Here is a 121,169-nt window from a genome sequence, read left to right as displayed (position 1 = left end):
AATTTTATTATTATTTAAACGATCACGTACATAATAAAATATGACGTCAACCCTTTCATTAAAAAGTAATAAATTAAATACTTTAGATTAACCCAATCGATATCCCAAAATCAGCAATTTTCCACTATAAACATCTTATTCCTTGATTTGTCGTTTTGAAAGTAACACATGGCAAGTTGGAGAGGCACTTGTAACTCCAAGAATATCCTTTTAGCTTTGTGTCTTTCATCCCAAATAACGTAAAATAATGATAATTTTCACCTTATTATCGATTACTACTAAGTTGTTGGTCTGTCGCGATTTCCTCCTGTCCCCTGGGGGCCAAAGACCAATTCTAACAGCGAAAACTCCGAAACGCGTTACACGATTTCTGTAAAACAAGTATGCTGCTGTCATGTACCCGAGTCATTGAATAATTTGTGGTACCATTTCAAGTGGCCCACGTGGCAATTTTTTATGGATCTAAAATATCGAAAATCAGATTGATTGGATTTTTTTAAACTATTATTTGAGTGTTTTTTTTGTATCATTTTAAGAAAAAAAAAGAGGAAAATAAGACAAACGCATCTGTTGGAGCTGATTGATTGATTGTGTGTACTTTTTTTTTTCTTTTTGTGTTTACCTCCTTCATTAATGAATCTAATATGAGATACCTCCTTAGTTTTCAAATTCTCTGACTTGGCTTTTATGATAATTTGACTCTGACCAGTTAAAATTGACACAGTTGTTCTGTAGTGGTCAACATCATCACCTGGCAAGATATAGGATGACAAAATTGCCCATTGAAGAATGCGAAAAATGACCATTTTATCTTTACGAAAAGGGACACCCAAGGGTACGTACTGGCCACGAGATTGCAATCCAAACGAGGTTTCTGGACCCATCAAACAAATGGCTGGGATGGGAGGATATTTCGTAGCGATACTCAAGTGAAATGAAGCCCAATAAACAAGAAAAATAATGTTGACTAAAATAATATGAAGATAGGTAAAGTTTTTGAAATATTAATCTCATTAATCCTTATGGATTGGTGAGATGGCCAAAATTGCCTCAAGAAGTGGAGGTCTTCGAATCTTCACCTCAAGGGTTTATCTCATGAATTACTCAGTGCATGGAGAGGAGATTGCATGTGCCTTGAGGATTACTCAGGTGGTCTAAGAGATTCAGATACCTTTAATTTTAAAAATAAATAAATATTAATCTCATTATTTAGATATATAATTATTTTTTAAAAATAATGATAATTTGACACAATCACGTGCATACTCACCTGACATGGTATGTGTTAAAACCATAGATTTTCTTTCGTTAGGATACACAATTGCACAAATTTATGAGGATATGCGGTTGTGTATCCTGAGGAATAAAGTCTATGGTTCTAGTTGTCAAGTGAGTGTTTTGAGTATGTCATGTGGGGGGAGTCAGATTATCACGATTCTTTTAAATAAAAACTTCTTTATTTTTATGCATTGAGAGGATTCTTTTGATTTTTTCTAGAGATTTTTATAAAACCCCTATAAAAAAGTATAATTATTAATTTATCCTTAAAATAATTAGGCCTTTAGTAATAGCTTACAATTTATATATTTATTTTTAAATATTTCTTAATTAAATTTCTGGTCTCAATTGATATATGTATTCCCGTAGAATCTACATTAATTAAGATCCAATTAATTATATCCATGTAATTAAATCACTAGTGAAACTAATTTTTAGATGGACTAAATTTCATTTTTTAAGTGTATAGAAGATTTCAAGTAATTGATATTATAAAAATGAAAAAAAAAAATCCAATCCCAAAAATTTGGGGTTTGTTAATGTCCAAAGGCAAGTCTTATCTTCTTCAAAGAGTATGTTTGTGATATGTTGTCTAGTCTATCACTATATCCATTCACATTTTTTTAGGACATTTAACACGATTATTTGTTCTAATAGAAACTTAGAACAATAATCTATCTGATTGAATATGAATAAATAATCTTAGTTTATTTTTTTCTTAATTTATTGTTGAGTTGTGCAGCAGTGACCTCAAGATTGTATCTCATATCGCATATCCTGACATGATTCGATGAAAAGCATTTATGATTCCTTTACACTATCACGTCAGGGTGTGTGATGTGAGGTTCAATCTTGAGGTCACTTTAACATTATTTTTTATTAGAATTACTTTACATTTTTTTCAATTGAATTCTTTTTTTATTGATATTAGAAAAAAAATTAAAGAAGATATATTATCATCAAATAAAGAAATATAAAAATAAAACAAATTAGAAATTTTTTTGGTATAATTCCCTAATTAATGATATATCATTATATAGTACCTACTTCCTTTGACATTATACATGATAAGTCCAGATCATAGAGGATAAGATTAACATTTTAAAATTTAATTGACAAAGTCTTAAGAAATTAATTTGTAACTAAAATTTAAAAACTGAGAAAAGAGTGTTAATTTCGTCATTTATGATTAAAAAACTAAAAGTAGTGAAAGTTGGAAAGTCAAGGGAGTTTTGGATATGCCAGATTAATAAGGGAGGTAAGTTAAAAAAGGAAAAATTCGATTTTTCATTTGTCAAAATAAAAATATTTTTTTATTTTTTATTTGTCAAAATTCGATTGTTTGGTTGTTGTTGCATTGTTTCCTTTTATTTCTCCTAGTTTTTGAGCTTTGATTTGTGAGTCATGGCTGTATGTGTCTGTGTGTGATTAACAATAGTCGATACAGGCCTTGGGTACGCCATTGAAGAACGACAGAATCGAGAGAGAGAGAGAGAGAGAGAGAGAGAGAATTAATAAAAGAAAAAAAGAAAACTGAAGGAAACGAAGGGGGAGAGAGCGCGTGCAGGTGTTAATGATGTCGTTCTTCACGAGGATAACCACTGAAACTTCTCTCTTCTTCTGAGATTCTGAAACTCAGAGAGAGAGAGAGAGAGAGAGAGAGAGCTTCGTTCTATTCAGAGAGAGTGAGAGAGACGTAGATGAAGAAAAAAGCGAGAAGAATCTGAGCTGTTAATGCCCTTTACTTTTCTTTCTTTTGGACGGGGAAGGATGACAGAAGAGATCTGTTTCTTCAACAAGGTTTGTTCTTTTCTGTCGGTGTGATTCATGGGCTTCTTCTTCTTCTCCCCCTCCTTTAATCCTTACATTTGGGTTCCTGCTCTAGAAAAAAGTTGTCTTCTTTATATTTTTTCTTCCAAAATTTGTATTTTTAGAACTATTTGGATCACTAATCTATGGGTTTCATGTAAATATAGATGCTTTCGTTGAATATATATATTAGTATTTGATTTGCGTGGTCTGATCTGCTGTTTTTTATTTTATTTTTAAATTACAGCATATTTATACTTTTTTTTTTTTCTTAGCTTGGTTTGTCCAAATGTCTAACCAGGAAAATCGCTTAGTGCCCCCTCTCCACCGGCAAAACCCATTTTCTTTGATGGGTTTTTGTCATATGGAATTTTAAAGCTTGCTCTTTTTTGTTTTTAATTTCTTCTGACATGTATTGGGTATTTTCGGATTACAGCATAAATTTAGTCATCTAATGTGCACTTTTGTTTAATTTCTATAGCTCTAATCGATTGGTTTGTATATCTCAGCTTCAATTTAGACACTTTTTAGCATACCCATTTCATCTAGTAATGTAATATCCCCTAATTAACATTCTGGGCAATCTTTGGATCACAGGATACCATTGTCATAAAAGCCCCTAAGAAATCTCCACTGGTGTTGCGCACGGTTGTCTTGGTGTTCGCCATGGTCTGTGGTGTTTACATTTGTTCAATCTGTCTAAAACAGATAAGCACCTATAGAAAACCCAAATTCTTAAACGTCCAATTGATTGAACGGCCTTGTCATGCTTCTGGTACTGAACAATGGGAAATTCCCTACGTGCACCACCCGAAACCCAAAACATATAGCAGGTAAATTGGCCGATGACATTTGCACCTTTAGTTTCAAATTCGCTGCCCACTTCAGTTTTACTCAATTTTATTTTTTATTTTTTTCTGGATGCATGAATAGGGCTGAATGCGCATGCAATCCTGTTCGATTTTTCGCAATCTTGTCGATGCAGAGATCAGGGAGTGGATGGTTTGAGACATTATTAAACAGCCATATTAATGTAAGTTCGAACGGAGAGATTTTCTCTGTTAAAGAGAGGAGGAGTAATATCTCGGCAATCATGAAAACATTGGATAAAGTTTACAACCTTGATTGGTTCAGTAGTGCTTCCAAGAATGAGTGCTCGGCTGCTGTCGGTTTCAAGTGGATGCTCAATCAGGTATACAATGTCCTGAAGTTCTTTTCTTTTGACTCTTAACTTTATTCTCTCTAAAGCTGATGCTTGTCTTCCTTATTAGCCACTCCTCTTTACGATAAGCAAAGCTCAATACTTGATTGAGCAAGTAAAGCTCTTTTTTACATCTGTGCTGGTCTTTAGCAAAGTGGAATTATTCTTCTTCTTATGTTCAAATATCAATAACCCATCTTGGGGTCTCTCAGAAAGATTGTGTTCTCTCTATTATTTGTCTAAATTCTAAAAGAAGATGTCTCTTGATGTTGTCCATAAATAGTCAATAACTTATGGCCAACCTATATAATTGCATTCTATGGCTATACAGAGATGTACCTCTGGGTTCAGACAATTATGTGAATTGTTTATCTGCCACTGTAACTGAGGTCACATTTTACCTCCTGCCATTAAAAACACCTTAAGTTGGTAAAGAATGTTCTGTAAAATGCTACCTCTTTTTCGGAAGTTCGTTTGACAAGTTACGTCAAAATGGAGGATTTATGTAGAATATTTTGGTTGTTGAATTTTTAGGTACCATAGAAAACATGGTTTCTACTTGGATTGAAATGAAAAAACAACATCCATTTATCATCCAAGAAGTATTGCTGGCAACTTCTCTACAGAAATTGCTGTACTTTGATGTTTCTTATGCTAAATTGGTCCATGGGGCATATTTATATCCCAGCAAGCATATTTTGTGCATGTAAAAGTGCCCTGGCATGGGAATATCTGTTAATTGCTCTAGCTCTCTCACTCTTACCAGTGTGGATTGGCCTGGCCATATTTCTTTCTGAGTTCTACTTTTGCATGCTAGAGTGACATGAAACTGCCAACGATTTCCCACACTAGTGTAACGTTGAGAACCATGCACTTGTGACTGCTGAGTTGATATGGACCCTTAGTAGTCTTTCTTAACCTGCACATTTTTCTCTCCAAATCTCTGCCGTGAGTCAGTGACTATCTGAGTTCTACTAGATGGAATCCAATCCGGTATTCTGGTATTCTGTGTGAACAGAAGTAAAAGGTTAGCGACTCTTTATTTGTGAGCATGTCATGGTTGTAACATATTTCTCTGCCTTCACAATGGGTTTAGCTTTCATCTTCTTGAATAGCTGATGACCCTCACCTTGTCATCATCTTGAAGGGGGAGATTTAGGGTACATATTGACTACTATTTATCTCTTCGTAGCATCATCATCAAAGCCTTATCCCAAAAGTTTAGAGTTGGCTGAATGAATATTGTTCCCCCATTCAATTCAATCTAAAGCCATGCCTTCTATTAGTTAAAGTGTCCATATGTTTCTCCAATTATTAGGTTACCACATATTCTCTACATATCAATCATATTAATATGAAATGATTGAATGGGTAAGCTTCACATCCACCTTAAAATCAAGTCCCTGCATAATATCTGTAGGAACACCAAGTAATCCTAAAAAATGCTTAAAATGTGAAGGAATTCTTCAGCTCCTCCATAAAATGCCCCCCAAAGCCATGTAGAATGACTTGGACATGTGTATCGATGTCTAACACAGATATGAGGTACCTAATGAGAAGTCCTAAACGCAGATACATGTGGATGCATGCATTACAATATCATGTTTGTAATGTTTAAATTGGAAAGTTTTTAGATATAAGTAAGAAAAGGTTTGTATAAAAGTGAAAGAAAACATTTTGTACACCATAGAACTATGGAATAACTTGATCAATTTAAGAGAAGGATTATCTGACAGTTATAGTTGTATTTAACAACTAAAATAGATAAATAAAGTTCGTATAGCCGCTCCTAAGCCCCAATGTATCCTAACTTATGTGTGTGTCGGAATGTGTTGATGCTCGTATCCATGTTGGTACATATTTGTACTGCCAAATAATCTAGGAGTGCTTTATCATCATTTCATAGCGAAAAGGTCCTTATTTTTATTTTCAGATAAAGGGAAGGCTAGAGGTTTTTTTACCACTTGGGCTATTGCTTATTTAGTCATCTAGAAAATGAATTTTCCTTTGAGATACATTTTTCTTTTCATGATTTAACTGGAATTGTTGGTAAAATTTCCAACACAAAATTTAAAATTGTTTTGCCTTGGTTTATTTTGTCAGTGAGCACTGGTTCACTTTTAGATTTCCTTTTCACGGTTTATACAGGGTTTGATGGAACATCACAAAGAAATAGTAGAGTACTTTAATCATAGGGGTGTCTCTGCAATATTTCTCTTCCGAAGAAATTTGCTGCGAAGGATGATATCAGTGCTTGCAAATTCTTATGACAGAGATGCTAAGCTGCTAAATGGGACCCACAAGTCTCATGTCCATTCACCACATGAGGTCTCTCTCTCTCTCTCAAACACGTACACGTGCGCGCATGTGCACACTCTTCTCACTCATGGTTGGTAATGGTTTGCAGGCTGAGATTCTTGCAAAATACAAGCCTATACTCAATGCCACATTATTGATACCTAATCTGAAGCATGTAGAGGACACAACTGCCAAAGCTTTAGAATACTTCAAGAGCACTCGCCACATCATCCTTTACTATGAGGATCTTATCAACAATCGCACCGTAAGATAACTACCATTTGATTTCCCAAATCAGATGCTTTCTTGATCCATGCTTTTCCACATTTGGTGCTCAATGTCATGTCTTATGCAGAAACTGATGGACGTGCAAGAGTTTTTGAGGATACCACATAGGAACTTAAGTAGCCGTCAGGTAAAGATCCACAAGGGTTCACTCTCAGACCAGGTTGAGAATTGGGATGACATCCAGAATCAACTCAAGGGAACACAGTACGAGAGCTTTCTATATACAGACTATCAAATGTAGTTCCTTTCAGCGCTCGGACTGATGTAAATAACAACATCCATCCTAACAAGAATGAGCTAATCTCCTCACTGTCAGAAAATTTTGCTTGCAGTGCAGGACAAGCCTGATTCTTTCGGTATTGCAGTTTTGGCCCTATGATTAACACCTGATTTAGTTCTTTCACATATAGACCTCGTGTATATTTTATATTAATCTTGAGTGAAGATCTAATGTTCATTCTTTGCAATTTGTACTTTTCCCCCATTTATGAACCTTGTAGACCTAAAAAAAACAAGTGAAAGAACCAGCATCGGCTGAGTTCCAATACTTTAATGAAATCAACCTACTCTTGAGGGAGTAATTTTGGAAATTATTGTAGTGATTTGTCAGTCATTTTGCCTCATCAAAGAAGGATCACAGACCTTAGAATCCATTTTTACGCTCCTTGGGAACCCACAAAACCATGAACTACTCCCAAGTGTCTATATGTAGTTGTGGAATGCATCACCCCTGCTACTGGTTTCACCTCTTATCAAACACAAGTTGATTCCCAATCACCAATTTTAGCACTAAGGAATCAACTTAGATCACATGATGAGGATTTGGTGATACCTTCCACGACATGGCTAACCTTTGAGTGGATCTCAACCATGTTAATTATAGATACTCAAAAGAAAGTGATGACACCAAGGTGTAGTGGTGACACCTTAATATGCATGTGTGTATATAGGAAGTGTTCGGAGGCTCTAAAGAGAGCCAAACATTTTTCAAAATAGGGGTTAGAAGTTTTCGAATGGGCTGATTTTTTGTGAGGATGATCTCTATAAACCACTTTTGATGGGGTTAGAAGTTTGGTATAATGTTTGGTTCTCTTTAAGGCCTCTGAACGCTACCCTATAAATATTGAATTTAGAAACTTTCATTTCAAAATGTCAGAACAGAGAGTGAGCCAACATAGATTCTTACTTCATCGGCTACAAGAGTGAAGGATTTCAAGGTTGCCATCATGGGTTATGCAAAAGTGGGTGAATGACTTGTAATTTGTTATTCGAATGGAGAAGGCTTCATAAAAACGTAGTTGGAGGAAGTTGATGCAGATGGAGAACCATGGTTTGAGCTTCCTTCAATCCTTCTATGCAAGAACCTTCCTATATAGCCTTCTCTAACTCCCCTTCAATCATAAACAGAAGAAGTGGTACAACCAAGACCAACATCCACCTTGGTGGCTTGGAGCACTGGACCTTAAGCTCACGGTAGTACCTCGACATCTGTCACACGTGAACCACAAAGCCAAAAATACATCACAATCTTTCACTTGGAGCATCTTCTTGAACACGAAAGTGAAAAGAATATCAGAAGTCTCTTATATAACCATTGCCCACCTTACCCAACTGATCAACAACAATGGATGGCCATACCCAAAGGAATTTGCATCTCCATCCTTCCCCCATATAATGGAAAGGGGAATGCTTGACGACATGTCTCCCCCTTTTTGGAGCTCTGCAAACTTACAGAGCAATATTGATATGCTTCTAAGGGCATTCTGCAAATAGTTCAATTATCAGACATATACATGGTGCAACATTCTACCCATAGCCATGCTTATAATTGGTACAAGATGGTCATGTACAAGAGGGTCAATTTGTTGGACCTAGAAGCATGAGCACATTGGCAAATATGTCAAGAGATTCTTAGAAGTCACCATGGAATACCATGAGTAAGTGCTCCGAAGTGTAGTTGGCATAAAATCAAAGGCGTCGCACTCTATTGCAGAATCTATGAATGCTAACTTTCACAAATTGTCATAATGCTTCAAAGAAAACCACCATCTTGATACTTGTAGAATGTTCCATCAACGCTCCTTAATTTGTTGGAAAGACCAGGGACTTCATCCCAGTGCCCCATGGTGTCACTTGTAAAACATGGTCAAGCCAGTGCAAAGAGCCACCAATCATGCCCTCACTAAGCTACCATTGGCAGAATTACTCCCATGAATATTTAGCCAACAGACTTGAGAAATTTGGAACATATGTATCCAAGCACCATCCCCTGCTCCGTCGTGCTGGGAGAAGATGTCAACAGGCCTTTTCCAAAAGCATCACTGATCACACCTTAATCACCAAGCTGCTATATATTGGCAATAGTTCATCTCATGGCCTTATAGCTTGGGCGACGTAGCCTCATCAAGGAAAAAATAATAATTCTGAACACACAACTAGAAGCTCGTTCGTGGGGACTCAGTACCATGCATCAACTATAAGGTTAGGATGGGTATTTGTTAAGCAAAATGGAATGGTTGAGCTGGATATATGTCACATTGTAAATCGAAAAAGATCCAGAATCCATCTAGGTTCAATTCTACAAGAGCAATCAACTATAATATCCATGCCTTAGACCCCATGGTACTAGATGGAAACCTAGAGAATATCCAACAAGCTTAAAGATGGAGAAGATTCAAAAGAGAAGAGAAAATTTTCAGTATCTCTCACACGTCACCAACCTTTTTTTAGAAAGTCGTAATAAACTATTGCGCTAAAACGTACACAATTGACGTGGTAAGTGCACAGAACCATAGTTCTTTTTCTTCGGGATACACAGGAAAAAAGATCTATGGGCCTATGCACTTGCGACATCAACCACATCATCCCTGCAAACGTTTTAGTACATCATTTAATTTTATCATTAGTCTTTTTTTGTTATAGACTCGTAGTGCAACAACAACTTCCTATTGTCTCTGGGACAAATTCTCAGTTTGAAGTTCTAATTAGATGTGAGATATGTGTGCGGCCCACATGAAATGAACGTTATCAAATGATAATCTGAGCACAGGCACGCCATAGTGTGCACCTAACTTGGAGAACCCTATCATCGAGCAAACATGCACCTAGCTAGTGGGTGAAAAAAGATCACATATGAGTGCCATTTAGCTTATATTTTAAAGAAAAGCAAGAAAGCATTAGTGTTGTACCACATATATACCAATTATGAGGTGGAATTGCCTCTGAAAAATCCTAGTCGATTTCTTTGATCTTCATCATTCTCAGCCATCACCAAGAGAGATGTTTTTCCTCGAGATTCTTAACATACAAATAGATCATTCAATGCCGTGGACCATGAGATGATTGTCCACGGAAGCTGACAGTATCATTTCCCATTATATATCTTTTCCAGGCTTTCAATTTAAAAATAAAAAAGAAGACTTTTTTATCATTTTAACGGCTGGGGTTCACCCTGCCTTGAGGGTTATGGCTGGAAAGTTGAACGTTAAGTCCATCTTTTTTTTTTTTTAATTTGTTTATAATTTAAATTTTATTCTTGTTGCTTTTCTCTAAGTAGTATTTTAATGGAATCTTCCTATTAGAATCATATGTTGCACTCTCTCAAGCCTTATAAATAACCCCAAGGAGCCAAGGGGGTCTGAGTATCTGATTTTCCTCTCTCTCTCTCTCTCAAAAGTAGTTTCAAGTCTATTTAACTTCTTTTCTTCCATCCATCCCCTCTAATACTTATGGCCAAAACCAAGTTCATTTTTACTTGTTTGTTGCTTCTTGTGCTAGTTTTCACTCATGAAACTCATACAACTGAGGGAAAGCATTTGAAGAAAAATAATTTTAACAAAGGCTTTACTCCCAGTGAGACAGGTACTCATCTAGACCAAACAAGAAAAGGTGGTGAATTCACTAGCGACTTACACGATGAACATACGCATCCGGTGCAGATTCTGCTGGTCGTCACATGGAAGGTTCTAGATCCCCTACACTACATCGTGTGGATGGTTCTATGTCTCCAGCCTCGGTTCATGTAGACCCACTACCCGGGTCACAGTCCTGGTGTTGGCCATTCTCCTTAGAATTAATACATTTCATTAAGATAATATAACCATATAACTATAGGAGTTTGTTTGTGGTAAATACTCCTATGCATATATGTACTTTTAAATTATATTCACTATTATATATTTGAGTTCCACTAAACACATGAAATGGTTGTAAAGTAGTGTGTGTGCGAGCGCTCACGCAAAGGGAGGGGGAGGGGGAGTGTTTGATTCTTAATAATTTGACTCCCTCGTGAAAGATGTTCTACATAATTCTTTTTTCTTCATCTGTTGATGTTTTCTACCCACTTTGAATCTCGTGTCCGTCATTTGGGACTTAAAACTAGTGACCCATTTCATTGCCCTGATTTATAACTATAAGGGATAAGTTATTTACGAAGAGAAGTTCTCAATTTTTTTTTTATAAATTGAGAAAAAAAATTGAGAAGAGTAAGGAAATGAAAATCAGTATAATAACGAAAAACTGATCAGACATGTTGCTTTGAATCAAACTTGTGACGCCATGGTTACACCACATATATATAATATATAATAACGAAAGGACCTCTAATTATGTTGAAACCAAGAAGATGCTAGCTTGCTATACGTTGGTCATGATTGCCTAGTCAAAAATAAAAAATAAAAAATAAAAATAAAAAATAAAAAAGAATAAGTCTGAAGTGACTTCAAGATGGGACCTAACATCACACATCGCCACGTAAAAGTGTATGGGAATCAAAGATTTATTTCCTCGAGATACCAGTGAAAAAGCATCTACACTTCCTCTCTACATTTATGTCAAGATGTGTGATGTGAGGTCCAATCTTGAAGTCACTCCCATGCAACTCATAAATAAAAGATAGTTAAATGGAAACAAATTGATGTCTAAGAAAAGTAACAGTCTCCACCCAAAACTGTAGCCAGTTGTACGTAGTACTATTATAGCAAATGAGAGAAGGGCCAGCACAATCTAAATAAAAAAAACATTTTAATTAAGAAATAAATTTTTATATTATATTAAATGGCACAACACATTATAGAATTAGACCATTTTCAAGAATTTTCTAATGATCTTTTAACTTAAGAGATCCACTAGTTGCACACCACCAATTACCAATTGCACTCCATCACTTTGAAATTCTCCTTTGCACTCCCTTTGGATGATTACACTCCAAAAATAATTTAAAAAATGTTGCACTCCTCTTTTGTTTTTTGGTGGGAGTGGGGGGTTCTTCCTCAACTATGCTAAAAGAAATTATTGTTAGTTCGATAATTTTTGCAAGAAATATTTTTTTCGTTTCAGAATCATGTTTACAAAGTTATGTTCTCTTGAAATATAAGGGTTCAATTTAAATTCTAAACAAAGATTAGAAAATCAGTGTTTTAATTAAGTTGGAGCCAAAGAAAATACGAACAAAATCACAAAATACGATCAAAGTAGAACACAAGCAAAAGATACAAACTACAAGTTAAAATTAAGTTAAACCTTAAAAGGTTAGGTATCAGAGTCTAAGCAATAGATTAACATAGAGGTTATAAAAAATAATGGATTTTTTAAGATTAGTGTACAACTAGTTGATCCCTTAACTTAATTATAAAGATAATTCTAAATTTACACAAACACCAAGGATATGTGTTTGGGAGGGAAAATGATTCTCTTGAAAAATACCAATTTTAAGTGTTTGATTATATATTTTTCTTAGAATTAAATTTTCATATCAAAGTACCTCACTTTATTATGTGAAAACTGAAAAATTCAATAGAAAAATTGACGGGCCAAGGCCCAAGGATTTTAGAAACTGAATTTTGACGGTCTAAGACCGTCAAAATTCTTGATGTTCCCAGATTTGACGGCTTAGTTGTTGAATTTCTCCCATCCTTCATTAATTTGATAATTTTGACCAGTCAAAAAGAAAATTTTGACATTGAAAAATTCGACCATTTTGTTCATCGAATTTTCAGAAATTTGACAGTCCAAAATCGTCAAATTTATGCTTTTTTCACATTGCGCTTTACATCCTAGAAGGGAAAATGAATTCCCATCTCACCACCCGAGAAAATGATTTTCCTGCCTCCTAGTGTTATTTTCTTATGATTACCCCCACCCCCAAACTTAAAATCCATAGCTTTAAAAGTAAAAAAACTTGATTATGACTTAGTGTCCATCAATAATTAGAATGAGTCTAATTAAAATATATTAAATGTTAGGATACGTTATTTTAGTATGTTTAGAATATATGGGTATATTATTTAGTAGTTTAAGAGTCTAGTTACTAATTTAGAAAATTTTATTAAATTAGGAAATTAATATTTGTATGGTGTTGTCAAAACCTTCTTTTATATATATTGGAGGATGTAATACGTTTTTTTTTTCAAACAATCAATAAAAATAAATAAATAAATTTGGAGGAAAATCCTTTTAAAGTGCATCAAAATTGTCCATAGGATCTAAGATCTTCTCATCAAACTTAAAATGTTTCAAGATTTTAAAATAATAAAATATTTAATTTTGTTCTCTATAAAAATATTATATAAAACTAAATAATTCAATCAAGTTCTTAAACTCACTAAACACATTTTCAAGCTGATTCAACCGCAATTTGCAAAGTTGATTTGACAAGTTTGGTTCCATCAAATTTTGGGGCCAAGTCATCTTGAAATCTAATCTACTTGGCCAAGTTATTAATTTACTCTACAAGTTCTATAATTAAACAAAAAACTCTTTTTTCGATAATTTCCTAGGCCTAATCAAATGATGGGATTCATTTTTCAAAGAAATTAAGAGCAAAATAACATCAGCTAACGCCAACAGCTACCCACTAGTTATTAAAATTGACAAAGTTTAATTTCCTAATTTCACGAGTATTCTTGCTTTTTCTCTCCATCTCTCATTCCCCTCATATGCAACATCACTAAAAAGAAAAGAAATTAATAAAATGCGTAAACACATGCTCCCCCCCGCATTGCACAAAATACTAAACAAATTAAAATTATCTTTGCTCTCTTATTATTTTGTGCATTTGAGTTCAATGGCTGGGAGAAAGAGAGTTCCTAAAGTCATGCAGCCAACCTACAAATAATATTGGTGGGACATTTGTATTACACTTGGTAGAACCCTCCCTTTGTATTACACTTAGAATCTCCCTGGAGGTATCCCAAAAAGTTAATGATTTTTTGATTCAAAAATTTTCACTTGATCTATTTTTGACTGACGTGGCAAGGGCACATAATCGTAGATCTTTGCCTTGTGTATCTGAAGAAAAAGATTTATGATTCTATGCCCTTGTCATGTCAACCGAGTACAGATTGAGTGAAAAAAAAAATTCAAGTAAAAAAATCACGACTCATCCCAAAATATTGACAAAAAGTAGGGATGTAAAATAAATTAAAAATCCATCTGTCATTAGGAATAGGTTTCTCCAAAATTTTGAAGCAGCCTAGCCACTTTAAATTCAGACTCAGGCATGGTATGTGGAGGTCCCCACACAGGGGCAGAGCCATGTAGGTGGGGTTTTAGCCCCCGCTGAACTTTTAGAAATTTGCCCCCATTTTTTGTCAATATTAGATATACTCCTATGTTTTTCAAACTCTCCCTTCAGCCCCATTGAACTTTATTAAAGAAAAAAAAAAAGTAATTTAGCCACCAATGCTTGGATCAATATTAATTAGAGAGTCCCCTGTGTTTTTCAAACCGATGACATGCATCCCTTGGACTCGATCTAATGACACTCATACCAATGGAAAATGACATAAGGACCCTCATCATCATCTAAGCCTTATCCCAAAAGTTTAGAGTTGGCTGAATGGGTAAGCTTCACATCCACCTTAAAATCAAGTCCCTGCATAATATCTGTAGGAACACCAAGTAATCCTAAAAAATGCTTAAAATGTGAAGGAAGTCTATAGCTCCTCCATAAAATGCCCCCCAAAGCCATGTAGAATGACTTGGACATGTGTATCAATGTCTAGCACAGATATGAGGTGCCTAATGAGAAGTCCTAAACGCAGACACATGTGGACGCATGCATTACAATATAATGTTTGTAATGTTTAAATTGAAAAGTTTTTAGATATAAATAAGAAAAGGTTTGTATAAAAGTGAAAGAAAACATTTTATACGCCATAGAATTATGGAATAACTTGATCAATTTAAGTAAGAGAAGGATTATCTGACAGTTATAGTTGTATTTAGCAACTAAAATAGATAAATAAAGTTCATATAGCCGCTCATAAGCCCCAATGTATCCTAACTTATGTGTGTGTCGGAATGTGTTGACGCTCGTATCCATGTTGATACATATTTGTACTACCAAATAATCTAGGAGTGCTTTATCATCATTTCATAGCAAAACGGTCCTTAATTTTATTTTCAGATAAAGGGAAGGCTAGAGGTTTTTTTTACCACTGGGGCAATTGCTTAATTAGTCATCTAGAAAATGAATTTTCCTTTGAGATACATTTTTCTTTTCATAAAGAAATAGTAGAGTACTTTAATCATAGAGGTGTCTCTGCAATATTTCTCTTCCGAAGAAATTTACTGCGAAGGATGATATCAGTGCTTGCAAATTCTTATGACAGAGATGCTAAGCTGCTAAATGGGACCCACAAGTCTCATGTCCATTCACCACACGAGGTCTCTCTCTCTCTCTCTCAAACACGTGCACGTGCGCGCATGTGGACACTCTTCTCACTCATTGTTGGTAATGGTTTGCAGGCTGAGATTCTTGCAAAATACAAGCTTATACTCAATGCCACATTATTGATACCTAATCTGAAGCATGTAGAGGACACAACTGCCAAAGCTTTAGAATACTTCAAGAGCATTCGCCACATCATCCTTTTACTATGAGGTTCTTATCAACAATCGCACCGTAAGATAACTACCATTTGATTGCCCAAATCAGATATGCTTTCTTGATCCATGCTTTCCACATTCGGTTGAGCTGGATATATGTCACATTGTCATTAGAAATCGAAAAGATCCAGAATCCATCTAGGTTCGATTCTACAAGAGCAATCAACTATAATATCCATGCCTTAGACCCAATGGTACTAGATAGAAGCCTAGAATATCCAACAAGCTTAGAGATGGAGAAGATTCTAGAGAGAAGAGAAAATTTTTAGTATCTCTCACACGTCACCAACCTTTTTTTAGAAAGTCGTGATAAACTGTTGCGCTAAAACGTACACAATTGACGTGGCAAGTGCACAGAACCATAGTTCTTTTTCTTTGGGATACACAGGAAAAAAGATCTATGGGCCTATGCACTTGCGACATCATCACTGCATACGTTTTAGCACTTCATTTAATTTTATCATTAATCTTTTTTTGTTGTAGACTCGTAGTGCAACAACAACTTCCTGTTGTCTCTGGGACAAATTCTCAGTTTGAAGTTCTAATTAGATGTGCAATATGTGTGCGGCCCACATGAAATGAACGTTATCAAATGATAATCTGAGCACAGGCACGCCATAGTGTGCACCTAACTTGGAGAACCCTATCATCGAGCAAACATGCACCTAGCTAGTGGGTGAAAAAAGATCACATATGAGTGCCATTTAGCTTATATTTTAAAGAAAAGCAAGAAAGCATTAGTGTTGTACCGCATATATACCAATTATGAGGTGGAATTGCCTCTGAAAAATCCTAGTTGATTTCTTTGATCTTCATCATTTTCAGCCATCTCCAAGAGAGATATTTTTCCTCGAGATTCTTAACATACAAATAGATCATTCAATGCCGTGGACCATGAGATGATTGTCCACGGAAGCTGACAGTATCATTTCCCATTATATATCTTTTCCAGGTTTTCAATTAAAAAAAAAAAAAAAAAAACTTTTTTATCATTTTAACGGCAGGGGTTCACCTGCCTTGGTGCATGTGGAATAATGGGAGCCTCTAAGCTTCTTACCCAATAAAAATAAGAACTTTAGGAGAATGCACTATCCCTACAATAATCAAAACAGTAAAACAGCCCATCAACTCATCAATAGTCCATCAAGTCAAAGATCGGTCGTGAGACAAAAAATGGATGGCTTCAATGTGCCCCTGTCCATTTTTTTTTTATTTATTTATAATTTAAATTTTCTTCTTGTTGTTTTTCTCTTAGTAGTATTTTAATGGAATCTTCCTATTAGAACCATATGTTGCACTCTCTCAAGTCTTATAAATACCCAACGAGCCAAGGGGGTCTGAGTATCTGATTTGCCTCTCTCTCTCTCTCTCTCTCTCTCTTGGTTTCAAGGCTATTTAACTTCTTTTCTTCAATCCATCCCCTCTAATACTTATGGCCAAAACCAAGTTCATTTTTACTTGTTTGTTGCTTCTTGTGCTAGTTTTCACTCATGAAACTCATACAATTGAGGGAAGGCATTTGAAGAAAAAGAATTTTAGCAAAGGCTTTACTCCCAGTGAGACAAGTACTCATGTAGACCAAACAAGAAAAGGTGGCGAGCTCACTAGCAACTTACACGATGAACATACGCATCCGGTGGCAGATCCTGCAGGTCGTCACATGGAAGGTTCTAGACCCCCTACACTACATCATGTGGATGGTTCTATGTCTCCAGCCTCGGTTCGTGTAGACGATGTTCGATCCACTACCCCTGGTCACAGTCCTGGTGTTGGCCATTCTCCTTAGAATTAATACATTTCCTTAAGATAATATAACCATATAAGAGTTTGTTTGTGGTATATACTCCTATGCATATATGTACTTTTAAATTATATTCTCTATTATATATTTAATAACATACTATTTGAGTTCCACTAAACACACACGCCCGCAAAGGGAGGGGGAGGGGGAGTGCTTGATTCTTGATAATTTGACTTCCTTGTGAAAAATGTTCTACATAATTCTTTTTTCTTCATCTGTAGATGCTTTCTACCCACTTTGAATCTAGTGCTCGTCATTTGGGACTTAAAACTAGTTACCCATTTCATTGCCCTGATTTATAACTATGAGGGATAGGTTATTTACAAAGAGAAGTGCTCAATGAGAAGAGTAAGGAAATGATAATCAGTATAATAATGAAAAACTGATCAAACATATTGCTTTGAATCAAACTTGTGACGCCATGGTTACACCACATATATATATATATATATATATATATATATATATATATAATAATGAGAAACTGGTATGTTGGATCAAAAACTGCAAAATTCTCCAAATATTTAAGCCATCAATTTTTTTACTGTCGAAAGGACCTCTGATTATGTTTGAAACCATGAAGATGTCAGCTTGCTAAGTTGGTCATGATTGCCTAGTCAAAAATAAAAAATAAATAAAGAATAATTCAGAAGTGACCTTAAGATGGGACTTAACATCACACAACCTGACGTGAAAGTGTATGAGAGCCAAAGATTCATTTCCTCGAGATACCAGTGAAAAAGAATCTACACTTTCCAATCCACTTTCACGTCAAGATGTGCGATGTGAGGTCCTCACTCCAATACAACTCCTAAATAAAAGATAGTTAAATGGAAAAGTAACATTCTCCACCCAAAACCGTAGCCAGTTGTACGTTGTACTATTATAGCAAATGAGAGAAGGGCCAGCCCAACCTACATTAAATAAAATTTTAAATTAAGAAATAACTTTTTATATTATATTAAATGGCACATCACATTATAGAATTAAACTATTTTGTAGAATTTTTTAATGAATTTTTAACTTAAGCGACTGATTAGTTGCACACCACCAATTACCAATTGCACTCCATCACTTTGAAATTCCCCTTTGTACTCGCTTTAGATGATTACACTCCAAACATAATTTTAAAAAAATGTTGCACTCCTCTTTTTTTTTTTCGGTGGGGGTGGGGGGTTCTTCCTCAACTATGCTCAAAAAAATTATTGTTAGTTCGATAATTTTTGCAAGAAATATTTTTTTCGTTTCAGAATCATGTTTATGAAGTTATGTTATCTTGAAATATACAGGTTTAATTTAAATTCTAAACAAAGATTAGAAAATTAGTGTCTTAATTAAGTTGGAGTCCAAAGAGAATGCGAATAAAATCACAAAACACGATCAAAGTAGAACACAAGCAAAGAATATAAACTACAAGTTAAAATTAAGTTAAACCTTAAAAGGTTAGGTATTATTAAAGTGCAGTAGCTAGGTTAACATAGAAGTTATAAAAAAATGGATTTTTTAAGATTAGTGTGCAACTAGTTGATCCCTTAACTTAATTATAAAGATAATTTAAATTTACACAAACACCAAGGATATGTGTTTGGGAGGGAAAATGATTCCCTTGAAAAAAACAAATTTTAAGCCTTTGATTATATATTTTCGTAGAATTAAATTTTCATATCAAAGTATGTCACTTCACTATGTGAAAACTAAAAAGTTTGACAAAAAAAATTGACAAGCCAAGGCCCAAGGATTTTAGAAATTGAATTTTGACAGTCTAAGACCATCGAAATTCTTGATGTTCCAAGATTTGACGGCTTAGAATTGTTGAATTTCTCTCATCCTTCATTAATTTGACAGTTTCGGCCCGTCAAAAACAAAAATTTGACATTGAAAAATTCAACACCAATTCAACCCTTTTGTCCATCGAATTTTATGAAATTTGACGGTCCAGAACTGTCAAGGCTTTTTTCACATTGTGCCTTACATCCTAGAAGGGAAAATGAATTCCCATCTCACCACCCGAGAAAATGATTTTCCTGCCTCCTAGTGTTATTTTCTTATGATTACCCTCAAATTTAAAATCCATAGCTTTAAAAGTAAAAAAAAACTTGATTATGACTCAGTGTCCATCGATAATTAGAACGAGTCTAATTAAAATATATTAATAATTATGATACGTTATTTTAATATGTTTAGGATATATGATTATGTTATTTAATAGTTTAACAGTCTAGTTGCTAATTTAGGTAGTATTATAAAATTAGGAAATTAATATTTGTACAGTGTTGTCAAAACCTTTCTTTATATATATTGGAGGGTGTAATACGTTATTTTTTTTTTCAAGCAATCAATAAAAATAAATAAATAAATAACTTTGGAGGAAGATCCCTTTAAAGTGCATCAAAATTGTCCATAAGATCTAAGATCCTCTCATCAAACTTAAAATATTTTAAGATTTTAAAATAATAAAATATTTAATTTTGTTCTCTATAAAAATATTATATAAAACTAAATAATTCGATCAAGTTCTTAAACTCACTAAACACATTTTCAAGCTGATTCGACCACAATTTGCAAAGTTGACTTGACAAGTTTGGTTCCATCAAATTTTGGGGCTAAATCATCTTGAAATCTAATCTACTTGGCCAAGTTTGTAATTTACTCTACAAGTTCTATAATTAAACAAAAAACTCTCTTTTCGGTAATTTCCTAGACCTAATCAAATGATGGGATTCATTTTCAAAGAAATGAACAGCAAAATAACATCAGCAAACGCCCACAGCTACCCACTAGTTATAAAAATTGACAAAGTTTAATTTCCTAATTTCATGAGTATTCTTGCTTTTCCTCTCCGTCTCTCATTCCCTATGTGTAACAGCACTAAAAATAAATTAATAAAATGCGTAAACACATGCTCGCCTGCACAAAATACTAAACAAATTAAAAATCTCTTTGTTCTCTTATTATTTTGTGTATTTGAGTTCAATGGTTGGGAGAAAGAGAGTTCCTAAAGTCATGGAGCCAACCAACAATTAATATTGGTGGGACATTATGGAATCTTCTTCGTTCTTTTAATTGGGAATGAGAGAGAGAGAGAGAGGTTGAAACGGCACACACTCGAGCTCGAGCCCATCATTTAACTTTCGATCCTTTTTTCATACTTTATTAAAGATTAATAGAAACCGTTTGTTTTTACAAAGAGGGATGGATGGGATCAACCTACCCACTTCAAAGGGTTAGTGGATTTGACTTTGATATCTTTTAATTCTTGACACATGTAGGAAAAAACAAGGCGCTTCAAAGTTTGGTAGAACCCTCCCTTTGTATTACACTTGCAATCTCCGAGGAGGTATTTCAAAACGTTAATGATTTTCTGATTCAAAAATTTTCACTCAATTTGTACTTGAATGACATGGCAATGAAAAATAATCGTTGATCTTTACTTGGTGTATATGAAGAAAAAGATCTATGATTCTGTGCCCTTGTCATGTCAGCCGAGTATAGATCAAGTGAAAAAAAATTCGAGTAAAAATATCATGACTCATCCCAAAATATTGACAAAAAGTAGGGATGTAAAATAAATTAAAAGGTTTCTCCAAAATTTTAAAACAGCCTGGCCAGTTTAAAGTCAGACTCAGGCATGGTATGTGGTGGTCCCCACATAGGGTCAAAGCCATGTGGTGAGGGCTTTAGCCCCCACTCACCATTCAACTGCTATTTAGTCTCAAGAGACATAGTATCAAATATTGGATTAGGAAATTATTCGATGGAGATTCTATTCGGTTAATTCAAATAAATTTGTAAAACAGTTAGAAAAATATTGGGGGTTGTAAAATTAATATTCTTGATTTTCTTGCCAAAATCCATCATTTGAAACTTTATAAAAATACTTTTTTATTCTTGAGATTTCTATGTTGAAGCAAATAAAATTTTGAAATATTAAGCCTAACTCAAGTGGTTCTACAAGTCCTAACAACTATGATTTTAGTTGGATTTTTTATTACTCTTATAGAGATTATTGTTCAATCATCATTTGTTGTGATTAGCACAACATTTGCATAGAAAGAAGATTATCGATCAACCATTGTTAGCACTTAACCCTTTACCGACCAAAATTTCTGGTTCCACCCTGACCCTCATAGTACATATGAGCCCTACAAATTAATGGAGTAACAATAGGGTCTACGTACACTAAGGTGTTGTTTGTTAAACTGAAAAAAATAAGTGCTGAATATCATTAAGCACTGAAACTTATAAGCGCTGAATTTTAGTGTTGAAATTTGTTTTTGTTCAGATGCTAAATCATGTTTGTTACACATTACTGAAGCTGGTAAATTGTCTTTGTTACTCTTACAATCATATTATACATTGTTTGCATGTTTCAAATGCCTATTTCTTATCAATCACAATAAAATATATTATTTTTTATAAAATTAAAATACAATTCATTTTTAAATAATAAATATTACTCAAATCTTCAATTTATAAATAATAATTTTTATTTATAAAAACCCGCAAATTTCAAATTAAAAATAATAATTTCATACAAGTCATCAAAATTTGAAATCAACATTTAAAGAACTTAATTTTGGATGAATAATTTTCAATGGAATTGAAGGATGTGTAATTATAAAAGTACCCTATGAATTAATAAGGGCAACCCACACTATAGCCAATTTTTTTTGTTTTATATGTGTTAAAGTTTTTGGAATGAGCAAATTTTTAGTAAAGATGGTCTATATGGTCTAGAGATCATCCTCACCAAAAATCAATCCATTTTGAAACTTTTAACTCGTCAAAAAATAGTTTTTAGAAAAAAAAATGGATGATTTACGATTCTTGAACTTGTTTTGATAGGGTTAGAAATTTCAGGATGTGCTGATTTTTGGTGAGAATGATCTCCTCATTGTAGAAATCATCATCATCAAAAATCAATTTATTCCAAAACTTTTAACCCATATAAGACAAATAATTTACCCATGGTGTGAGTTTATTAATTTGTGGGGTGCTTATATACTAATGAAAATATCATCCTCACCAAAAATCAACTCATTTCGAAACATTTAACACATATAAGACCAAATAATTTAGTCATGGTGTGGGTTTATTAGTTTGTGGGGTGCTTATATACTTATCCATGGGATATAAGAAGTAATATCTTTTTAAGAATAAAGGCATACTTGTCCATGCTAAAAAAAAAGAAGGGTATACTTGTCCGTGTCGAAAAAAACGAAGTGCAACCCGTTTCAGCACTTTTTTTCAACATCAAAATTGTGCTGAATTTTTTTCCACTTATTTTAAGCAATAAGCGTTGAAAATAGAGTAAACAAACGCGCTATTCTAACAAAAAGTGCTGAATTTAATTTTTTTCAACAATAAACACTGAAAAATAATGCAAACAAACACTGCCTAAGTCACACTCTTAAGGAGAAATTCCCAAAAAAATAGAGAAAATCTATGAAATTCCCATTTCAGTACACTATTCATTTTAATTCCTAAAAAGTAAAAAGCGGGGAGGGGGTGGATTTTACAATTTTAATATTTTTCCTACTTTAATTTTAGTAAATAGTTAAAAAAAAGTGGTTTTATGATACAGTACATTTTTTTTTTAATTACGTAAAATGTTTTAACTTTTAATTCAAAAAACAATAGATTTACCGTTTTAAGAGTTACAATGAATAGTACTTTGAAATAGGAATTTGATAATTTTTAGTTCATATTTTGATAAATTGGCCAACTTTTATTTATAACCTCTAATCTGATCAAAATTTTATGCTCATTAGAATTATTAAACCAACCCTAGCCACTTGACAGGCAAAAGATAAAGGCCTTAGCCCTCATTTTGTAGGAGGCCACAAAAATCACTCACAAAACCATTTTCTTTTTCTTCTTTTCATAAACCACACAATTTTTTTCAATTCCCAATAGAGGAAAAGTGGAAATGTGATTCCATTGATTATTTTGGTTTCTACTTGAATAGTTTGATTATTGGTCCATCAAGTTGCCTATGTGACCCATGTTTTATCCTTTGGAGTTGAAAAATATGAAGTGGTGGTTACTTGTTGGACCTTTTCTTTTACTAAATGGTCCATCATTAGAATTTTTATTTTTTCTTGCTAGAGATCCAATTGAAATAGTAAGGCTACAGCACTAGAAAGAGACCAGGGTGGCATATTTGGGAACATATATAGCATTCCTAAAAGTGGAGAGTAAGGCCAATAACCCGAAAACCAGCTGCCATCGTGGGATGGAGACCATTGGATGGTACTCAAGATTCACAACACACCAATTCTGAGGATCATCCCCTTGTTTGCAGCTTGGGATGATGGTTTGTGGGAGAGAGCTAACATTATAATTTTCTCAAGTATACTACATTGAAAGTTTACTTAGCAAAAAAAAAAAAAAATTACTATGGGGATATTATTCTATGATGGTTTTCACTCCAAGGATTCTTAGTTAGAAAAAAGATTGTCTCACTATTTAAGTTAAATGAATTGTCGACCAAATTGAAGAATACAAAAGAAGGCACACTTATCCATCCAAATAAAAGTTTTTACTCATGTGCAAGAGGGTCACTTTAATTGGACCGAGGTTTATTTTCTTAAGAGAAGCATAAGCACATCAGCTAACATGTCAAAGAGAAGCATCAGCACCTCAACAATTAAACGTGTCAAGAGATTCTTAGGAAGCCTCATTGGAATGCCATAGGCGCTTAGATCTTTCCTTGTCAAAATGTGTGTAGCAAGAATGAAACCACAAAGGCGTCACACTTTATTGGTGAATCTGTGAATTCCAACTTTCACAATTTGCCATAGTGCTTCAAAGAAAATTAACTATCATCTTGATAGTTATAGAAGGTTTCCTCGACTCTCCTTAATTTGTTGAAAAGACATGGGACTTCATCCCAGTGCCCTATGGCATGCATCACTTATAAAACATGATCAAGCCAATGCAGAGTGAGAGAGCCACCAATCATGCCCTCACTAAGCTACCATTGGCAGAACTTTTCCCTTGAATATATATAACCTTGGAACTTAGCTAACAGACTTAAGAAATTTGGAACATATCCAAGCATGATCCCCTACTCTGTCCTATTGAGAGAAGATGTCAACAGGCCTTTGCCAAAAGCATCACTGATCATACCTTAATCACCAAGCTGCTATTTCCGATAATTCATCTCATGGCCTTATAATTTGGGCAACTTAGCCTTGTCAAGGAAAAAATATAATTCTGAATAAACAACTGGAAACTTGTCCATAGGGACTCGGCACTATAGGGACACAGTCCAAAGCATGCATTGAGACTTTTTTTTTTTTTTGTTTGATAAGCAAGCGTCGAGACTATCAGGTTAGGATGGGTACTTTTAAGTGCAATAGAGAAAATTTTCACTCTCTCATACGTCCCCAACCTTTTTTTTTAATAGAGGTAAAGTTAGCTATTGCACACTAATGTCTTTAGGACTAATTCTCAATTCGAAGTTCTAATTAGATGTGCAAGGAGCAGCTCCTCCGTAGCCCCTTTTTCTTGTGGCTCTTTTTAGCTCTTGTTCTACCGTCCACAGAATATCACATTGAAGAAAAATAACAACGCAGTCCTCTTGTACCCTTGGTTTAGATCAGATTTCAATATATATATATATATATATATATGGGAAATGTTCAGCAACAAACATTTTGACAAACTTTTTGGTGAGGATGATCTCCTGACCGTAGAGATCATCCTCACCAAAAATCAGTCCATTCTTAAACCTCTAACCCATGTTTTGAAAAGTGTTTTGCCAAAATGTTTGTTGCTGAACGGACCCTATATATATATATATACATTTTTTTTTTGCTCTAATTAACTGTTTGAAATGGACAGTCACTGAACTCCTAAATTTAAATGATTGGATGTCACTGTACTGATGACGTGGCACTACCTCAACCATTTATAGTAGCTACATAGAGCTACAAGAAAAACAGGCCACAGAGGATATGCTCCCAATGTGCAATATGTACATGTGCGGCCCACATGAACACCCCAATCAAACCAACATCATCAAATGATAGTCTGAGCATAGGTAGAGTCCTATCATCGGGCAAATATGCACCTATTAGGTGAAAAATGATCACACATGATTGCCATTTAGTTTATATTTTGAAGAAAAACAAGAAAAAAATTGTGGTACCATATGATCACTTATGAGGTGGAATCGCCTCTGAAAAATCCTAGTAGATTGCTTAGATCTTCATTCTCAGCTTTCACCAAGAGAAATGTTTTTCCTAGGTATACCATTGAATAGTCCTTGAGATTAATAACATACAATTAAAAGATCATCCACTGCTCGGGACCATGAGATCGATGATTGTCTACGGAAGCTGACCGCATCACATTTCCCATTATAAAAAATTTCTAGGCTTTTATTTAATAAAAAGGATTGCTTAATTATCCTTTTAATGGCTAGGGTTCAGCCTGCCTTGAGAGTTCTGGTTGGATCCAGATTTTTTTGGTACATTTGAATAGTGGGAGACCCTTCCCCTAAAAAATGTACTTTAGGACAATGCACCATTCCTACAATAATCAAGCACTAAAACAGACCATCAACTCATCAATGGTGGATCAAGTCAAAGATGGGTCGTGGGTCATGGCTGTCCAAAAATGGATGGCTTCTTGTGTTTTTTAAAATATTTTTTTATTGTTTTGGTGGTGGTGGTTCTCTCCCTCTCAATCTCTCTTAAGTGTTATTTTAATGGAATCTTTTTACTAGGACCATCAAATTGCATTTCTCACGCCTTATAAATACCCAAGGAGCCAAGAGGGTCTGAGTATCTGATTTGCTTCTTCTCTCTCTCTCTCTCTCTCTAAATTTAGCTTCAAGGCTATTTAACTTCTTTTCTTCCATCCCCTCTAATACTTATGGCCAAAACCAAGTTCATCTTTACTTGTTTGTTGCTTCTTGGTCTAGTTTTCACTCATGAAACTCAAATATCTGAGGGAAGGCATTTGAAGAGAGAGTTGAAAAATAATCATAACAAAGGCTTTATTCCTAATGAGACAAGTAGTCATGTAGACGAAACAAGAAATGGTGATGCACTCACTAGCGACTTACTCGATGAACATACTCATCCGGTGGCAGACCCTGCTGGTCGTCACATGGAAGGTTCTAGATCTACAGCCTCGGTTCATGTAGCTGATGTTCGATCCACTACACCCGGTCACAGTCCTGGTGTTGGTCATTCTCTTCAGAATTAATGCATTTTATTAGGATAGAATAACCATATATTATTAAGATAGAATTACCATATAAGAGTCTGTTTGTGGTGTACTCCTATGCATATTTATGTACTTGTAAATTAGTCTTTATATATTTAATCACATAATATTTAAGTTTCAATAAACATATTATTCTCTCTCTCTCTCCCTCCCTGTGTGTATCCACTAGAATCGAGTGTTTCATTTGGGACTTAAAACCCTTGACATATATATCATTGTCCTGATTCCTGATCTATAAATATGATGGATGGTTAATTTACAAAAAGAAGTGATCAATCAAAAGATTAAGGAAGGTGTGATATATAGGCACATTTAACAAACACCAAGCCAAGCCATGATATAATTATTAGCTTGTGAGCACAGATCCCTAGATATAACCATATATTCAAGAGTCTGACTTTGAAGCGGGCAGGTTGCTTCAAAATTTTGAAGGAACCCTCCTCAGTTATAAGACATGTGGTTTTTGAATTCATTTCACAACCTTACATTTCCACCAAAATTTGGAATATCTCCTTGGAAATGCCATGTGTAATCCAATGGAGAGGGTTGTTTCAAAATTTTGAAGTCCCGCTTCAAAGTTTTTTCTTTTTTTCTATATTCGATGACAAAACAATCGATAATACAAGATTTACGTGGTTCCATGAAGTCCATCTCCACCAATGACAGACAAGAGAGTACTATCATTTTGAGAATTTTCCAATTGGAGTCGTGCTACACTGACTTCATTGGACACTGCCTTCAACATTCCGCTGACATGACAGTGCCCAGACAATCATAGATTTCTTTCCTCACGATTCAAGTTAAAAATCAATGGTTCTCTATGCGCTGCCATGTCAGTGCTGTGTCCAGAGGTTGAGTATTTGGTGAACAATACATATAGGACCTTAATTCAAGACATATAACTCAACAATGCTAACGGAAGAGACATTACTAACGAAAATCAGTAAAGAGTCTTTAGTTCATTTATCTTGCAAGCATACCACCATCACTCCACACAACTTAATTGCAAATATTGTAGATGTTTTTAGAAGGTAAAATTTTGAACCGTTAGTTATGATAAATGAGTTTTAAACATATCTATCTTTATTTTTCTCCTAAAATATTATTGACTAAACGAGTAGAATCAATAATTCAATATATATATAATCAAACTTGTGACGCCAATGGTTTCACCACATAATAATGAAAAACTGGTATGCTCGACCAAACACTGCAAAATTCTTCAAATGTACAACCCAACATTTTTTTTTACTATTAAGGGACCTCTAATTATGTGGAAGAGTCGTGATAATCTGACACTTTTTGTTTCAGACGCGCCCTCATACGCCTCCATCACAGAACCATAGATCTTTTGCTTCTAGATACACGAGAAAAAGATTTATGGTTATGTAACTACCATGTCAGGGGGCGTCTGAAAAAAAGAGCGTCAGTTTATCATTAGTCTTATGTTATGTTGAAACCAAGAAGATGCTAGCTTGCTAAGTTGGTTAAAGCTTGAGCGTTGATGCCATGACTCGATGACATGGTTGCCTAGCCAAAAATTAAATAAAAGATAGTTAAATGGAAACCAAATTGATCGCAAAGAAATGTAATATTCTCCACCCAAAACTATAGCCAGTTCATATAGTGAGAGAAGGGTCTTCACTAATTAAAAAAATTTGAATTATAGAAATAACTTCATATATTATTTTCTTGAAATTTCTAATGATCTTTAAATTAATTATAAAGATAATTCTAAACTTACACAAACACTAAGGATCTGTGGGATCCTAATTGGAAAATGGGAGGGAAAATAATTCCCTTGAAAAAAAAATTTTAATTGTTTGATTATAAATTTTCCCTAGAATTAGTTTTCCAGATCAAAGTGACTTTTCACCCTAGTAGAGAGAATGGATTCCCATCTCACCACCTAGCTATGGAAACGATTTACCTGCCTCCTTGTGTTATTTTCTCATGATTACTCCCATTCCCAAAATTAAAATCCATAGCCTTTAAACTCAAAAACTTCATTATGGCTCCATCAATGTCCATCGAGTTTAGTATATAACTCAACAAGTCTAATTAAAATATATTAAACTTACAAAGTTTTAAGATTTTAAAAAAATAAATATTTAATTTTTGTTCTCCATAAAAGTATTATATCAAACCAAATAACTCGGTCAAAATTTTAAACTCACTAAACACATTATCTAGCTGATTCAACCACAATTTGCAAAGTTGATCATTACTTAACAAGTTGGTTCCTTCAAATTTTGGGGCTAAGTCGTCCCAAAATCCTATTGACAAGGACAAGTTTGTAATTTACTCTACAAGTTCTATAATTAAACAAAGAACTCTCTTTTCGATAATTTCCTAAGTCAATCAAATGATGGGATTCCTTTAACAAAGAAATTAATATTCCCTCAAAACTGAATTCCATGTAATTAAACAGATCATAATTTTGTAACTCATGCGCATATGCACATTCCACCAACTAGTTTTTTTCTTTTAATCTGTAAGAGAAAATAACATCGGCCAAACGCCCACAGACTACCCACTAGTTATAAAATTTGACTTTTTAATTACCTAATTTCATGAGTATTCTCGCTTTCTCTCTCCGTCTCTCATTTCCTATCTGTAACATCACTAAAAATTAATCTATTAAATGTGTAAACATACATGGGTCCCTGCACAAAATACTAAACAAATTAAAATTCTCTTTGTTCTCTTATTATTTGGTGCATTTGGGTTCAATGGCTGAGAGAGAGAGTTCCCAGAGTCCAGGAGCCAACCAACAATTAATATTATTAATGGGCCATTATAGAATCTCCTTCATTCTTTAAATTGAGAGAGAGAGAGAGATGTGTTGAAACGGCACACACTCGTGCTCATAATTTAGTGCATTTGACTTTCCTTCTTTTTTCATACTTTACTAAAGAATATTAGAAACCTTTTTTGACAAAGAGAGGTGGATGTTCGAAGGGTTGGTGGATTTGACTTTGAATTCTTTTAATTTCGGGAAAAATCTTTGAAGTGGGCAACCCGCTTAACCATGGAATTACATGTGGTATTTTCAAAGAGGTATTTCAAAATTTGATGGAAATGTAAGAGTATAAAATAAATTCAAAATGCAACGTGTCTTGTAACAAGGAGGGTTTCTTCAAAGTTGGACTCTTAATTTAGAATTGGGCAGGAGTGACCTCAAATCGGACTTTTATGACATGGAGATGCACAGAGAATCATAAATGCTTTTCACTCGTTTCTCGACAAAAAGCATCTACGGTTCGTACACCATTCTCCATCAACAAAGTGTGAAATGAGGTCACTTCAGCATTATTTTTTTAATTTATGAGGCATGGTAGGAATAAACTTTGAAAAACTCATCCCACTTCAAAATTTCAGCAGAACCCTCTCCTTTGTATTACACGTGCTATCTCTAAGGCGGTATTTCAAAATATTAACTAAAATTAGGGACGTAAAATAAATTAAAAATCCTTGTGTCATGTTATAAGGAGGGTTCGTCCAAAATTTTGAAGCCGGCCACTTTAAAGTCGGCCATAGGCGTAGTATGTGCAAGAAGGAGGCCCCCACATATGAGCCCTATGAATGGAGTAACAATAGGCCTACATAAACCAAGTAATAATCTTTTTCTTTTTCTTTTTCTTCTTTTTCTAAACCTTACAATTTTTTTCAAATCCCAATAGAAGAAAAGTTGGAAATGTGATTTCATCGATTATTTTGATTTCTTCTTGAATAGTTTGATTATTGGTCCATCAAGTAGCCTATGTGCCCCATGTTTTACGCTTTATAATTGAAAAATGTGAAGTGGTGGTTACCTGTTGAACCATTTACTTTTTTTTTTCTTTCCTACAGATCCAATTGAAATAGTAGGGCTACAAGACTAGACAGAGACCAAGGTGGCAGTTGCAAGTATAGGGTGGACATATATGGAAGTCCAAAAAGTGGAGAATAAAGTCTAATTATAACTTGAAAATTAACTACCATCATGGGATGAAGACCATTGGATGGTACTCGAGATTCACAATACACAAATTAAGAGAATTGATCGGAGTCAGAAAAGTGATTTGTTAAGTCTTTATTACATGAATTTTACGGATAAATCATACACTAAAATCCCTTGTTAGATATAATACATTGTTAGTCTATAATAATTATTGTTTTTCATAAAATGATATATTTTTAGAACTAATTATTGTTATTTTTGTGTAATAGGAAAAAGTCATAAAATTCCAAAAATAAATCAGAAAATTCGAAGGAGCCATTGCGATCAAGGACCCGGAAAAAGTCAACTAACTAAGACCTAAGTCCATTTGGCCCACATGGACCGCGATGTCCTAGTCAATGTGAGCATCGCAGTGATGTTGATGAGTCAAACCTCTTGATTCGCACAAGAACTTTGCGGTTAAAGATGTTCTACATTGAATTAAGATTTTATAATTTTTGTGTTGACAGAATGGTCCCGAACCTTATAAATCATAATCTAGTCTATATAAATAGGAAACCAAACTAGAATAGAAGATATCTAGAATTTTAAAAACTTTCTTTCTTGTTTTTCTTTTAGCTTTTGTTTAAAGAAATTGTAACTAAGGAGACTCTATTAGTTTTAGAATCAAGAGTAATAAAGAAGAATTTATATTATCTTTTCCTTTTATGTTTATTTTATTTACTGTTCTTACAATGATCATTGGTTAAACTCCCTGTTAGATTAGTCAAAGAAGCTTGAGCAAATTTCTGTTAACCCTTTTTATTGTTCTTATATCTATGCTTTATTATTTTATTAAGAAAATCTTTATGTAAAAATTATTGAACGAAATATTGATTGTTCTATCGTTTTGATGGCTTATACTTTGATTAGTACAAAATAAACCATGTTTTACAAATAATATTCAATATTTCTCTTATAATTTTGACTTAATAATTGATCATATATTTTTGTAATCTCTTAGTGATATAATTGATGAATTTTCCGATCCACAAATATTAGTTTTGTTTAATGGATCAAAATAAATAAAAGACAACTAAAATATTAACAGAACTTGCATTGGTGGATCAAATTGATCTAAATTTCTTCATAGTATTTAAAATATTTTATTTTAGTGTTTTATTTTAGATAGTTTATTTTTTAAAATTATTTTTAAAATGATTATGTAAATCAAAATCGGATTTGAAGTAAAAAAAAATATCGAATCAATGTTGTCTCTGTAGATCTATTCTTACTTGTTAAGATTTATATTTTATATTTTATATTTTATTTTAATTGATAATTTACATCGAACAAGGATCATCGAATTGTTTACAACTTAGGATGATGATGTTTGTAAGAGCTAATTATATTATAATTTCCCATAGTATACTATATAGAAAGTCCCATCCCTTCACCTGGGGATATTATTTTATGATGGTTTTCACTCCAAGGAATCTTAGTTTGTGTGAAAAGGTTGAAAGAAAAAAAAAAAAAAGAGAGATTGTCTCAACTTTTTAACGTTAATGAATTGTCGACCAAATTAAAAAAATACAAAAGAAAGGCACCCTAACCATCCAAATAAAATAGTGTATTTATTAAAGTGGGAAGCACAGATGAATGGTTAGCCTCTTTTGCACTTTGAGCAGTGGAAGGAGGTGGGCTTCAGATCGTCCATGTTAAACTAAACACAACTTAGCTTTTTAACTTTCTTAGAAGAAATAATAATTAAAAGAACACTTAACCAACCTTTTGGTCAGTCTTCGGTGCAACCATTCATGGGTTTGACTCTTTTATTTTTGTGCATTTGACCTTTTCTCAATCCCAAAAGGAACGTGAACATGTACAGGTTGTCCAGTGAACTCTTAAACTAGGTACCTAGGGTGGGTCGGTTGCCTAGATTTTCAAGTTATTGGGGGTGCACATGTCACAAGTTTGTTGCACGTGAGATGAATTAATGAGAAAAAAAAAATTGTAGAAATGTCCCCCCCCCCCCCCACACACACTCCTACAAAAAAAAAAAAAAAAAAAAAAATGCTGGGTGACATTGGATGTACTATGATTCTCACATTTCTGACTTGGATGTGCGTACATAACCATAGATGCTTCTAACCATATCTTAAGGAAACACATCTATAGTTATGTGCCTTACCCAAATCAGAAATGTGAGAATCACGGTAAACCCCAATGTCAATTCAATATGAATTCTAAAAAGAAAAATCTACAAGCCAATAAAAATGTGATAAATTTGAGGGCCCAACTCAAAATCAATTGACAACAAGTGGAGAGGTCCAAGAACTTAAAAAGGAGCGAGACAAGGTAATTTGTATCAGATACGAGATTAAACTCAACAACATGGTTGATTCATAATTAAAACTACACACCCATTAAAGACAGGCCAATAAAAAATTAAATGACTTAGTCGTGGGCTTTACACTTTGTTGTTGAATCCACTAAAAGTCTCTGAAATCCATTAAGATAGAAATGTAATCCATCATTACTAATTAGCAAATCCATCATTACTAATTAGCAAATCCATCAAGTCAAGTGTGTAATTTTTTTCTTCTACACTCTATTGTAATATTATCTAACTCTTATCCACGCCCACTTCAGATTAATTTTTGTCAAGTTGACTAGAAAAAAGATCCTAATTGCATTCAATCTCATCCCTTCTTTGTAGCATGATCAATAGAATAGGTAAGACTTCGCCAATTACCAGATCTAATAATGGTTTAAACTTTCACTAATGCTGGACTGACACAAACGGGGACACAGGGGTGACACAAATGACATTGTGGCGCACACATAACCGTATATGCTTTTTTACTTGTATCTCGGGGAAAAATATCTACAGTTATGTGCGTGCCACTACGTCATTTCGTCACCCCTGTGTCCCCTTTTGTGTAACCCCAGCACGACTCTTAAACTTTTTCTTCTTCTTTTGGTAGAAGAAATATGGTAATGGTAATTTGGAAAAAGTGATCCATCGTGGTATCACTGATGGGCATATATTACACGATCGAAAAAGTGGAGTCAAGCCTTAAGCAAATGAAATTTTTGGAAGAATGCGATCATGATCAATGATAAGGACTTACATGATCCCAAAATCTTCCACCCACCAATCACTTTGCGAATGACTTCAATGTTCGGCCCAACTCCTTTCACCTTGACATGCCCCGAAAAACTTCACCACAAAAGTGAAGTGAAATTTCTATGTTTGTAGATTCTCCAAATCTATTCAAAGGAGCCCTAATCACTTTCCCATCATCAATCACTTCCACCCCTTGTTTTTGCAACAACATCAACAGGATCTTTTGCCCTATTGCCTTTTGGGATTCTCCATCCTCAATTAGAAGAAATATAGAAAAATGAAAAATTTCTAGAGCGTCATCTCCAAGTTCAGTGCACTCTAAGTCCTTAGCTTCCACCATAAATTCTCAACTCAATCATATCATTACATGTAAGCATTTTTCATCGACAGCCTTTAAATCAAATAAAAGCCAAGTCCAATAATATTAACAATTGGATTCAATCTCGAAAGAGCTAGTAAAATTGCAACAGTTTTTGGGATAGTTTCTCCTTAGCTTCATGACGGGGCTCAAAATACTTTGATCGACTTCGTCTCAACAACCAACTCAAGCCTTTCCATAGAGAAAACAAATTAAGTCTCTCCGTCCTGATAATCTTTCAACAACAAAAAAAAAGTCTTTCCAACAAAGTTTAGACTCTGATCTCTATATAAGAACATGTAGTAGAAGTCCTTCAATTGATCATGTGTGCGTGAAACTAAGGAGAAGAAAAATCATTATTAGATAAAAAATAAGGTTAATTTAGCAAAACATGAACCGAAATTGAAAAATAACCAAAACGATGCACTATTCAAATTAATTCTGAAAAAGATAATTTACCATTTTTGGAAATAAGTTTTTTTACTGAAACGGTAAAAAGAATAAATAAACATTTTTTTACAATTTTTTGTACCCAAAATACCCTTCTTTTAATTTATATTCAAATTGCTTTTATACCCTCCTATCTTTATTATATAAATGAAAGAGTTGGGTTTTGATAAATGTGAAGGGTAAAAATGGTTTTAAAAAATAGAAGAGAGAGAAAAGGGCATTTTTGGTATGAAAATTGTAGAAATTACTGTTCATTTTATTTTTTACTGTTTTGGTAAAAAAAAACTTATTTCCAAAAATGGTAAATTACCTTTTTCAAAATTAATTTGAATAGTGCACTGTTTTTCAAAATTTTATGCTCCATTTTGGTGATTTGCTCTAAAAACAAACTATACAATCTCTTTTCTAGAAAGGAAGGGACCTTTAGAATCATTCAATGAAGCACGAAGCCAAAATATCTTATCTTTTAAAAAGGGCCACACAACAATTAATATTGAAGATCAAATGTTCGACCTTTAATCAAAAGAGAACTCCCCCCCTTAAGTCAGTGCAACTAAAATATGTATCACCATTTAAGAAAAAAAAAATATTTTTCATCCTCTTTTACATATTATAAAGGCACAAAATTTGTTATCTTGGCGCCATTGGACATTATATAGCTTTTATTAGGATTCATGTAATTGCATCCATCATATCTTTTTGTAGAATCAGTTAAGGTGTTCTGGCACGTTTTGGTTGGAGTTTAAGACACATCTGACTCCTGTCATCAAGCCATTTTCTATATTACATGCTGCATGATGTATTTATTCTCCAGTAAAAATGTGTCACATAGACACCTAATGTTGCTATTGGAATGGGGCTTTTCCTAGCACAATCCAAAGAAGATCATTTATACATGATGTTAATGCATGCCTATATTTTTCATGTAATTGCATCCAATTTTCAATAAGAGTCGTGTTAGAGGGACTTCAAGATTGACCTCAATTCACAATTTGCTAACATGGAGTTGCACACAGAATCATAAATGCTTTTCAGTCATATCTCGATGAAAAGCATCTATGGTTCCGCACACACCACCACGTCAGCAAGGTGTGAATTGAGGTCAATATTTTTGTCACTCCTGCATTATCTTTCAATAAAGTTCTCCTTTCTTCACACAAACAGAAAGAGAGAATTTTTTGTGTGTATCAGTACAAGTATTGGTCTTTGAGTCTGTTAATCTTATTTGTTGACATGGTAAATGTGCCCACTCGAGTCATTTTTTCAGAAATAGCCTGTATGATACTCCTCCCCATATTGCTTCTTGTTTTATATAGCCAGTTCAAAGGTGAATTGTCTAAATTCTAAACGTACATGCTCTAAGGGAGGAGTCTCAAATATATTTCACTCTATAGGGTGGTAATTTAAAACTACGGATAATTTTGCACGGAGCATGCAAAGTGCAAACTGTAGACAGAGTACAGATATCAACAATGTTGCTTGAGAGTGCCTTCAAGACTTTTTGATTGAATCATGCTGGAGTGACCTCAAGATTGGACCTCATATCACACATCTTGACGTGAAAGTGGATAGGAACCATGGATGCTTTTTCACTCGTATAGAAGAAAAGCATTTATGGTTCTCATACACTTTCACGTCAAGGTGTGAGATGTGAGGTCCAATCTTGAGGTCCCTTCAGCATTATTCTTTTTGATATCCCATCGTCCAGTTTCCCCTCTTTTATTGTTATTGTTATTTTTTGGGAAAATTACATAAAGGATCTTGGTGGAAGAATTTCTTTCTAATTAGTCCCTAAATTTTAGGGCTTCTCTTAATAGTCAATTTCGTAAAACTTTTCCTTATAATCCGTCCCTAGACCCCACTCCCCCACATTTCTTACAATTGAAATGTTGAAATTGTCCTAACTATTCAAACTCACCATTTTCATTATAATAAAAAAAATTATTGATTTTCCAACATCCCAATCAAGGGCGGAGCTAGGATTTTTGGTCAGTGAGGACTAAGTGATAACGATGGTTAACTATTAATCTTAGTTTCCTTTTATACCAATGACGGGCTCATCACTGCACACAAACGATGGTTAGCTAATAATCTCCATAATAAAGTCGTTATCTGGTAGGATAAATTATGTTTAACATGTTTTTAGTTTATTGACACACTCCTAGGCTTCACCTCAATCTTATCAACTAAATTAAAAAAATACTTTGAAACCATTCATTTGTCTTCTAAAACTAGCCATCGTTAGCCTCTTGGTTGTGATGAAGATGATGGTAATGAATTGATGATGAAAATAGTAATGATAGCAATGATGAGAGTGATAAGATGATGATGATGATGACAATAATGATAATGAGGTGGTGATGATGGTTGTGATAGTGATAAATGGTGCTAACAATAATGATGGTGATAAGGGCATTGGGGTCATTTTCAATTAGTATATAGGAAAAAACCAGATTCAAGAGACACTTCATAAGTTGAAGAAAATAAGAAGGTAGCTTAACTATTCATATATCATTATTTAAAGACAAATATTTTCCTTACTTAGTAAGATTTAAACTCTTATTAAAGGCATCCCTTGTAGCTTGTTTGCTTTCCTTTTCCTTCTCATATTACATTGACCCTCAGTCTCTAATGCGCAATCAATCAGTTGCTTGCTTCCTATCAATCTCGATTCCTGCTTAGCTGTCTTGCTTGTTTACTGGTTCCCTTCTTTTGCTTATTCGATACTGGTTCCCGTCCTGATATCTCTCCGTCACTAGAATTGTAAATAAGTCTTCTTGCTTGGTTGAGCCCATCCGGTCCTTCTTTTCTTCATTCCGGGTATGCTCTATCAGTCTGTCCCGATTCCTCTAGTTATGGAGTTCCGGACTTGCTCTCTTGAGTGCAGGACTCTGGCTTGTTGAGCTCAAATGGATTATAACATTGGCAATCCAACACAACATCCTTTTAGATTTTATGGAAAAATTTCATTCCAAAAAAAAAAAAGGTATTACTTCTGGGCTTGATTCAACATTTTCAAAATGAACGATTAACAAAATTCAACGGTGAAAAGTAGGTTTTTTTTTTCGACTTTTTTTCTTTTCAAAATTATAGAATTTTATCCTCTACATCTTTATGGCATCAGATAATGTTTTTGGATGCCACAAGGTGAGCTCAACAACCGTTAGTGAGATTTGAAATCTTACTAGGTTAGTCTTACTCTTGTTAAGAAGCATAAAAACATCAAGTGTCACCCCCTAGAAAGGAGTGTTTCTCCAAAATTTTCTTCCCTGATGCATGTCATCAACTTAAAAAACTCAGGGGTTATCTTTAAAACAATCAAATGTGAGGGGGGTTAAATCTCTTATTATACTCTTTTGTAAGTTCAGTGCTCCTTCCTTAGTTTGAAAAACACAGGGGTTATATCTAATATCAATCAAAACACAAGGGTCTAAATAATAATAATAAAAAAAATCTAAAAGTTGAGTGAGGGTTAAAACCCCACTAGTCCCTAAATGGCTACGCCTCTTATCCCAGTCGAGTTTCGAAGATTCTATTCTAATGGAAATGATTTGAGAAGAAAAAAAAAAGTCATTTTCAAGGATTTTAAAGATGTATGTAAAAAAATTAGGGTTTTTTGACCAAAAAAAAAAAAATTTGTGCTTCATTTTTTTTTATGAAAATATATCGAGAATGGCTCTTTTGGTTTGAAATCATCTATACAATTGTTATGTGATGTTTTTAGTCGATCTTTCAATGTATGTTAGTCGGAAAAAAATGAAAACATGTGCGTTTTACCAACGTCGAACTCACCACTTTTTATTGTGAAGTTCAACATTTTTATTAATTCAAAAATTAAAAAATCTCAAACTAGACAAGAAAAAGTGGTGAGATCGACATTGCATGAAAATTTTGAAATCTCAACTTTGTCCTTCATTTTTTATTATAAATCGTCGAAAAAAAAAAAAAAAAATGTATCTAATTGTTCAAAATTGGAAGTATATCATTTTCATTTGTCATTCACGATAAAAAATTGTCGAAAATGATTTCAATCACAGTTGAAAAACTTAAGTAAAGAAAATGAGAAAAAAGGGTAGTTTGGGTATTCTCAATTCATTATAACATGCGATGAGGTCGAGGACCATTAAGAAATAAAAATTTACTAAATGGACCGTCAAATTACCTCCCAAAACTTGAAGACTATTCAGAAAGAAATCCATGGGTTATGGTGCTTTTAAGTAATTCTCTCTTCTTCGGTTTTTTTTTTTTTTTTTTCTCTAGTTCAAGTGTTATATATTATAAGAGAAACATTTTCCTTTTTAACTTAGTAAGATTGTAATCCTTACTAAGTGTCATTTTGCTCGAATGGATTACCACATCAGCAATCCAACACCAGTCCTCTAAGTTTTTCCAAAAAACCCAGGTCCAAAAAAAAATTATTCAAAAAGCAATTTCTTTAATTTAAGCTTGATCCAATGGTTTGAAAATGGACAGCTATTGAACCTCCAAATTAAAATAAATAAATAAATAAAAAAGAATTCAACGGTGAAAAATTACGTTTCTTGGAAGAAAAATATTCCAAGTGCATAGAATTTTGTCATCAACAACCCTGAAGCATCGGATCAAGTTTTCGGATGCCACAAAGTGAGCCCAAGGACCCTTAGTGAGAGTGAAAATGTCAGACTCTTATTTTAGTGGTAATGGAATCTTCCTACTAGGACTCGCACAGTACTCTCTCACGCCTTATAAATACCCATGAAGACCAGAGGATCTGAGCACATCTCGTTTGCTTTTCCCTTCTATCGTATCTCCACCTTGGGTGTTCTTTAGCCTTCGAATTTGATTAAGTAGCTTCTTCAAGGCTATTTAACTTCTTTTGTTCTTCTCTAATAACTATGGCCAAAACCAAGTTCTTCTTTGCTTGTTTGTTTCTTCTTGTGCTAGTTTTCTCTCATGAAACTCATACTGCTGAGGGAAGGCATTTTAACAAACACCTTCTTCTTAGTGAGAGAAGTGTAGAAGAAACAAGAAAGGGTGGTGAGCTCAATAGAAACGTAAACAATGAGCAGACTTCGACTACAGCATACGTAGAGAAATTCCAACCCATGGCCCCTGGTCATATGGAAAGTTCTAGGCCTCATGTTATGGGTAATGTAGAAGATGTCCGACGCACTTCCCCTGGTCACAGTCCTGGTGTTGGGCATCAGTCCCTTCATAATTAATGCACTATTTCAAGCATAAAGAATATTTGATATGATGCATTAATTGTAATAAGATGTATTATGATACATCATATAATATTTAATACTCTAACAAAATTCTATTACTTTATGAAGAACTCTAAACTGACTGATTAGTCAGGTGAACTCATGATTAACATTTCTCCATGTGAGAAGTGACCGGCTATAGCCAGTTAATGACTATAATTCGATATAACCGGTATCACTTCTTCATGTGGCACGTGGAAAAGTGCTAGTCCGGTGTCAGAGACTGATTCTGAAAATGGAAGGAGTTCGGCAAACTATTAGCCGTGCGAAGGCTTTTCCAAACAGACTATACGTAAGCCAAGCTAGCTTGACTCTAGCTCTATAGGTGTTTATTTGTAATACTTCTATTATGCGCATATAAATGTAATCTCAGGGCATTTGAGTTTCAATAAACATTAATATATATGAAATGTTACAATGTTTGGTCTCTCTCTCTCTCTCCCTCTCTCTCTCTCTCTCTCTCTCATATGTGTGCTTTGGTGAAGTTCTAGAGAAGATGGTTAGTCCAGATTCGATGGGAGCAATTCCTGTAGAAGTACGCAAACCCTTAATAACCCAATGCTTCAGTATAATATAAATTTGGTATTCCACTCCACTCATGTCATGAGTGAGAATTTGTTGTTAAGGAATTTTTGTACTAAGCTGATGAACTAATGGAATGATGCCATGTGTATTACGAATTATTAAAAATACAAACTCCTAATCGTTCAGAAATTCTCTCTAAATATTCTCTCCAACAACCAATCATACTTGCTTTTTCCAATACACATGACATCATTCCATTAGTTCATCAGTTTAGCACAGAAATTTCTTAACAGCAAATTCATACTCCAATGTCATATTCATTTGCCAAAATGTTACGGAACATTTTTTGGGTCACTAATCCTATAGTTAACTAGGCTAACCTCTAATGGACCAAGCATGAAAATCAGTTTGATAAGTGATTTACTATTTAGATTTAAACACTTTCAATGATTAACTAATTATTATACCTCCTTGGTTCAATTATATTTTGATACTCAAAGCTAACGACTATATGTCATTAATTACGCTATTTTTTTAAATTTTTTATTGGTAAGAATCGATCAAGATGAAGGATCAATATTGGTGTGGGACAGGATCTTGGATACTAGAATGTTTCATAATTGATAGAACACTAAACCTTTTAAGTTTGAGTACATGGGAGTGACCCCAATCAACACATTTTTTATGTGGGTGCGGGTCATTTGCAGTATGTTTTTCCTGTAGCATTTTATAATTCATGGCCTAAATCCCAATTTTAATACCTCAGCCCTCAAGTTCATCACCTAGATCAGATTTTATAAAACTAATTATTTTTTAATCTAAAGAAGTGATTTTACGTTTTTGTGTGTGTGTGTGTGTGTCATGATGTCCTATGAGTGAATGCCATCTGTACATGACGTAGCCAGTGACCCCAGGTTACTTTTCTAGACTGGGTCAACTACCCTAGCTCAGCGGTCGGCCATAGCACATAAGGAGGTTTCTATTCATATTTTAATGGGGAGAAGAATGTTGGGATGGGTCAATCAAGGTAGCTCTTTTTAAGTTACTTTCTAGTAGGCGTAGGTTCGACTTTTTATATTTGTGCATTTGAGAAGGAACATGGACAGGATGTATGATTTCAAATTGGAGCCATCAGGCGCCCACTGATTTAGCTTTTACCGAACCACCATCATTGGTTTTTTAGAAAATAATTCCATACCAACTCTTTGGGTAAATTTGATTTTTCCTCAGCCTTCAATGTAGATATTTTTTTCTTCAACAATCCTTGAAATTAATCTCTAGAACAAGATTCAACTTATAAGATCATTGTTGATAATGGGTTATTTTTAAAATCCAAGGTACGGTCCAATTTTCACCAAAAGACAGATGAATACTTCAAAATTTTCCTCGTACTTGATCCCTAGTATATTCTAGGTCAAGGTAATTATTGTATTATAATAAAAAAAACATCGTAATCATTATCAAAGTCCGAATCTAAAAATTTAGTGCGGTATGAATGAATCTTCTTCTTCCATTTAAGTATATTAAAATTGAATGAAATGAAGGATAAAGAGTAATTGTAGAACATTGAATGAAAATCTTACACCGGTGCCAGCTTGCTAAGATGGCAAGGATTGCGGATGTCTATACCACAAAATGGGTTTACTTTGCCTTTGCCCACTAATTATGAGCCATTGATGCCTATTTAAAAAAACAGAGCCATTATTGGCTCCCCAACTTTTACTTATTACACCTCAATTAAAAATAAAGAAAATACGTGTATGATTAGAAATTAGTAAAAGTTGGGCACCAAAAGGAGCTCTCTCTCTAGATTTCTAGTTTTTAGGATTTAGAATTTTATATGAGCTTAATCGTAGTTGTAAACAACTACTGAAATTGTTTGAACAAGTGTTATAATGTTGAGATTATAATCTGAATCAAACCTTGAAAATGTTTCAAGAGTGTGCTTTAATCTCTAACCAGGGTTTGATAAATAATTTAAGAAATTGGGATGTATCAAGTAAAAGTTGGGGTGCCAGTAACAGCGCTAAAAAAATCTTGTTGTATCATCAACATCGCTTAGCAAAATTCTTAAAAGAGAACTAATAACTAGGATAAGCCCACTTGTATCAGGGATAAGCCCATTTCTTAGTGGTTGGCCCATTGCTACATGTGGCTTAAGACAGGGAATCAATCTTTTGCTTCTCTCCATTCATGCCTCTCAAATCTATATAATTAAACATGAGGGATGTCTCTCTGGTTATCCCCGTTTAAAGAGAGGTTGAGATTTAATCTTATTACATATCTCAAAGACAACTTGCATCTTTATATTTTTTTTAAGAATAACCCTACAATTTTATTGGCTTTCCTCTTCCTCTCATTCCTAAATTTTATTGTCTTTTCTCTTCTCTCCACCCCTTCCCCATCCTTTTTTTTTTTTTTTCTTTCAATAATACACCTCTAATTTTATTATCTTTCCTCTTTTACCCACTTAACTGCAAAGAGGATGCATGTGCCTTCCTACCAAACCTTAGTATATCAACATATTGAGATACCCAACTTTCGTTGGAGAGCTAGTTTTATCCAAGATATTGAACTCTATTGTGCACTAGTCTATAAGAGAAGACCATGATCAAGGAGAAATTTTTTTTGTAAGTTTGGAGAATTTTTCAGTGGTCAATATAGTAAATGTATCAATTTGAAAATTTTATCTTTTAAAACGTCCTGATTGGTAAGTTTTCTAAAAAAATCTTTATATTTTTCTTATATTTAATTTCCCCAAAATAAATGAGCACAAATGGAGAGATCAAGTGACAGATTGACTGAGCAACTTAGAGTGAGGCACACCTGTACCATGATGTCTGAATAAGCTTTTATGCCCATTGACCCAAACGAGATAATGGACAGGTCATATATACACTTGTGAGAGTAGTACAAAGAGGGCATACATGTGCCTCACGCCCAGACTCAAGTCTCAAGTACCAATGGACTTTGTACCTAGACATGTCCTTCGCTCAAGGAAACCAGAATATCTTCATCCAAGATCACCCCAAGGCCCTCCGCCGAAGAATCTTCCAAGAATGACCTAGGTGACGTCCATGGGGGAAGCAATAAGCACCCTAAAAGAGGTTGCTAGGATTAGAGATTATTTGCCGAAGGAAACATTAAAAGTAATGTCATACGTGTTATATGATTTTTCAAGTTCTTCTACATGTGTGGCTCTATAGTACATGTACCTGTGTTTATGAAATGCAATGCCATCTTAAGCTTGTTTTATCATATATATACGTGGGCTTCTTTGTTTTTTGTGAATCATGATAAATTGACACTCTCTTTTTGTAAGCTCTCTTGGCAGTTCATAGAATCATAAATCTTTGTCCTTGTATATCTTGAAGCAAAGGATCTACAGTTCTATGAAGGGAGCGTATAAAAAAGAGCGTCAGATTGTCAGGGTTTTTTTTTTTTTTTTTTTTCTAACTCCTTCCAACTTGAATTAACTCCCAATTTTATTTGGCAAAGATGCCTCCATGTATTAAGAACATTAAGACTTTAAGAGTTGCCTTCAATGAATATATATAGATGATGTATTTGAGAAAATATTTGTGAAATAAAAGGTAAGAGATCAAAGAATATCAGCACCCCAACTTTTACTTATTACACTCCAAATTCTTAAATTATTTCTCACACCCCAATTAAATATTAAAATACACTCTTCAAATGCTACACAGGTTTGGCTCAAATAATGATCTCAACAAAACAAAACATTATAACACTCGATGAAACAATTTCAGTAGTTGTTTACAATTATGTTTAGGCTCATATAAAATTTTAAACCCCAAAAAAATACAAATCTAGAAAAAAATACGAGCAAGCTTCTATTGGCACCCCAACTTTTACTTATTACACACCAATCACTTATTTTCTAAATTTTTAATTAGGGTGCAATAAGTAAAAAGGTAGGGTGCCAATAGAAACTCTCAAGAAAAAATGGGGATATACTAATAATTGTTAGAACCATGGTTTAAAATCTCATTTCGGATCAAGGTTTCAATTTTTTGAAAAATTGAAACAAATCCGAAACATTTCCAATACATTTAATATTTTAAATTAGGAATTTTGAAAAGTCTTACTGAGAAGACTGTAGTCAAGGGGCATGTGATCAGTTTGAAGTAGACTCAGCAAGGGCAACTCTGTTGTCTCTTTAACAAAAATAAAAATAAAAATAAATTCAAAGAGGCAATCGAAGATGATGAAGAAGAAAACGACCCAAGTCTCTCTCTCTCTCTCTCCATATTCTTATTCTTCCCCATGTCTTTCTCTAATTTCTTTGAGAAATCAACAAAAGTTTTGTCTGTTTTGAAGCAGAGGCGGATTTAGAATGGGGACACTTGCCCCACAAGAATTTTTAAAGACTATGAATTAATGAGATATTGCAATAGATTTTAGCGGCAGATAAAAAAATCTGTCACTATTGCCCTCACAATTATTTTTTTTCAATCTTAGTTGCCCCCACAATAAATTTTTTCACTCTCAGTTGTCCCCACACAAAAATTTCTACTCTTGATTGCCCCCACATGAGCAAAATCCTAGCTCTGCCCCTATTTCAATGTCTATACATTTTCGTCTCGATTGTTCAAAAGTCAAAACATTTCGTATGAAACATTACGAAATGAAACGACATTTTGAACCAAGGTTATAACTCTACGCAAAAGATCTCTTAGGACACAAGTTCTCAATATCCAAAGGAAGATGATGTTTTACATAAAGGACGAGTGAGAAATCTAAATTATTGTATCATACATATTTTTAAATATTTAACATATAGAAATATCTTTTATTTAGAAATGAAATTCTTTTATAAGTCATGCTACACTGACTTCATTGGACACTACGTTCAACACTGTGTTAGCGTGACATTGCACAAATAATTATTGATTTTTTTTCTCAAGATACAAGTTAAAAAATCAATGATTTTCTAAATACTGCCATGTTAGTGTAGTGCCGAAAACCATGTCGAATGAAGTCAATCCAGCATTTTCCTTCTTTTTTACCAAACAATGCCTAGTGTGCTTGCATTTAATTACTTATATACCATTTTTTTTTAACAATAATAATTATCCAAGAAAAGATTATACAAGTAAACTTGAATAAATGCAACTACAACATGTACTAGCTATTTTTTATGGGGCTGAGTATTTGCACACATTGAAATGGCTCATTTCACCCACTTTCTTGTGATACTTACCTTAGCTTTAAAATAATTATCTACGCACACTTATTAAATGTATTTTAACCTCAATTGTTTATTTTATCTACCTAAAGGTACCGAATCATTCTTCTTCTTCTTCTTCTTCTTCTTCTTCTTCTTCTCTTCTCTCTCTCTCTCTCTCTCTCTCAGTTAGTCTTATTCTTACTCTTCTTCTTTGCATTTAGAAAAGTTTCAATGAGAATTTTATGTTTTAATCTTACTTATTTTTCTTACCCTAACAATTCTAACCTAGTCGAAGCTATTCACATGAGAAAGTTTTGTTCGATAGGTACCTACCAAAAAATACTCCTTACTAGTCTTCCCACTAGCTAGCCTATGGCCCTATGGTATGACATCAACAGCCTTGGCGATGATGATACATTGTGTGGTGGCATTGTCTTAAAACTCAAAAGCTTGACTCAACTCTGAAGTTCTTTGAGTCAATTCAACTCGATGACTCACAAGTTAGGTGGATATATAATATATTAAAAAATATTTATAGCATTTAAAATTTAAAAAACATATATGCATATATATATATATATATAAATTTTTGTGTTATTTTTAAGAAAAAATAATTGTTTTAGCACATATTACTCAGCCTAGTTTTCAGTTTAAGTCCACAAGTTTGCAAACCTAAACAAGGTCTACTCACCGTTAAACATGGCTCGAAGTGATTATCAAATACCATAAAATGGACCGACCTGCTTTTTCTCTCCCACAAGCAATCCTCAAGATATCTTCACCAAACCCCAATAGCACATACAAACAAGAAGAGATTCAAAGAAGATCACTTTGAATAAGACTAAATTAAGGGACTTGGGGGATAGTGTCTGTTATTATTATTTTTTAATTACTGATAACCTGCAAATATAAACATACCTAATCTCTTCCCCAAGCCATGGAGATTTTCTACTCATATTCTTTCCATTAAGAGCAAGAATCTTATGCTTTTAGTGGCTAATGATCACTTGACTTATATTTAATTAAAAGTTGGGCCTTCACTGAGGGTTTTGGTTGTAAAGTTAGGTACTTAGGTCTGTCGACCCTAAAAAATAGTGAGATTGCTAAGGACCGTCCAAATAAACAGTATAGTTATGGTTAGTGGTAAGGTCCATGTGAATAGTGGGGATTGCAAAGATCAAGTTGTTCAAAATATTTGATATTGTACTTAATATGTTATTTTTAAAAACAACCCTGCAGATCTCTGTGGCAGCCCTTTCGCTCATTGACAGGTAAAAGTGACTGTCAAAGGTTCAGGCATATTCATTGATTAAAGATCCAATGGTTGTGAAAATATCTTATTCTTGTGGGGTCTTAAAAAGATTTATTACTCTAACGACATATGATTAAAAATGAGTCATGATAATTTGACTATCCCACGTTACATACTCAATCGGCTGCCTGATGTGACAAGTTCAGAGCTCTAGATTTGTGCTTCTTAGGATACATGATTTTTCTTGAGATACACTTTTTTATGAGGAAGTGCAGCCATGTATCCCAAAGAACACAGATCTACGGTTCTCAAACTTGTTACGTCAGCGTAATTGATTGAGTTTGCCACGTGGATTGTCATGATTCATTAAAAATGATGTCTAAGTGGCAGGTTTTGGCTGGAGTTCAAAACACATTGAGCTCCTAACAAAGCCATTTTGTGTATCGCATGTAGCCCAATGTATTTAAATCCAATTAAAATTCTCCACGTACACACCGTGTGCTTCTAGACAAATGGGACACCGTCCCAAATAAGAATTCCAAAGAGTCATTAATGGATTACTGCGGATGATATATGATGGAATAAATTAGTCAGAAAATGGAAAAAGGTATAATTCAAATCTTTTACATCAGGTTGGCTGTTCTGATTGATTAAGTAGAATCACGAAAAGATCCCAGGAATCATGGAAAATTCAAGAGTAGTTACTAATAGAGATTCCTTTTATTTAGTAAATGATGATGGTGATACATCATATGAAAACTCAAGATAAAGGATGAGTAGTTTAAGATGTAAAGAGTAAATGATGCAACATGGGATCATACATAAGAAACATGGGTGGTGTAAGATAGTTATACAACTATAGCTAATATTGCTATTGTATACATGAAATTTTATGGAGATCATCTCCATCTCTCTCTCTCTCTCTCTCTCTCTCTCTCTCAACTTAATTAAAAGTCTAAGGGTTAGTGCCCAAAAGTCTATGAATGATGGGAAGAACTGATCAAAAGGGTTCTGAAGCTAGTTGGAATTTTTGCTTTTCACGGCTACTGATGATTAGGATTGCAACCTGAGCGGGTTGGGCAAGTTGAATGATAAAAATCCAGGCTCAACCCAAGTTATAGAACCCTCAACTTGAGTTCAATTCAAACCAACCCTTGAGCCTAAGATCACTAATCCAAACTTGATCTTCTAAAATTGGGTTGAACTTGAGTTAATTTGAGTTAAGTAATTTTGGGTGGATTGGTCGAGTTAGACGAGTTGAACTCGTTGAATAACCGTAATTTCTTTTTGATTAGCAAATAAAATTTATTTAAAAAAAAAAAAAATACATCTAAAACAAAATCACGTATACCTTCAATTAATCCATCAATGAGAGAATATTTAGACAAACCATGCTAAATTAAAACATATTAATAATATCAAATTCTCCTAAAGTTATAATAATAAAGTTAAATAAAAAACATATAACTAATATAAAAAGATTTACACATTAATATGTAGCATCGGATTCAGGTTGAGTTGGGATGCCTGAACCCTCAACCTAATTTGAGGTTGGGTTGAGATATTCTAATTCAGCTCAACTCATCTTCTACATAATTTAGCTTAAGCTCACCCATTAATCAAGTTGAGCTCAAGTCACTCAACCTACTACAACCTTACTAATGATTTGATTGCCAATTTTTTCGCTCACAGAAAAGTCAAAATGGAATTTTACAAAATCCTAATCAACCCATCACACAATGCTTGAAATGGCTAGTTTTGTGAATTGGGGATGCAAGCGCCTTGATAGTTCTATGAAATCTTTGATTGACTCTCTTGTGAGCAAAAAGTGTTTTCATAATATTCTATTGGTGCGAAGTTTGAGGCACTTACAAACAAGTTCATGATCCAAGTATTAATGTGAATTTTGAAACCAACTTTTAGTTTTTTACCAAAAAGAAATGACACTTGCATGGGAATTGGAGAAATTAAGTATAGAGTTCAAGAAAGCTCTATTAATAACACTTATCTTGCTCAAAGAGGTGGGGCCTAAAGTATTCTTCAATAATAAACCGTCCAAAGTCTCTTTTCTTTTATTTATGAGTGCTGATTTTTGACTCAACTTGACAGGGGGACTCAAAACTCAATGACGTGGCAAGGGCAAAGAATTGTAGATTCTTTCCTTGGGGATACACAATTAATCTGACCGACCTGCCATCTGCAATTGTGTATCTCAAAGGTACAATTGAGTATCCCAAGTGAAAGAATCTACTAGTCTTTTCGCATGACATGTCAGTGAGATTTTGATCCCAGCTGTCAAGTTGAGTTCAAAAATCATTAGTCTTTATTTATATTTCTCATACTACTCAATGAAATCTTTCAAATGGTAGGACCCTCACATGCCACTCTCTTGAAACCTTAAATACCAAAGGAGAAGAGGGGATGGAGTCTCTCTCTCTCTCTCTCTCTCTCTCTCTCTCTCTGCTTAACTTCTTTTTCTCCCCACTATGCCCCAGATCAAGTTCATCAGTACGTGTGTTTTTCTTGTAGGATTGATTTTCTGCCATGAAGTTCTCTCTGTTGATGGAAGGCATTTGAAGTTCGGGAAGACAAAGGAGTTGAAGAAATGCTTAGAGTGTCATGACAACAGTTTGAGAGCATCTACAAGGGAGGGTGAGCACTCTAGAGACTTGCACCATGAAGCTCCAAGTGTGGTAGAACATCTTGAAGATTTTCGGCCTACAACACCTGGTCACAGTCCAGGTGTTGGTCATTCCATTCATACTTGATTGTAACACCATTTGATTGAATATTTGTAATAAGGCAACAATATTGTTTTTCCACTTTTGTAAATAAATGCTTGTGTGCTGCTCTTTTCTTGTTCATAATCTCTCTCTCTCTCTCTCTGTCAATTTACATTAGAACAGTTTAGATTCCTTTTAACATTCAACTTAGAAAGAGCACGCAATCGGAAGATTATAAAAAATGAGAGGAAGATCAAAAAAAAAAAATGTGAATTGAAGTAGTGAAAGTAGATGTATATGAAGTACACTTATAATAACATAAGATGTGACTCAAAAGAAGTGAATGGAGGAATAGGATTGGTTCAACCCACTCCAAATCTTTTAGATAAGACTTTAATGATAAAGATAATGATTTGTTGAATATAATTGTTTTTATTAAAAAGAGCAAATTTCCAAAACGAAGCACGAAAATAAATAAAAATTCAACACGTTGCATTATTCTAATTAATTCTGAAAACGGTACTATTTCTAAAATAAGTTTTGTTACTAAAATGGTAAAAAATAAAATGAAGAGTAATTTCAATATTTTTATATCCAAAATATTCTCTCTCTCTCTGTCTCTGTCTCTGGTGAAACACGTTCCTTACCGTAACACAGTAAGACATGAAGCCTTACTAAGGTTGTTTCGCTCAATTGGATCGCCACATTAGCAATCCAACGTCACAACCTTCTAAATTTCATCAAAACATTTAGATTCAAAAGAAAATTCTTTTGAGCTTGATTCAAGCTTTTGAAATGGACGGCTAGCGAATTCCCAACTTAAAATTAAAATTCAACAATGAAAAATAACATTTTTTGAAGAAACAAAAAATTCATAGAATTTTTTCCTTTGCAACCTTGAATCACTGGATTATGTGTTTTGGATGCGAAAGATAAGCTCAAGGACCTTTTTCTTAGTCTGATTCATTGAGGGCTGCAACAAGTAGTACGTGGACAAGAAAAAACAGTGCTTCTTCTTCGGAACACCTTGTGGCATCCAAAAACATGTTCCGATGCTTCAGGATTGTAGAGGATAAATTTCTAAGAAGTTTAAAAAAAATGGACTATCGGTTCTCTATTTTCGTAACCCGAAACCGAATCGCAACTTGTTCCAAACCACCCCAAAACTATCGGTTTGGTTCGGTTCTCGATTTGAACCAGACCAAAGTACACCCCTAATTTACCTGATATCTCATTAAATTATAATTGACTCAACTCAGTTCTAAGATGAGTCAACCAAATGTGTCGGACATGCATTAAGGACACCATCTCATAAATCTCTAAACCTGTTATCTTATTGATCCATACACCAACTATCAGCCTTTCTTGGTGATTATTAGCTTTTAGGTCCAAACATGTATATTTTTCCTGTTGACACTAAGCATTTCTAGAAAAAATTCCTTCATATTTTTTCTATACCAGAGGAGATATATATATACACCTATTTCTACAAGAAAAGGAAACTAAATATTCTTACAATCAATTTACATTTACTCAAAAATATTCTCCAACCAATGACTCCCTAAGAATCAGTAATAGAATCTAGGAAATATATTTTACACCTCTAATACAGCTATGGCCGACACTCCCCCTCAAGTTGAAGCATAGATGTCTATCATGTTCAACTTGTCCAATGAGGTGTTAAACATCTTTCCTGAAACAGCTTTTGTTAAAACATCTGCCAATTGATTCTCAGACTGAACAAATGGAAAATGAATCACTTTTCGATCAAGATTCTCCTTTATGAAGTGACGATCAACTTCCACATGCTTGGTGCGATCATGTTGTACAGGGTTATGAGCAATTTCAATGGCTGCTTTGTTGTCACAATGCAAGTTCATTGGTTTTAGATGCTTGATCCCTAGATCTTTTAGTACATTTTTTACCCATAATAACTCGCATACACCATGAGCCATACCTCGAAATTCTGCTTCCGCACTTGATCTTGTCACAACCCTTTGCTTCTTGCTTCTCCACGTGACTAGATTTCCCCCTACAAATGTAAAGTACCCAGAGGTGGATCGTCTAGTAGTTTGGTCTCCTGCCCAATCTGAATCTGTGTATCCTTCAATATCAAGTTTGCCATTCTTTCGAGAATAACAAACCTTTACCTGGAGAATTCTTCAAATATCTTAGGATTCGATATACAGCATTCATATGTTCTTCACTTGGTGCATGCATAAATTGGCTTACAATGCTTACAGCATAAGCTATATCAGGTCTGGTGTGTGACAAGTATATTAATCTTCCAACCAAACGCTGATAACGACCTTTGTTTGATGGGACTTGATTTGCAAGCTCTCCGAGTTTATGGTTCATCTCTATGGGTGTCTCTGCTGGTTTGCAATCAAGCATTCCGGTTTCAGCTAGAAGATCAAGCACATACTTTCTTTGTGACAAAGAAATTCCATGTTGTGATCTTGCAACCTCAATTCCTAAGAAATATTTCAAATGACCAAGATTCTTCATTTCAAACTTTGTGGACAAATATTCTTCTAATGCCTTCATTTCATACGAGTCATCACCCGTAATAATAATATCATCAACATACACAATTAGAGCTGTTACTTGTCCTGCATTGTTTTTTATAAACAGAGTATGATCTGAATTACTCTGCTTATAACCAAACAGCTTCATAGTTTTTGAGAATCTACCAAACCAAGCTCTTGGTGATTGTTTCAGCCCATACAATGACTTCTTCAACTTGCAGACCATCCCATTTCTTGAAAGTTTTGTTCTTGGAGGCAGGTCCATGTATACTTCTTCTTCTAAATCTCCATTCAGGAAGGCATTATTAACATCAAATTATTGTAGTGGCCAGTCCCGATTAGCTGCTATAGATGAGAGAATACGGATTGTGTTAATTTTGGTTACTGGTGCGAAAGTTTCTTGGTAGTCCACCCCATATTCCTGCGTATATCCTTTTGCAACTAATCTTGCTTTGTATCTGTCTATGCTGCCATCCTCTTTAATTTTTATTGTAAACACCCATTTACACCCGACTGTCTTTTTTTCTTTAGGCAAAAGTACAAGTTCCCAGGTAGCATTTTTTTGTAGGGCCTCCATCTCTTCATTTACTGCTTTTGTCCACTTTGGGTCGGTCAAAGCATCCTGCACACTACTAGGAATAGAGACAGAGGATAATTGATTAACAGTAAATGCATATGATTTTGACAATCTATGGTCAGATACATAGTTGCTGATGGGATATTTAGTGTTAGACTTGAGATCAGGTTCATACTGTTTCTTTGAGACTCCTTTATTTATTCTTTGTGGATACTTAGGAGCTATGCTTTCTGCAGGAACAGGAGGAATCATATTCAACTCATTCAGTATGGGTTGTGAGGTTACCTGAGGAATGACATACTCGGGCTCGGTTGATTCTTCAGATGATGGTGTTAACAAAGGCAAATCTTGGATATCTACTATTTGATCAAGAGTGTCAGGAATTGTTTCTTTGTTTGTGCTAGAGTTCTGGCCTTGGACATCATCTTCATTTCCTTCTTCTAATTCAATAAATTCATCGTTACCCTTTTGGATATTTTCAAAACTCTCTTCAATACCACTCTCCCCCTGAAGAGAAGTTTGAGAAACTCCCCCTGAGTAATATGGCTCCATTTCACGAAAGGAAACATCTAGAGTGACATGTACTTTTGGGTATAAGGATCATAACACCGATATCCTTTCTGAAAATCTGAGTAGCCCACGAAAACGCATTTCTTGGCACATGGATCAAGTTTACTTCTATGAACTTTGGGAACATGAACATACGTTGTACAACCAAATACTCGTGGTTCTAGATTTGGTAACGGAGGAATGGAAAGTAATGATTGCATCTTCTGTAGCGGAGTCTGGAAATTAATTACTCTGGATGGTGTTCGATTTATTAAATAACATGCAGATTTCACAGCTTCTCCCCAGTAGAACCGCGGCATATTCATGCCAAAAAGTGAGGCACGAACAACTTCCAGAATTTGTCGATTCTTCCTTTCTGCTAAACCATTCTGCTCTGGAGCATAGGTACAAGAAGTTTGGTGTCTAATCCCATGACTACTCAAAAGTTTTCCAAGGGTTGGCATGACCACGAATTCCTTACCATTATCAGTTTGAAAAACTCGAATCTGTTTTTGATATTGAGTGTAAACCATACTATGGAACTTCTGAAATGCTTCACATACATCACTTTTATTTTTAAGAAGAGAAATCCAAGTCATACGAGTACATTCATCAATAAAAGTAACAAAATAACGAGCTTTTGAAATAGAAGGAATTCGTGCAGGTCCCCAAACGTCCGAATGAATTACCATGAAAGGTTCAGAACTCTTATTAAGACTTGGTAAATAAGGCACGCGATGACTTTTAGCCAATTCACAAACTTCACACTTAAAATCTGAAGCACTTACATCTGAAAACAAATGTGGTTGCAATTTTTTAAGGTAACCAAAAGAAAGATGTCCTAATCTTCGATGCCACAACCAAATAGCTGTTCGAGCCTTGTCTACTCCACCCGAGTTTATTGTATTATTTGCCTTTGGGTTGTCATCTTTTGTCAGATCCAAATAGTAGAGTTTGCCCCGTTTAACACCATAACCAAGAATCTTCCGAGTTCGAATGTCCTGAAATACACAATAAGATGGCCAAAAAGTAACTGTACATGATAGTTTAAAAGTAATCTGGCTAACAGACAACAGATTATATTCTAATGAAGGAACAACAAGTACAGTGTCTAAAGTGATTGTTTTCGATAGAGTAACAGGTCCCTCTCCCGTAACAGGTGAGGTACTACCATTGGCTGTGGATATGACAGTTTGAGGTGAAGACAAAATGGATTGTAACTGACCAAGATCTTTTGTCATATGATCAGATGCACCTGTATCAATAATCCAAGTACTATTCTTAGAATTTGTTGACAAAACAGATGCTTTACCGATAATACCTGGAAGAGTGACATTTGCTGAAGGTTTGGCTACTAGAGTTTCTTCTTCTGTATTTGCTACTATGGCCTTCCCGAGTATCTGCTTCCTTGGTTTTTTCGTGAAATCCCACCAATCTGGATAACCAATGATTTCATAACACCGATGTTTTGAGTGGCCTGTTTTGCCGCAATGAGTGCACACCAAACCACCAGATCTTCCAAGTTGATTGTTTCGAGTTTTAGAAGACCCAAGTGATGCTCCGGGTCGAGTCCGATTAGTCACCATAGCAGAATTTTCTGAAATCATACGTGAACCTCCCATTGTTTGTTTCTGTTGATACTCTCGTCATACATATGCATAGCTGCTCTCCAGATCAAGTTTTGGCTCTTTCCTCAGAATTTCTCCACGGACCTGATCAAATTCAGGGTCAAGTCCACTTAGAAAAATGTGGACTCGTAGCCTAGCCATTGCAGAATGTAGTTGTATGATTCCTTCAACAGTTCCTTCTTGTGTAATGGACCTGTGGTCAATTTCCTGAAAAACAGCACAAAGTTCATTATAGTATGTGGATAGAGGCCGACCTTCTTGTTTGATGGAGAAAGATTTTTGGTTCAGTTCAAAAAGACAAGTCTCATCGGATCCATCATAGAAGGTTTTTGACAGAGCAACCCAAATTTTGTTTGTTGTGGAGAGACGAATAAATCGTTGCATCAAAGGAGGGGACATTGAATCGATAAGCCAACTCTTGACTTTATTATTTTCGGTAATCTAAGTGCCAAGGTTGGGATCTCCAGGCGCTGGTTTTTTTGTTTCTCCAGTGAGATACCCGGCTTTATTCCGAGCACCAATACGCATCTCCATCAACTGTGACCAGAGTGAGTAATTCGTTTTATCTAGTGTGATTCAGTGGGGAATGCGGTGTTGTCTTGGTGAACAACAATTTGTGGAGGTTCAGCCATGAAGGTGAAAGTGAGTGTTTTTCTGGTTTGGTATGGCAGAAAAAAAAAATCTCTTTCTCTCTAGGATCGAATCTGCTCTGATACCATGTTGACACTAAGCATTTCTGGAAAAAATTCCTTCATATTTTTTCTATAACAGAGGAGATATATATATACACCTATTCCTACAAGAAAAGGAAACTAAATATTCTTACAATCAATTTACATTTACTCAAAAATATTCTCCAACCAATGACTCCCTAAGAATCAGTAATAGAATCTAGGAAATATATTTTACACCTCTAATACAGCTATGGCTGACATTTCCATCATTTGTTAAAACTTTGGTCGACATCAAATACAGAATTACAATCATTAGGTCACAAAATAATAAAAAGAGTCGTGTTAAAGTGACCTGATCAAGATTGTACCTCGTATCGCACATCTCTAATGGGGAAGTGTGCAGGAATCATAGATGCTTTTTCACTCTTCCTCATCAGTGATGTACGATAGGAGATCAAATCTTGAGGTCACTTCAACCTTATTCTAATATATTAAAAAAAACATTTAACATCCACTCACGTTGGTTAAATGTCATTGGAGTCGACCATACAATAGATTTTCATTCTTCTTGTTTTGTTGTTTTCTCAAAATAAGGAACTCGCACCCCTTTATTTATAAAAAGTTATATTAGAATAGCTTTTTTCCATTAAAAAATTTAAAACTTCTCTAAGAAATTTCAATTAGTGTAATGATTTTCTTACACCCCCCTTTGATGCACACCCCCATCACAGAACTATAGTTCATTTTGCATCGGGATGTACATAATCATAAATCTTTTCTCTTGTGTATCCTGAGGCAAATGATCAACAGTACTGTGATTGGGCGTCATAGTATCACAACTCTTTCAATTATGATATAATTTTTATTATATTAACCAAAATTTAATCTCTCTCTTATCAGTTTCATCACCTAATTAAGGATACCAATATTATAATTAGTTTACAAAAAATAACTAGTAAGTATATATGGTCACCAAATAAAGAAACGTCGGACGTCATGGACTTAGAATCCTCCCTGAACTTATCTGATGATAGAGAATTGATGACCAGCTCCAACAACTATAAATCACTATTTACTTATTTAGACTGATTTTTTGTGTAGACTGCAGTACAATGCCCATGCTTAAGTGAAAGGGAAAATTAAATTAAAATAAAAAAGCAGTTAAATACATTAATATTTACAGAAAATAATCTATTTTTTTCAAAAAAAATTACCAAAAAAAAAATTAAATTGCTGGCAGTCCAGTATTTTAATGTGTTAAAATACATTGCTTTACCAAAAATGCCCTTTAAATGACTAAAACGTCGACTCCAGCGTTTTAATAGCTTGCTTTAACACCCCAGCAATTTTGCCTTCATTTAAAACACAATTTTCCCTAAAATCAACAAATTAAATTAAATTAAATAGTGCATGTCCTTATTAACTAGTAGAGGTACATATCTGATATCTGTACTCAGAAGCAAATGAAAACTTCTATTGCGTTCCTACGTACAGACTGTGTCGGGTGATTAAGAAAGGAAAACAACACAGTTTTAGAATACGTGGAAATATGTCTTAATTATAAACCTCAGCTATTTGTGATTATGTATATCTTTCTTCTATTTATGCAGTATCTCTAGTGTCAAATTTCCTCTCATAGGAGAATTTAATGTATTTGAGTGAATCTTTTCTTTTTAAGAGATTTTCACAATGATTGTCGGAAGGACATATTATCATATATGGATCTTGAGAAAATATTGTCTCTCAATAAAGTACGATATCTCTTGGATAGTTCAAAAGAGACAGAATGATGATATGGAAACTGGAAAGATCTCTATGAGGAAAGTTTTCGGAAGTATATGGGGCAACTCAGTCCATGGGTTGACGGCTTGGGCTTGGGTTTGGGTTTGGGCCCCATTATAGTATTTTGGGCATATTTGAATTGGCAATATCTTTACTATTTTAATGAGAGAAGGCGAAAATAGAACTGTAGAAGTGGTTCCAAACCAAAATTTTAGCAGTGGTAAATGACTGCACTTTTATATTTAAATTTAATATTGTCAAGTTAGTTAAAAATTCAAAAATCACGTTACTTATTTTTAAAATTATAAAAATACCCATTTTTTACTATCTAATCTACACAAATCCTTTAATCAATATTTTAAATTACAAATAAGCACTTTGGATATATGTGTGTTTCCACATGTCACCTTGTAGTTATTATTAACGTTCTAATTAGATCTTCTGAACTGGACCCAGGTATAAGTTTTACCATTTTTTATTTACATGGGCACTATTGTAAGGTAGCCCATGAGTTCCTAGTGTTACAATTATGGGTAAAGATGAATTTGTTACTTGTCGTCATTGTTTCTCTGTATAATATTGTTGTTTTCTTGGTTCTTCATGATTCTGGTGATTGTGACAATGTTAATAGACCTACTTACACACAAAATGTGGGTCAGGATATGTAGGAGGCATAGCATGGCGTAATGAGAAGAGTCGTGACAATCTGACTTACCCACGTGGCATAATCAACCGACACCCCTGACGTGGCATGTTCGAGAGCTGTAGATCTGCACTCCTTCGGTATAGAACTGTACTTTTTATGGGGAAGCGCAGTTCTGCATCCCAAAGAGTGCAGATCTACGTTTCCTAAACATGTCATGTTAGGGGTGTTGATAGAGTATGACACGCGGGTAAGTCAGATTATCACGATTCTAATGAGAACGCAGGTTCGAAGTAGCTTGGGGAATGTTTCTAGAAATTAATCATCAATGACAGAGAAAGGTTATCCAGGATGCATAAGGCAAACATTTACATAACTATTATGATGCATTTAATTTAATTACAGATGATATGAGTCCTACACCAGCCCTGTTGTACAGTCACATGCATGGTTTATGGTTAGGTGGATGACATGTTTTGGAGAAATGTCCAGTTCGGTCTAAATTAGTTTATATGGGATCTTGTTATTGGGGAAGGATGGTTAGAGTCAGACCACTCACTATGTCATAAAGGGCAGAAGACGACAATGGTATTGCGGAAAAAATGACAGTTTTAAGCGACGGTTTCCAACAGTCGCTAAATTGATTTTTATACGCTAAGTACTTGCTTATATTTCTCATTCTTTTATAATGAGTTTATATCTATAAGGACAAAACCCAAAAAAAAAATAATACTCCAACAATGATCCTTGCATAGAATTGAAGCAAGGTCTCCTGAACGAGAATTTAACAAATAAATCACACCTTACTGTTATTCCCTGCGACCCTTTTATATTCATAGTTCTCTCTTTCTCCAACATATCGATGTTTTGGAGTAATTGGTTGAGTAACATAGCATTAGAGAATTAGGTTCATATAGGTCAGATGTTTGATTCTTTCCACACTTATGGTTGAGAGGGGGTGTTGAGTGTAAAATGTCCTCCGCTCTCTGGTTGTGTTATACCCCTGCTAAGCCTCGTGGCCTTCTTATATTCATAGTTCTCTTCTCCAACAAATCGGTCTCTTGAAGTAATTGATTTGTTACTTAACACGAGCAACAATACCTAATTTGACTAATTAGTTTGCATGGTCAACTTGTAATTCATAGAAAATATATATTTAATGTGGCATACCATTTTTGCCATTTTCTCATAATTTTTGCGAAACCCTTTTATTTACTAACTTAGTAAGATCTTAAGCCTTATGCCCTAATGGTTTGCCACAATAACAGTCCAACGACACAGCCCTCTAAATTTGACTCATATCCAAAAACAAAACAAAAAATATTTTGTGCTTGATCTAAGGTTTTGAAAATGGATGGCTACTGAACTTTCACCCAATTCAGATCCAAAAACAAGATTTTGAAATACTCAAATTTTGAAATAAAAAATAAAAAATAAAAAAAAATCTTATGTGCTTGATCAAAGATTTTGAAAATATACGACTATTAAACTTCCACCTAACTCCCAAAATTAAAATTAAAATCCAACAGTAAAAAATGATATTTTTTTAAATTTTCTTTTTCAAAATTCATTGATATTGATCCTTTACAACCCTGAAGCATCAGACTTTTGATGGCACAAGGTGAGCCCAACAACCCTTAGTTAGGGTAAAATCCTTACTAACTTAGCAAGTTAGTTGGACTCTAAACTTTAATCAGGGTTTAGACCTGTGGTTCACTTAATTGACATTGCTTACGCAGCTAAAAAGCACGTGGGTTCACGTCTCAATCTAACACACCCAACGCGCACACAGAGATGATGGGACCAACAAATTATTGGTCACACTCCCACACGACGTTCACGAGGATGGCTTGGCGGCCGTCCCACAGTGACCAAGACTTCCAAGTCAACCGTGATACCTAGGTCTTGCTATTAATCCAACGGTGTAGAATAAATCTCGAAAACAAATACGACTCTTCTAAAATCCCTTTATAATCCTTTCCTTAGTAGCAGTAGGTCTCTCTCTCAGAGCCTGGTCTGCTTCATCCAAGACCAAACCCTCTCTCGCTCTCTCTGCAGTTGTGTATCTCGGAGGGTACAATTTTGTAATCCAAGCGAAAGAATCTATGGTTCCTTGAACATGACACGTCAGTGAGTTTATGAGTCCGACTGTGAGGTTGAGTTCAAAAATCATTAGTCTTTATTTATATTTCTCATACTACTCAATGAAATCTTTCAAATGGTAGGACCCTCACATGCCACTCTCTTGAAACCTTAAATACCAAAGGAGAAGAGGGATGGAGTCTCTCTCTCTCTCTCTCTCTCTCTCTCTCTGCTTAACTTCTTTTTCTCCCCAATATGCCTAAGATCAAGTTCATCAGTACGTGTGTTTTTCTTGTAGGATTGATTTTCTGCCATGAAGTTCTCTCTGTTGATGGAAGGCATTTGAAGTTCGGGAAGACAAAGGAGTTGAAGAAATGCTTAGAGTGTCATGACAACAGTTTGAGAGCATCTACAAGGGAGGGTGAGCACTCTAGAGACTTGCACCATGAAGTTCCAAGTGTGGTAGAACATCTTGAAGATTTTCGGCCTACAACACCTGGTCACAGTCCGGGTGTTGGTCATTCCATTCATACTTGATTGTAACACCATTTGATTGAATATATGTAATAAGGCAACAATATTGTTTTTCCACCTTTGTATATAAATGCTTTTGCGCTGCTCTTTTCTTGTTCATAATCTCTCTCAATTTATATTATAACAATTTAGATTCCTTTTAATATGCAACTTAGAAAGAGCATGCAATCACAAGATTATAAAAAGTGAGGAAGATTGAAAAAAAAAATATGGATTGAGATAGTGAAAGTAGATGTACATGAAATACATTTATAATAGCATATGCTATGACTTCAAAGAAGTGAATGGAGGAATAGGATTGGGTCAACCCACTCCAAATCTTTTAATATGAATTTAATGATGAAGATAATGATTTGTTGAATATGATTGTATTTATTAAAAAGAGCAAATTCCCAAAACGAGGCACGAAAATCAATTTCTTTTTCAAAACATTGCTTTATTCTAATTAATTATGAAAACAGTAATTTACCGTTTTCAAAAATAAGTTTTCTTACCAAAATGGTAAAATATAAAATGAAGAGTAATTTCAATATTTTTATATCCAAAATATCCTCTCTCTCTCTCTCTCTCTCTCTCTCTCTCTCTCTCTCTCTCTCCAGTGAAACACTCTCCTTACCATAACATAGTAAGACATTAAGCCTTACTAAGGTCGTTTTATTCAAATGGACTGTCACATTAGCAATTCGACACCACAACCTTCTAAATTTCATTAAAATACTCAGATTCAAAAGAAATTTCTTTTGAGTTTGATTCAAGCTTTTGAAAATGGACGGAGAACTCCCAACTTAAAATTAAAATTCAACAATGAAAAATAACAACTTTGAAGAAAAGAAAAAAGTTCGTAGAATTTTGTCCTTTGCAACCTTGAATCATTAGATCATGTTTTTTTATGCGAACGATAAGCTCAAGGACTTTCTTTTCTTAATCTGATTCATTGATGGCAGCAATAAGCAATAGGTGGACAAGAAAAAGAACAATGCTTCTTCTTCAAGTTGGTGGAAGATAAATTTCTAAGAAATTTAAAAAAAAAATGGAAAAAAGTTACTTTTCACCTTTGAATTTTAATTTTAAGTTTCAGAGAAAGCTAGCTATCAAGCTCAAAAGAATTTTCTTGTACTTGGCATTAAGGTCACCATCTCATGAATCTCTAAACTTGTTCTCTTATTGATCCATACACCAAATACCAGCCCTTGTTGGTGATTATTAGCTTTTAGGTCTGAACATGCATATTTTTCCATCATTTGTTAAAACTTAGGCCGACATCAAATTCAAAACTACAATCATTAGGTTACGAAATAATAAAAAGAGTCGTGTTAGAGTGACCTCAAGATTGTATCTCCCATCGCACATCTCTGACGGGGAAGTGTGTAGGAATAACAGATACCTTTACACCCTTCCCCGTAAAGATGTTCAGTATGAGGTCAAATCTTGAAGACACTTCAGCATTATTCTAATAAAAAACAGTTAACATCCACTCGCCTTCGTTAAATGTCATTCGGGTTAGATTTTCTATCTTCTTGTTTTGTTCTCTCAAAACAAGGAACTTGCACCTCTTTATTTATAAAGATTTATACTAGAATAGCTTTTTCCATTAAAAAGATAAAAACTTCTCTAAGAATTTTCAAGTAGTGTAATGATTTTCTAACACCCCCCTTTGACGCACACCCCCATCACAGAACCGTAGATCATTTGCATCGAGATGTGCATAATCATAAATCTTTTCTCTTGTGTATTCCGAGGCAAATGATTAACGGTACTGTGATGGGGACATCATATTATCACGACTCTTTCAATTATGATATAATTTTTATTATATTAACCAAAATTTATTGTATCTCTTATCAATTTCATCACCTAATTAAGAATACCAACATTATAATTAGTTTACGAAAATAACTAGTAAGTATATATGGTCTCCACATAAAGAAACGTCCAGCATCATGGACTTAGAATCCTCCATGAACTTATCTGATGAAAGAGAATTGATGACAAGCTCCAATCACTATTTACTTATTCAGACTGATTTTTTGTATAGACTGCAGTATAATGCCTATACTTAAATGAAAGGGAAAATTATTATATAAAATACATTAATATTTACAGAAAATAATCTAATTTTTTCAAAAAATTACCAAAAACAAATTAAATCAGCTGGCAGTCCAGCATTTTAATGTGTTAAAATACATTGTTTTACGAATAATTTACCAAAACGGTAGAGTTTTCGAAATTAATTCCGAAAACGGTATATTGTAGCAATTAATTCCGAAAACGGTAAATTTACCATTTTCGGAATTAATATTTTTTACCAAAACGGTAAAAACAGTAAAAAAAAAATTTATACCGAAAATACCCTTTTTTTGTTTTACATATATATTTACAATTTTAACCTTAAAAAAATGAAAATTCAACTAAAAAGATTCACTCTCTTTCGGTAATCCTATGTATTTATAATTTTTTTTACCGAAATCAATTTTATTTTTGTAATTTCAGTCAAAAAATAAAAAAGGGCATTTTTGGTATAAAAAAATACATTTTACTGTTTTTACCGTTTTGGTAAAAAAATTAATTCCGAAAATGGTAAATTTACCGTTTTCGAAATTAATTGCTACAGTGCACCGTTTTGGTAAATAAATGAAAAGTTGTGCATGTTTTGGTAAATCTGCCTTATTTTACCAAAAATACCCTTCAAATGATTAAAACGCCGGACTGTCCGGGTTTTTAATAGCTTGCTTTAACACCCCCAGCGATTTAGCCTTCATTTAAAACGTAATTTTCCCTAAAATCAACAAATTAAATTAAATAGTACATGTCCTTATTAACGAGTAGAGGTACATATCTGATATCTGTACTCAGAAGCAAACGAAAACTTCTATTGCGTTCCTACGTACTGACAAGGTTGGGTGATTAAGCAAGGAAAACAACACAGTTTTAGAATTCGTGGAAATATGTCTTAATTATAAACAAAAGCTTTTCTAGGGAAAACCTCAGCTTAATTACCTAGCTATTTGTGATTATGTATATCTTTCTTTTATTTATGCAGTATCTCTAGTGTCAACTTTCCTTTGATAGGAGAATTTCTTACATTTAAGTGAATCTTTTCTTTTTAAGAGATCTTCACAATGATTGAAGGAAGGACATATTATCGTATATGGATCTTGAGAAAATATTGTTTCTCAATAAAGTAAGATATCTCTTGGATTAGTTCAAAAGAGACAGAATGATGATGTGGAAACTGGAAAGATCTCTACGAGGAAATTGGAAGTATCTGGGGTGTCGTGTGGGCTACATATCCATGGGTTGACGGATTGGGCTTGGGTCCATAGTATTTTGGACATTTTTGGGTTTGCAATATTTTATAATGAGAGAAGGCGAAAGTAGAACGGTAGAAGTGGTTTCACACCAAAATTTGAGCATTCGAATAAATCTCCGCACTTTTATATTTAAATTTAATATATTCAAGGTTATTTTAATTAAAAAATCAAAAATTACAACCCACGACCCTAGAATCACGTTACTTATTTTATACAATTTTTTTACTATCTAATTTACACATACCCTTTAATAAATATTTTAAATTACAAATAAGTACTTTTGATATATGTGTGTTTGCACATGCCAACGTTAGTAGACCTACTTACACACAAAATGTGGGTCAAGAGGTGTAGGAGGAGTAGCATGGCATAATAAGACGAGTCATAATAATCTGACTTATCCACGTGGCATACTAAATTGACACTCCTGATGTGGCTTGTTTGAGAACTGTAGATATGCACTCCTTCCAATATAGAACTGTACTTCTTACGGGAAAGTGCAGTTCTATCTCCCAAAAAGTGCAGATCCAAGACTCCTAAACATGTCATGTTAGGAGTGTTGATTGACAATGACACATAGGTAAGTCAGATTATCATGATTCTAATGAGAACACAGGTTCGAAATAGCTTGGCGAATGTTTCTAGAAACTAATCATCAATGACTAAGAAAGGTTAGCCAGTATGCACAAGGCAAACATTTACAGAACTATTATAGTGCATTTAATTTAATTACAGATGATATAAGTCCTACATCAACCCTGTTGTTCGGTCACATGCATGATTTATGGTTTGGTGGATGACATGTTCTAGAGAAATGTCCAGTTTTATTGGGGAAGGTTGGTCGGAGTCAAATCACTTGCTTATATTTCTTCTTCTTTTAGAATGAGTTTATATTTATTAGGACAAAAGAATATACTCCACCAATGATCCTTGCATAAAATTGAAGCACGGTCTCCTGAGCTAGAATTTAACAAATAAATCACACTTTACTATTAATCCTTGTGACTCTTTTATATTCATAGTTCTCTCCTTCTCTAACACATCGATGTTTTAGAGTAGTTAGTTGATTAACACGATATCAGAGAGTTAGGTTCGTATAGGTTGCATGTTTGATTCTTTCTACTCTTATAGGTGAGAGGATGTGTTGAGTGTATATTGTCCTCCACTCTCGGGTGTGTTATACACCTGCTAAGCCTCTTATATGTATAGTTCTCCTCTTCTCCAACGAATCGGTCTCTTGGAGTAATTGTTTTGTTAACACGAGCAACAATACCTAATTCGACTAATTAGTTTGCATGATCAACTTGAATTCATAGAAAATATATATTTAATGTGGCATACCATTTTTGCCATTTTCTTATAAAAATTCATCAAACCCCTTTTCTTTTTTATCTCCAAGTACTTGTTTTTTAGAAAGAGAGTAACTCCTTTCTTCTCGAAACGCTCTCTTTAGAGAGAAGAGAGATCAAACCTATTTTTTTCAACTAATATTCTCTCCGAAAATAGATCCAACTCAATTTCTCGTCTCCATACATTCTCTTTAAGACGATAGAACCCATTTCCCATAAAAGATTTTTTGAAATCTAAGTTACTTTATACGATTTTGAAATCAAATTCTTTCTCCCATTATTCTCCCATCTTATACTATTATACATTTTTTTATAATGTCCATTTTTTGATTTTTTTTGTTCCTTTAAAGTTTCTTCTTTTTGGATTCTTATACGAACGCTCTCCTAGGAAATTCTAAAATATGAATTTGATGTTTCTTTAGTGGTAAGTGGTACACAAAATTTCCTTCACTAAATGATGTAAAAGTTTGTGTGATGATAAAAGTTTTTTTTTTTTTTTTTTTAAATCAGTTGTGTGATAATAAAAGTTATCTTAAATAAATTTTAGCGACCACCATTTTTTTTACCAACTGAGTAAGATTTTAAGCCTTATGCCTAATAGTTTGCCACAATAACAACCTAACAACACAACACTCTAAATTTTGTTGAAAAACTCATATCCAAAAACAAAATAAAAAATCTTTTGTGCTTGATCTAAGATTTTGAAAATGAACAGCTACCGAACTTTTACGTATTTCAGATTCAAAAACAAGATTTTGAAATACTCAGATTTTGAAAGAAAAAAAAAATTCTTTTGTGCTTGATCAAAGATTTTGAAAATGGACAATTGTTGAATTTTCACCTAACTTAACTCCTAAAATTAAAATTAAATTCAGCAGTGAGAAATGATTTTTTTGAAATTTTCTTTTTCAAAATTCATAGATATTGATCCTCTAGTCTACAACCCCGAAGCATCAGACTATGTTTTTGGATGGCACAAGGTGAGCCCAACAACCCTTTGTAAGGGTGAAATCCTTACTAACTTAGTAAGGTTTGTTGGACTCTAAACTTTAATCAGGGTTTAGACCCGTGGTTCACTTAATTGGCATTGCTTACGCAACTATAAAGCACGTGTGTTCAAGTCTCAGTTTAACACGCCCAACGCGCACACAGAAATAATGGGACCCACAAATTATTGGTCACACTCCCACACGACGTTCACGAGGATAGCTTGGCGGCCGTTCTGCAGAGACCAAGACTTCCAAATCAACTGTGATACCTAAATCTTGCTATTAATCCAACGGTGTAGAATAAATCTCGAATACAAATACGACTCTTCTAAAATCCCTTTATAATCCTTTCGTTAGTAACAGTAGGTCTCTCTCTCAGAACCTGGTCCGCTTCATCCAAGACCAAGCCCTCTCTCGCTCTCTCTACCCTTCTTCTCTCCTTCTCGCCCTAATTTATCGATTTAAATCTCCCAAATCCGTAACAGAGAGTGAGAAAGGTGAGAAGGAGAGAAGAAGAGAGACGAATCATTAATCAAAAAATACAAACTCATAATGCAATCAACCAACGGTGCTGATCTGCAGCAGCAGCAGTGGATGGCGATGCAATATCCAGCCGCGATGATGGCGATGCCGTACCAGATGATGCCGCATCACTACCCCCCTCAGCACTACATGTCTTACTCTCATCAACAGCAGCAACAACAGCAACAACAGGAGGGATCTGCAGAAGAGAATAAGACGATCTGGATTGGAGACCTCCATTACTGGATGGACGAGAATTACCTCCATAGCTGCTTTGCTCACACTGGAGAGGTTATCACTTCCATCCCCTCTTGTTCTATCTATCTGGTTTTTATTTATTTATTATTATAGATATAGAAGAAAAATCTTATCTTGAACGATTTATGTTAAAAATCTGTAATCCTTTAAGAGATTTAATCTGCGTATCTACCAAGAACAAATCTTTTAGATATTAATTGAATTTTTTTTAGATTTCTTTAGATATGCGAGATTAAATAATGCAGGAGCCCCGACTTTTGGATCATTGGTTGAATCATCTCAAGCCGAAGTTCAATCCGTGGGCCCATAACTGCAGGATTAGGTTACGAAATTAGGGTGTATTTAGCTTATTTTATTTAATGGGTTTAGCAAGTACGAGGAGTTTGTTGTTTTGTTTTGATTTGAATTAGGAAACTTAGGCTAGAAATAAATTGCCATGAATTCGTGTTTATTTATAGATGGTTGATTAATTGAATGAGAAGCTTTTTAGGTTTGAAAACCCTGTGAGAGGTGGATTATGATCATGAACTAATGAATTTTGATTCAACGTCGTTTGAGCACCAATAACGGTATCAAAGTTAAAAGTTTTTTTTATATGTGTTTTTTATTTGAACCCCATTCGGCATCATCATCCTGTACCACATCAACCACTTTGAATCACTGTCAACGACCCACATTCCTCATTTACTCTGTAGAACCTCACCTCGTTCTGGCCTAACAGCCACCATTGATCACCATCTATACAATCAACATCGAAGCCCATTAATTAGTCCACCACCTCTGACCCGTTATAATTACTACACGTCCACTGCACCAACACCATAGCAAGACAAATCGTCTTCATTCACATCGGCTTTACTGAAAATTTTAATTGTTAATCATCAATGCTCCAATCTTATCATGCCAACATCATCATCATCATCATCATGCTCTTGCCTATTAATTGTATGACTGAAAAAAGGATACAACCTTTAATGATATCATCCACTGGAGTAATATCATATTAACATATTCCACTAAAGAAGTTGCCATCAGGGTTCAAGACGGCAATCTACCTTTTTCAGCAGAGGTACTTCGAAAATCAATGTTGATGCTGAAACTGGCTTCTTGATCCTCACATCATTTCAATCCATTCTTACATACACAACCTCATTAAAACAAATTAAAAGTTTATTTAAATTTAAAAGATTTTGGCTGTTCATTTAAACTTTGAATGTTAGTCAAATGTTAGAATGAACTGATTTTGGGTGGCAATGATCACATTGAAAGTGACTCAATCTACAGTTGTATCAGCCAAAACATTATCCATGTGGGTCCTACAAGGAGTATTGTGTGGGTAAAAAAAGTGGTACAAGACACGTGGCGTAAATAAGACGGAGATTGATCACATGAGGATGTATATGTATCTCAAGAGTCTATTGGTCTATTTTAAATTATATTTTATTTAGCTAAAAATATAATTTTATCCAGGAATAGAAAGTCACTTAGGGAATCTCTATTTTTGGATAATGATAGATTTGTATAGTTGATTGAAAATCCCTTGGTTGAGGGGAAATTGACTCATTTCATTAGGGTTTAGTTTCATCTTTTATATCTATATAAAGAGAACTATTTTGTAAAAGGAAGAGGCTCTTGGGAGGAAGAAAAAAGGAAGAGTGATGTAGGACGATGAGGGGAGAAAAAAAAATATGGGGGTTTTAGGGAATTTGGTTTAGGATTGGGAAAATCCAAAAACTAAAATGAAAACAATGATTGTAGGTATGACACAATCACAATGAAAATGGTTAAAGGTTTATAAGGTAAGGAAAAGATTAAGAGTTAAAGATTTGGAAAAGAGATTAATGAAATAAGTGTTAAAAAAAACAGGGAAAGGATTAAGGGTTGAGGTTTGTAAGTTTCAAGAATCAAGAAAGGGATTTCAAGAATCAAGAAAATCAAGAACTAAAAAGAACACAAGAAAAATAAAGATTAGAAGAAAATAATGTTATATTGGGTTCACTCTAAAATGGCCTCACACCACACCCATTGTTTGGAAGATCAAACTCAAGCTTTTTTTTTATTCATCATATTTCATGGTTATTAAAATTACAGCAATAATCAAATACTTATAATGTTTTCTATACCCTAATTTAATCTCAACCATCCAACTAAAATAATGAGATCCAATGGTTGAGAATAAAACTTAAAACAACTTAAATATAATAAAATCATAGATACCACCTATGCCCCAATCCCATAACTTTATTTCCTATGAATTTTCAGCCTATGAAAACTCATTATAAAGTTATCAAATTGCCCCCTAATGCCTATACTAACATCATATGTTAATAAAACATCAAATATTTATTCATTGTCCTTTTTCTCGAGTTGTTTGGATGTTTTTCTTGTCTCGTTTCCGGGTGCATCTGGTACTTCCGTTATCCTTTTTGGCGCTTCTGGAGGGTTGGAATGTAAATATCTTCGAATCTAGAAAGAGGCTTCTCTGGGCTATCCTTCCGTTTGCAATTGCTTGGGGTCTTTGGAGAGAACGCAACAACAGGGTATTCCATAACAAGGAGAGCTTACCTCACACAGTGATCTTAGAGATTTTGGGCTTCCTTTTCCTTTGGTCAAAGTTGAGTATAAACTTTGAGGGAGTGTGTTTCCAAGACTTTGTGTTTGATTGGGATAGCATTTGTGACTCTTAGCATCACGAAGGGCATGTATTTTTGCTTTTTTTTTTTTTCTATTTTCCTTGTTATTTTGTTTTTTTTTTTGTTCTTAGGAAGCTACCTCAGCCTCCCTTTCGTCCTTCCATTTATATAATTTATATTTATAAAAAAAAAAACATCAAAATAAGCCCAAAAAACATAAAGTTAAATAAATAAAAACTAAAATCTACTCTTCAATATTTGATGTCTCCATCAGAGAGAAGGCTAGTATTTGCAGATCTTGTATTGGCTTCAAGAATAGCGGAATGACTTTTCGGAGTCCGGGGACTTTGTGACGAACCCCGTGAACAAATCTTGTGTTTGTCTTCTCTCACCTTTTCCCTTTTCTTTGATTATGTTTCTATATGATTTTTGATCGTTCGTGTGCATTAAGAACAATGAAGATTGATTGTTAGGGGTAAATCTTGAGGAATTGACAGCATCCGAGATTTTACCTTTGCAAGAACTAATATATAGTAAAGTGTAAAATGATGGATATGCATTATATCAATAGATATATCAGTTGAAACACCTACTTTTGCCAGCATGACAAGAGCATCTGTTGCTTCCACTTGTGGCCTTCTCATTTAGGGCCATTCTCATCTTTTTAATTTTCGCTTGTTTCCGACATTTGGGCATCATGAAATATGCAGGTCATCTCCATAAAGGTTATCCGCAATAAGCTAACTGGTCAGTCAGAGGGATATGGTTTTGTGGAATTCTTTTCACGTGCAGCTGCTGAGAAAATTCTACAGAGCTACAATGGCACTGCAATGCCTAACACAGAACAGCCGTTCCGCCTTAACTGGGCATCATTTAGCATGGGTGATAAGCGTTCTGATGTTGGTTCTGACCGCTCTATATTTGTAGGAGATTTGGCTCCAGACGTTACAGATACCCTATTGCAGGAAACTTTTTCAAGTAAATATCCATCCGTGAAAGGGGCAAAAGTTGTCATTGATGCAAATACTGGACGGTCAAAAGGTTATGGGTTTGTGAGGTTTGGTGATGATAATGAGAGGTCACGCGCCATGACTGAAATGAATGGTACGTTTTGTTCTAGTAGGCCCATGCGCATCGGTCTTGCAACCCCTAGGAAGTCAACCGGATATCAACAGCAATATTCTTCACAAGGTATGTGGTAATAATTATCTTAGCTTTACAAATGCATCTAGGATTTTTGAGATCTTATTTTTATGGTTTTTCCCACGTTAGGAATTGATGGTAGTTATGAATTATGATCCTTTTGCTTCTCCTGGGATGTGTTTTTTATTTTTTAAAATATCATTGCATGATAAAACCTTCATTGGTTGAAGTAAAAATCTAGTTGAACTTCTGGGAATGTGGTTTTAAGGATGACATCTTTCTCTGAATAATGTTCCCTTTTTGGATGACACATTGTTATAACTTGTGCATATCACCATTTGCTGTTAACCCTGCATGGGAAAGATTGGGTAGCTCTTACCCAAGATTTAGTCTATCCAAGATAGAACCCATTGCCTATCGTTGCACCAACATTGCATCAATACTTGTGAATCATGATTTTCGAAGCCTAAGGGTAAATTAGAAATAAAACCCTCAAGCTGTAGAAATGTTCTCATGGGTGTATCCTTAATGATCCATGATACCCTACCACTAATCATGGTTATTTATGTACTTTTGATCCCATTTTGGGTAGTTGTAAGTGGTAATTGACAAGGACAATCATTTTCTAAGAATTTCCTGTTTGGGCCTCCATGTTGCACCCACATGCCAGTCATGTGCCAATTCACATAACCAAAGAAATATTTAATTTACATAAATATTTTGTTTTGTACTATTTTTTATGATTAAGCAGACGAAAAAATGGCTGTATGATTTTAAATTATTTCAGAACGTCTAAATACATTTTTTTAATAATATATATTTGGCATGGACTATAATATTTAGCAATACATATCTTTCAACATATGGACTGAACTGTAATGATGTATCGATTGGGCTATTGGGGGTTTGACATTGACACACCGAAGGAGTATCTCAAGAGGTTCCGTCAGGGATTAATGAAATGAAAGAGTCACTTTAGCCAAATGTGAAGGATAGATTTTCCCCCAATGGGAGCCACAAAGCATAACCGTCAGCTTAAAGCCAATAAATAAGCTCAAAAGCCAGAGCAAGTGAAGGAGCTAACAGAGGCACTGACGGAATTCATAGAGACAAAGTTGGGGTTTGGGAAGGGAAAACTTTGAGAAAAAAATGGTTAAAACATTAGAAAATTCTAGAATAAATAAATAAATTTTTTTAATTATAGAAAATATAAATTTGTATTACAAAATCTTGGTGATCTTCTCTATCCAATGAATGGGGAGTCTGCTTTGAAATCGTTTGCCCTGTACTCTCTCCCCGAGTATATGCTTCAAGATTACATGATAAAATAATATTTTAAGAACTTATTAAATGAAAAAAAAAAAAAAATCTCCGATTAAATTGAGAATATTTTAACAGACCACGATCACGATTTAATCTGTGATTTTTCTAAAAAGCAGCAATTTTTGTCACTATGACAGAATGCAATTTGATATCAGTAGGCCCAGCCCCACTGACACTAGAGCATGTATTTATTTGATCAGATTAACTTTTATACTTAATTTGATTAGCTTTCCAATCTTGATGGTCATGGATATGGCACAAAATTAGAGCTCTTCTGGGGGTCAGTGTGTCTGACAGTTCATCCCTGTTTAGTATGATCTTTTATGAATGATTTGGTTACCTATTCTTCTCTTGCATGGTTCCTTTTACTTCTGCCACAGCTACTGTTTCCCCTCCCTTTAAGTGGTGTGGTTTTATTTTTCTTTTTTATTCTTAGAAAGCACAAAAGAGTGGCATGGCTCTCTCATTTTCTGATTTCAGATTTTTGACCAAAATCTGAACTTTTGTATAAGTTTCACTAAACAATCCCAGTTTTTTTCCTGCATTCAACAGTATATCTGACAATAGTTATTACTTTATTATTGTCACTTCTGCTTTTACTTATATTTTTATCCTCGCAATGAAGGACAAACTGCCTTAGTTGGTAGAGAGCTCGACTGGAAGGGGCTGTGCTGCTCTATGATAGCTACCATTCGACAATGCTTAGCAATTCAATTTTCTTGCAATCAGACCTGGCCTTCAGCATAGTATTTTCTGGCTGGTTAAACTAACATATGATTGCAATCATTTGAAATTTAAAAAAAAATTATGACCCTCAACCATCCCCACTTTGTTCCACATCTAGACGGATGTATGTCCTATGTGATGTAATCTGTGAAGGATTCATATTTTTGAGACATCTCTTCTTAAAAGGAAAATGTTCCAAACATCTTTCGGTTGTATTACATATTACATCCTTTCATTTCTGGTTATGCAATCAGCATGATCTATACCAAAAGTAACACCACCAGCAGACAATAGCGTATTTTGAATTTGTGGTGGGTAGACCACCTATTTGGGAATCTGAATGCTGGGGCCACCTCTTCATTGAAGTATGGGGGAAATGCATGGGCAGGTGATCTAAAGCCTGAACTGAAATATATGCAGGTTCCCTCTATTTTTCAAATAAGGGTCTTTTTTTTTGGTTTTTGCTTTAGTTTTATTGTCCAAATTTTATGTTCATTTAACAACAACAACAGTGTTTCTTACATATTGTTATGGTGTTTGATTATTGGATTATTGTACATTTCATTGCTTGAAACTATTAGCTTATTCGGGACTAAAATCCCTTGGAATGCTATAGAAGGTTCTGAAATTCTTTTTTCCTTCTTTTAATTCTGTAACTCCGTTCTCCATGTTACTGACTAGTGAACAAGTTAGTTATTGCTGGTTGAAGTTGTTGTTTGAATACACCAATGCTATGAAACTAGCACTTTCAATCTGGCTTTCTTACATGTCATTTCTTATTTTATTTCCTTTAATTAGCTTTGTTATTGGTAGGTGGATATGCATCAAATGGTGCCTCTGCCCACGGCTTCCAGTCAGATGGTGATTCTACCAACACAACAGTGAGTCAGACTCTTCTGTGTAGGTCTTCAATTACTCTACCTTTAGCTGTCATTAACTCATATTTCATTGTAGATATTTGTTGGAGGACTTGACCCCAATGTCATTGATGAGGATCTCCGACAGCCCTTTTCTCAATATGGTGACATTGTGTCTGTAAAAGTACCCATTGGGAAAGGATGCGGATTTGTGCAGTTTGTTAACAGGTACTTCTCCTGAGATCTGCTTTGTCACAGATATTGAATGATGGAATCTTTTTCCACGGTTGAATGGACTTTAACTGTCTTACATCGTTTTGCAGAAACAGCGCTGAGGAGGCATTGCAGAATTTGAATGGGACTGTCATCGGCAAGCAAACAGTTCGTCTTTCTTGGGGACGCAATCCAGCAAACAAGCAGGTAGAATCAGTTGTTACCAATCTAAACTGGAAATCTCAGTGGGCTCATTTAGTCAACCTCTGGTTTATATGCCTTTGGCCTTCTTTGTGTTTTGTATCTTTTCCGTGGGCTTCTTGTCCTCATATTTAACAAATTTTACTTATCAAAAAAAATATATATATTTAGTCAACCTCTGCTTCCACAAAAATAAAGAGGGGATAACTTGAGTTAGTTGGGCTTAGACCCATAGCTCAGATGGTTTGACTCATTGCAAAACAACTTTGAGATCGTGGGTTCAAGTCCAGCTTACCCATAAATAAAAAAACCTCTAGTTGGTTTTTAACCACCCATTTGATGGGAATCAATTTACTGAAATATAAATTGACCTCAATTTTTTTTCTTGACCTGATAGTTTTATATTTTTCTTTGACAGTTTAGAATGGATTCTGGTAATCAGTGGAATGGGTCACACTATGGAGCTCAGGCTTATGATGGATATGGGTATGCTGCACCATCACCTCAGGACCCGAGCATGTATGCTGCTGCTGCCCCGACATATGGGACTTATGCTGTGCATGGCAACCACCAGCAACAAGTAAGCTAATTGCTAGATCAGCTTAATTGTAGTCATCAGACATGGTCGCACTAAAGTGACTTATCGCACCATTGGCAATGGATTGTTGAGTGTTTTTATTCATTATCTCACAGTGAGCTAGAATTGAATTTTGACTAACTAGATTGTTCTTAGCATTCTATTAATACTTCAAAAATTTTGAGAGCTTGTCAGAGTAAAAATGGTTATTATCATGCAAGTGTGATTCATTGGTACAAATGGTGCTGATGTTGGTAATTCTGAGGCTTTGTGCTTCACAGAATGAGATGATGTGGTCAGGGGTTGATCAATTTGGATGTTAATTCATGCCATCTCTGTGGGTTTATAGTCATGACTTCTTGTGTTTTCGCTAGGTATTGTTGGTCTGGGTGCACTAAAACATTTGACAAGTTGGATACCCTGACTTGCTCCTCAAGCGATCCCACTTTTTTTTCTTCTTCTTCTGAAGCACTCTCAACAATGTTAATAGATGATGAATCTTGATTTTAGGCTAGGGGTTTTTTGTTCCCTACTTTTTGAGCCATCATTTTACCATTCTCAATTGGGTTGTTCCTTTATGTCGATAGGTATCATTTTTGGGTGTTCTTTTTTCATGGATAGGTTTGACTGTCAAGGCATGGTTTTGATTCTAAGATGAGAACTATTACTAACATGAAGGTTTAATATCTCATTTTGATACAGAATGTTTCGATGAGTAGAAAAATCAAGATAGTCTTGACTGAAACATTTTGAGATGATCTAAGATATTTTCAGAAAATTCAATATTTTTAGCTCTATGTTTCATCTTGATTGAAACTGGAATATTAAATCATCTCATATTTAATTACAATAATAAATCACCTAACACTATATTGATATCATCCATCATCCACAACATATAACCATAGATCTGTCAAAAGCATTAAAAGCAATGTTATGTTCATTTATGTTTGCTTTATTGGTAAAATGGTTACCATTAGTTTCATCAAGGTTGCATTTTCTTACCAGTGCATCAAACTCATTTTCTCAACTTAACTGTAAAGACTGATTTAATCATGAAGTTCATGATTTAATTGTGAAATTTGTATAAATCTTATCTTAATGAAAAAGCCATGATTAAATCAGTGAAGGTAAAAGCGAAGATTTTATCGTGATATTTTCAACAATTCTATCTAAAGTTGTTGCCAATTTTAAGTTTTATTTATTCAATTTTAATTTATTTTTATTTAAGTTTAACTTAATTTAAACTAAAATTTTACGATAAATTGAGTTACATTGATAAAATGTTAAAATCGTAATTTACTTTTTTTGGATATCAATTTAACATATCTTAAAAGGTAATTCCATTACTCGACACTCCACATATGGAGGCGATATGCATTGAGTTATATATAGTATACTCAAATTTCAATTTACCATCCAATACTTCATTTGCTTTGCTTAATTCATCTCTATTTGCTCTCTTACGAAAACATCTCTTTATAATTTATAATTAATAATTTTTAATAAAAAAAAAACACTTTATTTTATAACTTCTGCATTGAAAAATACAATCATAGTCTACCATGGTCTATCGTTGTTATATTTTCACTTGATTACCCAATATATATTTCTTGGTTGAATTTCTTTTTTATTATTTCTTGATCTATTGTTCCTATGCTACCCATCACCTCGAATTAGTTACAACAAAATAATTGTTTATCAATATTATTATTAGTATTTAAATAATTAATATATATTTTAATGAATTTCTTTTTTATTATTTATTTATATAGCTTGACTTTATCACCGTTATTCCTATGCTACTCATCACCTCGAATTAGTTACAACAAAATAATTTTTTTATCAATGTTATTATTAGTATTTAAATAATCAATATATATTATATTTTAATGATTGAAATTCTACTACTTTAAAGGTTTCAAATTAATTCGATAGTAATATTTTAAATTTTACTCACCAAGGTCTAGCTGAGATGGTAAGAAAGTAACTGCGTGTGCTCCCCAAATCGTGATTTTGAATTTCTATAACCCCTCCACCATTAAGGTAGCTATTTAATGACTTCACGTGATAGGGTGGGATGGTGCTTACGGTTAGTTTTTGGGTTCCAATGGTCCGATGGCTGGCTCGCTATCACAAGGATCACCTCTTTTATATATATATGGGTCGCGTTCAATGGCAAACTTTTTAGCAAACTTTTTGACAAAACATTTTTCAAAACACGAGTTAGAAGTTTTGGAATGGGCTGATTTTTAGTGAGGATGATCTCTACGGTGAGGAGATCATCATCACCAAAAATCAGCCCATTCCAAAACTTCTAACCCCATCAAAAACAGTTCATAAAAAATGGACGGTCCACGATTTTTCAACTTGTAAACATGGGTTAGAAGTTTTGGAATGAGCTGATTTTTGGTGAGGATGATCTCCTCACCGTAGAGATCATCCTCACCAAAAATCAGCCCATTCCAAAACTTCTAACTCATGTTTTGAAAAATGTTTTGCCAAAAAGTTAGCCATTGAACGCTACCCTCTATATATATGGGGTGAATCATAGGACATATGTAAAAACAATGGTTTTTCAAAATATGAATTATAAGTTTTGGATTGAGCTGATTTTTTGCAAAGATGGTCTCTATAATGAGAAGATCATCCTCACAAAAAATCAGCTCAACTTGAAACTTATAAATCCATCAAAGTGGTTTACAAATTTTTGGTAAAAAATCAACGGTCCACATTCTAAATAGCTTTTGATGGTGTTAGAAGTTTTAGATTGGACTGATTTTTTTTTAAGATGATATTCTCATCACAGAGATCATCCTCACAAAAAATCATCTTAATCCAAAACTTCTAATCCATATTTTGAAAAATTATTATTATTACATTGTTTATATATATATATATATATATTATATTATTGTTGTCTCTAATTCTAGTATTCATCGCAATATTTCATTACAATATTAATTTGTTTTTGAGGACATACATGACTAATAACTATTTAAGAAATAAAAAATAATATGATGGATGATATAGACACCTCAATTTGATTGGGCCCCCACTCAAAAGGAGAAAAAAAAAATTGATATTCTAACAAAATCCTTCAAGGGACTTTAAAAGTCAAAATTCTTGAAAATCGACTCTTCGATCAAATCAAAGGTCCTAGCACCCCTAAAAGTCCTATGGACTCACAATAAGGCCTTATAAGCCCACCACCTTCTCAACCTTTCACCCTTCTAACCTCTAACTTGAACAATTTCTAAGCCCACCTACGGCCCACTAGTCACTAACCCCCTAATCTCATTTTAGCCTCACCCTAAAACAAACCTAACCTTAGCCAATATCTTAACCTAACCTAACCCTAATCCCATGCAACCCAACTCTTAGTTAAACTCTAGACTCAAGTCAATTTTAAGATTTAAACCCTTATCAAGTTAAAAGCCCAACCCAATCAGGTCCATACCCATATCCATGATCAACATCAATCAAAAGAGATAATTATCACCACCACCATTCATCTGCCAAATTCTTTTAACCAACCCCATCATCATCATCCTCAAAAAGTAAACCAACCCACATCCTTTTTCATTAATCAACTCACCTAACACATACACCCACACCCTCGGGACACTTGTCACCATCTCCTTCACCCTCCCAAACCTAATCCCTTACATAAATCATTATTTTAACAAAACACTCACACCCCTTAATCCCACTTAACACTCAACTCATGTGGGTTGAAAAATCCAACCCATTTTGATAAAAAATGATCTATTCCCATCATCTTTCACAAATACCTCTCCAACCTCAAAATAACAACCTCCCAATGCCTATACCCCATGCCATTAGCCTTCAACAGTTCAACCCATCACCTTTGACACTTATAACCTTAAAAGCAACCCAAGAAATCTACAAATATTCATTATGCTTTTAAAAAACACTCATACTCTCAAATCCTAAAATATTCAAAACAATTCTCAACTCCTTTCCACTCAACTCTGTTCTTTTCTCACTACCTCCTCTCTTTTAAAAAATACTCACATAATTCTATTAAGGACTTAAGAAAAAGAAGAAGAATAAGGAATGAAGAAAATAAGTCAAGACCTCAAGATGGATTAGAGAAAAGCCACACTCCCCTCTCCATTTCCCTCTCCTATTTTCCCTTCTTTCCCTCTTTTTATTTTTTGCTTTTAGAAAGCCTCCTAAGATGTAGTGTTCTCCCTCCCATACCTTCAGTAGAACGAACTTCGATTCAGTTGAAAGTATAGGAGTTGTAACCATTTTAGAAAAGAAAATTATTTTAAACCCCTAAACACAATACATTTTAAGACAATCGGTAATGAGACCTTTCTCAACCCATGATAATGGGCCCACAACTATTAGCCAACACTTTTTAAAATTAGGTTCTTAAGGCATGATTTGAATGAGGATCATCTCTTGCAATGAGATGATCCTTATGATTCGAATTGATAGCAAACCCCTTCTCAGTAAGAGTACAAATTGTCTATAATTCGACATTTTTTTTTCGCTTTTATTAAAAAATGACCATGTTTTTCGATATTACCATCATTTGATAAAGAGAGAGAGGGGGTGCCTAACACTTTCCCCTCTCTCTAATCGAGCATTTACTAGATCCTAAGTGGATTGGTGTTTTAATCTATACGAGAGTTACCAAGATGCCAAAACAACTTTTTTTTGAAGAAAATATTTTTCGGGTGATCGTTCACATCATTCTCTAAAAAAGAATGATGATGACTCCAAATTCATGTAGAGGTGATCTTCGGATTCGAAAATCGCTTATCTACAAATGGTATAAAATTCTTTATATGAACAAGTTTCCAACATTTTGGAAGTGGATTCCTATATTTTGATAGTGGAGATTAAAGAAGGATTCGCACCCAAAACACCAGATCTAGGTTTGAGAATAAAAGTGACACCCTTAATAGAAAGATTGGGTCGCTAAACTTATGACTAACAAGATACGTATTTGCTACGAATACCCATAATAATAACTTGACATTATTAAAATTAAGCGAAAGAATCATGCAAGAGGTATTTGAAACTTGAGAGAAATCTACGTTTTGGTAAAGGTAAATCAAACCAGCAAATTGAAATGAAAACAAAATAACAAAAAGAGAGAGAGAACATCTGTTCAACACATAAAAAAATAATAAATTTTCCATTAAATATCGACTTTTGATTTGCTTTCCATGTGACCATCTATGATGATGGATTATGGGGAGCAACTAAGGGATGAGTGCAGTTTACTAAATTGGGTAACAATGAATGATTATACATTATACTATTCGTTAAATTGGGGTTGGGTGTGGTTTTTAATTTGTTTATTTTTCTCGTTTCTTGAAAGGTGAGAGGTCTTTGTTGGAGGAAGGAGAGTCTTGTTGGGGCTTTAATGGATTGACAATTAGGTTTTGGCTCTCTGGGTGCATATTTTATATGTTTACATACATGCAAATGATGATTAACCACATTTAATTCTTTATATTATCTTAATCTAAGTTCTCTCAAATAATAAAATAAATAAAATGGACTGATGGGCATGAGGTTCATCATATTCTATGAACACTTGAACCATCTCACATGTAGCATTCATTCAATACGTGGTCCATGCAGGAGCCTTTTAGTTAAAGTTGAGTTTCTACAATGGTCATAATTTATCTGGATAAGAAGAGAGAAACATCTGAAATCACATTCAGCTGCCTTTAATGTTAGAGTCGTGACAATCTGACTTAGGCACGTGGCATACTCAATCGACACCCCTACGTGGCAGATTTGGAAACCGAAGATCTACTTTCCTCAAGATACAAACCATCACCTTTTTCTGAGGAACGTTGTTCTGTATCCTGAGGAGAGCAGATCTACGATTCCCGAACCTATCACGTCAGGGGTGTCGATTGAGTATGCCACTGCCTAAGTCAAATTATCACGATTCTTAATCTTATTCATTGTTAGTGTCATCGACTCTACCAACCACCACTGTAGGTGTAAGACCGGTGGATTTATTTTAAAATTAGATTAGGATCCTTTTTTTTTTTTTTTCCTTGGTTGAGTTACAAATTATTTTTATATGTTGGTAATTCAAACCAATTTAGGTCTTGTTTATCTAGAATTCAAATCGAATTAGAAGTTTTATCGTAATTTGAGATTGCTTTCTATAAATAGATACTCTTGGATTTTTATAATAATAATAATAATAAGGCCATGGTTAGGAGCATCCACCATATTAATAAGGGCGTCCACAAACTATTGAAAACTTAAGTTTTACTATGATTAAAGCACCTCACCTGTCGAATTGTTCGTGTCGACATTGAAGGAGGAATGTTAGCATGCCTCCAAAAGATTTTTTTGGCCTATGTCAACATGTTCATGTTGACATTGCTTGGTCAATGGCGACATGAACATGTCGACAAAAAAAAAAAAAAAGGTGCCGAAATATATTAGGGTGCTCAAATCATATAAATAATTAAGTTCATGGGTTCCCTAACTAAGATGGTTACCCTTATTGAGAACGGGAGTGCCTTTAACACATGTCTAATAATAATAATAATAGCTGTCATACACATTTTTTTGTTGTTTTAAAGATTTGAGGCAGCACTATCTTCTGTTCATGTGCTGGTTTGGCTTTCGGTATTGGGGAATTATCCAGAGATCATTCTTTGGTCAAGTTTGCTCATGTGCTCATTTGCCTTCTTAATTGGTATCAAACATGGTTAATTTTTTGGGTGAGTTTGTTTGGTAGAGTTTCACAATTAACAGATCAACACTTCGGAGAGTGTGAGTAGTACATTGAAAATGAGCATATGTTTATCTAAGGAAAAGATGGTCAGTGAGTTCAAACCCCTTCATTGGCCACTCACAATGATTTATTTTTATTTACCTGTAATGTTTGATTTGTGGGGTATTGCATGTAATTGGTGAGGAGGGGGGGGGGGGGGGGGGGGGTGGATTTGGGTGAGATATGGTGCTCTAGAGGCAAGTGGCCTCACTCCTAATTATCTAATAGGCCCACGGGGTTTGGAATCCCTGTCATAAAAAAAATTGTAAAAAAGAAAAAGATGGTCAGTTTACTAATTACCATTGTGTTAATTTTGAATGATTTCATTATCACTTGAGATGACACTAAGTAATTAGTTACATTAATCTGAGATGGTCTTTGGGGAAGGTTTGACATGAATTCATTTAGGGAGCTTAAATACTATTTTAATTTAAAAGTAGATTGATGCGATGAAAGAGTGTTATTGTGTCATAAGAAAATATGCAAACTTGGTAAGTAAGGTTGATTTTTTGGGTATATTAGACTTGAGCCTACGATCTCAAAGTTGCTTTGCAAATTTTCATACCAATTGAACTGGGTATAAGGCTAACTTGGTAGGCAAGTTTGAGATGAAAAACTACAAGATAATCCCTATTTCACTACAAATAAAATGATGATTTAAAAAATACTGTAAAGAACAAGTTTATTTATCAACAATAGATCAAAATAATTTACTTAATGTTGAAACAACTCAGACATTAATTACACAATTGAAGTGGGAAAGAAGCTAAGGAATTGGAGCAAGTATCTACTCCAAAGGCACAATCACAATTACGTAATTGAACTAATTAAGGCATTGATATTCATGCGATTCTCACATTTTTGATGTGGAGGGGTGTACATAACCGTAGATGTTTTTGACTCGAGAAAACACATTTATGGCTATGTGCACACCTCCACATAAAAAATGTGAGAATTGCATTAAATTTCAATGTCACCCTAGGATTTTCTTTATGCAAATACATGAACAAGAGCAGAGCCAATTTTACCCATGTGGGGCAATGTAAGAGTGTAAATTTTTTCGTGAGACAACATAGTAGTAAAAAAAAAAAATTTGTAAAGGCAACTAATGATAGATTTCTTTATTAGTTATCTGTCTCAATACTTCATTAATCTTTATTAGATTTGAAAATTATTATGAGGGCAAGTGCCCCACAACGAATCCGTAATCCGGCCCTGTACATGAACGAAAGATGAAATATTAAAATGCAATCGATTATAAAAATGTGTGTCGGTTGGAGGGTGCGCAAAGGAGAGGAAGTTGGGGTTTATTAATTTATGCGTTGTTTATTAATTAATTTATGCGAAAAACGCGAGATTTTTTCAAAGAAAAAAAAGCTTTGCTATCCAAAACAGATATAACTTTTGATCTATATAGCTCCAAAAATTCCATCTGGCATGATCATTTCATCTCACTATTCACATGGATATTTTACCCCTTGTACCATGATAGATATTGATCACCAATCAGGATCAGTTGTAGTGTTTAGGGTAATATGGTCACTGGTCCTTGATGACTCTTTTAACTGAGGTTAACGATAGCAAAGTTCACTCCTGTTGAAGAAGACTCAAGTAGGTGGGTGGATTGATAAGATGTGATACGTGTCAAAATATCATTTGAGGATATACTTCGACGAATACATAGAGGCCACGTGGAATTATATCAGATTGTTGGGTTCACAAGAAGGTGCGTGGTAACCGGTTGAGGCGGTAATATTTTAATGGTTATATAATATGTGGTTGATTTGGGCACAGGTGGCTTGGAGTTGGACACGGGTTAAAGAAAGTAAAGGGTAGATGCTCTGAAGCCAACACGTTTCAATGGCTCAAGCCTCTCTCCTCTCTCCCTCTTCTCTCCCCTTCTCTTCTACTTCTTTTTCCCTCCACCTTCACAAGAGATCTCTCTGTACTTGTTTCGGAATCCAAGTTTCTTCTTCTTCTCTCTCTACTTCTCAGAAGCCGAAGGTAGTCGTCACTCGCGAACATGGAAAGAACGCCAAGCTCGTTAACGCTCTCGTAATCTCTCTCTCTCTTTCTTTGGATTTTTCTTTCATTTTGAATCTCTGTTTGAAGTTGTTTTAAACCTTCAATTATGCAATTTGGAGTTTTAAATTTGAGAGATGTAGCTTTTATGATCTAAATGAGAAACATAGAAGAGTAGTTTAAACAATGCTGGATCTCTGTATAAAATGCTTTCTTGAAGAAAGTTGACTTAAGTATTTTGAAGATCAATTTGAGATATAAGGTGTTTGATGAAATTCTAGATGGAGATTAGGTATTTATGAAATCCTACTGTAGAGAGCCTCCTAAACAAGAATTAGCGGTGCGGAATTATATCTTTGTAGTTTTTCTCTTCTTTTTTTGGTAAATGATTCTTCGGGATATTTATTTATTACATTCTTTTAATCCGTGATTGGACGCACTCTGTTGAAGTATTTATTTAGTGAGACTCGTGTAAATATGAGATGGTCGGTTTCTTTGATAAATGTGCATGAACCAGGTCTAGAATCTTGACCTGGCTCACGCACACTTCGATGTCAACTATTGGAAAATAATGCCCAACGAAAAAATAATAATAATAATACTAGGAATCCACAAGCAATATTGGGATAAAATAAAGAGTGGTGGACGAATCAACTAGAGACACAAGACATGAAAACTTATGTTGCTCACTGCTAAGCGCTGTGTTCCAATAATTTAGAGCGTTCATCATGCAAATTACAAGAGAATTATTAGATCCCAGACTCAGCTCATTTGCATTTTGATTGTAGAGCTGTTGGAAGAGATTGACCAATGCAACAAAAATAAAGACAAGCATCGGTAATTAAAGAAGGTTTGTGAGTTTTCATAATTGATACTACCATCTGGGTTCAAAACCTGTCTTTATCCACTAATTACTAACCTGCTTGACTATATTTAAAAAAAAAAAAGGAAAAAGAAAAAAAGAATACAAGCATCCACTAGAATTAATTGCTTACAAGAAAGAAGAGAAAATAGGCAACCACACAAGGGTATAGTAACTTATGTGGTCCACTGTTAAGGACTACATGAATTAGCAATGATCAAATCTTCCATTATGTAAGTTGAGTAAACTTAAAGAAGGATTTTGTTAGGGCACACATTAAAGTGCAATAAATACACTTTGGAAATTGGAATTTGAGGGTATTTTGGTAAAAAATAATTTTTTCAAGGTCATTTTGGGTACAAAATCCAATTTCCAAAGTGTATTTATTACACTTTAACGGTAGCCCTTAGGTCACAAGTTAACACCCTTTAAAGAATACTGATTTCCCTTGCTCCAAAGCCCTTATCTCTACTTACAACCCTCTAGCTTCCTTGAGACACTCTTTCCAAGTTCTAAAGATATTTAGAATCCTTGTCCAATGAGTTGGACGCAATTGAGATTTCCATCCAATAATTGAGCTTTGGAACTCATTGCACAACCAATTTCGATTTCTTTTATTTTATTCCATTTCTTAGGTAAAAGAAATCTATTAAGAAATAAAACATAAACTAATGCTATTCTAGGAAGTTAAATAGTCCTTCCTAGACTAAAGCTGGACCATACTTTAGCTTCCATCATCCCTTACAGTAAGACGCCATCCAAAAGCAAAACCCTTTACAATCTATAAATGAGTTCCATCAGAGGAATACATAGTGGGTAACACATCTTTGATTTTTGTTTTTATTGAAGTCTGGTGGAGAGTCTATTGACCATTTATTCATTTAGTTTATGTTTGCATGGGAAGTTTGGAATCATTCATATCCCTCTTCCACATCTTTTGGTGCTTTCCTTCCATGGTCGTATCTTTGTTTCATATTTGGTAGTCCTTGGTTTTTACCTCTAGAGGAAGTATTTTTTGGAGCTTGGCCCCATTTGTCATTTGCTGGGGCATTTGGAAGGAGAGAAATAGCTGAGCTTTTGAACATAAATAATATTCCATATAAGAGGTCATAATTAGCATTGTTGGTTTTCTATTCTTCTGGCGCAAACCATTCAAAGATTTGAATCGGTTCGTATGGGGGATAGTATTGTGTTTTGGCCTTTTTCTTCTTTTCTTCTTTCTTTTACTTTTCTTTTAGTTCGTAGGTCTTCTCAACCTCTTCTTTTTATTCAACTAAGTATATAAAAACGAGCTTTGTAAGAGGTCTAATACAAAACAAGGCAGGGTCTAGTAAATGGATGAGGAGGTGATTAGCCAAGCGCTGGCTAACTTAGTTGGTAGTCTTTGGGTGATGATGTCAGAGACCTGGTCAAAACCTGCCAGCACTGAGTTACTCAACTCATTAAAAACAGGCTTACCCACCAAAAAAAGAAGATAAGCCATGTGCCACATGACTTGCATCTGGGGAAAAAGTCGGTGATAATCCTTTGATAGCTTATTGAATGTTTCATTGTGAAGATGTCCTCTCAACGGACCACTCCTCTCAACGGACCACATAAAAGAAGCTGCTCTGGAATCTCAAATGAAAAAGCAAGGAAAGTAAAGCTAGAAGAAAGTTCAAAGATGAGTAAAATGATCTTTAAAAAAAAGCCGTATGTACCATCCAATTGTAGTAGAAGAAGCTCATTGTTTGAGGCCAAGAATATGCTGCTAGTTTTCATTAAGTTCCATTTATTTAAGGAGTTGAAGGGCCTTTTTTCTTTAACGGTTTTATGTTTAGATGGAATTCTCTTTAGCTAAGTTCTCTTCTACCTCTATGTTCCCTGGAGGCCTTCTTGTCCCCCCTGTTTCTCTCTAATAAAAATCTTTTTTCCCATGGAAGAATGAACACTACATATTTAATAATGAGTAAGTCCAGGAAAGGGAGTTTGATGTTGTCCATTGATTTCATTTATTTTATAGGCCAAACATGGCATTAATTGCTTGGAGCTTCCTCTCATCCAGCATACACAAGGGCCTGATTTGGATAAGCTTCCTGCCGTATTAAGTGGTAAATTCTTTAACCTCATGATTTATGTTTTGACTTCCACACATAATGTTTTGTTTTTCTTTTCACTGTCTCTTTTCAGTCGTATCTTGTTCATAAACTTTGTAGGAGTTTCTTTTTTTCCTTCCTGGTACTATCTAATGCATGGACCTGAAAGGTTCTTGGTGCCATTATTATTTCAACCAATCTTAATTTGATTTATTAATCTGTTTTCAAGGAAGCTTGGTAGATAGGTCAAGCTTGGTGATACCACTGACTTAGCTGCTTCTATCCAAAAAAGTTTTGTGAAAATTGGGACTTTGTGTGTGTGCCATCTCTTCCCTAAATCATTACTTCTTATTTTTAAGTGAGTACAGGTAGGGAAATCTCTGAGGTACCCTACTATCTAATCTAGAAGGCATTTTGTTGGTTGTTATATGCTAAGGTCGTGCAATTACTTCAATATTGCTCTATGTTATTATTAGGGAGTTACTATTTGAATTTGCTTTTCTGTTTTTCACCACAACCTTCCATCGTTTCTAGCATTGAAGACAACCCTCTAAATAACACCTTTACCAGTTCATATGACATTGTTCTTCAAAAGAAGTTCCATTATCAAACTACACACCAAATGTGTGCAAAATAATTTATGTCCATAAGATTCTCAAGAACCCTTTGAATACTTAATAGGTGTTTTTTTCCCCCACATATTCGACATGTGCTGGAATATCTGTTTCAGAAGACTTTTGCCTTTGATTGGGTAGTCTGTTAAATTGCATGAGTTTCTTGGACCGAAAGGAAATTATGAATTATGGTTGGTTGTCATTCCGGAGTATTTCCTCAAAATCACTTGCATAATTACCTTGTGGATTTATGTATGCACTTACTGGATGCTTTTGTCAACAGATAGTACATTTGACTGGATAGTCATAACTTCTCCGGAAGCAGGGTCAGTGTTTCTTGAAGCATGGAGGTAAGCATTACAAGTTGTTGGCAGTAGGCTTGTAGTACATCCCTACAATTTGTATACAGAGGTAATTACAACTGGGACCCCCACCTAAGCACAATTCTCGACCTCCAAAAGAGAGAGGGATGCGTCTCAGCACCTGATCTAGGTAGCTGTATGTTTCTGTAATTGTTTGATCACCAGTACTGCTAATGCTAAAAAGCAAGAGTACGTTTCACATTATGAAAATCAATATTTGAATATATATGTGGTTTTGATATTCTTATGCCGTCTTGTTTATAAAATTTCTATGGGTTGAATTTTACATTTTTCAATCAGCCAGCGGAAAATGTAAAATTTTCCAATTTGCAGAACATTTAGATTTTGAGGTGAGTCTATCTTGTCTTCCATACATCCTGGAAAAGGTTTTTTGGTTAGAAGCTGGAAATTTTATTTTGGATTGGTAAAGAGATTTCATTTATCACCATTATTTTTTTAATCACCATATTAGTTGTATTCTTATTTGATAGGAAAGATTTTGTAGAAACAAGAGAGAAAATAAACGTTGATTGTATGCTTTTGAGTTTTTCCATCTGAATGATATGACTACATTTGGATGAGAAATTTAGCCTAAACATTGGTTCTTAGGGCCGCTGGGACCCCAAAAGTTCGGGTAGGAGTGGTTGGAGCTGGTACAGCAAGCATCTTTAAAGAAGTAATGCAATCAGCACATCAGTCTCTCAGCGTTGCCTTTTCACCATCAAGAGGTATGTTATCTTCACCATCAAAAAGGAAGTGATCCAGTCCTGAAAGAGTCAATGTGTTTTCCACCGTGCTCTCCCTGTTTGAAACTTTTGAGTTCAGTTTGCCTCTTGGTTGCAAAAGAAGCATGTTTCTTGTCTGCTGGAAAAGGAGATGTTTCTAATCTCTATATGAAAACCTATCAGCGGATTCTCTCCACACAAAAATGCATGTATGCTTTTGGATTTCTGTATACGAGTATAACTTCGTTTGTTGGCTCATTGATATAGATTATAGGATGATACACAGGCTTGAAATACATGTATTTGGGGGCCATGTAGATAACCTTTTTACCATCCGATTGTACACTGAATTGTCCACACCTTGAAGACCATCCTCATAAAATTGCAATCCATGCTGACATGCTTTACTTGACAAAAACTTGACTTTTATTCGAAGAATCTGGACGATTCATTCAAACAATTTAAGTTAGCCTTTTGATCTAGTTTGTTGAAGGATCTGGACTATTCATGTGGTTTGGCTTTCTAGCTCTTTCAAATTTCTTTCCCCTTTCCTAGGTCTGTTTCTTCCTTATCCCAAGGCTGCTTGTCCTCCCCTTTTGGAGGTAAGAAGGGGAACTTTTTGGAGCTTGAAGTACTTTGTCATCTGTTGGAGCTTGTGGAAGGAGAGAAATGAGTGGATCTTTCATGGTCAGGAGTTTCTGATGTTGTTATTTTTCGGACTCATTTTCTTTTGGTGTGTAAGCAATTGAAGGACTTTAAGAGGCCTTTTTGAGGATTTTTTGTTTAAATGAGAGATGGTATATTGCAATAGTGGGGGTAGTAGTCATTAGGCCTTGAGTTTCTTTTTGTTTGTTTGTTTGTTTGTTTTTTTCCTGGTTCTTGTTGAGGTAGGTCTTTTTGACTTGCTTTGTAATTGCTTTTTCTTTTTGTCAATGAATTTTACTTATAAAAATGATAAGAGAACTTTTTTGTTGTGTGTGTGTGTGTGTGTGTGTGTGTGTGAGAGAGAGAGAGAGAGAGAGAGAGAGAGGGGTGATTTCTAATCATTACATACAAGTGGTTACCCTCTGGTTCCCTTTGTTTTTTGCTTTCATATTTTTGTGAGGATTGGATGGACTATTTCTTTCTAGATGTCATATTACAATCTTTCTGTAAATTAGCGTGGTGGACTAAAAGGATATGTTTTCACGCCACTACTTTGTTCTCGTCTTTTATTCTTGGATAACTTTGTACAGTGTCAATAGTATTTCATTCAATTTTGGGTTTTTCTTGTTAGATTGAAGTACAACTTTTTGAAATTTCAATGTTCGTACTGGATGCTGAACCATTGATTGATTTCAGATTGTCTAGAATTCAATGTATATTCTAATAGTTGATTGTTGACTTCCAGCAACGGGCAAGGTGTTGGCTTTGGAACTTCCAAATTACGGGAATAAAAGATGCACTGTGCTGTACCCTGCTTCTGTGAAGGCTGGTAATGAGATTGGTATGTTTACTACTGCATTTGTTATGTTTGTCTATCCGTTGTATAAGAATGTCTTTAAATGTTATGCTTGAACATTCATTAATGAATTAACTCCATGTTTTTGTTTGTGCTCTTGTGATACTGACAACCTCTTCTTTGTGGAGTACCACTCTCAGGTCCACATTTTAAAATGTGTCTTGTTTTGAAGCACTTTGTGAGTTGTGAATCAATTTATGTATGAGTCCTATTTTCAGTGTAGGAGATGCAAGAGCTCTGGCTAGTAACCTGGGTTTGGCTTAAGAAATTTTCTACTAGTTTGTGGTGGGGCCAATTCTTGTTCCAAAGCCATTTTTGGCTTGATACTTGATAGTTTTGAGAGAAGGTTGGAAGCCTAGAAAGTGTAGTACTTATCTAAAGGTGTGAAAGTTACTTTGATCAGAACTGCTCTATCTAGCCTTTGAGTTCACTGTTTCGATGTTTCAAATTCTGATGTTAGTGACACTCAGGGCAGATAGTTGGAGACATCAATGAAGACTTTTCTAGGGAAAGAGGAATGGACCAAAAAAAATTCACTCTGTCGATTTGAAGCTAGTCCATTGTCCTTAAAGATGGGGAAGTTTGCATTTAAGGAGTTTCAAAGCCATGAACACAGCTGTATTGGGGAAGTTGCAATGGGGAGGAAAGAGAAAGCATCTGGGGGAGGGTGATGGTAAGCAAGTTCAAGTGCCAGCTGGATAGGTGGGACACCAATGAGTTGAAATCTTCATACAACCTTAGTGTCTAGTGAGGTGTCTCGAATATAAGAATCAATTTCTAAAAGGGAGGGAAGTCTTTAAAGAATGGTCCCTATACCACACAACCCTCCTAAACTGGGTGAAGACATCTTCGTGGAATTTAGGGCTCAAAAGGAACTTAAACAACTGGGGGATAGAAATAATTTCTAGTCTTCTAGTTATGATAAACGAGTTCTCGGTCTCTCCATCCAAGTTACACTCTAATGTTTGGAGTTTGGTGAAAAAAAGAGAGGTTCTTAGGTCTTTTTATTCATCTTCTAAGCATACTACATCTCTGCAGTTTCCAGCTTTGTTTGTATGGGGTTCCAATGCATGTTTCTTTTCTTGGACTACCTAAATTTCAACAGTGGATGGGTTGATTTCCCAAAAAAATATCATGGTTGATTTCTGTGTCATGAAAAATAAATGAGGATTTAGAATGGAGATGCCATGTTCTCCTTTAATGCTATTTGCTTCTAGCTTCCATTTGTGATCATTTGAAGCACACAAAATGAAAGGACTAAAAGGTGTTCAGAGATAAAGAGGAGCCCAGTGTCATGTTGACCCTCAAGATTAAAATGCTGATTTTCAGTGGTCTAGGGATCATTGAGGATCGCAAAGGTTAATTTTTGACGAGTTCGTTCTCAGGTGGAAATTTGTTTTTAAAAACCCCTTCTAATCTTGTATAGTATTTGATGGGACACCTTGTCTGTACTGTTTTACCTTTGTTGGGGTTTCCCTTTATTAGAACACTCATTATACTTGCCCCTATTATAATAAAGCTCTAAAGGCGAATTTTATTCAATAATCAGAAGTCTCTTTGCATTTATAAATCTATCTGGGAATAAAATCCTCAAAAGTGAACTTATGATCTAAGTAACAAAGCTCAACCATCCATCTCATCTGATGTGGATGGTCAATATTTTTTATTTTCGACTATTTGATCTCGAAGGCTCATGTGTATGATCTGCGTCGTAGTTTCTTTGTTATTCTTTATCTTTCTGATACTGGATGTCCAAAGTACAAAGAATAAATTTTTTGTTAATTTAAATCTATAGAAGCACAACAGGGCACGTCACGTCCTTGCGTAAATGTTGCAGTTTGTTACTGTTAGCACATTTTTTTGCATAACATCAGTGGGCATATTGTGTTATGTGCTTACTATGGTTGACTTATTGCAGAGGAAGGCCTGTCTGACCGTGGATTTAAGGTCACAAGGCTGAATACATACTCCACGGTAATAAAAAATTCTCTTTCAAGGCTTCAAGCATGTGTTCTTCTACATTTGTGATATCATATTAGACCCCTTCAGGTTTCCACTTTTTTTTCTTTTTTTCGATAACAAAGGGTATCCGGGGCTGCTTGCGAGCATCCTGACTGGTCCCTACGCCCCGCACCCAGGCTATGGCTGGTGCCTGCTTGGTCCAAGCCAGTGCATGGCCACCACAGGAATATAATTGGTGGGATTCGAACTTGAGACCAACTAGGGAGCAAATGATTGTGAGGGCCCCATGACGAGCCAACAGATAAATTGTTTTTATGATTTTGGCCTGGTATGGTGGTAATCAATGGCCAGGCTTAATTTTTAGCCTAGCCATAGGTCACTACTGGCCAGGCTTAATTTTTAGCCTAGCCATAGGTCACCACTGGCTAGAGTAATAAATTGCATAGTATGGTGGTAACCACCGACTAGACTTATTTTTAGCCTGTCCAAAGGTTACCAATGGTTAGAAGGAATCTCTAGATGATATGGAAGTGACCAACGACCAGAAGGGAATTTTGCACTGGTCATTGGTCACCTAAGGTCAGTTCTATTAGGCAGTTAGGAGGCCTATGTGCATTCGAATTTGTTATGTGTAAATTATCCTTTAAGCCTCATTACTTTTTTATCAATTTTTTTTTTATAATTTTATTTTTTTTACCCTTGTTTTAATTGCCTAAATAATGCATTTATCTTTCTTCTTAGTAATTTAACAAATCTTCTAACAAGAACTTTTGGTCAAGTTGGTTCTCACTTGAGGTCAATCACCCCACTAACCTTGGTTTGTTAAGATACATTAGAGACAAATCCTCCTTCTAAATTCTTCATCGTTCAAAGGATTTCCATGGCATTCAATGTAATATAACCAATATCTATAGTTTTTGACTAATTTGTCTACCCAAGAGAACTCTCTAGAATTTGTGCCTGATGACCAACCTATCTCTAATTTGTTAGAGATTCTCTCAAGGGAAATGATTAAAGAAGTAAAAAACCTATCACCTAATTACATGTCATTTGGGTTGTCTCCTTCTCAATTGACTCAAAGTTAAGGTTTTAGGACCTTTTTAACCTTCAGTAAAAATTCTGTAGAATTTTTTTGAGGTTTACCATCATACTCATTGATGATTAAGATTGGTAAGACTCAACTAAAGGATAAAGACCATCAAGGTCAATGATAGAAGTTAGAAATGGCTCTTTGCATGGAGGTTTTATTGCAAATATTGAGGATCCTATGAATTAGGATAAATTTATCCCCAAGGGTCTCCTAAACTCTTAGAAATAGGACCTCTATTCAAGACAAAAAGGGAAGAGGGAAGGATCCAAGTTTCTCTTTAAGGAGGAAGAGCTCTAGAAAAGAGAATTTTGTCCAAATTGCTTCCTAAAGCATTTTAGCTTACCTAGACTCTGTCTAAATCTATTCTCAAACCTCTAAGAAGCTCTAAATCAAGAAGAAAAAAGAAGAAAGAATAAGAAAGAAGAAGAAAATTAAGGTGAGGTTGAATATTTTATATTCAAGCAAGTCTATTCATGTCTTATTTATTTGCAATAATGTAAATCTCAAGCTTGTCTTGTGAGGCTTTGAGATAGAGAGTAAGACCTCCTAGAGATAATTTCTTCTTATAAGCCCTCAATAAGTTCATTAAGAGCCTTAAAGTAGATGTTACTTTATTTTTATGGAATTTAAATTTATAGTTTAGATGTTCTATTTTATTTACTCTACTTACATTTTTTTTAAATTTTCTAGAATAACAAATTTTCTTGCTTGCCTATTTTAATAGCTTAAGGGCTAAAGAGTAATCCCTCATTGGAGGTAATCTTCATTTTCTAAATCCAAGACATGCATACACTTTGTACACACTTACTTATATAATGGTTACAAGGAAGAATGTAAGTCCCTATGGACTTATATTCAACCTTAAGAGCCAACAAAAACAATTCAAAATTGACACATTGCATGCATAAGGTCCTTAGCCTTTCCATGGTGGTGTCCAACTCATAGATACCTCTTAAAGGCTAAACCAATAAAAAGAAGCTCCCAAGTGAGCGCATAACCTTTCAAAAGAGTTTTGAATCCAAGAAAGTTACATTCACATGGATTCTCATCAAAATCCTAGTCTCATAAAAAATTTCAGTAAGTCACATTCCCATTTTAACTTGCTCATTGTCTCATTTTGTTTTTTTTTTTCTAAGATTAGACTATAGATCTTCTAAAAACAACCTTTGGATCCAAAATAATGTGAGATTTACATGGATTCTCACCAAAATCCTAAGCTCACAAAAATTTTCAGCAAGCTTCTTCTTTTGTTTCTAACTTGCTCATTGTCTTAAATCTTTCATTTTCTAAAATTAGACTATAGTTGTTTGATTTTCTTAATTTTTCGCATTATTTCTTTTGTTTTTAAAAAATAAGTTAATATTTTAAAACCACACTTATGGTCATATATTGGTAACTATCTTAGGATGGGTAAGATAAGGTGCCTAACACTTTCCTTGTCCCTCAATCGAACCTCCTTACCATAGATTTTTAAGTAGACCATTTCCTTCATCTTTTTGATATGTGAGTTACTACAAGCCAAAAAAATAGAATTTCACAAAATATTTTTCATAGTGTCCATTCATACTCTAATTGAATGGTGACGACTCCTAAACCCGTGTAGATGAGCTCAAACCTTTCCCAAAAGTTTCGAAGTCCATGTATCTACAGCCTTAGCCAATTCATATCCACACCATTCTACTGAGGCATTTCCTCAAACACTTGACGTGTCCAACGTGAAACAATTGCCCTAAGCTAATCAAATTCTCCCAAATCCCTACCTTAAACAGTTCATACTCATCTAACCTACCATTCATTTCATTGAGGTTATTTCTCAAGCACGTGGCACACCCAACGTGAAATAACCGCCTCAAATCAATGAATACCTCACCAACACCTTCAGCTCATCTAACCCTCCACACATTCCATTGAGGCATTTTTCCAAACACGTGGCATACCCACCATGAAATAACCATCTCAACGTTCAACTCATCAAAGTCAATTTTAAAACACCTCATTGTTTTATTGAGACGTTTTTACAAACATGTGACATGCCTAATGTGAGATAACCAAATCAAACCAATAATCACCCTATCAAAGCTTCTCAAATTCCTACATAGGCTAATTCAGAAGCCTATATGCTCTCAAGGCACATCATTTCAATAATTCATTTCATTGAGGCATTTCATCAAACACACCCTTAGCCTCTAATCTTATCCCCAAACCACTCCGAATACGTCAATCTACTCTACCACCTTCTATGCATTCACCAAACTCCACAATCCAATTTTATTTTCAATAAAAGATCGATTTATTTCATCTACTCATAATCAAACCCGAAAAAGAAAAAAAATAACTCTTGTACCGAAAAGATCAATTTATTTCATCTACTCACAATCAAAATCTTAGGCTAACAAAAAATTCCAACAAGCACATTTTTTGTTTTGGATACCACCATGGAAAGGCTCCAAAGTGAGGATATAACCTCTTGTTGCAATTTTTTGTTAGGGTAGGACTTTGGTGAGAATACATGAGGATTTCACCTTCTTTTTGGAATCCAAAGGCTCTTTTAGAGGTTATGTGCTCACTTGGGAGTATTTTGTTGTTGGTTTAGCCTTATGAGGTGTTCATGAATTGGACACCACCATGGAAAAGCTAAGGACCTTATGCATGCAATGTGTCCATTTTGACCATTTTTCTTTCCATCCGAAGCTTGTCTTCTCCATGGCTTGTCCAGACCTTCACGTACGAATTTTCGAATTTTTGTTTCTGAACGTGCTCCATAGCTTGAATTTGACTTGTGAGTTGACTCGGCTCCATTTTTGCTTGTCGTGTCTAATTCGCAACATTTTGTCATGTGATTATCGTTCTCGATCATGCTAATCATTTTTCTTCTTATTTCACCTAAAGGTATGTGATAATCTTCTTTATGTCCTCAATTTGTTGTTTTGTCTTTTTGAATTTGTGGGGATGTGATCTTAATTGAATGGATTGGTATAAGAGTTATTTTTTTTCCAGGTTTGATTGTGAGTAAATGAAATAAATTGATCTTTTATTAGAAATAAAATTAGATTGTAGAGTTTAGTGAATGTATGAAGGGTGTTAGAGTGGATTGATATATTCAGAGTAGTTTGGGGATGGGATTAAGATGTTATGGGGAGGTTATTTCATTTCGGCATTCCACGTGTTTGATGACATACCTTAATGAAATGGATTATTAAAATAATGTGCCTTGAGAGCATGTAGACTTTTGAATTGGTTTATGTAAGAATTTAGGAGGCTTTGATAGGGTGATTATTGGTTTGATATGGTTATCTCATGTTGAGTACGTCACATGTTTGCAAAAACATCTCAATGAAACAATGAGGTTTTAAAGTGGCTTAGATGAATTGAAGGTTGAGATGGTTATTTCACGGTGGGTATGCGATGTGTTTAGGAAAATGCCTCAATAGAATGTGTGGAGGGTTAGATGAGTTGAAGGTGTTGGTGAAGTATTCATTGATTTGAGACGATTATTTCACATTGGGTATACCACGTGCTTGAGAAAACACTTTAATAGAATGAATGGTAGGTTAGATGAGTATAAATTGTTTAAAGTAGGGATTTGAGAGAATTTGGTTGACTTGGGGCAATCGTTTCACATTAGACACGCTAAGCGTTTGAAGAAATGCCTCAGTAGAATAGTGTGGATATGAATTGGCTAAGGTTGTAGATACACGGGCTTCGAAACCTTTGGGAAAGGTTTGAGCTCATCTACACGGGTTTTAGGAGTCGCCACTATTCAATTAAAGTGTGAATGGACATTATGAAAAAGGTTTTGTGAAATTCTATTTTTTTGACTTGTAGTGACTCACATATCAAAAAGATGAAGGAAATGGTCTACTTGGAAATCTATGGTAAGGAGGTTCGGTTGAAGGACGAGGATGATGTTAGGCACCTTGTCCTACCCATCCTAAGATAGTTACCAATATATGACCTAGGTGTGGTTTGAAACATTAACTTGTTTTTGAAAAACAAAAGAAATAATGCAGAAAATTAAGGAAATCAAACAGTTATAGTCTAATTTTAAAAAATGAAAGATTTAAGATAATGAGCAAGTTAGAAACAAAAGAAGTTTGCTGAAAAATTTTGTGAGCTTAAGATTTTGGTGAGAATCCATGTGAATCTCATCTTATTTTAAATCCAAAGGTTGTTTTTAGAAGATCTATAGTCTAATCTTAGAAAAAGAATAAAATGAGACAATGAGCAAACTAAAATGGGACTGTGGCTTGTTGGAATTTTTTATAAGCCTAGGATTTTGATGAGAATCCATGTGAATCTCACTTTCTTGGATCCAAAGCTTTTTTGGAAGGTTATGTGCTCACTTGGGAACTTCTTTTTGTTAGTTTAGCCTTTAGGAGGTGTCTATGAGTTGGATACCCCTATGGAAAGGTTAAAGACCTTATGCATGCAATATGTAATTTTGGACTATTTTTATTGGTTCTTAAGGTTGAATATAAGTCCATAGGGACTTACACTCTTGTTTGCAGCTATTTTATAAGTGAGTGTGTGCAAAGTGTATGCATGTGGTGGACTTAGAAAATAAAGATTACCTCCAAGGAGGGATTACTCTATAGCCTTTAAGTCATTGAAATAGGTAAGTAAGAAAAACTGTTATTTTAGAAAATTAAAAAAAAAATGCAAGTAGAGTAAATAAAGTAGAACATTTAAATTATAAATTTAAATTGTATGGAAATAAAGAAAGAAAATAACATCTACTTTAAAGTTCTTAAGGAGTTTATTGAGGGCTTATATGAGGAAATTGCCTTTAGGAGGCCTTATTCTCTACCTCCAAGTCTCGCAAGGCAAGCTTGAGATCTACATTATTACAAATAAAGAAGACATGAATAGACTTACTTGAATATAAAAGAGAAGGTTAGATAGAAGGGGGAGTTTAGAAAATAGGAATGAAAAGATTCAACCCCACCTTGATTTTCTTCTTCTTGATTTGGAGCTTCTGGGAGGTTTGAGAATGGACTTAGACATAGTCTAGGTAGGCTAGAAGGCTTTAAGAAGCAATTTGGACAGAATTTTCTCTTTTCTAGAGCTCTTCCTCCTTGAAGAGAAACTTGGATCATTTTCTCATCTTCCTTTTTGCCTTGAATAGGGGTCCTATTTATAAGAGTTTGGGAGATCCTTGGAGATAAACTTGTCCTAATACATAGGATCCTCAATATTTGCAATAAAATCTCTATACAAAAAGTCATTTCTATCTTCTATCATTGATCTTGATGGTCTTTATCCTCTACTTGAGTCTTACCAATCATAATTATCAATGGGTATGATGGTAGACCTCTAAAAAAATTCTAGAGAATTCTTGATGAATGTTAATTGGGTCCTAAGACCTTGACTTTGAGTCAATTGAGAAGGAAACAACCCAAATGGCATGTAATGAGTTTTTGACTTCTTTAGTCATTTCCCTTAAGAGAATTTCTAACAAATTAGGTATAGGTTGGTCATTAACACAAGTTCTAGAGAGTTCTCTTAGGTAGACAAGTTAGTCAAAAGCTATGGACATTGGTCATATTACATTGAATGCCATGGAAATCCTTTAAATGGTGAAGAATTTAGAAGGGGGATTTGCCTCTAATGTGTCTCAACAAACTAAGGTTAGTAGGAGTGATTGGGCTCAAGTGGGGACCAACTTGACCAAAGGTCTTTGTTAGAGGACTTGTTGAATTACTAAAAAGAAAGATAAATGCATTATTTAGGCAATTAAAACAAGTGTAAAAAAGTATAAAGACAAGGTTTTCTTGAGGAAAAAACAATGAGACTTAAAGAATAATTTACCCTTAACAAATTCAAATGCACATGGGCCTCTTAACTATACCTAATAGAACTGGACTTAGATAGCCAATGGCCAATGCAAAATTCCCTTTTAACCGTTGGTCACCTCCATATCATATAGAGATTCCTTCTAGCCAATTGTAACATTTGAACAGGCTAAGAATAAGCTTGGCTGGTGGTTACCACCATATTATGCAATTTATTATTCTAGCAAGTGGTGACCTATGGCCAGGTTAAAAATTAAGCATGGCCATTGGTTATTACCATATCAGGCCAAAATCATAAAAATAGTTTATCTGTAGGCTCGTCGTGGGGCCCTCACGATCATTTGAAAATTGACTCGAGTCGAATCCTCGAATCCTTTTTCAGAATGTTTTTGGTACTCTTGGGCTTTGTTTAGACAAAAATGGGGTGTCTACAACTTGGATGCACTTTCTTCCCCTTTTCCAGACTCTTGGTGTTTTCCTAGATCAGTGATTTAATTAATTCAAAGTTGACGGTCCACCACTATGATTGATAGGGAGATGATTTTATGGTAGTTAATTCCCTTCGCGGTTTTTTGTGCCTTTGGAAGGAGAGGAATGACAAGCTTTTCAAGCGGAGGGAGCTTTCTTTGTAGGAGGTCATCATTAATATTTTGCGTTTTGTTTTCTATTGGAACAGGCTGTTTAGGGAGTTTAGAGGGGTTTATTTTGAGGATCTTCTCTTTAGTTGGGTATTGGTTTGTAAAGGGATAAAGCTTTCATTTATCAAAAAAGATAAAATGATAATGATCTCATGGGAATCATTCTCACCAATCAGTCCATTTTTGAAACTTCTAACCCTTTCAAAAATGGATTACAATTCGAAACACTGTTTTTAGATGAGCTGATTTTTGTGATGAGGTGATCTGGTGTTTGGGTACATGCGATTGGGTTCATTGCATATCTTCGTCATAGTTGGGTACATTGCATATCTCCGAAACTTATAAACCTAACAGAAGTGGATTATTAAGTTCAAACATTGTGGATCATCCATTTCAAATTCAGTTCATTCTTTACAGGTGCCTGTCCATGATGTGGACCATTTGGTTTTAGCACAAGCACTTTCTGTTCCAGTTGTTGCAGTGGCTTCCCCTTCAGCGGTTCGGTAAGTGATTTTTTTCTTTCTTGCCATTAATGTTGTTAGAAGAGAACCATCATCTCCCTTCTTCACAACCATCTGTACGTACATGTTCCCGTGCATCACCTAAATGTTGAATTCAATCACATGGATCTCACCTTATCTTTTTCCTAAATACTATCATATGGTTTCTTCCCTTTCTAACAAGGTATTTCTTTTGTTTTTTTTTTCAATCTACCCTATTGCAACAGGGCTTGGGTCAATCTTGTTTCAGAATCAGAACGGTGGGACAATGCTGTAGCCTGCATTGGTGAGACAACTGCTTTGGCTGCAAAAAGATATGGCTTGAAGAATGTATACTACCCCTCTAACCCTGGTCTTGAAGGGTATATCTCTCAATCATTGAAAGTCTATTAACTGAAAATTCTACCATCTATGAATATTATTCTAGCATTTACCACACTAACTGTATGCAAAATGTACAAATGCTAATGCATCTGGACATCTAGATGTGTCACACATACTTTCTTATGGATTTATATTTGCTGCTAATGGGAGCATTTTCAAATACTAGATGGTACCGGTCAGGAAAGCTTACCTGTGTCCTTACCATTAATATGAAAATGAAAGTGTCCCTGTTTGCAACCGCCCTTTAATCTGGGCTTGGGACTGGCAATGTAGTGCAAAGGGGACAATACACAGGCGGAATTAATATAAATGCTAAGGGTAGAGATAAATTGACGTGTCATGTTTGTGGATCTCCCCATGAATGATAAGGCAGGAAGTGTATATTTATGCAAGGATCTAAATTCAGTTCAGAGCTTTTCTATGAAGCTGATTCATAGAATGCAACTCTGACTGCTATATCTTTTTCTTATGAATAGAAACTTGTCTACTGATGATCCTTCAACAGAGCCATGGCTTCTGTTGGTTGAAGTACGTTCGTATTGTTCTTATTACATCAATCTACATTCTTCTTGTTCTTGCTCTATTAGACCCTTTGACTTACACATTCCTTCTAGCACTAGTCTTTGTTGCACATTAATTTAGTCTTTGTTGCAACATCTTCTCTGCTATACTGAATCTATGAGTATTTAGTTTCTTAAAGTATAAATGGTCTTGCTGCCATCTTAAAAAATTTATCCTTTTTAACTTGCTTTAGGCGAGTTGGTCACTTAGCACTCCTTAAACACACCTCCATAAATTTCTCAATGGTCTGTAATTAAACAACCATCAGAATATAGATTCCTTCTCACCTGCATTCATGTGTTTAGAATTTGTTGCTATATTCTTGGTATGTTTGTATCTTTTACACACCTTCTTAATGGAAATTTAGCCCTTTTGACTCATTATCCTCTCATTGGCAGGTGGGTAGATTGTATCCTTGAAGCCTTGAGAGTCCATGATCAACTTCAGAAGGTTCAAATCTAGCTCATCAGAATTTATTTATTTATTTTTTTATATTGAGTATTTTGTTGCGACAGTACCATCATTTGTTTTCCATAAAAAGATGAATCAAGCTCTTTTTTTCCCCTTTTCCTTGTTCCCCAGGCCTTGCTTTGTTGATGAGGAACAAACAGTTACAGGATTAATGCAAGGCAACGGCTTCTTGCAAATGCTTCAGTACTAGCACATATGCTTATCCAAAGAAAAAGCTAAGACAAGCTCGCTACCAAGACCAGAAACCGTTCTCGATTCCAATATACTATAATCCTATATCATGGCATTGCTTCCTTTGCAGAAAACTCGAAAGGCTAAGGAGAATTGAGAAAAGAACGACTCAACGCCAAGTTACATGGATTATGTTGTAAATGTTTTTTTTTTTTTTTTTGAAATATTAATGTTTTGTAGGAACAGGACCTGCATATCACAAGTATGGGGACCGCATGTAGAGTTTCTTTATCATATAGTGGCATAATAAGAGGCCTTTTTATTGTTTTGGTTAATGAGACAGATGACCTGTACATCTCCAGTCTCTCAAAAACCTTTCAACATTGAGTTGGATGTGGTTGTTCCCACCCGACTTGAACTAATAAATCATGATTTCATCTCAATTTTGTGGTTTGATGTTCTATCTTGTATGTTTTACGTGGGCCTCTATACAGAATTCATGACAACTGATGTATCCATGTTGTGTCGAGCACTCTAATATCCCAATTGATGTATTTAACCAAAAGTTTAAAGATAATCGTCAGCCTTGGTAGTATGATGCCATTACAGAACTTAAGTCCTATGTCGGATGACAAAAACAATGAAGATCAAATTATGGTTTATGTGATTTGGTACCACATATGTCCCTTCCTCTTGCGGAGAGAAGAATGTTCTTTTTTGTTTTTTTCATTACCTCTCTTAAATCAATTAAAGTTTTAATTTTTCTGTTTTATTTAACTTCCCCGCAAATGCTAAAAGGCGTTATAATTGTACTCTTTGGTGGAATTATGTAAATTTTGGGATTCAAATCACAGCTTAATTCACTAAAAAAAACGCATGTGTCAACCTCCTTGGACCAATCAGACTAAATAACAACAATTGATAGAACTTCAAATAAAGAGTAACAAGAAGATAAATTATTCTGTGAAGTCACACAAATTGCAGATCTGCCTTAAATTAATAGCCGTCTGATTTTTGTTAGTGGTGTTTGATCTCTATGATGAAGGTGGAAGCTTCCCTTCTAAGAAAGATGAGAAGAAGGTGAGTGCTCTTGCTGGTTGGTAACTTGGAACAAGATGCCCAGCTCCTCTTATTGTCACAAATGACAGGTTTTGGTATCCAACGGCGTACCCACCAACCTTCATTCACATCAATCAAAGGATCATTAATTATAGTGTGTTAAGAGATCATTATAAAAAAGATATTAATTGAAGTAACGAAGACGAAGAAGATGACGATGTTGGTGGGTCAAGTACATACCTCTCCTTGGGTGTACCAAGGATACCATTGAGTCACAACCGATGTGCCAAGGTTGTTAATGGAGTATCTGCTAGATGTTACAGGCACTCTAGCATCTCTATCTCCGCTGCACATTATTCTTAATTGGTTAGCATAGGAAAGTAATTGTTTCCTCTTATCTTAAAAAACCATAATCAATGTTTATTGAACATGTGGTACCTCGAGGTACAAATTTTGACAAATCTCATTTTTAAAGGCCAAATTTTGTAAGCTTAACTTAATATTAGAAATATATATATGAAACAAATTTGAAAAAAAAAAAACTACATAAATTCAATATTTAAATAAGCTGAACAATATTTGAGGATCAAAAACAAACTTACCTGTATATACACACACTTATACCACTAGTCATGAGCTCCTGAATGATTGGCAACACTGTTAATGGCGAATCCTTCCAATGCCCACCTATCATGTAGCTGTTTTTTGAAAGATTAGTTGTTCTTTTTTTTTTAATAAGAAATTTTGTAATTAGAGGTTCAAATGGAGAAATCATATTGCCTGCAGGGCTCCCATGGATATGGAAGAGCTGTGACGTTGGCATGAAGAGCTTTCTGGACTTGAGGAGTGTTCAGATACGTGTATATATAGTTGTTTGAACACGGATCGAATTCTGTTATCTGTTTTCAAAACCCATTTATACACCAAGGATGTGAGAAATTAGAGTAACATTTAGAAGAAGAAATGAGATCTAAGTCAACCCAATTTATTGACTCACTCAAATTTCTAGTTGATCACATATCACATCGAGTAGATAAGAATGAGTAGACTCATGCGTAGAATAAAACATAAAAATGATACATACAGATGAGATGTTTAATGGAGCAGTGCACCACGGTGCGTAAATGTCGTAGATGAAGATGTGGCCATGAGCATTAGCTGCTTGATCCATATATGCTCTGCATGCTTTGGAAATAGTATCAAATGATGAAAAATTGCAATTCAAGTTAATACCCTCATTGATTTCGTCCGAAATAAGAGCATGTGTCCAGAAATAATCATACATTCCCTTGTACCCCGTTTCAAGATCGATCCATGCATTACCTATCTACAACATCACATCACATAACATACCCAAATGTTATAATTTTCTTCATTTTTATAATTGCACATTTATTGTAATAACGCTAATAAACGATAAACTAAGAGAAAACAGATTGAACTGATTAGGTCACGTAATCTAAGTTAAAATGAACGTGCAAGTTGAAGATTTCTAAAATGATTGATTATAATCTTTTAAATATGGTCACGACTCTCTCATGTAGACAAATATAAAAATAAGATTAAGCTATGTTGATGTGAAGAAATAATCAAAAGAGAGAGATATACCGCAATTCCTTGTAGATTAATGATGGTTTGATTGGTAATTTTGTTATTTTGAAGGATTAAATGAGCAAGTTGTGGGGCATAATGTCCAGCATAGCTCTCTCCTGCTATGAAGAAATCTCTAGCTTTATACTCTGGGAATCTTTCCAACCAGTTAATCAAGAACCTATAGGAATCTTTTGCAGTTCTCTTATCTCCACTTAAGTGATAATCCGACGTCGTATTCGAATAAGAAAATCCAACGCCCGCCGGAGATTCGAGGAATATGATATTAGCAACTGTGGAATAAATTATTAATTATAAATAATAATTTATTTATTTTAAAAGAAAATTTAGGATACTATATTATTATTAGAGTCATGCTCATATTGTTCATCTTGACACCAAGCATCTATGGCTCCTACACACTTTCATGTTAAGATATACGATATGAGGTACAATCTTGATGTCACTTGAGCAATATTCTTATTATTATTATGGGTAAGAAATATGAGAGAGACTGAGAGAGAGAGAGAGAGAGAGAGACCATTGTTCCATGCGTAGGGGTTTGGGTATAGAGTTTCTCCGTCGCTTTTGACTCTAAATGGCCCCAATTCCATCATTGCTCCATTTCCAAATGAAGAGCAACCAGGTCCTGCAGCATCAAAACTAACAAATGATCATGATAATCATGATTGGTGGTGTCATTCTTATTAGAGATATAGATGCATTAGTATTAGTATGTTATTAAGCTGCCTCTCCTCATATTATTATTGGAAAATATAAAAATCAGTTGGATTCAAATAAAATTGGGATCTTGAATTAACCATTGGCTTTTGTGATATCATAGATCGACCTGTCTTCATTTTCCGCCCTCATTGAGTTGTTGATCCCATTAAAAACAGGCTTACCAATCCAAAAATAAATACAAAAAGATAAGATTTTTGAAAATATTAAATATATTTCTTATTGAAAGCTTCTTTGATAATAAATTATAATAATTTATATTTAGTGTTATTTTTATAAAAATTAAAGAAGACATACATATGCATTGGCCTTTAAAATTGAACAAGCATTGCTTGAAAATTGAAAAATTCAACGGACCAAGACTCACGAATTTTAGAAATCGAATTTCGATTGTTCAGGATTGTTGAAATTTCTTATGTTCTCTAAATTCGACAACTTAGATTCGTCAAATTTCTCCATTAATTTGAAAGTTTCAGTCTGTCAAAAAAACAAAAAATCTACAATGAAAAATTTGACACCTTGTTCAGCCAAATATGGGTTTTCTTCCACATTGTAAAGGGTCCAACCATTTTGACATTTAATGAATTTGAACATATGAATAATAATGACTAAGGCCATACAGTCCATGTTTTATAATTTGTTGTTTGATCAAGACGACTTTGATGATTTTGGCATATTATCCCCATCTAAGAGGTTAATGGCTGTGATGGTCAATGTGAATACTCCATCATATCGACTTGTCCCATATTTTAAAATATCAGTTCAACTAGATTTTGTGACTCTTAATGGAAAATAATTGATTTATTAACAATTTAAATATTTTTTACATATAAATAAAATTTTGTGATTACAAGTAAAAAAAAAAGCTATAAATATAAATTTATATTCATAAATAATTTTAAATGACTTGAATGAGGTGAGACAATATTACTACTCGGACGAGTCAACTCGTATAGTTATGGGTCCCAAACAATGCACATTATTACCTCCATTAAGCCATAACACAAGAGGTTTGGTGGAAGAATTTAGAGGAGATTGAACAAAATAGTAGAAAAGTGCTCTCCCTGCTTTAGTATCCACAGTAATGTATCCTGAGTACTGATCGAAATTTACTCCATCAGGCTGACCTGGTAACATCTCTATCTTATCTCCTTCTTTCAACCCATCTTGTGGGCCCACATACACAGGTGTATAGTACTCTGTCTCTGTGATTGTAGAACTCCCTACTACCATTGATGCAGTACAAGTACTCTCAGCCCTTTTCTTTGATAATTGTGACTTGATGAGGTTACTTAATGGGTCGAACCCTATCCCTCCATAACTTTGAACCAACACCACAAAGCACAATTGAACAATTAGAGAGAAGGTGAAGAACAATGCTGGTGACTTCGTCATTGGCTAACTAATTTGGTGCAACTTCTACTAATCTTGACTCAATTTATAGAGTAATTAAGGGCGATTTGCTCTATCAAAGTAGCTAATTTTTTAATCAATTCGTATAAGGTGAAGTTTCTGATTTAATTTACTTCATACGGCAAACGTTTATTAAAAAACTGTACTTCATATTATGGGACTGCAGATCCTGTACTCCCCGTAGTTGAATGCTCAAGGATCAGTAGGCTATTGTGACGGAAGACAAAATTCGTTGTTATTGCCCCCACAAAAAATTTTAAAATTTTTCGAATGTCTTAATTGCTCTCACATAAACAAAATCCTAACTCCACGCCTGTTGGGGAGTAATCCTCTATAGCATGTTTATTAGGTGTCACATTGAGAAAAAATTAGCACCACAACCCTCTAAGGTTTATGGCTTAAGATCAAATTTAATATAAGAAAAAAATCATAACCCTTTTTTATTTGGTCAAAGGCTTTGAATTTTGATGGGGGATTGAACTAACAAATTTAAACAATTATATTTTGCTATTTTGTCGATGTGGTGTTTTCTTAGCAGATGAAAAATACTACAAGAAAAAAGTACTATATAGGATCCGCTCCTAAAACCCCCTAAGGAGCCAATCAGGGGCGGAGCCAAGATTTTCTATTAGTGGGGGCAAGCTACACTTAGTTGTATAGTTGAAGAACTTGAATGGAGGGAGGTGAGGGTGTGGGGGCAAATAGGCCATGTAACTAATTGAAAGTATAGGGGTGTCTCAAAGTTTTGTGAGGGCAATTGCCCCCACCAGCTCCGCCCTGGAGCTAATTGCGTCCAACATGCATAACTCCTCTTTGAATTACTTCAATAAGAGTCGTGGTTGTAATGTTTAGTGATTGTACTTTGAAATTGAATTTTTGGAAATGAATTTCTTGATGATTAATTTAATACCTTAAAAATATCTTAAAGGCATTTTTGTCATTAATATAAAATCAAAGGCATTTTAATCCAAAAATATTTTAAGATCCATCAATTTTTTGCTCACTCAAGAATGGAGAAGCTGGTTTACGCAATTTCTGCTTTTAGTTTATTTTCAGCTTTTAACTTTCAAGGGAATTGGAAAATCGAGCCCAATAGGCACGAAAAGGGTGTTGCCCCACGTGGCCAGAAAGATGAATCCCATGGGATGCAGCCCTACTCTCTGGAGTACAGGATCACCAATATATTTGACATGTTTCTTTTGTTAGTTTCGTTACGTTTGCTCACAATATGTGGTGAACCAAAACGACCTCATCTCTGTGTTTCGCAAGATTCCCTATTTTATGAGGAATGTTTAATAAGCTTAGCAGCTAATACAAACAACAACTAAAGCTTTATAACAAGTTCGAAATGTTTATTTCTCATATAATTCCAAATACGTCAAACCATCGCTATATGTCCTTTGCATCGGTTTTGGACTGGCGTTTGCAATTTGTTGACCTTTGGTGAAGACGGTTCATTAATCAGGAATAGATTGTATTTTTTTTTTGTTTTTTGTTCTAGTCAGGTTTAATCTTATCCACAAATCCAAACAGTTCAAAATCCGTAACATCTTAGACATTAATGGGCTGGGTTAGACAAGCCAAACCTAGCCCACATTCTTAAGAATTTAGGCTAAATTCAGATTCAGGCCCATGGTCATTTCCTTGGTGAACACTGAACACCCAAGACTCATAGGCTCCAACCAATCAAACAAGCCCAGCTCATGAGCACCATAATGTGCATTTGGCAATAAGTTGATGCCGACCCAAAGAACTCAATTCACTAATATTCATTAAGTATGATATCAAGCCATGATTTTATTTTCCAAGCGATGATTTGATAAAATATTTTTTTTTTCTTTATTAGAAATCTATAATAGTTTAGCTGTTAAAGTGATAATTTGATATGAAAGAGAAGAGATAACAAAATGAGCGAAACAGGGGAAAACGAACAATGACAACTAACTAGATATTTGATACTTGATGAGATGTACCAAAGCAACGATACAAGGCATTTCATGTGCATTATTTTCTCTAATATCCCTCCATTAATATTCTTATATTCTCCATCAAGTGAACAGTAAACCTATGATACACATAAATATGACACTCCATCCGAAGGTGCTGTGGATGCTAGTAATTGCCTCGTCTTCATAGTACCGAGGAGTCTTGACCAATGTTATGAGCTTGTCTATGGCGTACATACTGGATGTCACGGGTAGTCTACCTCCGAGTCCCCACTGTATATTAATGTTTGATTCTTAAAATTAGCCAATATCGCATCAAATATTTTTTACGTGGGCCTCTATATAGAATTCATGAGAACTAACGTATCTGTGTGATGTCCAGCGCTCGGATACCCCAATTGATGCATCATTGAACAACAAATTGAAAGACATTGGTCAGCCTTGGTGGTATAATTAATGCCATAACAGAGCTAAATCCTATGTTTGATGACAAAAACAATGAAGACTCGGTAGTACTTACGTCCACGCCTGACGCCTCGTACAGAGACAAAAGTATAATTATTATTATTATTATTTTCTCTCTCTCTTAAACCTACTAAATTCTAATTCCTCTGTTTGATTTTATTTTTCTTGTAATACTAAAAGGAGTTATAATTATGCACCATACCTCTTTTTAAATATACACCCATAGTCACTATTTTGAATTATGTAAATTTTGGGATTCAAATCACAGCATAATTCACTTTAAAAAAAAAAAAAAAACCCATGTTTCAACCTCCTTGGACCAATCAAACTAAATAACAATAATTGATAGAACTTTACATAAATTAGAGTAACAAGAAGTTAAATTATATTGTGAAATCACACAAATTGAAGGCCTGCCTTGAATTAATATCTGTCTGATTTCTGACGTGGTGTTCGATCTCATCTATGATGAAGGTGGAAGCTTCCCTTCTAAGAAAGATGAGAAGAAGGTGAGTGCTCTTGCTGGTTGGTAACTCGGAACAAAATGCCCAGCTCCTCTTATGGTCACAAATGACAAGTTTTGGTATCCAACCGCGTATCCACCAACCTTCATCCACATCAAACCAAGGATCATTAATTATAGTGTTTTAAGAGGTCATTAGAAGAAGTTTTTAATCAAAGAAATGAAGATATTGGTGGGTCAGGCTGGTCTTTTAAATACCTCCCCTTGGGTGTTCCAAGGATACCATTGAGTCACAACTGATGTCCCAAGGTTGTTAATGGAGTATCTGCTAGATGTTACTGGCACTCTACCATCCATGTCTCCGCTGCACATTATTCTTATTCAGTTAGCATTGGAAAGAAATTATTTCCTATCTTAAAAAATCGTAATCGATTTTTATTGAAGATGTGGTACCCCAAGAAACAAATTTTGAAAAATCTCAAGAATCATGGAAAGTGCGATCGTCATGACTTATGATTCATTTTAAATAAAAGGTTGGTAACTACGTTAGGTAATAACCTAACGAATGTCATCATGGTGATATCTCATCTACCATATTTATTGTATCAAGAATGATATGATATCACATCTCACCCTTTTTTTACTTTTTTTTTATTATATTCAATTGTTGCAAGACAAGCAAGAGTTAGTATCAGGCGATGTGAAATTTGAGTAACTTAATATTAGAAATATATATTTTTTTAAATGTTCTACATAAATTCAATACTTAAATAACCTGAACAAAACTTACTTCAGCATAGATGAAAAATATTTGAGAATAAAAAAAGGCTTAATTACCTGTATATCCAGACACTTATACTGCTAGCCATGAGGTCCTTAATGGTTGGCAAGACCGTCAACGGCGAGTCCTTCCAAAGCTTACCTATCATGTCGCTGTTATTTCAAATATGATTAAAACACAAACATTAATTAGTCAGTATTTTTTTCTAAGAAATTTTGTAATTAGAGGTTCAAATAGAGAATTCATATTGCCTGCAGGACTCCCATGGATATGGAAGAGCTGTGACGTTGGCATGAAGAGCTTTCTGGACTTGAGGAGTATTCAGATAGGTGTATATATAGTTGTCCGAACAAGGATCGAGTTCTGTGATCTGTTTGCAAAACCCACCAAAGATTTGAAATTAGAGTAAATTTATAAGAAGAATTTAGTTTTGTGTCAACCCAATTTGGTAGACTCTTGATCACATTGCTTCCAATTAATATGATTGAGTTGACTCATTCGTAAATTAAATAAAATTGATACGTACAGATGTGTTATTAGACGGGGAAGTGCACAAGGGAGCGTAAATGTCATAGATGAAGATGTGGCCGTGAGCACTAGTTGCTTGATTAAGATACTCTTCACATACTCGGGATATAGTATCCAACAACGAAAAATTGCAGTTCAAGTTAATACCCTCATTGATTTCATCGGAAATAAGAGCATGTGTCCAAAAATAGTCGTACATCCCCTTGTACCCCGTTTCAAAATCGATCCATGCATTACCTATCTACAACATCATATAACCCTATTGTTACAATTTTGTTCATTTTTATACATGCATGCTTACATCTCATACATACGTATAATTTTTAACTCAAATGCCAATAGAGTCAAGTCAAGCCAATATTAGTAATTGTTTTAAAAAAGAGATATTTTAGGCACCAATCCCTTGGATTGTGATTTATGTGGCATGTGTTGAGGAGGGGGAAGAGGGTTTCAATCCTCCACTCTGGGTGCATATCATCTGGTCTCTTTAAAAAGAGTTTGAGAAAGATTCGAAAGGAAAATTTTTTGCTCACAGAAAAATCAATTCAAGATTTCACAAAATTCCGGATTGATTAATCACACAAATCCGTGTGTATTAAAGACATTCCCAAATTATAAAACTACTCACGTTAGGCTTCATGTGATTAGTATTCTTTGAATCTCAGATTTGACTTTTATGTGAAATCTCTCATCCAAAAGAATGTGAATTCACATAGGGATTGAAGAGTCGACATGGACATAATTGTGGTAGACATAATAATCAAAAATGAGATTTGATTAGTTGTTTTGGAACATACCGCAATTCCTTGCAGATTAATGATGGTTTGATTAGTAATTTTGTTGTTTTGAAGGATCAAGTAAGCAAGTTGTGGGGCATAATGTCCCGCGTAGCTCTCTCCTGCTATGAAGAAATCCCTGGTTTTATACTCTGGGAATCTTTCCAACCAATTAACCAAGAAACTATAGGAATCTTCTGCAGTTCTCTTATCTCCACTCAAGGCATAGTCCGACGTCGTGTTAGAATAAGAAAATCCAACTCCCGCCGGAGATTCAAGGAAGATAATATTAGCCGCTGTCGAAGAAATTAACTCAAATTATAAATTACATATCTTTGTTTTTAAGAATATTTAGGATGACATAATATAATTTAATCTTGATATAAATATAAAAAGAAATTTTTTAAAAAAAAGTGATAAAGTCACCATTGTTCCATGCGTATGGATTTGAGTATAGAGTTTCTCCATCACTCTTGACTCTAAATGGCCCAAGTTCCAACATTGCTCCGTTTCCAAATGAAGAACAACCAGGTCCTGCCCACCAAAGCTAACAAATGATTATGATGAAGCAATATTGGTAAATTGTTAAGGTGCCGCTCATCACATCAATTTGTTGAGTTGACTTGATTTGAATTTTGAGTTAACTCAGTATTAAATTCATCTAAGCAAAATCAACTTCCAAGTCCCCGTATCGTGAATAAATAAATAAATAAAATCTTAAATTGTAAACTATTAAGAAATCCAAATAATGTAGTAAAATTAGTATATCTATTTTGTTTCGAGCCGTATCAAGTTTTTAAATAGAGTCATGATAATATAACTCGCCAGGTGGCATACTCAATCGACTACTTGGCGTGACAAGTTCGGGAATCGTAGATCTGTATGTCTCGAGATGCATGATTGCACTTCTCCATAAAAAAGTGTATCCCGAGGGAACTGTGTATCCTGCGACATACATATCTACGGTTCCCGAACTTGTCCACTTCAGGGAGTCGATTGAGTGCCACCTAGTGAGTCATATTATCATGAATCTTTTAAATATTAGTGTCAAGTAGGAGATAAGCTCGTGTATTTGAGAATAGTTTTTTCAAATTGTGCTGAATTGAAAATTCAATTGTGCTCTATTAATTGGACAATACAAAAATCAGTTCGATTAAAATAAACTTGGGATCTTGAATGAATGAACCATTGGCTTTTGTGACACCATAGATATAATTCATTTTCCAGCCTCATTGAGTTTCTGATCTCATTAAAAATAGGTTTATCGATATCCAAAACAAAAAAAGTTTAAGATTTTAAAATGATAATATATAATTATCATTGAAAACTTCTTTGATAAAATATTTGAATAATTTAATAATATATATTTAATATCATTGTTTTTATAAAAATTAAAGAAGACATTAGAGAAAAATCACATTCTGGTTTTTAGATTATGTAAATCGGCCCAATAAAATTGAACAAGACTTGGACTAATTTGACATGTAATGAATTTGAACACATCAATTATGGTGACTGGGCCATGTAGCCCATTGCTTATAACTGTCCTGATCCAGATGATCTGGACAAATTACCCGCTCTGAGGGATTATTTGCCCTGATAGTCAATGTGAATTGATCCATATTTTGAAATAAGAAAAATTACTTAAAGCACTTTGATAGAGAGATTTCTTTCTAAATAGTCCCTAAATTTGAGATAGTAGCTTAATAGTCTATTTAGAAAAAAATTTATTTTTTAATGGTTCCTCATTATTGACAGCTCCACCACTTCTTATTTATTATCGAATTCACCACTTTTTTTTTTTTTTTTTTGTCGTGCTCACCATGTTTTATTTATTGTCGAACTCACTGCTCTTTATCTATCGTCAAGCTCGTCAATTTTTATTGTTAATTTCAACAATTTTTAAAAATTGTCAAATTCGATAATAAAAAATGGTAAACTCGATATTAGTAAAATCAACTCATTTTTTATTTTTGATTTTTTTTTCCTAAAATACATGGAAGATTCAACTAAAAATTTGAGATAATGGCTTGTCTAAGGTAATTTCTAAGCAAATGAACCATTTTTGATTAATTTCCATCTAAAAACGAAGTAAAAAAATTATAATTTTTTTCTCATACATCTTCAAAATTCTTAAAAATGATTTCTTCCTTCTTAAATCCTTTATGACAGAATGGAATTTCCAAAACTCAATCGAGATGTTAAAATTTTAAATTTTTTTTTTATGAACACAATGAGAAATGTGATTCGGAGATTGACTAGAAAGAAAAGTTTTTCTAAATGAATTACTGAGAGGGGCCATGAAACTTAGGGACTAATTTGAAAGAATTCACTATGCTAGGATCCTTTAAGTAATTTTCCACTTAAAATACCAGATAAATAAGATTTTGTGATTTTTAATAGAAAATAATTGATTTATTAACAAATAAAAATAACATTTTGTGATTGAGCCATATATTTGTGGGCCTCACAGAAAAAAATAAAATATATAATTATATAAATGTATATTAATAAATAATTTTAAACAAATTTAAATGACTCTTTACTAGGGAGACGGACGAATCAACTCGGTATACGGGGGCCCAATGTGCATTACCTCCATTAAGCCATAACACGAGAGGTTTTGTTGAAGAATCCAGAGGAGATTGAACAAAATAGTAGAAAAGTGCTCTGCCTGCTTTAGGATCCACAGTAATGTATCCCGAGTACTGATCGAAGTTAACTCCATCAGGTTGACCTGGCAACATCTCTATCTTATCTCCTTCTTTCAACCCATCTTGTGGGCCCACATACACAGGTGTATAGTACTCTGTTTCTGTTATTGTAGAACTCCCAACTACCATTGATGCAGTAGAAGTACTCTCAGCCTTTTTCTTTGATAATTGTGACTTGATGAGGTAACTTAATGGGTCGAAACCTATCCCTCCATAACTTTGAACCAACACCACAAAGCACAATTGAACAACTAGAGAGAAGATGAAGAACAATGCTGGTGACTTCGTCATTGGTTTCGGTGGGGTGTACTAATTAATTTGGTGTAACTGCTACCAAATTTTACTCAATTTATAGAAAAATTAAGGGCGATTTTCTCTATGAAAGTAGCTAATTTTTTAATCAATTCGTATTGGGCGATTCGCTCTACCAAGTTTTTAATTTAATTTAATTTAATTTGCTTCTTACGGCAAACGTTTCTTAAAATTCATAATTTCATATTATGGGACTGCAGATCCTGTATTCCCGGTAGTTGAACTGCTAATGCCATGTGGGGTACATTCTTTAATAGAGATAAAGCATCCAACTTCTACAAATCACCAATCAGGCTGATTCTTAGAGGATGATTGTATATAGAAGTACTTCTCTTTGAATCACTTCCCGCAAGAATTACAGTTGTAATGTTTGTTGATAGTGTTTTGGAATTGCTTTTTGAAAGAAAAAAAAAAAAAAAAAGACTAGACACCCCATTATGTTGATCATTTGCTTTGGGATACGTAAAATCATATTTATGATTCATTTCCCAGGGCAAATGATCTATGATTCTGTTATGGGGGCGTCAGATAATCATTAATCATAAAAATAAAAATTAAATTTTTTTATGACTTCAATGAATTTTTAATCTTTTTATCATTAATTTAATATCCTATAAACATCTTAAAGGTATTTTACTCGCTTTAAAATAATATAAAAAAAAAAATTCATCCAAAAACATGTAATTTTAAGATCCATCAAAACGTTGCAAGCAATAGAAACTAGTTTAGATAATTTCCGCTTTTAGTCCATTTTCAACTTCTAACTTTTTCATGAGATTTAGAAAATCGAGTCACCATCGATGAGATAATTTCAAAACCCTATAGCACTTTGGGTTCGAGGAGAAATCCACCCCAAATGTGCTCCATACTCAACTGGTGTTCTTGCATGATTGAGCAGTGAAAGTGTATCGTCTCATATGGGCTGAAAGATAAATCCCTTGGGATACAACCCAACTCTCGGTTGTACTGGATCACCAATATATTTTACATCATTCTTTTGTTAGTTTCGTTACGTTTGTTCACAACGTGTGGTGAAGCAAAACGACCTCGTCAATGTGTTTCACAAGACTCCCCTGTTTTATAAGGTATGTTTATTAAGCTTGGCAGCTAATACAAACAGCAACTACAACAACTTTATATAACAAGAAATATTAATTTCTCATATAATTCCAAATACGTCAAACCATCGCTACGTGTCCTGTTGCTTCGGTTTTGGACTGGAGTCTGCATTTTGTTGACCGGTTCATTAATCAGGAATAGATTGTATTTTATTTTCTTTTTTGTTCTAGTAAGGTTTAATCTTAACCACAAATCCAAACAGTTCAAAATCCGTAACATCTTAGGTATTAATGGGCCGGGTTAGACAAGCCAAACCTGGCCCATAGTCTTAAGGATTTAGGATAACTTCAGATTCAGGCCCATACTCATTTCCTTTGTGGACACCCAAGACTCATCGCTAATCAGCTCATGGGCACGATAATGTGCATTTGAAAATATAAGTTCATGCCAACCCAAAGAACTCCATTCAAATTTATTCTTGTGGACTACTATTTATTCTTTTATCGCATTGCCATATAAGATTAGTCAACCTTCTTACATCACAAATAATCACAAAATGCTTGAAATTTGATAGATAGAGAAAATAAAATTTTCACAATCTACGCAAATAGAGGGATAATTCAGAAGTTAATACTTTTGATTTCAACCCTAATTCGATTAATGATCTAACAAAAACATTAACGGATTTGTAGACAGAAAGGAAAAAGGGTGAAGTAGAGACCAAAATAAAAATAAAAACAGGATGAGAATTTGAAAAAATGTTATATATATATTTTCACTCTTCCTTAATTTTTACCAATTTGATGGAGAAAATGATGAATTAATGAAACTAACAATAAAAAAAAATTAAATTCACTCATTTACCCAATCTTAACATTAGTGGGCTAAGTGATTAATCCATTGAAAAGGGTAACTCATATCCACTAATATATGTTATTAGAATATCGATTTTCTTGTCATTTCTGACCCTCTAATATTCATTAGATATGAAATCAAACCATGATTTTATTTTGCAACGTACGATTTGATAAAATATTTTTTATTTTCTTTATTAGACATTTATGATAGTATAGTGTTTGATATGAGAGAGTAGATATAACAAAATAAGCGAAACAGGGGACAGCAAACAATGGCCAAATAAATATTTGATACGCAATGATGAGATGTACCATGACACTCTGAAGACACTCTGGATGCTAGAAAAGTTTTGAGCTTGACACACCCACACGTCGGCTCTTTTTCCATGTTCTGGTTACTTAGGTGACTAACAATGGAAATGTACCAGTCTTTCTCCTTATTAAGACAACAATTTCACCATGATGAAGTAGGTGGAAGCTTTCCTTCCAAGAAATATGAGAAGAAGCTGAGGGCTCTTGCTGGCTGATAACTTGGAACAAAATGCCCAGCTTCCCTAATAGTCACAAATGTCAAGTTTTTGTACCCCTCGACGTATCCACCAACCTTGAGAGACAAAATTAAAGTGGTTAATTGAATAAGTAATTGTAGAAGCCCATGGACTAACTCATCCTCACAAAACCGGCTTGTAAGGTAAGAATTGCCCCAGGTTTATATATATCCCAAGGTCTTGATACCCAGGCCATGTGGGACTATCGCTCACACTCCCCCTCACATGTAACGTGTCTCCTACATCCACGTGGTTACCCACTCTGATACCATATACAAGCCCATGAGCCTAACTAATCCTCACAAAATCAGCTTGTAAGGTGAGGATTGCCCCAGGTTTATATATAACCCAAGGTCTTGAGATGCAGGCGATGTGGAACTATTGCTCACAGTAATCTTGGCCCATTAAGATAAAATTAAGAACTAATCAGTTTGATAAATATTCAAAGATGCTAGTCATTACCTCGCTGTCAGAGTACCAAGGATACCAAGGAGTCTCGACCGATGTTATAAGTTTTTCTATGGCGTACTGACTGGATGTTACGGGTACTCTACCGTCTATGTCCCCACTGCATATTAATGTTTGATTCTTGAAATTAGCCAATATCTTATTAGATCCCAAGAACTTGATTGAAACTCCAATAGTACCGGATCAAATTTGATCAAATTCAAATCCAAAACACAATCATTCATCAACCAACATGTCTTACCTGTATATCCACACTCCTATCCCACTTGCCATCAGTTCTTGGATAATTGGTAATATGGTTTCTGGACTGTCGTTCCATATTGAACCACCGACGATGTCACTAATTTGAAAACATAAAACATTAGGCACGTATGGTTGGAAAAAAAAAATACTCATAAAGAAAGTAAAATTTGAAAAAGAAAAAAAAAGGTTATGTAAATAGGCCATGCCTGCAGGAACTCCATGGATAAGATAGAGCTGTGACGTTGGCATGAAGGGCTTTTTGCACTTGAGGAAGGTTCAGGTACTCATAAACATATTTCCTCGTGCAGGGATCAAATACTTCTAAATGCTTTTTCTATAACAAATAATTAAAATTTTACAAGATTATTATGTATGCATGTATCTATGTTAAATTTAAATTTAAATTCCAATGTGGATGAAAATGGATGGTACCTTTCTGTAACAAAATAAAAAAGAATATATAATTTTTGAGTCGTGATTTTCTGATGCCCCCTTTGACACACACCCCCTGACGTGGCATGGACTAGAACCATATATTTTTTATCTCTCAGGATACAAAACAGTACATCATCATACATATGTGCAGTTGTGTATCCCGAGAAAAAAGAATCTATGGTTCTAGCACATGCCACGTCAAGGGCGGGGTGTCAGAAAATCATTATTCATAATTTTTCAATATAAGATAAGAGGAGTCTGCTGTTTCATTCCTAGATATAATTGATAAGATGGTATAATATATATACGTAGAGTAGAATATTTACCGATGAGAGAATACAAGATGGAGCATAGATATTGTAGATGTTGATGTCACCCATAGATACACCTGCATCAGAGATATACTTTTTGCAAGCAACGGGATTTCCGATCATGCTCGAAAAATTGCAATGTTTATGAATACCGGCAATGGTTTTATCGGAAATGAGCGCGTGTGTCCAAAAGTAGTCGTACATCCCTTTCAAGCCAGTTTCATCATCAATCCATGCATTTCCTATCTGAGAAAATATTCGATCTCGTAAAAATATTTCCAAAGAAATCAATTAAACATATTATATGATTGAAGGTATATGATAGTTTCTCTATTTGAATCATAGTTTGTGAGCATGGATCTTCCATATAATGATGTATATGATGGAATTAAAAAGAAACAAAAAAAAAAAAATACACTAGATTTACATGGTTTGGCCATGCCTACGTCTATGGATGAGAGTTGAGAAAGTTTCACTATATATGAAAATTATTATGTGAACAGTAATTTTTTGACTCGAGTATTTTCACTCGATCTGAAGTGGCAAGGTATAGAACCGTTGATCGGTTTTTCTGGATGCTTCGGGATACACAAGAATCCAATCAACAATTTTGTGCCCTTGCCACGTCAGACCAAGTTAACTCTGTTCATGACTAAATTGAGTGCAACTCGGTTGTCCCCTGTGTTAACTCTGTTTGATACAAAGTAAATCTAACAGTTCCATCCCTTGCTTAGCAAAATATGGGATTTAATTTTACAGTCAAAAATCTACTTTTATATTAGAAAATCATTTTTTTTTTCATGATGGGGATACCCGAACTTACATCTGACCAGCGGGATCGGGTGAGGCAGAGTCTGGACTAAGGCATATGGGTCCCTCCCCTGGTAATGTGTAATGCCCACACATCACACGCACCAGGTAAGTGAGGGTATGCCCTCACAGGTGGCCTCGAGGAGACATCCCTCATATTGGGTATCAAACACAACCTACAGACTCTCACTGTTTATTGGATTTGAAATTGCCATTGAGCCAACCCCTCGTGGTTCATAAATAGATAATCCTTTTAGGGATATTTACAAAAAAGTGATCAACTTTTGATGAATTTATGATTCCAGCTCACTGTTCATTTTAATTACCAAAATGTGAATGATAACAATTTGGAGGTTTTTAAAGTAACTATTTCATAGGTTTTAAGTGACAATTTCGCAATTAGACACTTTAAGCCTGCGAAATAGGCAGTTTAAAACCGCCGAATTTGTTACTGTTCTGAAAAAAAATTTAACAAAAACTTGATCATTCACATTTTGGTAATTAAAATGAACAGTTAGCCCGAATAGTAAATAACTCATTTTCAGCTCACAAAATAGTAATTCACCCATCATTTTACAACCTTGCACACCTAATCCTTGACAGGCAAAAGAATAAAATTCATTTTTCTGACTCCAATACAAAAATGAATATTTCAACAATGCTAAGAAAAATATTAAGAGAAAACAAAAAAATACTTACTGCGATTCCTCGAAGGTTGATGGCGAGTGTTTGATTTGAGAATTTATTTCTTTGAAGTATGGTTTGAGCGAGTTGAGGGACATAATGACCTGCATAGCTCTCTCCTGCTATATAGAAATTTCTGGTCTTGTACTGAGGGAACCTCTCTAACCAATTAACCATGAAAGTGTAGGAATCTTGTGCAGTTCTTATATCTCCACTTTTTTCATAATCAGATGTTGTGTTTGAGTATGAAAATCCAACACCAGCCGGTGATTCCAAGAAGATCACATTTGCAACTGTGTCATATTGTAATTAATTAATTAATTAATTCAACCTTATCTCAGTTAATTCTTTCCTTATTGAAATTATATAATAGTTTAGTGAAATTTTATCTATGAAGGCTTTTTTCTGAACCTTAGTGAGGAAAATTATCAATCAATCATGTTTTAAAAATCAAACTAATGATTTGAATTGACCACAAAAAACCAAATGTTAATCAATTGGACTAACCTTTGTTCCACGCGTATTCATTTTCGTATAGACTTTGACCATCTTTGTTGACTCTAAATGGTCCTAATTCCATCATTGCTCCATTTCCAAAGGATGAACAACCAGGTCCTGCAATAGCCTCAAAACTTCTTCATCAGATGAAAATTACAATAAATTAATTATATGATGATCATGATCTTGATCTTGATCTTGATCATGATCATGATAATGACGACAAACCATCACCAAAAAGGATATATAGTGATGAACTGATGATTAAGATGACAATGAAAGGATCATAACAAGAAGAAAGTTAAATTACCTCCATTAAGCCATAACACTAAAGGTTTAGATGAAGGTTCCTCTGAGGCCTCCACAAAGTAATAGAACAGTGCTCTCCCAGCCTTAGGATCTACTGTAACGTATCCCGAGTACTGATCAAACTTAACTTTAGGTTGACCTGGCAAGATACTGATCTTATCAGCTTCCTTTAAACCATCTTGATGAGGATCCACATACACAGGAGTAGTACTGGAATATCCCTCAGCTACAAAAGTATCAAATTTTAATGTACTACCAACCCTCCATTTATACCTAATGAGTTCATCTAACGGATCAGATTCTCTTGCTCCATAACAGTGGTCAGTGAAGACAACAATGAAGGAGAGAGCAAATAAGATAATGAGGTGGAATGAATTCTTGGTGAACCTCATGGAGCTTGTATTGAGGGCAGTTAGTGTTAATTAGGGCCTTGTGGTAGAGAACATTTATACAAGTTTGAGGACCTCATTGATGTAAATGGGTCAGATCTTGGAAAAGTTTTAGTCCACAAAAAAGCATACTAATTAACTTCACAGGAGACTCATGCGTATTGTATGGGGTGTAGGGGGGTCCCATTGGGACGGATCCTCTCTGGCTCTTATTCTATAGCCAGTAAAACATCAAACTAAGGGTATGTTTAATCGTACATGGAAAATAGGGTGAAAATTTAATTTTCATAAAAAATGACATTTTTCAAATGTTTGGTTGGACATGAAAATGAAAATTCATTTTCCACTCCAATCAAAAGGTCCACCAAAATATGGATTTCACTTTTCCACCCATATAAGTGGGAAAGTGAAATCCATCCATATTTTCCATCCTAAATTTTGTCTCATTCATATTTTCTTCTTCCTTATCACCATCACATTAACCTCGTCGTTGTCCGTCGTCATCGCTGTCTCTGTCATCGTCATCTCCAACTATTTTTTCTCTCTTTCT

The 121,169-nt window shown here is 34.5% G+C and overlaps 6 protein-coding genes across 8 annotated transcripts; 3 read left to right on the top strand and 3 right to left on the bottom strand.

Moving 5' to 3' along the window:
- Positions 1-2,635: 2,635 nt before the first annotated feature.
- Positions 2,636-7,464, top strand: LOC147409156 (uncharacterized). The gene is made up of 6 exons (XM_086425988.1): positions 2,636-3,078; positions 3,685-3,920; positions 4,021-4,279; positions 6,437-6,616; positions 6,696-6,851; positions 6,942-7,464. Exons 1-6 carry the CDS (start codon positions 3,013-3,015, stop codon positions 7,113-7,115), a joined length of 1,071 nt encoding a protein of 356 aa, XP_086282114.1. The 5' UTR covers positions 2,636-3,012; the 3' UTR covers positions 7,116-7,464.
- A 59,140-nt stretch (positions 7,465-66,604) lies between these two features.
- Positions 66,605-74,903, top strand: LOC147409155 (polyadenylate-binding protein RBP47-like). 3 transcript variants are annotated; one of them, XM_086425961.1, is made up of 6 exons: positions 66,605-67,060; positions 70,371-70,851; positions 73,651-73,733; positions 73,807-73,937; positions 74,033-74,129; positions 74,542-74,903. In XM_086425961.1, exons 1-6 carry the CDS (start codon positions 66,800-66,802, stop codon positions 74,710-74,712), a joined length of 1,224 nt encoding a protein of 407 aa, XP_086282087.1. In that variant the 5' UTR covers positions 66,605-66,799; the 3' UTR covers positions 74,713-74,903. The 3 variants fall into 3 exon arrangements, with proteins under 3 accessions (XP_086282087.1, XP_086282107.1, XP_086282096.1); XM_086425981.1 differs by having other exon boundaries at positions 74,547-74,805; XM_086425970.1 differs by having other exon boundaries at positions 66,606-67,060; positions 73,666-73,733.
- Positions 74,904-83,282: 8,379 nt separating this feature from the next.
- HEMD (uroporphyrinogen-III synthase family protein) lies at positions 83,283-101,663 on the top strand. Its single transcript, XM_086425955.1, has 10 exons — positions 83,283-83,545; positions 86,377-86,464; positions 87,347-87,413; positions 88,035-88,153; positions 89,541-89,636; positions 91,570-91,625; positions 99,551-99,636; positions 99,861-99,995; positions 100,977-101,028; positions 101,161-101,663. The coding sequence occupies exons 1-10, from the start codon at positions 83,351-83,353 to the stop codon at positions 101,173-101,175; spliced, it is 909 nt and encodes a 302-aa protein (XP_086282081.1). The 5' UTR covers positions 83,283-83,350; the 3' UTR covers positions 101,176-101,663.
- A 591-nt stretch (positions 101,664-102,254) lies between these two features.
- On the bottom strand, positions 102,255-105,930 carry LOC147409153 (serine carboxypeptidase 1-like). The gene is made up of 8 exons (XM_086425948.1): positions 105,597-105,930; positions 104,411-104,518; positions 103,888-104,162; positions 103,364-103,606; positions 103,060-103,178; positions 102,882-102,977; positions 102,520-102,625; positions 102,255-102,398 (listed from the first exon to the last, which is right to left on the bottom strand). Exons 1-8 carry the CDS (start codon positions 105,841-105,843, stop codon positions 102,255-102,257), a joined length of 1,338 nt encoding a protein of 445 aa, XP_086282074.1. The 5' UTR covers positions 105,844-105,930.
- A 2,870-nt stretch (positions 105,931-108,800) lies between these two features.
- On the bottom strand, positions 108,801-115,953 carry LOC147409152 (serine carboxypeptidase 1-like). The gene is made up of 8 exons (XM_086425938.1): positions 113,579-115,953; positions 111,409-111,516; positions 111,004-111,278; positions 110,205-110,447; positions 109,930-110,048; positions 109,735-109,830; positions 109,156-109,261; positions 108,801-109,041 (listed from the first exon to the last, which is right to left on the bottom strand). The coding sequence occupies exons 1-8, from the start codon at positions 113,985-113,987 to the stop codon at positions 108,898-108,900; spliced, it is 1,500 nt and encodes a 499-aa protein (XP_086282064.1). The 5' UTR covers positions 113,988-115,953; the 3' UTR covers positions 108,801-108,897.
- A 244-nt stretch (positions 115,954-116,197) lies between these two features.
- On the bottom strand, positions 116,198-120,667 carry LOC147409151 (serine carboxypeptidase 1-like). The gene is made up of 8 exons (XM_086425925.1): positions 120,232-120,667; positions 119,931-120,038; positions 119,439-119,716; positions 117,945-118,175; positions 117,390-117,517; positions 117,182-117,280; positions 116,935-117,040; positions 116,198-116,528 (listed from the first exon to the last, which is right to left on the bottom strand). Exons 1-8 carry the CDS (start codon positions 120,620-120,622, stop codon positions 116,379-116,381), a joined length of 1,491 nt encoding a protein of 496 aa, XP_086282051.1. The 5' UTR covers positions 120,623-120,667; the 3' UTR covers positions 116,198-116,378.
- Between the last annotated feature and the right edge of the window lie 502 nt (positions 120,668-121,169).

Source organism: Akebia trifoliata, chromosome 2, assembly GCF_017979445.1.
Source record: "Akebia trifoliata isolate Shusen 1 chromosome 2, ASM1797944v1, whole genome shotgun sequence".
In the NCBI taxonomy this organism is placed as follows: Eukaryota; Viridiplantae; Streptophyta; class Magnoliopsida; order Ranunculales; family Lardizabalaceae; genus Akebia; species Akebia trifoliata.
Note: the sequence above shows the minus strand (reverse complement) of the source record. Positions and strands in the feature narration are given on the sequence as shown.

What these genes read in the sequence shown, in the direction of transcription:
- LOC147409156 (XM_086425988.1), top strand. Translation starts at nt 3,013, where the DNA reads ATGCCCTTTACTTTTCTTTCTTTTGGACGGGGAAGGATGACAGAAGAG. An exon ending in ATGTCCATTCACCACATGAG is followed by an intron (nt 6,617 to 6,695) that starts GTCTCTCTCTCT and finishes AATGGTTTGCAG; the next exon opens with GCTGAGATTCTTGCAAAATA. An exon ending in ATCTTATCAACAATCGCACC is followed by an intron (nt 6,852 to 6,941) that starts GTAAGATAACTA and finishes TGTCTTATGCAG; the next exon opens with AAACTGATGGACGTGCAAGA.
- LOC147409155 (XM_086425961.1), top strand. Translation starts at nt 66,800, where the DNA reads ATGCAATCAACCAACGGTGCTGATCTGCAGCAGCAGCAGTGGATGGCG. An exon ending in ACAGCAATATTCTTCACAAG is followed by an intron (nt 70,852 to 73,650) that starts GTATGTGGTAAT and finishes TCCTTTAATTAG; the next exon opens with CTTTGTTATTGGTAGGTGGA. An exon ending in GTGATTCTACCAACACAACA is followed by an intron (nt 73,734 to 73,806) that starts GTGAGTCAGACT and finishes ATTTCATTGTAG; the next exon opens with ATATTTGTTGGAGGACTTGA.
- HEMD (XM_086425955.1), top strand. Translation starts at nt 83,351, where the DNA reads ATGGCTCAAGCCTCTCTCCTCTCTCCCTCTTCTCTCCCCTTCTCTTCT. An exon ending in CCAAGCTCGTTAACGCTCTC is followed by an intron (nt 83,546 to 86,376) that starts GTAATCTCTCTC and finishes TTTATTTTATAG; the next exon opens with GCCAAACATGGCATTAATTG. An exon ending in GCTTCCTGCCGTATTAAGTG is followed by an intron (nt 86,465 to 87,346) that starts GTAAATTCTTTA and finishes TTTTGTCAACAG; the next exon opens with ATAGTACATTTGACTGGATA.
- LOC147409153 (XM_086425948.1), bottom strand. Translation starts at nt 105,843, where the DNA reads ATGGTAGTAGGGAGTTCTACAATCACAGAGACAGAGTACTATACACCT. An exon ending in CCCCTACGCATGGAACAATG is followed by an intron (nt 104,163 to 104,410) that starts GTCTCTCTCTCT and finishes TTTATTCCACAG; the next exon opens with TTGCTAATATCATATTCCTC. An exon ending in CTCCATTAAACATCTCATCT is followed by an intron (nt 103,179 to 103,363) that starts GTATGTATCATT and finishes TTTTGAAAACAG; the next exon opens with ATAACAGAATTCGATCCGTG.
- LOC147409152 (XM_086425938.1), bottom strand. Translation starts at nt 113,987, where the DNA reads ATGACGAAGTCACCAGCATTGTTCTTCATCTTCTCTCTAGTTGTTCAA. An exon ending in TATCCATGGGAGTCCTGCAG is followed by an intron (nt 109,831 to 109,929) that starts GCAATATGAATT and finishes TTGAAATAACAG; the next exon opens with CGACATGATAGGTAAGCTTT. An exon ending in ATAAGTGTCTGGATATACAG is followed by an intron (nt 109,262 to 109,734) that starts GTAATTAAGCCT and finishes AATAATGTGCAG; the next exon opens with CGGAGACATGGATGGTAGAG.
- LOC147409151 (XM_086425925.1), bottom strand. Translation starts at nt 120,622, where the DNA reads ATGAGGTTCACCAAGAATTCATTCCACCTCATTATCTTATTTGCTCTC. An exon ending in TGAATACGCGTGGAACAAAG is followed by an intron (nt 119,717 to 119,930) that starts GTTAGTCCAATT and finishes AATATGACACAG; the next exon opens with TTGCAAATGTGATCTTCTTG. An exon ending in TCAACCTTCGAGGAATCGCA is followed by an intron (nt 118,176 to 119,438) that starts GTAAGTATTTTT and finishes ATATTTTCTCAG; the next exon opens with ATAGGAAATGCATGGATTGA.